At 37.7% G+C, this 144,179-nt stretch overlaps 1 protein-coding gene across 1 annotated transcript; it reads left to right on the forward strand.

The window, feature by feature from the left end:
* Positions 1-20,456: 20,456 nt before the first annotated feature.
* On the forward strand, positions 20,457-99,314 carry MFSD14B (major facilitator superfamily domain containing 14B; the record flags this gene model as incomplete). Its single annotated transcript, XM_079706463.1, has 12 exons — positions 20,457-20,661; positions 54,165-54,260; positions 67,044-67,106; positions 80,714-80,841; positions 82,598-82,712; positions 88,131-88,349; positions 89,984-90,097; positions 93,260-93,331; positions 94,755-94,867; positions 96,360-96,457; positions 98,197-98,339; positions 99,063-99,314. Exons 1-12 carry the CDS (start codon positions 20,554-20,556, stop codon positions 99,312-99,314), a joined length of 1,521 nt encoding a protein of 506 aa, XP_079562589.1. The 5' UTR covers positions 20,457-20,553.
* Positions 99,315-144,179: the final 44,865 nt, after the last annotated feature.

Below are 144,179 nucleotides of genomic sequence, written 5' to 3' on the forward strand. Positions count from 1 at the left end.
GGGTGTCTGTTCTTCGCTCAGACAGGACGGGGTTAAAGGAGCCACTGTTTTGGGGGCTCTGGCTCACTCAGGCCTGGTGGAGGGAGGGGTACGGAGTGCGGGTTGAGCCTGTGGCGGCAGAGGCCAGCGTGACGTTGCACCAGCCTGAGGCACACCTTGCATTCTCCCGGGGAAGTTGTCCCTGGATCCCGGGACACTGGCAGTGGCGGGCTGCACAGGCTTCTGGGAGGGGAGGTGTGGATAGTGCCCTGTGCTCGCACACAGGCTTCTTGTTGGTGGCAGCAGCAGCCGTAGCGTCTCATGCCCATCTCTGTGTTCCGCGCTGTTAGCCGCAGCTCGCGCCCATCTCTGGAGCTCCTTTAAGCAGCACTCTTAATCCCCTCTCCTTGCGCACCAGGATACAAAGAGAGAAGATAAAGTCTCTTGCCTCTTCGGCAGGTCCAGACTTTGTCCCGGACTCCCTCCCAGCTAGCCGTGGTGCACTAACCCCTTCAGGCTGTGCTCACGCCGCCAGTCTTCTCCCTGCACTCCAAGCCTCAGCTCCCAGCCCTGCCCTCCCCGGCAGTTGAGCAGACAAGCCTCTCGGGCTGGTGAGCGCTGGTTGGCACCGATCTTCTGTGTAGGAATCTCTCCGCTTTGCCCTCCGCACCCATGTGGCTGCGCTCTCCTCCGCGGCTGCGAAGCTCCCCCCCTCCGCCACCTGCAGTCTCCTCCCGCGAAGGGGCTTCTAGTGTGTGGAAACCTTTCCTCCTTCACGGCTCCCTCCCACTGGTGCAGGTCCCGTCCCTATTCTTTTGTCTCTGTTTATTCTTTTGCACTACCCAGGTACGTGGGGGAGTTTCTTGCCTTTTGGGAGGTCTGAGGTCTTCTGCCAGCATTCAGTAGGTGTTCTGTAGGAGTTGTTCCACGTGTAGATGTATTTCTGATGTATCTGTGGGGAGGAAGGTGATCTCCGTATCTTACTCTTCCGCCATCTTCCCCCTCTCAACACAAAGTATTTTTTTCAAAAATATAAAAGTCTACAAAGAAAGAGAGGCTGTTTGGTACAAAAATAATTGTAATAAGGATAATAAAAAAGAAGCGTGCACAAGGAAAAAGGTAGCAGACACAGGGAAAGTGGCCAGGAAATCTAAATTTTATATCAATAGTAATCTAATCCAAGCTACCTTGGTTGACCTTCACTTCCCAAACACATACCATGGGAAGCCAGGATGAGATCAGGTTTTAGGACGTTTCCACCCATTCAACTAGAGGCGTTAAGTAATGGAGACAGATATGTGAGTTTTGAGCCAACTTTCAGAGTGCTAAAATCAAATTAGTGGAAAAAAGATCAGCTGACCAGGCTGAAGGGAGAGGCAGCACTAAACTAGTGAGGCACCACAATGCTCAGCGAGTCAACAACAAAAAGATGAGGGTCTTGACTGTGGCTTCAACTGGAGTTCAGATGTCCAGAATTTTCTTTGTAGGCAGTGGTCTTCATTTTTTTGCTTGTTGCCTCTTAAAACAATATTAAACAAACAAACAAATAAAACCTACTCAACCTCACATACATTTTTAGGTTGACATCTAAATTGCTTTATCATTAGTTTACAGATACAAAGGATATATTTTCCCGGATATTTCAGACAGGATTTTAAAATTTTTTTGTAAAATTCTTGGGGTCAATTTGGCTTTTTCACTTTATGGAAAATAAACACCCTTTGACTTATTTGTCAAAACGAATCCTCATTATCAAACAATTCAGCCAAATCCAACTCACATTCTGACAGAAAAATTCTTATTTTATTGTGTAATTGAAATAAACATGGTGTTAGGAGTCTCTGTGACTGGAGACTTGACAAGAGCCTGTTGCTTAAATGAAATGTCACTCTCTCAGCGTTGAAGCTTTCTCAAACTGTCCCCTTGTTTGGCCCTCGGAAGTATTTAAAACCAGGGTCTGTGATCAGATTTGGAATGGGTGGAGAGGCTTTAGTGAAGTGGGTGAAGGATGACTATGGAAGGGGATGTGGGAAAGAAGAATATGCAAAGCAGTGACAATTTTTGGAGCAAGCTATCTGTAGTAAAGAGTACCTGCCTAAGGTGAGAATCTGGAAACTAGGTATTTAAAACTATCAATGGCCATATAACCCCTGGAAAGTCTTCCCATATCCCAAGGGGTACACATATCCTAGTCTGAATAACAATAATCTAAGTTCCCTCAAGTTCAGTGTGTGCCAGGGTTGAATGAACTAAAAAGTACACTATCAAGGTAGTCAATAACAGTACTAAGAAAAATTACTCCAAACTTGGAAATAAAGCAAGGAGATGCCATATCAGTACATCATGCTAGAAGACAATTGTTGAAAAAGTCCATCTAAGGGTCATCTGACTCTTTAGGGAAAAGTTTGATTATTTACTTTTAACTATTTATTATTGACTAAGCCCAGATATTTTACAGCCCTGCAAAGTTAGAAGTTATCCCATAAGAAACTGATGAGATGATTTTCTTTTTAATGGTGGGAAAATAAGATAAGCCCAAATATTACATTTAATTACCCTATATGACATAAAGTAGGGCTGCATCTAATTTAGCAATCTTAGTTCATTATTCCTTTTTGTTCTCATTCATTGTAAAAATCAGTTTTTCAAATTCTCTTTGAACTCATTTTATGGGTTCCCTTAATAATAATGAAATAATGAAATATTGGTATGAGAATTATGTTTTAACATTTAGAGAATTACATGTTGACAGAAAAAGTATACACAAAGTACAAACAAGTTGCAAGGAAAGTGTATGTGATACAGAAGAAGACATATGAGGAAGACCTGGTAGAGATGATGCCTGAGTTGAGGGAGAAAAGGAGGCTCTTCTACACAGGAAGAGCCTCAGGTTTGGGAGCACAGGGGCATGGTTGTAGAATGTACTAGATGATCAGGCTGAGAGGTGGGAAAAAGCTATCCTGGGCCATGCATATCATGCTAATGGGTTGGAGCCTTGTCTTGCATAAAAACAGAAGACCTTGAAGAATTTTTAGCAACAAAGTGACATAAGATGGATTTGTATTATAAAGACCAATTTTGTTTGAGGAGAGCATGCATAGGTGGAAATAAACCCAAAGATAAAGACACTAAACTACTGAGAGATGAGAAGTTTATGAACTATGGCAGTGTCAGTAGGAACGAGCAGGTACAGAATAAACAGGACACGATCGTTGCTTCAATGTGGGGATGGGGAAAGAGAGATAGGAGGTGAGAAAATGCATAAGTAACATTTGATAATTGATTATGAGGGGGTGGCAAGGAGCAGGAGGAGCTGACCCATATCAGCAATAATTACTGCTTGAGGCATAGAATTGTATCAGGTGGCAGGAGCACAAATATCTAGCATGTGAAACACATAGAAGTAGGGCAAGGGGAAAAGGCTTTACATTTCTAACTTTTTGCATAGTTCACATACATTGTAGAATAAACTCTTTGTCTGCCTGGATTACTCAAAATTCCATCCCTTCTTATGGAATGTTTGCTCAATCGATCTGATTCTGAATCATTCCAGTATGCATAACAGCATAACATTTTTTTTTCAGAAGGTAAATCACATTTGCCTTTTAGCCAAATTTGCCAAATAGAATGCTTTGCTGGATGGAATGTAAGGAAGTGAAAAGATTAAGTAAGGATAGTCCTCCATGAGAAAAAAAAGCCAACTAAAGTGAATCCTTTCAAACAAATACAAAAATATAGATTTGTGTGTACATGAAATGACCTAAAAGCATTGACACCTCAGTGACAATGAGCACACCCACCACCCAAATTTTGGTTTCTAAGAATCATTCTGTAATAAAAGAAATCAGAAATGGCTGATCCTAAGGCTGGGCTGAGAAAATACTAAATGAACCTGGAGCATCCTGTAGTGTCAGAAAGTAACAAAGTTCTAAAGAAAAAAAAATATTTCTCAAAAGGACACAGGAGAAAAACTGAAAGAGCTCCCAATGGCCAAAGATGGAACAATTTGAACAACAAAATAAATAATGATAGAATTCTAGGGTGAGGTTGACTTTTTTTCTTCTTTCAGTACTCTAAAGATGTTGCTCCACTGTCTTCTACCTTGCATTGTTCCCAGTGAAAAATATGGTCTCTTTCTTAACTTTCTTCCTCTGTACATAATTGTACATAATGTGTTTTTTTACTTGGGCTGATTTTAAGATTTTCTGTTTACAATTAGTTTTAAGCAATTTGATTATGATGTACTTCGGTGTTGTTTTCTTCATGTTTCTTGTGCTTATGTATTATTGAGCTTCTTGGATCTATGGGTTTATAGGATTCATTAAATTTATACAATTTTGGTCATTATTTTTTCAAATACTTTCTATGCCCCTCCCTATTCTCTTTTGGGGACTCAAACTATAAATTAGACCAGTGTGTGTGAAGTTGTCACACAGTGAGGCACTCTTTATTTTTTTCCAATCTTTTTTTCACTCCATATTTCATTTTGCATAGCTTCTATTGCTGTTTTCAAGTTCACTAATCTTTTTTGCCAGGTCTAAACTGTCATTAATCCCATACAGTGTACTTTTTATCTTAGATATTGTATTATATTACTAACTCCATTAAAAACCACACCAACATCCCTATCAAATTACCAGTGGTATATTTTACAGAACTAGAAAAAAAATCTTAAAATTTGTATGGAGACACAGAAGACACAAATAGCCAAAGCAATCTCGAGGGGAAAAAAATGCAGCTGGAGGAATCAGACTCCCTGACTTCAAACTATACTACAAAGCTACAGTAATCAAAGCTCTGGTACTGGCACAAAAACAGAAATATAGATCAATGGAACAGGATAGAAACCCAGAGATAAACCCATGGATCTATGGTCAACTAATCTATGACAAAGGAGGCAAAGACATACAATGAAGAAAAGACAGTCTCTTCAATAAGTGGTGCTAGGAAAACTGAACAGCTACATGTAAAGAATGACATTAGAACACTCTCTAACACCATACACAAAAACAAACTCAAAATGGATCAAAGACCTAAATGTAAGACTGGACACTATAAAACTCTTAGAGGAAAACATAGGAAGAACACTCTATGACATAAATCACAGCAAGATCTTTTTTGACCTGCCTCTTAGAGAAATGGAAATAAAAACAGAAATAAACAAATGGGACCTAATGAAACTTCAAAGCTTTTGCACAGCCAAGGAAACCATAAATAAGACAAAAAGATAACCCTCAGAATGGGAGAAAATATTTGCAAATGAATCAACAGACAAAGGATTAATCTCCACAATATACAAGCAGCTCATGCAGCTCAATATCACAAAAACCAACAATCCAATCCAAAAATGGGCAGAACACCGCAATAGACATTTCTCCAAAGAAGATGTACAGATGGCCAAGAGGCACGTGAAAAGCTGCTCAACAACACTAATCATTAGAGAAATGCAAATCAAAACTACAATGAGGTATCATCTCACACCAGTTAGAATGGGCATCATCAGAAATTCTACAAACAACAAATGCTGGAGAGGGTGTGGAGAAAAGGGAACCCTCTTGCGCTGCTGGTGAGAATGTAAATTGATACAGCCACTATGGAGAACAGTATGGAAGTTCCTTAAAAAACTAAGAATTACCATATGACCCAGCAACCCCACTACTGGGCATATACCTAGAGAAAACCATAATTCAAAAAGACACTTGCACCCCAATGTTCATTGCAGCACTATTTACAATAGCCAGGTCATGGACTCAACCTAAATGTCCACTGACAGACAAATGGATAAAGAAGATGTGGTACATACATACAGTGGAAAATTACTCAGCCATAAAAGGGAAGGAAATTGGATCATTTGTAGAGACATGGATGGACTTAGAGACTGTCATACAGAGTGAACTAAGTCAGAAGGAGAAAAACAAATATCATATATTAACGAATATATGTGGAATCTAGAAAAATGGTACAGATGAACCGGTTTGCAAGGCAGAAAGAGAGACACAGATGTAGAGAACAAACGTATGGACACCAAGGAGGGGAAGCGGGGGGGGGGGTTTGTTGGTGGGATGAATTGGGAGATTGGGATTGACATACATACACTAATATATATAAAATAGATAACGAAGAACCTGCAGTATAAAAAATAAATAAAATAAAATTCAAATAAAAACAGAGCTATTAAGCCACAAAAAAATAAAATGTTACTGCTACTTGCAAACCAACCAATGTTTGAAGTTCGAGGACTGTTAATTCTGTATGAGAATAGATCTATATTTAATAATAATCCTTTGTACCTCTAAAAAAAAAAAACCAAAGCAGGATTTCTTTGTGTAACTTGGATGGCTGATTCTATAATTCTTCTTAGAAGAGATGTGGTAGATATGACAAATTTCTTCAGCACTGGTGTTTTACCAGGATCCTTGTCTTTGAATAGCTCTTCTAGGAGCTGCCTAGAAGGAATACTGCAGGTCTGTGTATGCGGTTGAAGAAGTTCTTTTGGACATATGTATATTTATGTGTGTGTTAAGGGGAAGGTAATGGGGAGTGGGAAGGAATGCTGGGATATCAAAGTAAGTAAGGCTTACACTGGTGGTGGAATCCTAGTATGTTTCACTCCTTGCACTTCCAAGTACAGTTCCTTTTACTTTTTGTTTTCTTTTTTTTTTTTTTTTTTTTTTTTGCGTACGTGGGCCTCTCACTGTTGTGGCCTCTCCCATTGCAGAGCACAGGCTCCGGACGCACAGGCTCAGCAACCATGGCTCACGGGCCCAGCCGCTCCACGGCATGTGGGATCTTCCCGGACCGGGGCAAGAACCCGTGTCTCCCGCATCGGCAGGCGGACCCTCAACCACTGCGCCACCAGGGAAGCCCCTACTTTTTGTTTTCTTAATGTCTGCCATGGCACTTCACTCACAGAACTTCAACAGTTTCTCTATTTCTCTTTCAAGCCCCATGAATTTACCAGAAGCACCAGCGTTTTTAGTAAACAGTTCACAGACTTTAGCCTCAGTGAAAATGTCACCATTCTAGGTGTTCCACTTCTACATAAAAAGCTGAGCAATCTGACTGTTTTATGTGCACTTTATTAACTGCTCCCACATCCAGTCCATAAGCAAGGCCTTTGGGTCCTGTTTCCAATCCGTCCTTTTCTCTCCATCCCCATTGCCATCACCCTATTCAAGTCACCACCATATATTACCTGGACTATTGAGGTAGCCCTGTACCTGGTTCCCTTCCTTCTGTTCTTGCCTACAAAGCTACCAAAAGATTTTTTATCCATTTGTTTAATTATTGCCTTTGGGCAGATTCTACAAATTGTTAAACTTGTAGAATAGGTAGGTCAAAGGAATATTTATGTAAAAATTTGCTCATATTGTCTAATTCCTTACCTCCAAAAAGTTGAACTAATTTACACTTCACCAGTATTTACACCTTCACCAACTTTGAATATTATTATTCTGTTTAATCTTTGCTGTTCTTAAAATGGAAAGTGATGTTTCATTATTCTAATTTACATTTCTTTGGTTACTAATTAGAGTGAATATACCTTTTTATGTTTTTTAACAGTTTGTATTTCTTATTTTGAAATTTCCCTGTTCATGATTCTTTGCTCATTTGGGGGGAAGAGAAGATTATGTGTCTTTTTAAAATTGATATAGAGAACTCTTAGTAAAATACAGATACTAACCTTTTCACTGCCCTCTATGTTACATATTTTCTCCCCCAAATATATTTTATTGCTGCCTTTATTTATTATTTTTTTAAACTAAGGATCCAATAAAGGTTGTTTATATTTGGTTGTTAGGTACCTTTAGTTTCTTTTTAATATAGAAGAGTCTCAAAAATTTTTGTATGCATATAGTCCCCTACTTCTCTCTGTTGCATAGTGTTCTATAGTATGCATCCGTCACATTAAATTTATCCATCCATGGAGGCCTAGATTGTCTCCAACACCATCATTCCACAAATAATGGTACAATACAAATTCCTGCCACTATCCTTTTATGTGTTGATGTGAGAATTTCTCTGAGATACACAAGTATGGTTTGTTTGGCTGCTGAGCAATGAATATTAACATCAATAAGAATTACCTGATTTCTTTCCAGAAAGGCCTTACCAGCCTAAATTCCCACCAGCAGTAGACTACCAAGACTTGTATCTTGTTTAACCATTTACTGGCAGCAAAGCAAAGGTAAATTTCTAAATATATCTCGCTTGGTTTTCTCCATATGTAAATGAAGATTAAAATGCCTACCTTATAAAGTTAGGATGAAGATGAAAGGTAATATATAAATTACTTATCACCAATCACTCACTAAATGGTAGCCAGGGTTATTATCACGTCTCTCCTATTAGATTGTCCGCTCTTAGATAGCATGCATAAGTCTTCACCTACTTCTGCCTGTCTCTCTTCTCCCATTCCTAATTCTTTGAGTTACAAATTGTGATGGGGGTATCCTTATTAACCTGACAATTTACTTCTAGAAGTCACAAATTGAATAGCAAGAGTCTTGGTTCTAGCACACATTATAAAACATTTTGGTTTGGAGAAATCACATTTAAGTTATTTTATTAGATTGTGTTCAGCGAAGGACTAACTCAGCAGGCCTGGCTCACCCAAAGCCTACATATTCAAAAACAAAGGTTTGGCCCGGAGAAGCTTCAAGATGGCAGAAGAGTAAGACGTGGAGATCACCTTCCTCCCCACAGATACATCAGAAATACATCTACACGTGGAACAACTCCTACAGAACACCTACTGAACGCTGGCAGAAGAACTCAGACCTCTCAAAAGGCAAGAAGCTCCCCACGTACCTGGGTAGGGCAAAAGAAAAAAGAAAAAACAGAGACAAAAGAATAGGGACGGGACCTGCACCAGTGGGAGGGAGCTGTGAAGGAGGAAAAGTTTCCACAAACTAGGTAGCTGTGGGTGGCGGAGGGAGGAAACTTCAGAACCACGGAGTAGAGCACAGCAACAGGGGTGCAGAGGGCAAAGCGGAGAGATTCCCGCACAGAGGATCGGTGCCGACCAGCACTCACGAGCTCGAGAGATTTGTCTGCTCACCCACTGGGGTGGGCAGTGGCTGGGAGCTGAGGCTCGGGCTTCAGAGGTTGGATCCCAGGGAGAGGACTGGGGTTGGCTGCGTGAACACGGCCTGAAGGGGGCCAGTGTGCCACAGCTAGCCGGGAGGGAGTCTGGGAAAAGGTCTGGAGCTGCCGATGAGACAACAGACTTTTTCTTGCCTCTTTGTTTCCTGATGCGCAAGGAGAGAAGAGCACCACTTAAAGGAGCTCCAGAGACGGGCGTGAGCCACGGCTATCAGCGCGGACCCCAGAGACGGGCATGAGATGCTAAGGCTGCTGCTGCAGCCACCAAGAAGCCTGTGTGCAAGCACAGGTCATTATCCACACCTCCACTCCCGGGAGGCTGTGCAGCCCGCCACTGCCAGGGTGCCATGATCCAGGAACAACTTTCCTGGGAGAACACACGGTGCACCTCAGGCTGTGCAAGGTCATGCCAGCCTCTGCCGCTGCAGGCTCACCCCGAACTCCGTACCCCTCCCTCCCCCCAGCCAGAGTGAGCCAGAGCCCCTGAATCAGCTGCTCCTTTAACCTGGTCCTGTCTGAGCGAAGAACAGATGCCCTCTGGCAACCTACATGCAGAGGCCGGGCCAAATCCAAAGCTGAACCCCGGGAGCTGTGCGAACAAAGAAGAGAAAGGGAAATTTCTCGCAGCAGCCTCAGGAGCAGCGGATTAAATCTCCACAGACAACTTGATGTACCCTGCATCTGTGGAATACCTGAATACACAATGAATCATCTCAAGTTGAGGAGGTGGGCTTTGGGAGCAACGATATATATATATTTTTTCCCTTTTTCTCTTTTTGTGAGCGTGTATGTGTATGCTTCTGTGTTATTTTCTCTGTATAGATTTGCTTTTACCATTTGTTATAGGGTTCTGTCTATCCATTTTATTTTTTATTTTCTTAGTATAATTTTTAGCACTTGTTATCATTGGTGGATTTGTTTTTTGGTTTGGTTGCTCTCTTCTTTCTTTCTTTCTCTTTTTTAATTACTTAAAATATTTTTTAAGAATTATTTTTTTTTTTTTTTTTTGTGGTACGCGGGCCTCTCACCGTTGTGGCCTCTCCCGTTGCGGAGCACAGGCTCCGGATGCGCAGGCTCAGCAGCCATGGCCCACGGGCCCAGCCGCTCCGCGGCACATGGGATCCTCCCAGACCGGGGCACGAACCCGTATCCCCTGCATCGGCAGGCGGACTCCCAACCACTGCGCCACCAGGGAGGCCCAAGAATTATTTTTTATTTTAATAACTTTGTTTCATTTTATTTTACTTTATCTTATTTTCCTTCCTTCCTTCCTCCCTCCCTCCCTCCCTCCCTTCCTCCTTCCCTGCCTTCCTTCCTTCCTTCCTTCCTTATTTCCTTCCTTCCATCCTTCCTTTTATTGTGAGCCGTGTGGATGACAGGCTCTTAGTACTCCAGCCAGGTGTCAGGGCTAATTCTCTGAGGTGGGAGAGCCAAGTTCAAGACACTGGTCCACAAGAGACCTCCCAGCTCCACATAATATCAAACGGTGAAAATCTTCCAGAGATCTCCATCTCAACGCCAAGACGCAGCTCCACTCAACGACCAGCAAGCTATAGTACTGGACACCCTATGACAAAAAACTAGCAAGACAGGAACACAACCCAATCCATTAGCAGAGAGGCTGCCTAAAATCATAATAAGGACACAGACACCCAAAAACCCACCACAAGCCGTGGACCTGTCCACTGGAAAGACAAGATCCAGCCTCATCCACCAGAACACAGGCACTAGTCCCCTCCACCAGGAAGCGTACACAACCCACTGAATCAACCTTAGCCACTGGGGACAGACACCAAAAACAACAGGAACTACAAACCTGCAGCCTGTGAAAAGCAGACCCCAAACGCAGTAACTTAAGCAAACTGAGATGACAGAGAAACACACAACAGATGAAGGAGCAAGGCAAGAACCCACCAGACCTAACAAATGAAGAGGGAATAGGCATTCTACCTGAAAAAGAATTCAGAATAATGATAGTAAAGATGATCCAAAATCTTGGAAATAGAATGGACAAATTACAAGAAATGTTTAACAAGGACCTAGAAGAACTAAAGAGCAAAGAAACAGAGATGAATAACACAATAAATGAAATTAAAAATTCTCTAGAAGGGATCAATAGCAGAATAACTGAGGCAGAACGGGTAAGTGATCTGGAAGATAAAATAATGGAAATAACTACTGCAGAGCAGAAGAAAGAAAAAAGAATGAAAATAATTGAGGACAGTCTCAGAGACCTCTGGGACAACATTAAATGCACCAACATTCGCATTATAGGGGTTCCAGAAGAAGAAGAGAAAAAGAAAGGGACTGAGAAAATATTTGAAGAGATTATAGTTGAAAACTTGCCTAATATGGGAAAGGAAATAGTTAATAAAGCCCAGGAAGCACAGAGAGTCCCATACAGGATAAATCCAAGGAGAAACATGCCAAGACACATATTAAACAAAATATCAAAAATTAAATACAAAGAAAAAATATTAAAAGCAGCAAGGGAAAAAAACCCAAATAACACAAAAGGGAATCCCCATAAGGTTAACAGGCGATCTTTCAGCAGAAACTCTGCAAGCCAGAAGGGAATGGAAGGACATATTTAAAGTGATGAAGGAGAAAAACCTACAACCAAGATTACTCTACCCAGCAAGGATCTCATTCAGATTTGACAGAGAAATGAAAATCTTTACAGACAAGCAAAAGCCAAGACAATTCAGCACCACCAAACCAGCTTAACAACAAGTGCTAAAGGAACTGCTCTATGCAGGAAACACAAGAGAAGGAAAAGACCTACAATAACAAACACAAAACAATTAAGAAAATGGCAATAGGAACATACATATCGATAATTACCTCAAATGTAAGTGGATTAAATGCTCCCACCAAAAGACACAGACTGGCTGAATGGATACAAAAACAGGAACCATATATATGCTGTCTACAAGAGACCCACTTAAGACCTAGGGACACATACAGACTAAAAGTGAGGGGATGGAGAAAGATATTCCATGCAAATGGAAATCAAAAGAAAGCTGGAGTAGCAATTCTCATATCAGACAAAGTATACTTTAAAACAAAGACTATTACAAGAAACAAAGAAGGACACTACACAATGATTAAGGGATCAATCCAAGAAAAAGATATAACAATTGTAAATATTTATGCACCCAACATAGGAGCACCTCAGTACATAAGGCAGATAGTAACACCCATAAAAGGGGAAATCGACAGTAACACAATCATAGTAGGGGACTTTAACACCCCATTTTCACCATTGGACAGACCATCCAAAATGAAAATAAATAAGGAAACACAAGCTTTAAATGATACATTAAACAAGATGGACTTAATTGACATTTACAGGACATTGCATCCAAAAACAACAGAGTACACATTCTTCTCAAGTGCTATGTAACATTCTCTAGGATAGATCATATCTTGGGTCACAAATCAAGCCTTGGTAAATTTAACAAAATTGAAATCGTATCAAGTATGTTTTCCAACCACAATGCTATGAGACTAGATATCAATTACAGGAAAAAAATCTGTAAAAAATACAAAAACATGGAGGCTAAAGAATACACTACTTAATAACCAAGAGATCACTGAAGAAATCAAAGAGGAAATCAAAAAATACCTAGAAACAAATGACAATGAAAACATGACAACCCAAAACCTATGGGATGCAGCGAAAGCAGTTCTAAGAGGGAAGTTTATAGCAATACAATCCTACCTTAAGAAACAAGAAACATCTCAAATGAACAACCTAACCTTACACCTAAAGCAATTAGAGAAAGCAGAACAAAAAACCCCCAAAGTTAGCAGAAGGAAAGAAATCATAAAGATCAGATCAGAAATAAATGAAAAAGAAATGAAGGAAACAATAGCAAAGATCAATAAAACTAAAAGCTTGTTCTTTGAGAAGATAAACAAAATTGATAAACCATTAGCCAGACTCATCAAGAAAAAAAAGGGAAAAGACTGAAATCAATAGAATTAGAAATGAAAAAGGAGAAGTAACAACTGACACTGCAGAAATACAAAGGATCATGAGAGATTACTACAAGCAACTATATGCCAATAAAATAGACAACCTAAAAGAAATGGACAAATTCTTAGAAGAGCACAACCTTCCGAGACTGAGCCAGGAATAAACTGAAAATATGAACAGACCAATCACAAGCACTGAAATTTAAACTGTGATTAAATATCTTCCAACAAAGAAAAGCCCAGGACCAAATGGCTTCACAGGCGAATTATATCAAACATTTAGAGAAGAGCTAACACCTATCTTTCTCAAACTCTTCCAAAATATAGCAGAGGGAGGAACACTACCAAACTTATTCTACGTGGCCACCATCACCCTGATACCAACGCCAGACAAAGATGTCACACAAAAAAGAAAACTATAGGCCCATATCACTGATGAACATAGATGCAAAAATCCTCAAAATACTAGCAAACAGAATCCAACAGCACATTAAAAGGATCATACACCATGACCAAGTGGGGTTTATCCCAGGAATGTAAGGATTCTTCAATATACGCAAATCAATCAATGTGATACACCGTATTAACAAATTGAAGGAGAAAAACCATATGATCATCTCAATAGATGCAGAAAAAGCTTTCAACAAAATTTAACATGTGGGCTTCCCTGGTGGCACAGTGGTTGAGAGTCCGCCTGCTGATGCAGGGGACATGGGTTCGTGCCCCGGTCTGGGAAGATCCCACATGCTGCGGAGAGGCTAGGCATGTGAGCCATGGCCCCTGAGCTGAGCCTGCGCGTCTGGAGCCTGTGCTCCTCAATGGGAGAGGCCACAACTGTGAGAGGCCCGCGTACTGAAAAAAAAAAAAAAACCCAAAAAAACAACCAGCATTTATGATAAAAAACCCTCCAGACCGTAGGCATAGAGGGAACCTACCTCAACATAATAAAGGCCACATATGAGAAACCAACAGTTAACATTGTCCTCAATGGTGAAAAACTGAAACCATTTCCACTAAGATCAGGAACAAGACAAGGTTGCCCACTCTCACCACTATTATTTACATTGTTTTGGAAGTTTTAGCCACAGCAATCAGAGATGAAAAAGAAATAAAAGGAATCCAAATTGGAACAGAAGAAGTAAAACTGTCACTGTTTGCAGATGACATGATACTATACATAGAGAATCCTAAATATGCTACCAGAAAACTACTAGAGCTAATCAATGAATTTGGTAAAGTAGCAGGATAGAAAATTAATGCACAGAAATCTCTAGCATTCCTATACACTAATGATGAAAAATCTGACGGTGAAATTAAGGAAAGACTTCCATTTACCTTTGCAACAAAAAGAATAAAATACCTAGGAATAAACTTACCTAAGGAGACAAAAGACTTGTATGCAGAAAACTATAAGACACTGATGAAAGAAATTAAAGATGATACAAATAGATGGAGAGATATACCATGTTCTTGGATTGGAAGAATCAACATTGTGAAAATGACTATACTACCCAAGGCAATCTGCAGATTAAATGCAATACCTATCAAACTACCACTGGCATTTTTCACAGAAGTAGAACAAAATAGTTCACAATTTGTATGGAAACACAAAAGACCCCGAATAGCCAAAGCAATCTTGAGAAGGAGCTGGAGGAATCAGGCTCCCTGACTTCCAACTATACTACAAAGCTATAGTAAGCAAGCCGGTATGGTAGTGGCACAAAAACAGAAATATAGATCAATGGAACAGGAATGAAAGCCCAGAGATAAACCCACGCACATATGGCCACCTTATCATTGAAAAAGGAGCCAAGAATATATAGTGGAGAAAATAGAGTCTCTTCAATAAGTGGTGCTGGGAAAACTGACAGCTACATGTAAGAGAATGAAATTAGAACACTCCCTAACACCATACACAAAAATAAACTCAAAATGGATTAAAGACCTAAATGTAAGGCCAGACATTATAAAATTCTTAGAGGAAAACAGTGGCAGGACACTCTATGACATAAATCACAGCAAGATTCTCCTTGACCCACCTCCTAGAGTAATGGAAATAAAAACAAAAATAAACAAATGGGACCTAATGAAACTTAAAAGCTTTGAACAGCAAAGGAAACAATAAAGAAGGCAAAAAGACAACCCTCAGAATGGGAGAAAATATTTGCAAATGAAGCTACTGACCAAGGATTAATCTCCAAAACATACAAGCAGCTCATGCAGCTCAATATCAAAAAACAAACAACCCACTCCAAAAATGGGCAGAAGACCTAAATAGACATTTCTCCAAAGAAGATATACACATTGCCAACAAACACATGAAAGAATGCTCAACATCATTAATCATCGGAGAAATGGAAATCAAAACTACAATGAGATATCATCTCACACCAGTCAGAATAGCCATCATCAAAAATGCTGGAGAGGGTTTGGCGAAAATGAAACCCTCTTGCACTGTTGGTGGGAATGTACATTGATATAGCCACTGTGCAGAACAGTATGGAGGTTCCTTAAAAACCTAAAAATAGAACTACCATATGACCCAGCAACCCCACTACTGGGCATATACCCTGAGAAAACCATAATTCAAGAAGAGTCATGTAGCACAATGTTCATTGTAGCTCTATTTACAATAGCCAGGACATGGAAGCAACCTAAGTGTCCACTGGCAGATGAACAGATAAAGAAGATGTGGCACATATATACAATGGATTATTACTCAGCTATAAAAAGAAACGAAACTGAGTTATTTGTAGGGATGTGGATGGACCTAGAGTTTGTCATACAGAGTGAAGTAAGTCAGAAAGAGAAAAACAAATACTGTACGCTAACACATTTATATGGAATCTTAAAAAAAAAGGTCATGAAGAATCTAGGGGCAGGACTGGAATAAAGACACAGACCTACTAGAGAACGGACTTGAGGACACCAGGAGGGGGAAGGTTAAGCTGAGACAAAGTGAGAGAGTGGCATGCACATAGATACACTACCAAATGTAAAACTGGTAGCTAGTGGGAAGCAGCCACATAGCACAGGGAGTTCAGCTGGGTGCTTTGCGACCACTTAGAGGGGTGGGATGGTGGGGCAAGGGAGACGCAAGAGGGAAGAGATATGGGGATATATGTATATGCATAGCTGACCCACTTTGTTATAAGGCAGAAACTAACACACCCTTGTAAAGCAATTATACTCCAATATAGATGAAAAAATACTTCCAAAAAACAAAGGTTTGGCCTGTGACTGTCTTCTGGGAGATAACCTCTAAGCCCCTGGAATATCCCTATAAGCCTGATAATAATAGCTTTGTTTATCTGGGGCCTTGGAGTATGCTAGGAAGCTTATGCTAACAATGTGATTTATGATGGGGTCTTTGGGCCACTTGGTATCAATATCGTCTCTGACCTGAGGACTGAGTATCTAAGGTCAGTCACTTGGTGCTCCGTGCTATGACTGACCCCCAATAAAAACCTTGGATACCAAGGCTTAGGTAAGCTTCCTGGGCTTCATGCGTATTGTCACACATCATTGCTGGGGTAATTAAACGATGTCCATAGCCTCCACTCAGAGAAGACAACTGGAAACTTGTTGCATGGTTTCTCCTGGACTCTGCCCTATGTGCCCTTTACCTTTTCTGATTTCAATCTGCATCCTTTCACTGTAATAAACCATACCATGAGTTTAACACCTTTTCCTTTTCTTAATTAAAATGTTTATTATATTATTTTTTATTAATTATTGCTCCAGTTTTATTGAGGTATAATGAATAAAAATTGAAAAAATTTATGGTGTTCAGTTGATGTTTTGATATTCATATAGATTATGAAATAGTCACTCCAACCAAGCTATTAACATATTTATCACTTCACAGTTGCCATTTTCTTTCATTTTTCTTTTTGTAATGAGAACACTTAGGATCAACCCTCTTAGCAAATTTCATGAATACAATACAGTACTGATAATGACAGTCACACTGCTGTACATTAGGTCTTCAGAACTTATTTTGCATAACTGAAATTATATACTCATTGACAAACATATCCCATTTCTCTCTTCCTTAAACCCCTGGAAACCATCATTCTACTCCACTGCTTCTAGGAGTTTGGCTATTTTAGATTCCACATATAAGTGACATCATGCAATACTTGTCTTTCTGTGTTTGGCTTATTTCACTTAGCATAATGTCCTCCAGGCTCATCCATGTTGTCACAAATGGCCATATTTACATCGTTTAAAATGATGAATTATATAATATTGCAATATACATATATATATCACATTTTCTTTAAACAATCATCTGAAGATAAATATTTATGTTGTTTCCATATCTTGCCAACTGTGAATAATGCTGCAATAAACATGGGAGTGCAGATATCTCTTTGTGATTCTGATTTTATTTCTTCTGGATATATACCCAGAAGTGGGATTGCTGAATCATATGGTAATTTTGTTTTTTTACTTTTGGGGGGAAACTCTATACTGTTTTCCACATTGTTTGTACCAATTTACATTCCCACCAGCAGTGTACACATGTTCACTTTTATCAAAATTCTTGCAACACTTGTTATTTTTTGTCTTTTTTATAACAGCCATTCTAACAGATCTGAGGTGGTATCTCATTGTGGTTTTGATTTGCATTTCCTTGATGATTAGTGAAGTTGAGCATCTTTTCATATACCTGTTGATCATTTGAATGTCTTCTTTTGAGAAATGTCTATTTAGGTCTTTTGCCTATGTTTTTTTTTTTTTCTTTTTTTTGGTACGCGTGCCTCTCACTGTTGTGGCCTCTCCATTTACGGAGCACAGGCTCCAGACGTGCAGGTTCAGAGGCCATGGCTCACGGGCCCAGCCGCTCAGCGGCACGTGGGATCTTCCCGGACCGGGGCACGAACCCATGTCCCCTGCATCGGCAGGCGGACTCTCAACCACTGTGCCACCAGGGAAGCCCTTGCCCATGTTTTAATCAGGCTATTTATTTATCTATTGCTATTAAGTTGCATGAGTTCCATATATATTTTAGATATTAACCCTTATTGGATATATAATTTGAAAATATTTTCTCCCATTCAGTAGGTTGCTTTTTCATTTTGTTGATTATTTCCTTTGCTGTACAAAAGCTTTATATGCAATCTCACTTGTCTAATTTTGCTTTGCGGCCTGTGCTTTTGGTGTCATATCAAAAAAATATTTGTCCAGTCAGATTTTTTCCCTGTTTTCTTTCAGTAGTTTTAGAGTTCCAGGTCTTATGTTTGAGAATTTCATCCACTTTGAGTGATGTATGGTGTAAGACAAGGGTCCAATTTCATAGTTTGCATACGGATATCCAATTTTCCAAATACCATAACACACGTATCCTTCAGTGAGTGCCATTATTTTCCTAGAGCCTAGGATGTTGAATTAAATTATGTGGAATCCCAGGTCTTTGACATTGATTAGTGCAGAATTAATTAGAAGGTAAGAATAAGGGTCTATTTAATTCCTATGGTATAACTATCAACACAATGCAATAAAGAATTCATCTCCTAAAATTTACTTTTATGACTCTGCAAATCAAGGGACCAGACCTCACAGTGCCATCATCAAATATTACTTCCAGTGCTACATTTTTGGCAATGCATTTTAATTGGGATTTTCAAAAACTGGTATGTATTTAGAAGATAATCAAGAAAGATGACAAGTTCATCTTGGCATTTCAAACAAATGGAATTAGACATTTTTGTACAGATACAGAAGGCAAAACCAGAATCAAAGTATGTCTGAAATAGGCAGTCAGTTTTTGGCTTAATAAAAAGGACATAATTCCAAAATATGACAGCTATCCATAAATGGATTGGGCCTATTTAACATACCCTCTTCTCTGGCTATATTTAAAAACAGGATAGGGGACAACGGGTCTGAGGTATTGTTGGGGGAATTTCCTACTCACAATTCAAGGCTGGTGACTAAAATCCTGTCAGTTTCCTAGTGCCGACTAAAAAGCCTTCAGTCAAGGATAAGTAGCAGTAAAATCCCTGATAGAAGGGGCAGTCTGGGTAGATGACCTGAGCTCAATAAAAGAATTTCTATGTTCTTTCAGGAAAAACTGATTTTGGACATCAATATGCTTTGGGAAGCAATGTCTGATCAGTGAGTGTAAATGAAGCTATAACTCAGTACACCAAGTGCTATGGACTCAAGCCCTGGAAGGGACCTAAGCCAATGGATATACTATAGCAAATCAAACAAAAATCTTTAGGATTGTACAAGACCCATTTAAAACAACAACAATAATACAAGATGCAAATCAATAGTGAAATGACTGGACTTACTCCATTCTTCAATTAAGTCCACCTGGGTCTCTTTAATAAGGAGGAAGACATAAGTTCTTCAGAGTTTCAGTGTTTGTCTTCTTTCAAAGAGGCATCGAATTCTCAAACACCTAATAAAAAATATTCTGACTATATTTGTTCCCCAAATTCGTGGAGCAGGTCCTATCTGTCACATTAACTCTTTAACTAGCCAAGCCAGTTTACTTTTGGAGCTTGGGTTGGCATCTGCAAAGTAGGATGTAATATCTCACAAGGTCCTTTCCAGCCAGTAATCATAACATTTATAGAGCCACAATTAGTGTTAGCTGATTTCTGTACATCAGCACTTTACCGAAACATGATCTGAGACTTTGAGTAATCAGTTCACATACACCGTGTTGGTACCATCAAGTAGCTCTGGATTGGAACAGGGACCTGTATGTTTCCTAAGACTGTCCTTCCCATGAATCCCACAGCTCAGGAAAGCTCTCTGTCAGCTTCTTTATAGATTTTGAAGAGGAACAGAATATCGTAGTTATAGCATACGGCACTTCCCCAGTTCGGGATTCCAGATCCCGGGGCTGTGTATCCGTGTCTGAACGTGCCCATCCATATACTTGTTGGGGGCACCAAACTAAGACCAGAAGTGCAGTCACTAACCAAACCCCCAGCACCTGACACCCTCAGTTCGCCAGATCCGGTTCTGTCGCAGGAAAAAAAAACTACTCTTTGGGGCCTTGTGAGATGACGCATTTCCGGCGTGCTGCGGAGTCCTGACGCAACAGAGGCCCCGGAAACGTGGAGGCGGGGCCTCAGGTGGGCGGGCGCTGCTGTGGCTTTGGGCGCAGGCGCCGAGCTTGTGGCGGGAGCTGAGATCCGGGGTGGGGCTTCCTGCCCCTCGCCGGCTTGTGGGGAAGCGGAGCGGGGCTACCCCGGCCGCCGGAGACGGTGTTGGCAGCTCTCTGAGTTGGGTTCTGTTCCTGGCTGTGGCTTGTGCCCGCTTTTAGCTGCTCTCCTCGCCTCGTTTCTCTTGCGGCTCCGGCGTCGGCAGCGCTCACAGCCCTCGGCGTCGCCACTGGCGCCGCCGCCTGACCCGCAGGCCGATTTGGGCCGCGGAGCCCATGAGAGCGCGGGCCCCGCCGCCGCATTTGCGGCGTAGCTGTAGTCCCGGAACGCCCCCAGCCGGCGCGGGCATGGCAGCGGCATGAACGCGGAATCTCCACCGGAGAGGGAGGAGAAAGCGGCGTCGGAGCCCGAGGCGGGAGCCACGCTGGAGAAGCGCGCGGGCGCGCGGGCCGCGAGCGGCAGATCGGTGAGTGCGGGCTCGGAGTTCGGACGCTTTACTCAGCCCGAAGCCCCAAGCCAGGGGAGGTTGGGCGGCGTCGCGGCCGGAGTCCGGGGGCGCCTGATGCGGGGCTGGGGCCTGGGTCGCCTGGGGATGAGGATACACTGATCCTCCGCGTCGGCTCGAGGGGCTCTGGCTGTCGGAAAGCCTGTCCTTTTCCGTGTCAGCCAGCCGAATTCATCACTGCTAGGGTTTCCTAGCGCTGCTCATCGCTAGACAAAAATGTAGGCGAATTGGTTATTTCAAAAGACGCCCGACGTGGGACCGTGAATATAAGTAATTTGGTTCTTTCAGAGTTCTCCATACACGCGACAGTGGATACTATTTTCATGGTGCACTTTCTGGCTTAAGCCTACATAGAAGATGTGTGGAGAACCTTTAGAACCGGCATTGGGCCCTGACCGGGAAGTTGGCGGTGGAGGCTGGGCGGCGCCTTCCTGTTCCTTCATGGTTCTCTAGGCGGTCGCAGAAGCGGTTGGTGAGCAGGATTTCATGGGAAGCTGCCTATCCCAGGGCCCAACTGAGGAGCGTATTCAGGCTAATCTCTTACAGTTTCACGTGAGATTCAGATGGCTTCCGAAGCACTGGTTTAATTGGCCTGGATTCGGCAGAACAGGCTGTCAGTGGCGCTTAAGTGTCTGACGTTGGAACTCTAAGCATAGAGTGTCATTTCTCAAAGATACATTTTTTTCATTTTTCTTTTTTGCTCTATTTAGGACAGGAAATATAGAAACGGTACAATGAATAGAAACTAATGCCAAGGAGACTTTTCCCAAAGAAAATAGAAATTTTAGGGAAATTAAATTATATGCAATCGGCTTCAGATTTAATTTGCTTTTAAAGAATGCTAAATGATGTTGAAGGCCCCTTCCTGCCCAAGTGACTTCTTATTTTTGAGAAAAAAAAATTAGGAGTTCCTCATTTCGAAGATAAGATTTCTGGGAAGTGGGAAAGTGTTTTTGGTAGGAGGAGGGAAATTCTATACAATTGGTTTTTCTCGTTTTGTTTTTGATTACATAAAAGGTAGACTTATCTTCCTGCCGACTAAGGGAAACGAAACTGCCAGCTCCTCCTCCTGTCTTTGAATTGATAGACCATAATTCCTGACCAGTGGCGAAGCTAGTAACCTGAGAGGTAGACTCCATCCTTTCCCATCCCTTCATCCAATATGTTAGTAAGTCTAGCTAAGTTTACCAGGTAAAGATTTTAGGTTTTTTATCCTTTCTGCAGTCCTGTGGTTCAGTTTCTTAGCATTTTTGACCTAGATTTTGACTGTCTCTTGAGACCCTTGCTTACTTCATCATCAGGCTGCTCTCCACAGTATTGATTAGTGTAATTTAACGTGTAAATATGATCATTACTGCTGTCCTTAAATATTTTCATTGGCTCCCTTCGGCTTATAGGATAAAAAAAAAATAACCTGGCAGGTTGAAGCATTAAAGCATAGTGATTAGGTGAGCATGCTTGGAATCCCAGTTCCCACTTTTTATTACCTGTATAACTTTGGGCAAGTTATATAACCTCTTCAAATTAATGATAGTGTTTACCTCAGATAATTGTGAGGGTTACTACAACCTGGCACCTGGTAAGTCCTCAATAAATATTAGCTTTTATTGTTATTATTCTCAATATTTTAAGCATGAATGATTGGTCAGAATGTATAGGTGATCCTTGTCTGATAAAAGGCATTCAGTTCTCTCCCATTTACTAATCTATACAGGAACTAGACCCCAACCTAAAAATGAAAGTTGCTGATTTTATGTGCTTAGAACAGGATTTTTTGAGGAATGTGTACTCAAAGAAACTGAGACAGTTTATTCCCCGATTGCTTTCCCTGTGAGTCTTGATGCATTTAGGCACAAATAGAAACCTGTCCAGTCTTTCCTTACCTCTTAGGGTGTGTCTAGTCCGTATTGATAAATTGCAGTGAATTCTGACAGTGAGTTTTGGTGCTTGCTCTACTTAGATGACTAGCATGGGTAGGTAGCAGGGTTCAGCCACTGGTGCTTTTTGTAACGTGTGTTGCCTGGGAAAGCAGTGAATGTCTTTAATCATATATGTTCGTGTCATATGCCAGTACCCCCAAATTATGCATCTTTCCTGTTTGCAGTTTCTTTCTAGTATTGCTTCCAGGTGCTACATTCTTTGGCCTCCAAGACATGGCTTCATTTTAATGTGTTGGAATTTCCTTATAGCTTGATTCTAGTGTATTCATGGTTTCAGGTTCTTAGATGCTACTAATAATCACAAGCAAGACTGCCCACATACAGGGAATCGGCTGAAACTTTTTTCTACCTTGTTTGGCAAAGAGATGTATTGACCTGAATAATAGAAGGGAATCACATATTTATTCTAAGAGACCGTTGCAATCTAGAAAAGGGAGTTGTGTGTAGTAAATAAGTTCTTGTTTTATTGTCCTTTCTTTGCTCTATCCCTTCCTAATTGTGCGTGTACATACACCTTGAAATGTTGTCTCAGAATTGTTTGCATTACCATTGAATGCATATCCTTTTGGAATCGTTTACCTTTGAGCATCTGAAGAGAATTAAGGACTTTCTGCAAAGAAAACACAACTGAGTTTAGCATACTGTGTATTTCAGAATGTTCATTGACTCCAAAAAGCCAGTACTTAGATACCAGTTAAGATCTCTGATGTAGGGCCTCTCAGGATCAATGCCATTCTGGTGACATTTGATGTGTTTTTAATTGATAGTCCTCAGACCGTTTCAGAGGGGCTCCTGTAAAGACTAATTTTGATTTATAAGGACAAGAATATTATATACTTTATAGGCAAAATGGAAATAGTACTGAAGAGCAGCTTGTTACCCCGCCAAAAAGGCTAAAATGACTAGATATGTTTTGTTTGTAAAAAGGTGAAAGAGGGGACTTCCCTGGCGGTCCAGTGGTTAAGACTCCACGCTTCCACTGCAGCGGGGCACGGGTTCCATCCCTGGTCAGGGAACTAAGATCCCACATCCCACGGGTGGCACGGCCAAAAAAAAAAAAAAAAAAAAAAGTGAAAGCAGACCTAGGGAAATTTTAGGGGAATTTTTTTTTTAAATTAGCTTTCAATTCTTAACACTGTTAGGAATCAGTATGATTATTTTAGTAATAAAATAGTACTGGGACATTAGCACAACCAAACTCTGTTAAGTAAATTATAGCAGATAAAAGGAGAAATGAAAAGCATTTGTGAGCAGTTGATCTATCGCAATTTATAAAAGTAAATGCATTGTGCTTTCATAGCAGAAACATTTATATTTCATATTAAGAATTATGCAGATCTCTAGTCAACTTTCAAGCCTTTATCAGAACACAGACGTTGTTGCTGCTGTTGTATTGTTCTTAGGCCTAGTATAGGCAGGATTTTGTAAAAACTTTCTTCTTAGGATATCTGAGCATCCTTTCCCACTGGTTTTCTTACTAGATTGAGTCTCTGAAGACAGGGACTACAGCTGTGTATCTTTTAATCTAAAATAGTCCTTTAATCTAAAATAGTCTAAAATGTATGTTAGAGAAGTAAATTAGTCTAGTTTAAACCAGTAATTATGCTTATCAATGAAATTAGCTTGTTGCTTTTATATAAGTTTTGGTTGGCCTTATAAAACAGATTGGAGAGTTCTGTTTTCTTTTACTCTCTGAAGAGTTTGCGTAAGATGGTAATACAGTTGTAGAACTTTATGGTTCTTCAGTTTTTTTGGCTAATGTAGTTCTAGAACAATGTAGATTCTCTGTTTCTTTCTGTCAATTTTAGTAGGTTGTGTTTTCCTAGGAATTTGTCCATTTCATCTAAAATTTCAAATTAATTGGCATAAAGTTGTTCCTAACAGCCTCTTAGGCTCTTTTTAATTACCGTAGTATCTTTAGTCTATATTTTTTTATTGCTGACATTGGTAATTTTTACCTTATCTTTAAAAAATATTCTTTAGGGTCTTCTGGATAAATACTCACAAATTTTTCAAGTGGCATTAATTTCATGTCTTATTTCTGTATTATATGAACTATATCCAGGAAAATGCTCAGTAGTAATTGTAAAAGTGCACAGCCTTCTCTGCGTAACAGGAATATATATTTTTTCCACTGTCAAGGATGATGTTAGCTATACAGATGAGATAAACATGCTTTATTACACTATGGAAGCGTCTTTTTATTCCTCATTCTCCTTCTTGCTGGTGTTTCCTCTCTCCTTTCCCCCTCCTTTCTCTTTCCTTCCTTCCCTCTCTCCCTCCTTCTAGTTTAGTGTCTCATAGAACCTTCACAAGTGGTTTATGAAATCTGAGATGTGCCCTGGGGAAAGAGGTTGTGGCATGGCAAGGGCATTGTTATATGAAAATTGGAAGAGAAATTTGTCCTTAATATCTGTAATCAATTATGACAAGAGTTTTTAACCCTGCAAAAAAACATCATATTTGTCAAGTTTGGTCAATTTCCTTTCTAGATGCCTGACTTTTTTATATGTAGCTTTGTATTTGCTTGTCTTTTAAAAACAGCTTTATTGAAATATAATTATAAAAACTATATATGTTTACAGTGTACAGATTTGTGTTTTGACACTTGTGAAATCATTACTGCAATCAACATAGCGAACATACCCATCACCCCTAAAAGTTTCCTTGTGCCCATTTGTACATCCTCTATCCACCTGCACCTTCCCAGGCAAGCATTTATCTACTTTCTGTTACTATATATTAGTTTTAATTTTCTAAAGTTTTATATAAATGGGCTCATACAGAATATATTCTTTTTGGTCTGGCTTTTTTCAACTCAGATAAATTATTTTGAGATTTATTCATGTTGTTGTATAAATCAGTAGTGCATTCCTTTTTGTTGCTGAGTAGTGTTCAGTTGTATGGATGTATCAGTTTGTTTATCCATTCATCCCTTGGTGAACATTCGGTTTATCACCAGTTTTTGGCGGTTACAAATAAAGCGGCGATGAGCATTCATGAACCAGTCTTTGTATGGAGTATACTTTATTTTCTTTTAAGTAAATACTTAGAAGTGGAATGGCTGGATCATATGGTAGGTGTATTGTTTAACTTTTTAAGAAACTGCCCAACTGTTCTTTAAATTTTAAAATTTTAATTTTGCATTGGCACTAGCAGTATGAGAGTTCATCTACATCCTCATCAACACTTGGTCAGTCCATTTTAGCCCTTCTAGTAGGTCTGTAGTGGTATCTTACCGTGCTTTTATTTTGCATCTCCTTATGGCTAATTATGTTCAACATCTTTCCATAAGCTTACTTGCCATTTGTATATCCTCTTGGTGAAGTGTCTGTTCACATCTTTTGCCTATTTATTTGTTGTTGTTGGGTCGTTTATTATCTAAGAGTTCTTTATATATTGGGGTTGTAAGTCTTTTATCAGATACATGTTTGCAAATATTTTCTTCTGAGCAGAAGTTTTAATGAAATTTAATTTTATCAATATGCTCTTTAGGGATTGTGTTTTTGGTTTCATATCCAAGAAATCCTAACTCAGTATCACAATAATTTCCTTTTATATTTTTAGAATGAAAAAAAAATTTACAATTAGGTTTATGACCCATTTTGAATTAATTTTTTATATGGTGTACAGTATCAGTGGCAGTTCTTTTTTTGCATATGGTAACGAATTGTTGCCTCATCTGTTGAAAAGACTTATTCACTGAATTGCCTTTGCACCTTTGTCAAAATTCAGTTATCCACGTATGTGTCAGTCTATTCTGGATTCTTTATTTTGTTTCATTGATCTGTTTGTTTATCTTTCCATCAGTACCATTCAATCGCTGTTACTGGAGATTCATAGTAAGATTTGGAACGAATAGAGTTTGTCCTACAACCTTGTTCGTCTCTTTTAAAACTGTTTTGGCTATTCTGGGTCCTTTGCATTTTAGAATTATAGAATCAGCTTGTCAATTTCTCCAAAAACCCTGCTGATATTTTCATGGGGCTTTTGTTGATCCAGAAGATCAGTTTAGGAAAAATTGAAAACAATATAGTCTTCTGATCCATAAATGAAGAATTTCTCCATTTACTTTAGATCTTTAATTTCTTTCAACTGTGCTTTATAAGTTTCAACAGGTCTTTTGTGTCATTTGTCACATTTTCCCTATATCATACGTTTTAGGTGCTATTGAACATGTAAATGTAATATAAGTGTAAATTATTAAGAAATTTTAAATTCACAACTGTTTGTTGCCAATATATAGAAATACAGTTGATTTAAGAAAAAATTTTAATTGTGATATACAAAATTGTAAATTGTAACAAAATTTACAATTTAATCATTTTTATGTGTATAGTTCAGTAGTGTTAAGTATATTCACATTGTTGTGCAACCAATGTCCAGAACGTTTTCATCTTGTAAAATTGAAGCTCTATATCCATTAAACAGCAACTTCCCATTTACTCCAGCTCCTGGTAACCACCATTCTGCCTTCAGTTTCTGAGTATTGACTACTCTAGATACCTCATATAAGTGGAGTCATATACATAATTTGTTGTTTTCTGACTGGCTTATTTCACTTAGCATAATGTCCTCAAGACATGTTGTCTTCAAGATTGTTGAAGGCATGTGTGGCATGTGTCAGGATTTCCATTTTTAAAAAAATAAATTTATTTATTTTTGGCTGCGTCGGGTCCTTGTTGCTCCACGCTTTTGGCTGCGTTGGGTCCTCATTTCTGCGCACGGGCTTTCTTTAGTTGAGGCAGGTGGGGGCTACTCTTCTTTACGGCACATGGCTTCTCATTACTGTGACTTCTCGTTGCGGAGCACGGGCTCTAGGCACGCGGTATTCAGTAGTTGTGGCACACAGGCTCTAGAGCGCAGACTCAGTAGTTGTGGTGCATGGGCTTAGTTGCTCCGTGGCATGTGGGATCTTCTTGGACCAGGGCTCGAACCCATGTCCCCTGTGTTGGCAGGTGGATTCTTAACCACTGTGCCACCAGGGAAGCCCTTTCCTTCCTTTAAGGCTGAATAATATTCCATTTTCTGTATGTGCCACATTTTCTCTATTTATCTTTTGATGCGCACTTAGATTGATTCTATCTTTTGGCTGTTGTGAATAATGCCACTGAACATGAGTGTACAAATACTGGGTTGACCAAAATGTTAACATATTATGGAAAAACCCGAACGAACTTTTTGGCCAACCCAATATTTCTTTGAGATCTGACTTTCAGTTCTTTTGCATATCTACCCAGAAGTGGAATTGCTAGATCTTTGGGTAATTCTATTTTTTTTTTTTTTTTTTTTTGTGGTACGCGGGCCTCTCACTGTTGTGGCCTCTCCCGTTGCAGAGCCCAGGCTCCAGACGCGCAGGCTCAGCGGCCATGGCTCACGGGCCCAGCCGCTCCGCAGCATGTGGAAACTTCCCGGACCGGGGCACGAACCCATGTCCCCTGCATTGGCAGGCGGACTCTCAACCACTGCGCCACCAGGGAAGCCCCGGGTAATTCTATTTTTAATATATATATATATATTTTTTTTTTTTTTTGCGGTACGCGGGCCTCTCACTGTTGTGACCTCTCCCGTTGCGGAGCACAGGCTCTGGATGCACAGGCTCAGTGGCCATGGCTCACGGGCCTAGCTGCTCCGCGGCACGTGGGATCTTCCCGGACCGGGGCACGAACCCGTGTCCCCTGCATCGGCAGGCGGACTCTCAACCACTGTGCCACCAGGGAAGCCCTATTTTTAATTTTTTAAGGAACCATTATACTGTTTGCCATAGTGGCTGCACCATTTTACATTCCCACCAACAGTGCACAAGGGTTCTAGTTTCTCCACCTCCTCATCAACACTTGTCATTTTTTTTTTTTTTACAATACAGAATACCGTTAACTTTTATTTTTTTAATACATTTGTTTATTTTATTTATTTATTCTTGACTGCATTGGGTCTTCGTTGCTGCACATGGGCCTTCTCCAGTTGTGGCGAACAGGGGCTACTCTTCATTGCAGTGTGTGGGCCTCTCACTGCGGTGGCCTCTCCTGTTGCGGAGCATGGGCTCTAGGCACGTGGGCTTCAGTAGTTGTGGTGCACGGGCTTAGTTGCTCCGTGGCATGTGGGATCTTCCTGGACCAGCGTTCAAACCTGTGTCCCCTGCATTGGCAGGAGGATTCTTAACCCCTGTGCCAACAGGGAAGCCCAACACTTGTCATTTTCTGTTTTGTTTTTGTTGTGGATAGTAGCCATCCTGATGTTTGTGAAGTGATATCTCATTTTGATTTTTCATTTTCCTAATGATTAGCATGTTGAACATCTGCTCATATGCTTGTTTGGCCATTTGTATATTTTCATTAGAGAAATGTATATTCAAGTCCTTTGCCCATTTTGAATTGGGTTATTTGGATTAACTCCTTATCAGATACATGCTTTGCAGATATTTTCTCCATAGGTTGCCTTTTCACTCTGTTGATTCTGTCCATTGATGCACAAGTTTTAAATTTTTATAAAGTCCAGTTTATTTTTACTTTTGTTGCCTGTGTGTTTTGGTGTCATAGCCAAGAAATCATTGTCAAATCTAATGTTGTGAAGCTTTTCCCCTATGTTGTCATCTAAGAGTTTTAGAGTTTTAGGTCTTACGTTTAGGTCTATTTTTTTTTCCCTGCTAATCCCAAACTCCTAATTTATCCCTCCGCATAGGTCTTTGGTTTATTTTAAAAGTTTGTAATTTCATTGAAGCTCGATATCTGTTGTTTCTTTTGTTGCTCGTCATTTTGGAGTCATGTCTAAGAATCCATTACTAAATCTAAGATTTATCTCTGTGTTTTCTTCTAGGAGTTTTATGGCTTTTAGCTTAGTTCATTCATCTGTTTTGAGTTAATTTTTGTGTGTGGTATGAGGTAAGGTTCCACCTTCATTCTTTATATGTGGAAATTGAGTTGTCTTAGCACCATTTGTTGGAGAGACTGTTCTTTGCTCATTGATTGAACGGGTTTGGCACTGTTGGCAAAAATCAATTGGACATAGGTATATGGATTTCTTTGTGAGCTTTCAGTTTTATTCAGTTGGTATATATGATAGACTCTCTCTTGCTTCTATGTCGACAAGTCGCTGGTGTTTACTGTGTACTGTGATCCTTGAGTTGGGGGTTATGTGGGGGACAAAGGGAGTAGCTTTCAACCTTATCTTTTTCCAGTTGGCAGCAGATGACCTGGTTGACAAAAGCCAGATGTCCTAGTTCATCTGAACTTTTCAGGTCATGTTGAGAAAGCAGGTGAAGGGATTGGTGAAGATTGTCCTTTGCCCAGATACACACTATCCAGGCCAGACTTCTTAGTGTGGGTAAGGGATAGGTGGGTAAGTAAAGGTCTGTGCTTTACTTTGCCTGAGACTCCTATTACCACTTAACTCAGGTTGCTGCAGTCCAGGCTACCTACCATATGTATGTGCTGATTCTATTTGTGAAGAAATTCGGGCTCTCTAAGAAAGGTATTGTAAGTAATACAAGTGGCTAGTAGCACATACTCTGGAGGTATGTGACTCCCTGGATGTAATACCAGCTTTGCCACTTACTAATCATGTGAATCGGGCAAGTACTTAAGCTCTGTTGTTCTGAGTTTTGTCATCTATAAAGTGGGGATAATAATAGTTCCTGTGTCAAAAGATTGTAGTGAGGATAAAATGATAGTAATGTGCTTTGATCAGGACTTGGCATGGTGTCTGTTGCTACTGCTGTAAAAGGATAATTTTTGCCTGTGTGTATCTCAGAATCCTTTGTAATAGACTGTCCCTGACCTGTGTCCTTGTCCTTCAGAGTGTTTATTTCCATTTAAAATTTTACATTTCATGAAGTGGGAGCCGGGATAGTTTCTTCTATTGCTACCATTGTTCCCAGCATCTAGCTGACATATAATAGAGCTCAACAAATACGTGTTGAATGAATTGATCACTTGGAGTTGAATTTTTTTTTTTTTTGGGCTGCGCCCCATAGCTTGCGGGATCTTAATTCCCAGACCAGAGATTGAACCCGGGCCACGGCAGTGAAAGCGCCAAGTCCTAACCACAGGACCACCAGGGAATGCCCTGGAGTTGAATATTTTTATTGTTAAAGAATGTTGATAGAAATAGGAATATTTACAAAGACAGTTCTTGGGGTCTTAGTTTCCTTTAAGTTGGCTGGTAGTTGATAAGTTAAATTTGAAAACTTGAGTGAGGGAAAAGCAGTTCTTTTACAAATATTTAATGAATGCTTGGTCTATCCAACATGATAGCCATGTCATTTATTCAACTATTTAATGTGAGACTGACTTTTTTTTTGTTTGTTTTTTTTTGTTTGCGGTACACGGGCCTCTCACTGCTGTGGCCTCTCCCCTTGCGGAGCACAGGCTCCAGACGCACAGGCTCAGTGGCCATGGCTCACGGGCCTAGCCGCTCCGCGGCATGTGGGATCTTCCCGGACTGGGGCACGAACCCGTGTCCCCTGCATCGGCAGGCGGACTCTCAACCACTGCGCCACCACGGAAGCCCGAGACTGACAAATTTTTTTTAATTTTTGCGAAAAAGTCATTTCATCTGGAGAAATAAGCAGTAAAATTGTTTTTCTGACTTGCATTCCAATATTATTAGGTAGGAGGAAGAAAAGCAAAGCCTTTAGTTATAGTCATTTATTTGCTTTTTAAAACCATTTGTGTTCTCCTTGTGTTTATATTTAAAAGCTTTCTAATAAAAAATTTATTTTTGATGGAGAATTTTACTAACCAGGTATATATGATATAAGCAGAAAGTACCATAAGTATGAATTATTAAAATATTGAGGGCTAATAGTGAAACATACTTTTCATACATGTCTTTTATAGTAAAGCAGAGATGACTGACTGAATCTTGTGACAGTACTTTCCAACTATGGAGTACCAATTTTCAATTAGAATGTATTTTAAAATAATTTTTTTTTCTGTCCAGAAGTATGATGGAGCCAATAGTTTACATAGTTATAGATTTGGTTCCTTAAAATATCAAACTCATATATTTCATTTTAACATTGTGCATGACATAATAATGTATTTGATAAAGAAATTTATTATTGTACATAAGAAATCCAGGAATAGTGTGCTTAGCTTAGCAGTTTAATACCACCAAGGACCTGGTGGGCTCATTACATTCATAAGCTTCACTCTTCCCAGTGTGTTGGCTTTTGATCTTTAGGATTGATCCCTTGTGGTCTCTTAAGTTCAAGTGCATTTTAACAACCCTGCATTTTTAGTCCTGCCACCCCACATTTACTGTTTTTGACATTGTATTTTACATGTTTTTGTTTTGCGTATCCCTTAACTGCTTATTGCAGATATAGATGATTTTGCTACTTCTTTCTTTACACTTTCCCTACTAGCTTTATACATGGCTGATTTATTACCTTTACTGTATATTTGCCTTTACCAATGAGATTTTTCCTTTTATAATTTTCATGTTTCTAGTTGTGGCCTTTTTTTTTTTTTTTTTTCCGCCTAGAAAATTTCCTTTTAACATTTCTTGTAAAGTTGGTTTGATGGTGCTGAACTCTTAGCTTGCTTGTCTGTGAAACTTTTGATCTCTCCATCAAATCTGAATGAAATTCTTTGTTGTAGGTTTACCCCTTTCATCACTTTAAATATCATGTCCCTCCCTTCTGGTCTGCTGAGTTTATGCTGAAAAGTCAGCTGATAGTCATGGGAGTTCCCTTGAGTGTAACTTGTTGCTTTTAATATTCTCTCTTTATCTTTTATTTTTGCCATTTTAATTACTGTTTATCTTGGTGTGGTTCTCTTTGGGTTGATCCTGTTAGGGATGTCTGTGATTCCTGGACCTGGAGGTCTGTGTTTCCTTTTCCCAGTTAAGGAAATTTTCAGCTATTATGTCTTACAATATGTTTTCTCTCTCTTCTCCTTCTGGGACCCCTACAATGCAAACGTAGTATGCTTGATGTTGTTCTAAAGGTCTCTTAGGCTGTCCTCCTTTCTTTTTTTTTTCCTTTTGTCTGTTCTGCTACAGTGATTTCTACTCTCTCTTCCAGCTTGCTGATCCATTCCCTTGTATCATTCAGTCTGTTGTTGATTCCTTCTAGTGTATTTTTCATTTCACTTATTGTATTCTTTGTCTCTGTTTGGTTCTTCTTTATATTTGCTTGTTATATGTATTATATATGCACAAAAGTTTAACTCTTTGTTAAACACGAGTTTTTAACTGTAATGGAGTCCAACATAACTTTTTCTTGCATGGATGGTGACAATAGTGTTGTGTATACAAACTCATCATGAAACTAAGGGACCTAATTTTGGGGTCTATGATCTATTTTGAGTTACTTTTTTTTTTAGTGTAGCAATATATACATAACAAAATTTATCATCTTAGACATTTTTAAGTGCATAGTTCAGTGGCATTTAAGTACATTAAAATTGTTGTGCAACCATTACCATTGTCCGTCTCCAGAACTTTTCATTATCCCAAACTGAATTCAGTACCCATTAAACTATAACTCCCCAATTCCCTATCCTCCCAGCCCCTGGCAACCACCATCTACAGTCTACCTCTATGAATCTGACTACTCTAGGTACCTTGTATAAATAGAATTATACAGCAACTGTCCTTTTATGACTGGCTTATTTCACTTAGCATATTGTCTTCAAGGTTTATCCGTGTTGTAACATGTCAGAATGTCCTGTCTTTTTTACTGCTGAAAACTATTCCATTGCATGCATATACCATGTTTTGTTCATACATTCTCCACCAATGGACACTTGGGTGGCTTCTACCTTTTGGCTGTTGTGAATAATGCTGCTGTGAACGTGGGTGTAGATACCTCTTGGAGACCTTGCATTCAATTCTTTTGGGTATATACCCAAAAGTAGAATTGCTGGATCTCTAGGTAATTCTATTTTTAACTTTTTTTAGGAACCCATATTGTTTTTCACAGTGGTTGTAGCATATTACATTCCCATTAACGGTGCACCAGGGTTCCAGTTTCTCTAAATCTTGTCAACACTTGTTTTTTTTGGTTTTAATTTTTGTTTTTAGTCATGGCCATCCTAATGAGCACAGGTAATATCTCATTTTGCTTTTGATTTTCATTTCCCTAATGCTTAGTGATGTTCAGCGTCTTTTCATGTATTTATTTGTTCTTTGCCCAATTTTTTTTTGTCCTTGAGTTGTAGGACTTTTTTAAAATATACTCTGTATGTTAATTTCTTATCAGATATGTGATTTGCAAATGTTTTCTCCTATGGGCTGTCTTTTCACTCTGTTAGTAATGTCCTTTGATGCACAAAAGCTTTCTATTTTGATCAAGTCCAATTTATTTTTTTATTTTGTTGCTTTTTCTTTTGGTGTTATATCCAAGAAATCGTTGCCAAGTCCAGTGTCATGAAGCTTTTCCCCTGTGTTGTCATCTAAGAGTTTTATAGTTTTAGCTCTTATGTCCAGGGCTTTAATCCATTCTGAGTTAATTTTCTTTCTTTTTTTTTTTTTTTTTTTTTTGCGGTATGTGGGCCTCTCACTGCTGTGGCCTCTCCCATTGCGGAGCACAGGCTCCAGATGCACAGGCTCAGCGGCCATGGCTCACGGGCCTAGCCGCTCTGCAGCATGTGGGATCTTCCCGGACTGGGGCACGAACCCGTGTCCCCTGCATTGGCAGGCGGACTCTCAACCACTGCGCCACCAGGGAAGCCCCCATTCTGAGTTAATTTTTTGTGCATGATGTAAGGTAGAAAAGGTCTAAATGTGAATATCCAACTTCCCCAGCACGTTTGTCGAAGAGACTGTCCTTTCTCCATTAAATGGTCTTAGCACCCTTGTTACAAATGATTTGACCATTATGCAAGTGTTTATTTCTGGATTCTATTATACTCCTTAGGTCTATATGTCTGTTGTTATGCCAGTACCACACTGTTTTGATTAGCTTTGTAGTATGTTTTGAAATCAGGAAGTGTGAGAACTACAGTTTTGTTCTTCTTTTTCAAGATTGTTTTGGCTATTCAGGATTCCTTGAGATTCCAGGTAAGATCATGACATCCTCAAACAAATAATTTTACTCCTTCCTTTCCAGTTTGGATGTCTTTTATTTCTTTTTTTCCCTAATTAGTCTGGCTAGAACTTCCACTATTGTGTTGAATAGAAACTGTGAAAGTGGGCATCTTTTTCTTCTTCCTGGTCTTAGAGGAAAAGTTTTTTCAGCCATTGAGTATTTTGACGTTAGGTGTGGATTTTTCATATGTGGCCTTTATTATATTGAGATAAGATAATTTCCTTCAATGCTAGTTTTTTGGAACTTTTTTTTTTATCATAAAAGGGTGTTAATTTTCTCAAATGCTTTTTCTGCATCGGTTGAGATGGAGCATGTGGGGTTTCTTCCCCCCTTCATTTTAATGTGGTGTATTCCATTGGTTGATTTTATATGTGAACTATTCTTAACATTCCATGAATAAATCTCACTTGGTCATGGTGTATAACCCTTTTCATATGCTGCTGCATTTGGTTTGCTGGCGTATTGTTAAGAACTGTTGCATCAACAGCATAAGGAAAATTAGTCTCTAGTTGTCTTTTCTGGTAGGGTCTTTGTCGGGCTTTATACAGGTAATGCTGTTTTCATAAAGAATGTTGATAAAATGTGGTCAGTTGTGAGAAGAGTTTGAGAGGGATTGGTGTTCTTCAAATGTTTGCTTTAAAGTGAAGCCATCAGATTCAGGGCTTTTCATTGTCAGGAGGTTTTTGATCACTGATTCAATCTCTTTATTAGTTCTAGGTCTATTCATATGTTCTGCTTCTTTATGATTCAGCCTTAGTAGATTTCTAGGAATTTGTCTCTTGCATCCAGTTAATCCAATTTGTTGGCTTACACATGTCCAAATACTGCCTTATAACCTTTCTTTCATTTCTGATTTTAGCAATTTAAGTCTTCCTCTATTTTTCTTGGTTTTCCAAAGATTTGTCAATTTTTTCATATTTTCATAAATATCAACTTGATTTTGTTGGTTTTCTGTGTTGCTTTTCTGTATTGCATTTATTTCTGCTTTAATCTACTGTTTCCTTTTTCTTGCTTTGTGTTCAGTTTTCTCTTTTCTAGTTTCTTACAGGGAAAAGTTAGATTGTTGATATCAGATCTTCTGTAATAATCAGGCATTTACAGCTGTAAGTTTCTCTCTAAGCACTGCTTTAGCTGCATTTAACAAGCTTTGATATGCTGTGTTTTCCTTTTCCTTCATCTGAAAGTTTTATAACTTTCCGTGTGATTTCTTTTTTGACATATGGATATTTAGGAGTATGTTGAATAATGTTCATATTTATGAATTTTCCAAATTTTCTTATGTTACCGATTCTTAGCTGCATTGTGTTCAAGAACATAGTGTGATTTTTAATTGTTTTTTTGTTTTTTGCGGTACGTGGGCCTCTCACTGTTGTGGCCTCTCCCGCTGCGCAGCACAGCCTCAGGACGCACAGGCTCAGCGGCCATGGCTCATGGGCCCAGCCGCTCCACGGCATGTGGGATCTTCCTGGACCGGGGCACAAACCTGTGTCCCCTGCATCGGCAGGCGGACTCTCAACCACTGCGCCACCATGGAAGCCCTTTAATTCTTTTAAATTTATTCAGACTTGTTTTTTGGTCTTTCCATGTGCACGAGGAGAATGTGTGTTCTTCTGTAGTTGGATGGAGTGCTCAATGTCTGTTACATCTAGTTAGTGTACAGTGTTACTGAAATCTTCTATTGCCTTGTTGATCTTGTCTGTTGGAAAAGGGTATTGAAGTCTCCAACTACTGTTGAATTGTCTGTTTCTGCCTTTTATTTTTTTTAACACCTTTATAGGGGTATAATTGTTTTACAGTGCTGTGTTAGTTTCTGCTGTATAACAAATAAGTCAGCTACATGTATATATATATCCCCATATCCCCTCCCTTTTGCGCCTCCCTCCCACCCTCCCTATCCCACCCCTCTAGGTGGTCACAAAGCACTGAGCTGATCTCCCTGTGCTATGCATAGCGCATAGTTTTTTAAGGAACCTCCATACTGTTCTCCATAGTGGCTGTGTTAATTTACATTCCCATCAACAGTGCAAGAGGGATCCCTTTTCTCCACACCCTCTCCAGCACTGATTGTTTGTACATTTTATGATGATGGCCATTCTGACCAGTGTGAGGTGATACCTCATTGTGGGTTTTTTTTTTTTCTTTTTTTTTTTTTTTTGCGGTACGCGGGCCTCTCACTGTTGTGGCCTCTCCCGTTGCGGAGCACAGGCTCCGGATGCACAGGCTCAGCGGCCATGGCTCATGGGCCCAGCCACTCCGCAGCATGTGGGATCTTCCCAGACCGGGGCACGAACCTCTGTGCCTTGCATCGGCATGCGGACTCTCAACCACTGCGTCACCAGGGAAGCCCCACCTCATTGTGGTTTTGATTTGCATTTCTCTAATGATTAGTGATGTTGAGCATCTGTTCATGTGTTTGTTGGCAATCTGTATATCTTTGAAGAAATGTCTCTTTAGGTGTTCTGCCCATTTTTGGATTGGGTTGTTTGTTTTTTAGGTATTGAGCTGCATGAACTGCTTGTACATTTTGGAGATTAATCCTTTGTCAGTTGCTTCATTTGCAAATATTTTCTCCCATTCTGAGGGTTGTCTTTTCGTCTTGTTTATGGTTTCCTTTGCTGTGCAAAGGCTTTTAAGTTTTCTTAGGTCCCATTTGTTTATTTTTGTTTTTATTTCCGTTACTCTAGGAGGTGGGTCCAAAAGGATCTTGCTGTGATTTATGTCATAGAGTGTTCTGCCTATGTTTTCCTCTAAGAGTTTTATAGCGTCTGGCCTTATATTTAGGTCTTTGATCCATTTTGAGTTTATTTTTGTGTATGGTGTTAGGAAGTGTTCAAATTGCATTCTTTTCCATGTAGTTGTCCAGTGTTCCCAGCACCATTTATTGAAGAGACACTGTCTTTTCTCCATCGCATATTCTTGCCCCCTTTGTCAAAGCTAAGGTGACCATGTGTGCATGGGTGTATCTCTGGGCATTCTATCCTGTTCCATTGATCTATATTTCTGTTTGTACCAGTACTGTACTGTCTTGGTTACTGTAGTTCTGTAGCATTGTTTAAAGTCAGGGAGCCTGATTCCTCCAGCTCTGTTTTTCTCAAGATTGCATTAGCTCTTTGGGGTCTTTTTTGTTTCCATACAAATTGTGAAATTTTTTCTTTTAGTTCTGTGAAAAATGCCATTTTTAGTTTGATAGGGATTGCATTGAATCTGTAGATTGCTTTGAGTAGTATAGTCATTTTCACAGTGTTGATTCTTCCAATCTAAAAACATGGTGTATCTCTCCATCTGTTTGTATCATTTTTAATTACTTTCATCAGTGTCTTATAGTTCTCTGCATACAGGTCTTTTGTCTGCTTAGGTGAGTTTATTCCTAGGTATTTTATTCTTTTTATTGTAGTGGTAATGGGAGTGTTTCCTTAATTTCTCTTTCAAATTTTTCATCGTTAGTGTATAAGAATGCAAGAGATTTCTGTGCATTAATATTGTATTCTGCTACTCTACCAAATTCACTGATTAGCTCTAGGAGTTTTCTGGTAGCATCTTTAGGATTCTCTATGTATAGTGTCATGTCATCTGTAACAGTGACAGTTTTACTTCTTCTTTTCCGATTTGGATTCCTTTTATTTCTTTTTCTTCTCTGATTGCTGTGGCTAAAACTTCCAAAACAATGTTGAATAATAGTGGTGAGACTGGGGAACCTTGTCTTGTTCCTGATCTTAGAGGAAATGGTTTCAGGTTTTCACCATGGAGAATGATGTTGGCTGTGGGTTTGTCATATATGGCCTTTTTTATGTTGAGGTAGGTTCCCTCTATGCCTACTTTCTGGAGGGTTTTTATCATAAATCGGTATTGAATTTTGTCAAAAGCTTTTTCTGAATCTATTGAGATGATCATATGGTTTTTCTCTTTGAATTTGTTAATATGGTTTATTACATTGATTGATTTGCATATATTGAAGAATCCTTACATTCCTGGGATAAAACCCGCTTGATCATGGTGTATGATCCTTTTAATGTGCTGCTGGATTCTGTTTGCTAGTATTGTGTTGAGGATTTTTGCATCTGTGTTCATCAGTGATATTGGCCTGTAGTTTTCTTTCTTTGTGACATCTTTGTCTGGTTTTGGTATCAGGGTGATGGTGGCCTCAGAGAATAAGTTTGGGAGTGCTCCTCCCTCTGCAGTATTTTGGAAGAGTTTGATAAGGTTTGGTGTTAGCTTTTCTCTAATTGTTTAATAGAATTTGCCTGTGAAGCCATCTGGTCCTGGGCTTTTGTTTGTTGGAAGATTTTTCATCACAGTTTCAGTGCTTGTGATTGTTCTGTTTATACTTTCTGTTTCTTCCTGGTTCAGTCTTGGAAGGTTGTGCTTCTCTAAGAAGTTGTCGATTTTTGTCCAGTTTATTGGCGTGTAGTTGCTTGTAGTAATCTCTCATGATCCTTTGTATTTCTGCAGTGTCAGTTGTTACTTCTCCTTTTTCATTTTTAATTCTATTGGTTTGAGTCTTCTCCCTGTTTTTCTTGATGAGTCTAGCTAATGGTTTATCAATTTTGCTTATCTTCTCCAAGAACCAGCTTTTAGTTTTATTGATGTTTGGTATTGTTTCCTTCATTTCTTTTTCATTTATTTCTGATCTGATATTTATGATTTCTGTCCTTCTGCTAACTTTGGGTTTTGTTTGTTCTTCTTTCTCAGATTGCTTTATGTGTAAGGTCAGGTTGTTTATTTGAGATTTTTCTTGTTTCTTGAGGTAGGCTTGTATAGCTATAAACTTCTCTCTTAGAACTGCTTTTGCTCAGCCCATAGGTTTTGGGTCATCGTGTTTTCATTGTCATTTGTTTCTAGGTATCTTTTGATTTCTTCTTTGATTTTTTTCAGTGATCTCTTGGTTACTTAGTACGAATTGTTTAGCCCCTATGTGTTTGTATTTTTTTTACAATTTTTTCCCTGTAATTATCTAGTCTCATAGTTTTGTGGTCGAAAAATAGACTTGATACGATTTCAGTTTTCTTAAGTTTACCAAGGCTTGATTTGTGACCCAAGATATGATCTTTTCTGGAGAATGTTCCATGAGCACTTGAGAAGAAAGTGTATTTTGTTGTTTTTGGATGGAATATCCTATAAATATCAATTAAGTTCATCTTGTGTAATGTGTCATTTAAAGTTTGTGTTCCTTTTTTTATTTTGTTTTGGATGATCTGTCCATTGGTGAGAGTGGGGTGTTAAAGTACCCTGCTATTATTGTGTTGCTGTCAATTTCCCCTTTAATGGCTGTTAGTATTTGCCTTATGTATTGTGGTGCTCCTATGTTGGGTGCATAAATATTTACAATCGTTATATCTCCCTATTGGATTGACCCCTTGATTATTATGTAGTGTCCTTTTTTGTCTCTTAAAATAATCTTTATTTTAAAGTCTAATTTCGTCTGATATGAGAATTGCTACTCTAGCTTTCTTTGATTTCCATTTGCATGGAATATCTTTTTCCATCCCCTCACTTTTAGTCTTTATGTGTCCCTAGCTCTGAAGTGGATCTCTTGTAGACAGCATATATACGGGTCTTGTTTTTGTATTCATTCAGCTAGCCTGTGTCTTTTGGTTGGAGCATTTAATCTATTTACTTTTAAGGTAATTATCGGTATGTGTGTTCCTATTACCATTTTCTTAATTGTTTTGGGTTTGTTTTTGTAGTTCTTTTCCTTCGTGTTTCTTGCCTAGAGAAGTTCCTTTAACATTTGTTGTAAAGCTTGTTTGGTGGTGCTGAATTCTCTTAGCTTTTGCTTGTCTGTAAAAGTTTTCTCTGTAGAATCTGAATGAGACCCTTGCTGGGTCGAGTAATCTTGGTTGTAGGTTTTTACCTTTCATCACTTTAAATATGTCCTGCCACTCCCTCTGGCTTGCAGAGTTCCTGTTGAAAAGATCAGCTGTTAACCTTATGGAGATTCCCTTGTATGTAGTTTGTTGCTGTTCCCTTGCTGCTTTTAATATTTTTTCTTCTTATTTATTTATTTATTTATTCATTCATTCATTCATTCATTCATTCATTTATAGCAGTACGTGGGCCTCTCCCATTGCAGAGCACAGGCTCTGGATGCGCAGGCTCAGTGGCCATGGCTCTCGGGCCCAGCCGCTCCGCGGCATGTGGGATCTTCCCGGAGCCGGGCACGAACCCATGTCCCCTGCAATGGCAGGTGAAATTTCAACCACTGCGCCACCAGGGAAGTCCTGTATTTAATATTTGATAGTTTGATTAATATGTGTCTTAGTGTGTTTCCCCTTTAGTTGTTCCTGTATGGGATTCTCTTTGCTTCCTGGACTTGAATATTTCCTTTCCCATGTTAAGGAAATTTTCAAGTATTATGTCTTCAAATATTTTCTCAGACCATTTATTTTTCTTTTCTTCTTCTTCTGGTACCCCTATAATCCGAATGTTGGTGTCCCCAGCGGTCTCTGAAGCTGTCCTCAATTCTTTTCCTTCTTTATTCTGCTCTGTGGCAGTTATTTCCACTATTGTATCTTCCAGGTCACTTATCTATTTTTCTCCCTCAGTTATTCTGCTATTGATTCCTTCTAGAGAATTTTTAATTTCATTTATTGTGTTCATCATTGGTGTTTGCTCTTAACTTCTTCTAGGACCTTGTTAAATGTTTCTTGTATTTTCTCCATTGTATTTCCAAGATTTTGGGTCACCTTTACTGTCATTACTCTGAATTCTTATTCAGGTAGACTGCCTATTTTCTCCTCATTTGTTTGGTCTGGTGGCTTTTTTACCTTGCTTCTTCATCTGCTGCATATTTCTCTGTCTTCTCATTTTGTTTAACTTACTGTGTTTGGGGTCGGGGTCTCCTTTTTGCAGGCTGCAGGTTCGTAGTTCCTGCTGTTTTTTGTGTCTGCCCCCGGTGGGTGAGGTTGGTTCTGTTTCTTGTGTAGGCTTCCTGGTGGAGGGGACTGGTGCCTGTGTTCTGGTGGGTGGGACTGGATATTGTCTTTCTGGTGGGCAGGGCTGTGTCTGGTGGTCTGTTTTGTGGTGTCTGTGAACGTCTTGTGATTTTAGGCAGCCTCTCTCCTAATGGGTGGGGTTGTGTTCCTGTCTTGCTAGTTGTTTGGCATGGGGCATCGAGAACTGGGGCTTGCTGGCCATTGGGTGGAGCTGGGTCTTATTACTGAGACAGAGATCTCTAGGTGAGCTCTCACCAATTGACATTACATGAGGCCAGGAGGTCGCTGGTGGTCCAATGTCCTGGACTCGACCTCCCACCTTGGAGGCTCAGGCCTGACACCTGGCCGGAGCACCAGGACCTGTCAACCACACGGTACTCTTGTTTCCAGCGGACCCTGCAGGCAGAGATCCAGGAGACTGAATGATGTGGTAGGAATTCTCACCTTCTTCTGGTTTCTGTCCCGTGTCCCAGCATCTCTTACTGCAACAGCTTTGGGGCAAGTAGTGTCCAGCCACTAAAGTTGCATCCCATTCTCATCCCAGCTGTTTGGTAGGAAGAAATTGCCCTCTACCCTTCTAGGTTCTTCTGGCTGGTCAAAATGGCTGAAACTCTCACCTTAAATACCATCTTCTACTAAAGATAAAAGAGGGTGTATCTTTTATTTTTAAAGGGTATGGGTGCCAGTGGATGAGAGAGAATGATTTAATGTTGTACAATATAAATATCTTTGATATTGATTGTAAACAGGTCCTATAAATAAATATGAAAGATTATACTCTTTATGAAAAAAAGTGCAAAGAATGAACAATTCATAGAAAAATAAATATAAATTCCTAATAATCATAGGAAAGAAGCTCAACTTCACTTGTAATCAGAGAAATGCAAAATAAAATGATAATCATTTAAAAAATCTAACAAAAATTTAAAAATTATTTATAGTCTTAGAATATGGGGAAACAGGTATTTTCAAACACTGTTAATGAGACAGGTTCTTTTTAAAATTTTTGGTAACTTTTAAAAAGTTTTTTTTTTTTTTTTACTTCAGTTATGAATACACTCATATGTTCATCCCCCTACTCCACCAGTCTCATTTCATCTGCATTTTGTGTAAACTTGTCCTTAAGTATCAGCTGAATTGAATCCAAACTTTTGTTTGTTTTATTTTATTTTGGCAAGAATAATTTATAAGTGGTGTTATTTCTTGTTGTAGCACATCACACAAGAAATAATCTTTGACTCTCTTAGTGATGTTATGAATGATCAGGTTTGAGGTGTTAGTCTGATTATTCCTTCATGAAGTACCTTGTTCACTTTTACCTAATGACTTTAATGGCCATTAATGGTTATTGCCTAGATTTACTATTTAAGTGAGCTTATTACAAAGTGTGAGGATTATATGTTAATCATTCCTTCTTCATTCATTATTGAAATTTTTGAAAAAGAGAACTTTAGCTAATCAGTATTTGGTTACCCTGAGATATGGAAAAGCAGAATAAGTGCTTCTCTCTCTCTCTCTCTCTTTTTTTTTTTTTACTCCACATTTACCAGTTTTCAGAATAATGGCTTAGTTTTCTAGCATCCACCAAAGATTGATGGACTTACAAATTTGTATATATATATGTTTCAATCTGTGGCAGATATTACTCTTTTTACTCAGTCTTTGCCCAGTGCGGTTTCCTTCAGGTTGGCTCCTGAATCATTTTGATATGACTGTAGTCTGTGATAGCATCTTTGCTTTTGGAAAGATATGTTCCAGGATCATGTACATTTTTTGCCCCAAACCTGGAATCAGCTCATTGTCTAAAAAGTTCAATTTTCTTTTAGTGGGAAATGATATTTCAAGACCACAATCTGGGCTCTAGGAGATGTTTGCTCCTGTTGGGTTGCTCATTTTTTTCTAGGTCTTTTCAGTGAATAGAATTAGGAAATCCTAACTATTTTCCTTTAAGGTAATGTGTATCATAATCTATATTGATATTTTTAAACCAGATTTAGGATTTCAAGTATTTACTTCCTTGATTTTATATTTGTATCTTTTTCTCTTACAATGAAAATCTTGGTTCCTAGAGACAATAGCATAGTACCTTATTTACTCTATTCTACTAGTTACATTTGAAAGTTTCAGGAAATAAAAACAGTGTTATTAGTACCAACATGATTACTTTAAAACAGTTCAAGATTTTTTTGACCCTTAGAATATAGCCTCTAAGGATGTGCATTCAAATTCTGTGTTTTAAAGCAACTAAACGACACCTTGATACACAGGTTGATTTATTTCATTTGGATTTAATTTTGTTTTAGAATTAGGTAAAGCGTTTACATGGTTCCAAAGTCAAATATATAAAACAAGGTATGAAATCTTGCTACCATCTCTGTGGCCTCCATTTCTCTCCCTCCTTCCTTCTGTATGTAACTGCTTTTCTTTGGTTGCTTATTTTTCTTTCCACCTGTGTTTTGTTTTTTAATATAAACAAATATATGTGTGTGCGTAAGTATTCATATTTGATCATCTCTTAGATTAAAAAGTACTGTACATTGCACAGTATTGTGTACCTTGCTTTTTTTTTTTTTACTTAACAACATATTCTGATCATTGCCCCAAAGCAATATGTAGACATCTCCTTTTTATTACTGTATAATACTCCAGTGTGTGGATTTACTATAGTCTATTCTGTCAGTACTTTACTGAATGAACCGAGTCCCTTGTGAAGGCGGAAGCACTATCAAAGTGTTCCCAAAGCCTTGTGCGTATGACACCTCATATTTTGGCCGTTTTGTCTTTGGGACAAATCCCTAAAGTGGGATTGTTGCTTTGGAGGATAAATATGTAAGTAATTTTCCTAGATGTTGCCGCATTGTACCAATTTTCATCCCATTAGCAGTGTAAGAGAATATTGTGAAACTTTGGAAGTTTTGCTATTCTGATAGTGAGAAATTATCTGAGTAAAGCTCAGTTTTGCATTTTTCTTATTATGGATGAAGTTGTTGAAGTGCTCTTTGATACCTTATTCTATGAACTGTTTGTGCTTACCTTTTGCCCATCTTACTATTGCATTGTTAGTCTTTTTCTTCTTGATTTTTTTAGAAGAATTTTATATGTTAGAGATATTAGTTGATTAGCTGACTTAAGTTGAAGTGTATTTTTTTTTTACCTACAATTTGTACAGCGTTTTCATTATAATTGGTTCTTATTATAATTTAAAGTGTGTATAACCTTTGGCGCTGCAATTCTACTTCTAGGAATTTATCCTAGAATGCTGTACATTTGTATATATGAAAGGATATTAATTGTCCCAACAATTCCATTCCTTGGTTATAGCCAAGGGAATTGGAAATCTATGTTTCTACAGAAACTTGTACATCAGTGTTTATAGCAGCACTATTCATAATAGCCAAAGGTAGAAAAAACTCAAGTGTCTATTAAACTGATGAACGAATAAACAAAATGCAGTATATCTACACAATGGAATATTATTTGGCCATAGAACTGAAAAATGAACATGGATGAACTTTGAAAATATTGTGCTGAATGGAAGCAGCAAGACACAATAAGCCACACGTTTTATGATTACGGTTGTGAATTCTATTTATATATGATTCTAGAATAGGCAAATCCACAGAGACAGAAGGTAGATTAGCAGTTACCAGGGGATGGGGTGAGGAGAAAATGGGGAGTGAGTGCTAATGGATATGAGATTTCTTTTTAGGTGATGGTTTTAGAACTTTGTGAATATATGAAAAACCACTGAATTGTATATTTGAAAATGGTGAATTTTATGGGATATGAATTATATCCCAGTAAAATTTTTAATGAATATCTCCAACCTAATCATGAGAGAACATTAGACAAATTCAAACTGAAGGACATTCTACAAAATAACTGTTGAAGTATATACCAGAACTCCTCAAAAGTGTCAAGATCATGAAAAATAAAAAATAAAAATCTTAGAAATCATCTCAGATTGGAAAAGCCTAAGGAAACATGACACCTAAATGCAGTGTGAAATCCTGGATTAGGTCCTAAACTAGGAAAAAGAAAAAAATTAGTGGGGAAAACAGTGAATTCAAATAAGATTTGTAGATTAGCTAATGTAGTGTGTAGTAATGTTAGTTTCCAGGTTTGAATAATTGTACCATACTTATTTAAGATGTTAACATTTGGGGAAGCTGGTAAGGGATATACAAGGACTGTACTGGTTTTACAACTTTCTATAGGTTTAGAATTATCTCAGAAAGTTTTAAAATGAAAATTATTAATTGCAACAACATTGAAAAAGTGGAAACTCCATTGATATTGATCAATATGGAATGGTTAAAATAATGCTATATTCATACAGTGGAATACCATGTAGCTATTCGTATACAGTGACATGGAAAGAGATAGAATAAGGTAAAAAAAAAAAGGTAATATGTATATTTTGTTACCATTTGTGTAAAAGGATGTTTTTACCTGTGAATGTACATGCATAAAAATATATGACAGATTTCTAGCATTGTGATTGCCTATGGAGAGTAGAACATGTATATTCCCTTACTTTAAGGTTTTATGACTTTCATTTGTTCATGTAACAGTTGTAATGTTTTTTTTTTTTTTTTTTTTTTTTTTTTTTTTTTTTTTTTTTTTTGCGGTACGCGGGCCTCTCACCGCTGTGGCCTCTCCCATTGCGGAGCACAGGCTCCGGACGCGCAGGCCCAGCGGCCATGGCCCACGGGCCCAGCCGCTCCGCGGCATGCGGGATCCTCCCAGACCGGGGCACGAACCCGCGTCCCCTGCATTGGCAGGCGGACTCTCAACCACTGCGCCACCAGGGAAGCCCAGTTGTAATGTTTTTAAGTGTATATATCCCATAAAAAGGAATGCAGAAAGATAATAAACTCATTAGTCTCTACTGTTATATAAAACATTAGGTGGAAGAGAAGTGCTAAGTCCAAGTATGTAGTTCCCTTAATACTGCCTTTCATGTATTTGATACTTTGGTTCTTTGTATTTAAGCTCATCAGCTAACTTTTAGGAGTATATGTGCAGTGATTCATTGGTTTGTTGCTGTGTCCTACTTTGAATGAGATCCAGGGAGTACTTGTTTTGCACCATGTCTTGTTTTGATGACTAGTTACAAGCTTCTATACTATAGCCAGAGTGATGTTAAACCTCTAGTCCTGTCTCCTTAGGAGAGAATCACAGTAGGCTTAATTAAGAGAGCTGAGACTAGAAGTTGTTTTCCTTCTTAAGCAATACAATGTTAATTCCTCATATTAAAAAATAAAATCAGTGCTTACTGTTTCCTATGACGGGTACACGGTCTTTTAAACAGAATGCTGTGGACCATGCCTTTTATTTACCTATAAGCTAACTTTCAGTATGCTAGGAGAATCATCACTGAGTTAAAAACTTCCTGCATTTAGCACCCTGGAGTACCCTACATGTGAAAGGAAGCTCAAAGACAAGTCTAGACCTACAACTGCTCTTGGCTCTTTCTATTTGAAGTTTATGTTTGAAAGAAATAGGTCTTAATCCATACGGATGCCTCATCATCTTTAATCACACAGGCTTCCTTTCCTTCTATTTAAGAATGCCCTTTTGGGGTCCCTTACATGATTTCGAATATTCCACATGCATATATATGTAAATGTATGTATGTATACATTTTTCTTTAATTATGGTAAAATACACATAATATAAAAATGGATAAGATGGTAAATTTTAAATGTACAGTTCAGTAAGTATTAAGTATATTTGCATTGTTAATCGACAGAACATTTTCATCTTGCAAAACAAACTTATACCCATTAAACAACAATTTCCTCTTTCCTCCTACCCTGGCCTGTGGCTTTGGCATACACCATTCTACCTTTTGTTTTTGTTTTTTGGGTTTTTTAAATTTTTTATTTATTTTTTGGCTGCGTTGGGTCTTCACTGCTGCACGCGGGCTTTCTCTAGTTGCAGCAAGCAAGGGCTACTCTTCGTTGCAGTGAGTGGGCTTCTCATTGCGGTGGCTTCTCTTGTTGCGGAGCACAGGCTCTAGGCACTCAGGCTTCAGTAGTGGTGGCGCACGGGCTTAGTTTCTCCGTGGCATGTGGGATCTTCCTGGACGAGGCCTTGAACCTGTGTCCCCTGCATTGACAGGTGGTTTCTTAACCACTGCGCCACCAGGGAAGTCCCGTACCTTTTGTTTCTATGCATTCTACTGCTCTAGATACTTCATATTAGTGGAATCAAAAAGTATTTGGTTTTTTTGTGACTGGTTTATTTCACTTAGCATAGTGTCCTCAAGGTTCATTCATGTTGTAGCATGTTTCACATGCTTATATTTGAAGTCATTTGTCACCCACGTTCCCCTGCTTCCAAACACCACTGATACTGTGAAGTGTTTTTTTTTTTTTTTTTTTTTGTAGTCTAGCGTTCAAAAAATGATTTCTCAGACATTTGTGGTTGCTCTTTCTTTCTTTTTTTTTTTTTTTTTTTTATGCGGTATGCGGGCCTCTCACTGTTGTGGCCTCTCCCGTTGCGGAGCGCAGGCTGTGGACGCGCAGGCTCATCAGCCATGGCTCACGGGCCCAGCCGCTCCACGGCATGTGGGACCTTCCCGGACCGGGACGTGAACCGGTGTCCTCTGCATCGGCAGGCGGACTCCCTGGTTGCTCTTTCTAATCACAAATGTCTATAACACATATAGTGACTACACAATCTACTCTTCTAAATAAAATAGTAAAAAATGATGTTTGTGATGAAGGGTAATCTCACACATTTTTCATTGAGTTATGTTTGGACTAAGGATGATATTGGAGAGCTACAAAAGAGACTCAGAAATAGTCTTAAGAGTTTAAAATTAATCATGAGGGCAAGGGGGTGGAGAGTTGTATCAGTTACTATTTGCTACATAAGGAACTACCCCGAAATTTAGTGGCTTAAAACAAGTATTCTTTGGGTTAGCAGTTAGGGCTAGGCTCAGTGTGGGGTTCTTCACTGGGTTTTTTTGGAGTTACTCATACTTCTTTAGTCATCTGCAGGCTTGATTGGAGTTGGATGATCTCAACTGGCCTTGCCCCTGTATCAGGCAGTTGGCAATGGCTATTCACTGGTTGCTCTGGAGGGCCTCATATGCTCTCATTCTCCTATGCCTAGATGGTATTTCTTCATGCGGTCTAGAAGGCCTCTGGAGGCCTATGTCAGAAGTCCGTGTTGTTACTTTACCTGATATCTGTTGGTTAGATCAAGTTGTTAAGCCACCCCACATCTAGGGAAGTGGAGAAATAGACTGTACCTTTTGATGGAACTGACAGCACAGTCATGTTGTAAAAAGGTTTTGTGTACAGGAATGGGAGGAATCTATAGCTCATTTTTAGCAGTCTTCTACAGGAGTAATAGGATAAGATTTGTATTTTAGAATGATCACTCTGAGTGTAGTGTCAAGAAAGATTTGGAGGGGGCAGTGAAGAGGAGTCATCCAGGATCATCTGTGGGAGAGATGGTAATGTGAGTGTGTAAAAACATCATCACACACTTTTTTCATCCTCTGCCTCTAAACGTCTCAGGATGTTCCATACTGATTTATAAAGAGGCAAAATGGAGAGGGGAGACATTGAACTGATCCAGAGAGGTTGCACTAGATAATGTTCAACTGGAAATAATCAGTTAAGCTTTGATAAATACTTTCTAATTAGCCCATAATTTAAAGGAGAAGCCTGTGTCACTTTTTTCATCAGCATACTAGCCACCAAGAGCTTAGGAAGAATTGGAAGGAAAGCAGATTTATTTTTGTCACCATTTCATATCCAGTTGCCCACACAAAGTTCCCACCATACCAGGGCCCGGCTGTCATGCCACATTGGTATTTGCTAGGGATGAATGATAATTCAATTAAAGTAGTTTATGTAGAGGTGAAAGAAAGTGTTTGCATTTTAGAAGAGATGTTTGTTAATTTAAACTATTTCTCACTGACAGGTGTAAGCTTTTAATGTTTGAACAAAAGGTGGGTTGTCTGTTTTTTGCAAGGTGTTAAAAATAGCATAATTATATAATGATATGTGCACACAGACTAAAGTGTGTACCTGTTTTTATATTTAATCAGCATTGCAGCCACATGGATCTCTTTTCCAGTGGTCTCCATAAATAGAGCTTGCCTGGGAAAGAAGCACTAAATCACAGAAATTGCAAATGAGGATTAGGGTAACCCTCCTATGCTTTCTACTGTGAGTGGTTTTCAGAGGGTTTTTTTGTTTTGTTTTGTTTTTAATTCTTGTGTGCATGATGCTTGATAAACAAAATGAATGATTTAAAAGGAATAGTTAGGCTATTTGTTGACATATTCACTCACAGTTTGAGAGTAGTTTCTTTGCAGTGTGGGGTGGGTAACTATCAGAATTTCCACCCAAATAATTTGGAAATTATTAGTAAATGCATATAACCCATTTACTTTTTTAAAATTTATTTTTGCCACCACTTCTGCTTTTGTTTTCATGCTGTAGATTTTAAAACAGATTACAGATATCTTCTTATTTCAAAATTTAATACATTAGCATGTGACTCTAAGGTGTGAGGATATTTTTAAAAATCTTACTTCAGTACCATTATTACAATGAGTATAAGTCTTGAGTATCATTTAATACTCCATTTTCAAATTTCCATGACTGTGTTGATGAATCAGTCGATCTAAGAAAGAAATGGAAAATTTTGAGCCAAATTTGAGGATTATACCTGGGAAGAGCATCTCAGAAAACTCTGAGAACTGTTTGGCCCATCAGAAGTCAAGACACAGTTATATTAAGCTTTTTTGAGACAGAGCGTTGTCCATCAAATGACATATTATTGACAGTTCACGCAATCCAGATCTGAGTGCCATGTGACACCTTATCAAGAAAAGAATGTTATCTTTAAGGAGTTGTCTTAGGAGAATGTTGTTCTTCATGGTTGAGGGGAAATTTCTGCTGACGGGGAAGGTTTGGTTGATGCATAATGCACATACACAATCCACAGTGGGGAGAGAGGGGGCGCCAAATGGCAGAGAAAATTTTTTATGTTTAAATTTTTCTTGTCTTGGCATAAAATATGAATTTTATTTCACAGTTGACTCAATTTTTTTCCAGTTAGTTTGAGTCAAAACCCAAAGTGCACATATTGCTTTCGGTTAATATTTCTTAAATTTGTTTTAATCTATACACTAATGTAGTATATGGTTCCTCCCCCCACCCCCATACCGTTTCTTTGAGGGATATGGGTCATATTTTTCTACATTCTGGGGTTTGCTGTTTAAAAGACCAGAGAAAAGACATTAGTCTCAGAAGAGCTCCTTCTTTTATATCATGTGTACTTTGTCGAGTGCTTGTTATATAGAGGGAAGAGCTATTTGGGATACATCTCTGAACAAAACAGACAAAAAATCCTTTTCCTTCATGGCATTTACATTCCCATTCCAGGGGAGATAGACAATAAACAGAATAAAGTTTGTTAGACATCTTCTAGAAAACAATAGAGCATAACAAGGGAATAGGGACGTATAGGACCAGTTGGGTGTGTTAGATGTGTGGCCAAGTGCAGTAGGAGCCAGGGAAGGTGGAGCAGAGGAGGAACATCTGATTTACGTTTACATGGTTGCTCTGGCTGCCCTGCAGAGGATGAAGGAGCTAGGATGGAAAGCTACTATGTTATTGGCACAATTACAATGGCAGTTTCTCACTCCAGTGGCTGGAACAACTGATGCAGAAGGTCTCCTCACAGGCAGAGGCTGATGAGTTGCTACCACTTCCATTCACTATTCTATTGATAAAGAACTGATGAAACTTAAACCTCACAGCTCAGATGAGATTTGAACCCACAGGCTGGAATTTGAACCCACTGTCTTTTAATTGAGGTCACACACCTGGTCTCAGGATTTAATGATGCTCAGGTTCTTTATGTCTTGTCACAGAAAGAATTCAGTGAGAGACAAAGTGATAGGTAAGAAGTGGATTTATTTAGAGAGAGACACATTCCATAGACAGAATGCAGTTGTCTCGGAAAGTCAGAGCGGCCTAGGGAGAAACACTCCACAGAGTGTGGGCCATCTAAGAAGGCAAGAGGCCCTGAAATATGGGGTGGTTAGTTGTTAAGGGCTGGGTAATTTCATAGGCTAATGAGTGGGAGGATTATTCCAACTATTTCGGGAAAGTGACAGGGATTTCCAGGAATTGGGCCACGACCCACTTTTTGGCCTTTTGTGATTGGCCTCAGAACTGTCATGGTGCCTGTGAGTATGTCATTTAGCATGCTAATGTACTACAATGAGTGTATACTGAGGTTCAAGGTCTAGTGGAAGTCGAATCTTCCACCATCTTGGACCTGGTTGGTTCTAACTAGTTTATGCTGTATCCAAGGCTATGTCATTCTTTTAAAGGTTATGCTCTACCCCCTTCCCTCCTGTTTCAAAACATGGTTTGAAGGTTGGGTTATATTAAAGATCTTTTTTTTTAGTTGTTTGATACTTAATTCGTTCTTTTTCTTTTAAATTTTGTAAAATGCTTTCTGTTTTGCAAATGTCTTATTTAGTGGCATTTAAAACTACTTATTAGACATTGCAAAAATCTAGAAATTTACAAGTTTGGATTTTTAATAACAATTTTTCTTGGCCCGTTTTGAAAATTTTCAAAACTACAAAAAAGAATAGTAAAATGAATAGTCATTCCCTTCATCTAAATTCAACAATTTAACAAAATTAAATTTTGTGACATTTGCTTTAGAAAGTATATATGTACCTTTTTTTTTTTTTGCCAAATCATTTGACAACAAGTTGCAGTAACATTAATGCTGTTGCAGGAAAGATAGTGGGGAGTGAGAGGATGATCACCTCCCATCTCAGGCGAGTCCCTGGGACAGCCACCAAGTGTGGGTTCTTGGCTTTGCACAGGAAAGAATTCAAGAGCAAGCCATAGTAAAGTGAAAGAAAGTTTATTCAGGGAGAAACACACTCCATATACAGAGTGTGGGCCATCTCAGAAGGTGAGAGAGACACCAGGGTACGCGGTTGTCAGTTTTTATAGGGGTGGGTAATTTCATAGCCTAATGAGTGGGAGGAGTATTCTAGCTATTTTGGGGAAGGGGTGGGGATTTCCAGGAATTGGGCCATTGCCCACTTGTTGACATTCTATGGTCAGCCTTGGAACTGTTATGGCACCTGTGGGTGTGTCATTTAGCGTGCTGATATGTTACAGTGAGCATATACTGAGGCTCAAGGTCTAGTGGAAGTCAACTTGTCTGCCATCTTGAACCTAGTTGGTTCTAACCAGTTTATCGTGCCGTGTCATTCTTTTAAAGGTTGTGCCCTCCCCCCCTTCCTGTCTCAATGCCAAATGATTATCTAATATATAGTACATATTCAAATTTTTTCCTCTTTTCTCCTTTTTATCCAGGATCCAGTTCAGAATCCCCCATTTGTTTTTTATGACTCTTGTTTCCTTTAATTTGTACAAGTCTCCTACCTTTATTTTGGTCTTTTATGACACGGACTTTTTGTGTGTGTGTGTGTGTGGTACGCGGGCCTCTCACTGTTGTGGCCTCTCCCGTTGCAGAGCACAGGCTCCAGACGCGCAGACCCAGCGGCCATGGCTCACGGGCCCAGCCGCTCTGCGGCATGTGGGGTCTTCCCAGACCCGGGGCACAAACCCGTGTCCCCTGCATCGGCAGGCAGACTCTCAACCACTGCGCCACCAGGGAAGCCCCGACATTGACATTTTTAAGGAGACCAGGCCAGTTGTCTTGTAGAGTGTCTCACAATCTGAATTTGATCATTTCCTCATGATTAGATTCTAATTAAACCATGCAGATGTGCTTTTACCTTTTGAAGTCTTAAAAATATAAGCTTAGGAATAATGGGGATTTTGCAAAGTCTTTTGTAAGTCTCACTTCCAGTTATTACAAAATGCTAGTACAGCACTTGATTTTGTAAAAACCATTGGCACAGAGTCAAAGAACATTAAATTGAGTGGACTTTAGGTTTTATCTCCAGAAGTCATAAACTGCAGAAAACTAGCAGAATAGGCACAGTTTTCAAACAAAACAGAAACAGAAAGCTGGATTTTGACACCTTGAGGTATCAAAGTGTGTTTTCAGATTTGACCTAGTCCTCATTGTTCTTCCCCCACCTCCTATCATTTTAAGTCATCTATGCTGCCCCTGAAGCTTTTGAGCATATGACCCCCTGCCTACCTCTCTCATGTAGCAAGGGAAACTTTAGGCTTAGAGAGGCCAAATTGCTAAGGAACACATAATTAGTGTGTTCAGACAGAATATTCAGGTCCTGGAACTCCAGTCTCTTGAAGACGCAGTTGATTTCCTACCAAAGTCCCAGTGATTTGCATTGGTGGGACAAGTAGAAAGTCTCATCAATGGCACCTTCCATGATTAGGGAAGATGAAGAAATCAGGGATACCACAGAATTAAGTTTTATCTTAAATAATATAGGTAGGTCCTAAGTTTATTTTATACAGTTTGTGTGTGTCTGTGTGTATGTTAGATACCATTTTAGGATAATGAGTTTCTTATAGCTGTTTACTATTTTTCATAATAATTTCCTTCCTTTTTTAGCTACAAGGCTTTGGCCGACCAAGTGTACACCATGCTGCTATTGTCATCTTCCTTGAATTCTTTGCATGGGGCCTATTGACAACTCCAATGTTAACTGTAAGTATTGCTGAACTCTCGGTCCTTGTTTATGAGAGCAGAGACATTGTTAAGCATATGTCCCCAGAGCTATATGTCTAGGTATGTGTTTGAGAGTAGCTCTTGACAATAATTTAAGACTGTTTACCATTGGGTTGTTCCCACTGTGTAGACTGTGAACCGCCTGCAACTAAACACCTGCTTATTAAATATTCCTGGGTAGCAGGGCCACTCCCAGAATCTTGGGAGTGCTGCGAATGAACTACAGTCTGTATATCTAGGAAAATCTTTAAGAAGTCTTTAAGAAATTATTGCAAACCTTTGTTGAAGTTTGTAACTTACTTTGTATGGGTGTAATGACCTTTGACTTAAGAACATAGTAATAGGAGATTGGTAAGTACTGTTTAACAGTGACAGTGATGAATGTAAGAATGCCCCGATTTCCATTTTTGATAGCTGACCTACAGCCATTTCTTTGTAGAAACCATTGAATTTCTTAGTAAGAACTTGGATGTTTGATACATAGTGTGGTTAGAGGGAAGGGAGATGCTGAAGAAAAGATTGGGGTGCAGATTTTAGGTGCCTAGTAACTACTTAACACTTAGTTTTAATAAAGGTATTTTTTAATTGGCCTTACAGTTCACTTGTCTTAAATTGTTTTTTAAAAATCGTTGGTTAACCCTTCCCAATCACCATTTTGCCTTACCAGAGAATCCCTTTGGGTTCAGATAAACTTTGTTCCCAAATTAGGTTTAGAAAATAGAGAACTTTAGAGGATGACTATTAGCCTTACATATGACTTTGCTATACCCTTTTTAAAGTTTTTAATTCTTTTGGCACATTTAAAATTACATTTTGGATGGAACAGGTTAAAAAACTGCCTGTTTTTAATCCTCTATTTTATTCTTTTTCATTGCATTTCATTTTTCTTCATAATGCTTTACTGCAGGAGGTAACTGGTTATTAGTTAATGGGGGATAAGTGGTCTCCATTTTAAGTTTCATGAAATCCTGCGTGCTGTGTGAATCACAGTCTCTAGTGCCTAGGGCTGCCTGGAACACAGTTGATGCTCAACGTGTATTTTCTTTGAACAAATGTATGTGTTGCGGGCACACACATAATGTGTTGTCAAGTTATTGCTTCTCCAAGACATATTTTTAGTGTAAATATAGACATACCAGGCTGCTCATTTTAATAAACTGTTATAATAATATATATATATATATATATATATACATATTTTCGGTACACGGGCCTCTCACTGTTGTGGCTCTCCCATTGTGGAGCACAGGCTCCGGACGCGTAGGCTCAGCGGCCATGGCTCAGGGACCCAGCCGCTCCGCGGCATGTGGGATCTTCCCGGACTGGGGCACGAACCCGTGTCCCCTGCATCGGCAGGCGGACTCTCAACCACTGCACCACCAGGGAAGCCCATATAATAATAATTTTTAATTAATTTTTAATTTTTGGCCCTAGTTCTCTGACTTTTTCCCCCACAGTTTCTTTAGCTTACAAAGAGTTTCAAAATAGTATTTTTCTGATGCAACCCGTTGCCTATAATTGCTCAATATAGAAGTAATCCTATAATCATTCTCCATTTGGTAAGAATTCAAATTGAAATGAAGAATGCTGTAGTGTTTTTGATACCATGTGAGACATTCTAAAACCTCCTTCCAGATGGTTAAGATCCTGGGGCCTTTTTACCCTAGACCAGATTATCAGCTCCCTTTTAAATTTAATTAATAAGTTAATGGACTAATTAATGCACCTTCTTCCTTCTTACTGCCCAAAGCAGGTAATTTTCTTAGGGTTACTGTGTGCCTGTTAGACCCTGCAGTGCAGTCTTAGAAGCCAGCTTAAATGCTGCTTTACTGCCTCTTTGCAGTTTCTGAGCAGTTTTGCTTCTTGCAAAGATTTGGTTAAAAAGAACATTTATGTGAGGAGTACAGAGTTACTAGCGTCACTCTACAGTGTCATAGAAGAAGTGTTGTTGAGTTAGTAGATGTGCTTATTCTCTTTCTCTAAGCTCTTGGTGTTGCTAAATTAAGCTAAATGTCCTTTACTTTCCTATCTCTCCCAGATTTTACACCACAGTTTAACTCTGTTTCTTTTTTGACACGGGGGGACTGGTTCACTCCTCTTTTTGAAAAGAAAGATCTCTTTTTTCCCCCTTGCTGTAGCTAGTGGGCAGCACTCTGTCCTGTTTCCAAAGCAAGAAAATACAGTCTTGAGATGAGGATTTGGAGATACAAAACAGTACACACATATTCATATATTGTCCAATCTGACTATCTCTGCATCCTAGCATTCATTAGGACCCTCTGTTTGAAGTAGTGTAGAACAATTTCTTCTTCTTAGTCATTTTCTCTGAGATTTGTTGCCTGTCTCATGTCATAGATTACAACTTTAGTTTGCTAATTAAGCACCATCAGAAAGGTCTCCACCCCTAATACACTGAAGCAAAACCACAAAGTTGGCCTTACACAGTGACCTTAACCTTCTAGTAGTACTATTAGTTCTTCATACATAAAAATGACCTTTCTCTTGTCTTACATCCCTGCCTGACATTCTACCCTCTAGTCAAAATGTGCATCCTTTTAGAGGGCCTGCTCTCATTTTAATATAAATAAAGTAATCTGATTAAATTTATTTAAAAGTCTTTAGGTATATTTAAATAGAACACTTATTTAAATAAAGATATACTTAATATTCTTGTGAGTGAAGAATTTTAGTTTTGCAATTTGCAGATTTTCTTTTATAAGCTCACCTTCCTGGAATCCTGATAGAGATTCAAGGACTCAGTATTCCCTACTATACCATCTTCTCTCTGTATGGTGATCTAATAATCCAAAGAATTCTCTTTAAACACTTCCCTGCCGCATTCAGTTTTCCTATCCCTTCTTACTTACTCTCAAAATATGTTTTCATTTAACAAACATGTATTCTATCTCATCAGCCCCTTATTTGCTCCACAGTCCAGCACTTCTGCTTCCTTTGCTTTAATCAGTGTTTCCTCTTGGGAGTTGAGGTGGATGGAATGGATAGGGCTGTTTGTCAGGCATTTTGGGCATAGTACACAGGCACTTTGAGGCATGATTTGCTCTGCACATGAAAAGGAAGTAAGTTCTAACTATAGTCACATGGACACTGTTTGCTTTCTGGATTCATAAGATTTTCCAGGCTCATTTTTATGGTTTTGACAGGTTCCTAATGGTGTTTTGACCAAAGTACCCAGAACCTACCCTCTTGTGTGTCATGTAATTATTAAAATAAGTAGCATTCACTAAAGGTATCTATAATATATGATGACAGTATGTTAAATCTTTGCCTTCTTTTGCCAAGCTGACCGTTATGATATCATGAGTATTAGTTAATTAGACGCAGTGACCTTTGTTTGGTATTTATTTCTGACCTATTTTTGTGTGTTGTATGTTGTAATCTGTAGCATGCTTTTATATCTATAAACGTGTGAATGCTTAAAAAAGAACAATGCTGATTTCCAACTTACCTAATTAATACAGTTATAAGAAGAGGTGACATGGAAATACAAGGAAACTGTTGGTGGGTCTCTTCCGCTTAAAATTTGGCATATAAAATATTTAGTGTGCATTCTGTTTTTTTCATAGATTTTTCAGCATTTAATATATCATTATATTGTCTGGCATCCATTGTATCTGACAGGAAGTCAGCTGTTAATAAGTTATTATTGTTCACTTGATGTCAGGGGTCTGCAAACTATGGTCCACAGGCCTAATCTGGCCTACTGTGTGTTTTTATGTGGTCTGTGTACTAAGAATGTTTTTTACACTTTTAAAAGGTTGGAAAATATCAAAAGAAGGTATGTGGTGACACATGACAATTATATGAAATTCAAATGTAAAATTTTGTTGGACCATGACAATGCCCATTGAATGTGACAGCTTTTGTTCTACAATGGCAGAGTTGAGTAGTTGCACCACAGACAACCTTACCTGAAATATTTACTATGTACTGTATGTTCCTTTATGGAATAAGTCTGTCAGTCCCTGCTGTAAGTGGTAATTCATTTCCTTTCTTTGCCGCTTTAGAGATTTTCTCTTTGTCTTTCAGCACTTTGACTATGCTATAATGTGTCTAGGTGTGGATCTTTCTGTGTTACATTTTTTTTGGCCATGCCCCGCAGTTTGTGGGATCTTAGTTCCCTGACCAGGGATTGAACTTGCGCCCTCGGCAATGAATGCTCAGAGTCCTAACCACTGGACTGACAGGGAATTCCCTTTTTGTGTTACTTTTACTTGGGGTTTGTTTGGCTTCCGGGGTCTGTAGATTAATATTTTTTATCAAATTTGGGAAGTTTTTGGCCATTATATTTTTTAATTATTTTAGCTCCCGTTTCTCTCCTTCTCTTTTGGGACTCTCATTATACTTCATAATGTTTCACAGGTCTTGGAAGCCAAGTTCTTTTTTTTTTTCCCCCCCAAAATTACTGTCAGACTTTTGATATGACAGGAGGTCAAAACAAATTCTGTCCTAATAAAGCTGGACAAAACAGTCAAAAACAACCATTTCAGTGCTCTGGAATTCAAAGGCACACAACAAACTGAGAAGCATTTATTTATTAAGCTACTGAACTTCAGGCAAGAATAGTGAGTTTGCAGTTCTGAGCTATATCCTTTTGCTATAATTGTAACTGTGAGTATAACAGTTTCTGAGTCCTGTGAATCCTTTTAGCAAATCTCTGAAATCCATTCTATCGTTGGTGGACATTTGGGTTTACTGTGTTTGCCTATTACAAATACTGCTTTTGTGATATTTCTTGTATATGTCTTATCAGTTAAGGTGTAAACATTTTTTCTTGTTTCTTGTAATACATACCTAGGAGAAAAATTTCAGGGTTTTGTTCAATTTAGGTATATACTGCCAAAAGTTTTCCGGAGTGGTTGAATCAATTTACCCTCCAACAAGCCAGGCTCTACATCTTCACCCACAGTTGGTATTTCATTTTAGTCATTCTGATGGGTACAGTGTGGCCTTAATTTGCATCCTCCTAATGATCAATGAAGTTAACCTCCTTTATGTATATTTATTTGCCATGTGAATATCTGATCATATTTCTTTTCCTTCCTTGGATTGCCTTTTCACTCTCTTAATAGTGTCTTTTTATGAACAGTAGTTCATAATCTTTACATAGTTCAGTTAACTGATGTTTTTCTTATGTTTGGTTGCTTTCTTAAAATCTTGCTAAAGACACTTTCTTCTTCCCCAGAGCATTATTGGTTTATTTTACACACACAGATCTACCATACATCTAGAAAAAAATCACTGTATTTTATAGTGGTCAAGATTCATTTTGGTTCATATTAATATATAGTTGAACCAGCATCATTTATTTAAAAAAATCTTTCCCCACTGTATGTGTCAACTTTGTCATAAAGCAGGCAGTCATATTCATATGGATTTGTTTCTAGGTTTTGTATTCTATTTGTGTGTGTATCCTGTGTCGATACTATGCTGTGTTGATTTCCATAGCAATATCTTGATATCTTATATAACTTTCATAACTTGGTTCTTCTTCCTCAAGATTGCCTTGGCTGTTGTAGGCCTTTTCTATATCCATATACATTTTGTAGTCAGCTCTTTAATATTCACAAAATAACTTGCTGGGAATTTTGATAGTGATTGCATTACTACAGATTAATTGAGGGAGAACTGACATCTTTATACTATTGAGTCTTCTAATCTACATGGTATATTCTCCTTTTATCCAGTCTTTAAAACTTTCTCTGAATAATATTTTACATTTCTCAGTGCATGAATTTTTCACGAGATTTATTCCTAGGTATTTGGGTTTTGATGCTATAGTAAATAATGTAGTTTTAAAGGTTAATTTTCTAATTGTTGATGGTACATAAAACAACTTGTTTTTGTGCCCTGACCTTGTGTTTAGTGATTTTGCTAGATTTACTTATTAATCCTTATAGCTTATCTGTAGGTTTTCTACACATTCATATCTTTTGTGAATAATGACAGTTTTTAACTCATTCCAATCCTTTTTATTTTTATTTCTTTTTCTTTCTTTGTTGTATTGATTATGACATCCAGTGTAGGGTTGAATAGAAGCAGTCATAGCGGGTTTCCTTATCTCATAACTGATATGATATTCTAAAATTCACCACTAAGTATGACATTTGCTGTAGATTGTTTTTATAGACACTCGTTATCAGAGAAAGGAAGTTCCCTTCTGTTCCTGTTTTGCTTATTGTTAAAATGAATGGGTGTTAACTTTTATCAGATGAAGTTTCTGCATATAACCAGATAATTAGATTTTCCCCTTTATTCTGGTAATGTGGTCAGTTATATTGATTTTTGAATATTAAGCCACCCTTGTATTCTTGTAGTAAATTCCACTTAGTTATGAGAAATATATAACTTTAAAAGCTATCACTGGATATGATTTACTAGTATTTTGTTCGTGTCTTTGCAATTATGGGCACAGTAGAGATTGGAGTGTAATTTGCTTTTCTTGTAATGTCCTCATCATGTTTTTTTTTAAATTATTTTTTGCTTTATAACAAATTTAATCAGTTATACATATACATATGTTCCCATATCCCCTCCCTTTTGCGTCTCCCTCCCACCCTCCCTATCCCACCCCTCCAGGCGGTCACAAAGCATTTAGTTCATTCTTTTTTCTAATATTTCTTATAACTTCTTTGAATCACGGATTATTGGAAGTGTATTGTCTAATTTCTAAACATTTGGGATTTTTCTAGCTTGCATTATTAGAGAACATATTGTGATGAATTGTTTCGATTCTTTGAAATTTGTTGAAGTTTGCTTTATATTCTAGTATATGGTTAATTCTGATAAATGTTCCATGTGATCTGAAGAGAGCAAGTATTTTGTGGTTGGAATAGTGTTTTATATGTGTTAACTATTTTGAGTTAATTATGTTTGATGCCTTTTATATAATCACTGAAGTTTTTGTCTACCTGTTCTGCCATCTGTTGAGAGAGATGTGTTTCTCTTCTACCTCCATTATTGTTGTGCAACTAAATTATATATTTTTTAAACAATATAATACATTGTTATATTTTATACAGTCAGTATTCAGTTAGATTTACCCTGATATATTTCCATTCTGGTGCTCTTCTTCCTCTTTCTATATTATCTTCTAATCAGTTCTTGAAGACTTGCCTTACTTGTTTTGTTTTGCTTTGTTCGGTGCTGGTCCTTGTGTAACACATTGTTTTTAATGCATGTGGCATACTCTTGAATCTTTTGGAGGACACTTATACTTGTTTTAAAGCTTCTGTTTCCTACCATGATTTGGTTATTTGGCAGTGAGGTAGATTATCTTTTCCTTTCTATGTTCTTTTTTGTGCCTTCCAGTCGTTTTTCTCAAATTCTTTTGTTGAATTTTATACATATTTGTATTTACAAATGAGGGGGTAGGTCAGGGATTGTGAAAACAAACGTCTTCTGGGGCTACGCAAGTGTAGTAAATGTGAGAAGTGGGGGTGAGAATGGGTTGGTGTTATCGGTGGAATACATGCTCTTTCTACTGCAGCAGCCACTATCTACTTAGCCAGTCGGTGACATGGCAGTTCAGGCCCCATGTTTTGAAATCTTCTGACTTCCTATGAAATGCTAGAAAATCATATGGAGTTTGGTGAAATTTCCTGAAATCTACACATGACAGCCAGCTCACTTTGGAAAATATGAGTCAGAAAGCATATCATTTTACCAATTTGCCACCCATGGTCTAGACACCTCAGGTAGCTTATAGAGTGTCATTCTCCAGCCCAGGTGGAAATCCCTGTTCTGTAGTACCAAATGCAAGCACTGCTTGTAGGAGCTCTGGAAGTCTGGGTGCTCTGGGATTTCCTCTATAGTACTGAAGTAGTTTCTCAAGTGATTGTAAGGCTTTGTGGCACTCTTGGCAGCCATAAGTGACCTGGGAAACTATAAGTTTTGAATCCCACCCCCAATTCAGTTCTGCACGTATCCCACTTAGAAGCCCCACTTCAGAGCACTATGCTTGTGATTGTTATCTTGGGGACAAATATAGAGGTCAGCAGCTTTGAGAGCAAGATACCAGGGGCTTATTTTGTAACCTTTTAATGACCTATTCAGTTATGGATGTTCTTCCTCCTCCTCCAGTTCTGTTTTTTTTTTTCCCCTTGGATTCTGAAAAATTTACTTCAAAGATCTTTTTCACCTGAACATGTGACTATTTTCTTCAACTCGTTTAGGGTTCATTGTCAGCATTTTCCCATCTGCTCTGTATCATCCAGAAGTGTTGCACTATTCTTCCAAGTAAATAGTGAATGCTATAAATTAGTTTCATGTTTTTTCAGTCATATCAGTGATACTTTAGGTAGAAGTGGAGAACAGCTGTATGTATGTGTATGTTTGAATGTAATATATATATACACACACAGATATTTATTAGCTTCATTGTACTGGAAGTCAATTCAGTTCTCTGAAGTTTCTAAATTTTTTTTTTAAGTGGTAAGCAAATGCCATTGTATTTTATGTTTACTGTATTCCTTCTCAAGAAAAAAGGTAATATCTTTCTTGAAGTTTTTTGTATAGAAAGATATTTAAAATGAAAGCTTTGATATTATCTGAGATATTTAATATACTTTTTATCATTAGGTTTACTTTATTATGGTAACAGTTATTGTGTTTTGTAGTACAATTATTTATATACTTTATTTTTAATTTTTTTGAATTTATCATAAGTTTGGAATTTTGCTCTTTTCAGCTGCTTTATTTTGTGAAGGTTTAGTCCTTAGCTTTGTAAAAAAAAATTTATTGACTTGTTTTGTTTTACTTGTTTAATAAAACTTTACTATTTCTTTGTCTTTTTTTTAAATAGGAAAAAGTAGGAAAGTTTTAAAAAAACACAGATTGAAAATTTTTAGAGGAACTTCCTGCATCATGGCTCTATTACCCAGAAACAGTCTGTCGTACTGCCAGAAATTCCATTAGATCTTTATTTTAATGTGCAGTTCAGTAAATCCAAGTTCTGTCATTCATACATGGCTATGGTTTTGCCAAATTAAAGAGGTTATCTGTTATTCCTAGATTACATCACCTTCATAAGTGAATGCATGTTTGGGTCATGTTGAGTGTAGAATTGTTTTAGGGGAGGTCAGAGGTCTGTAGGGTGAGGATGAAGCTGGGGGCAGCAGAGGAGAAGCATTGCTGCCCCTTTGACAGAATGAAGACAGCTCTGAAGTTATTGGTGTAGTGTTCACCAGCACTACCCCAACCCTATTGTTTCCCACTGGCAAAAACTGAGGAAATCCATGGGCAAGGGGAATTTGAAAAATATCTGTAAGCTCTCAGCCTTGGTCTGACAGAGTATAATAGGGAAAAAGTGGGGCTAAGAGACAATGGATAAATAACTGGCACACCCAGGATCAGAGAAACTTTTTTAAAAATATACTGACTCTGGTGTTTTGCTATTGTACCATATTTCGGTAGTACATATGACAAATTATTAAACAGTTCTAATATTGTATTCCTTTTTCTTTAAAGAAAATTTCTGTATCCTGTGAAATTTGTTATTTAGGGAAGATTTTTCTGAAAACTTTGATGATTTTCTGCTTGAGATATTTGGTGGCCTTCATTTACTTTTCTGTTTTTTCAGTACAGAAAGTAGAGTTCAAATGCCACTAGCTTAGATGACAAATTTTTTCTAAACCTTAAAAATTATGTGTTAGGGGATAGATTGGAAGTAATTTTTCTATGGATACATTTTAATTTCATTTTTTGAAGAACCTGTGGAGATAAACTGTCTAAAGTTAGAATACAGTTGCTCTATCCTGCCCCCCTTTTTTATAATTCATAGGACTTCAGGTGCATAGAATTAGATTAATCATAACTCTTTGTTCATGATACATAGATTTCATTGTTTCACTCATGGAATGAAACATTCATCCCCCCTTATTTTATGTTTTATCCTTCTTTGTTTTTAAAATTTATTCCTATAACATATTTTTTAAGGATGTTTGGAACACCTGTGAACCCATGCATAACCCAACAACAATTTATTTCTATCTGTATCCTCTTTTCCTATCTCTTTCCCTGCCTCCCCCACAAAGACAACCACAATTCTGAATTTATTTATCATTTACTTGATTATTTTCTAGTTCTAGCTCACATTATTATATCTATATAAACACACAAAGATATATCTATGTTATTTAATTCTGGCTATTTTTGAACTTCTAAAAAAGGGTATATAACATGTATAATGTTCATGTTGTCTTCTGGGGCTTCAAGCTTTTTTTTTCTATTATGTACTTTTAACACAAGTTGTTTTTCTGTTCTCCTGGTAGTGAACATTTGTTTCCAGTTGTTCCATTGTCTATACAGTGCTGCTATAAACATTCTTGTACATGTTCTGGTGTTCACGTGCTTGATTTTCTTTGGTGGTTAAACACTGCTGGATCATAGGTATTCAAAAGTTCAGTTTAACCAGACTTTGCTAAATTGTTTTGCAAAGTCATTATACTAATTTAGATTTCTACCAGCAATGTATAAGAGATCCTATGGTTCCAAATGCTGTGGTTCAGTTTCTGTCTAAAATTTGGTTTTAGAGTAGTATACTTTTTGCCTTTTAACTGGTGTGTTAAGTCTGTGTGAATTCAGTTACCTCATTATTTTGTTCTGTGTACCACAGTTCTCAGTTGTTGTTTTATTCCTTTTTGCCTTCTTTTGCATTGAATAGTTAGGCTAATTTTTCTCCTATTATGTTAGAAGTATTCTGCTCTATTCCTGTCATTTTTGGTTACCATGGCATTACATGCAAACTTATAGAAGTCTAATATTAATATCTTTACTCTCATCTAGGATAATATTAGCATAAATGAGGTAAATGAATTTAACACTTTATAGTCATTTACCTCATTTATGCTAATATTATTAAGTATTTTAATTCTGTATAATTGAAAATAAAACCAACAAGACCCATTATTTTTGTTTTGTAGCATCCCTGTTCATTTATATTTACCATTTTCTTTGCTCTTTATTCTGTTTTGCATCTTGAACCTTAATTACATCTGGATTATTTTCCTTCTCCTGGAAGTATATTTTTTATATTTTATTAATGGGGGTCTATAAGTTAGTAAACTCATTACTGTACATTAGTAACCTAGTTTTTTCTAGGTCAATAATGTTATATTTGCCTTTGTCCTCAAAGGACATTTTAACTGGGTATAGAATTTTAGGTTGGCATTTGTTTTGTTTTTCTCATTATATTGATGATAGAATAGCATGCTCCTTGTCTGGGTTCAGTTGTTACAATTATGAAACAGTCTAACTGTTGTTCTTTTGAAAGCAATCTGTATTTCTCTGGCTGTTTATAGGAATTTTTCTTTGGTTCTCTATAATTTTAATTGTGAATGTGGATTTCTTTTTATACTGCTTAAAAGTTGTTAGGCTGCTTTAATCTCTGCATTGATGTCTGTCATTGGTTCTAGTACATTCTCAGCCATTGGCTCCTGAAATATTGTCTCTGCCTCATTCTCATTACTGGACAAGTTTAATTGTCAGACTTTCTTATTGGACCCTCTGTGTCTCTTACTTTTTCTCTTATATTCTGTCTTTTTGCCTCTCTGTGCTGCATTCTGGATGACTTCTTTTGACCTACTTTTCGGTTCAGTTATTCTCTTTAAGCTGTGTCTAATCTTGTTAAACATATCCATTGAGTTTCTAATTTAAAATTAATGCATTTTTTTCTCTTCTAGAATTTCTTTTTGTTCTTTTAATCTGCTACAAAGTTTCAAGCATTGAGTTTCTAATTTAAAGTTAATGCATTTTTTCTCTTCTAGAATTTCTTTTTGTTCTTTTAATCTGCTACAAAGTTTCAAGCTTATTTTATATATCTTGCAACAAAGTAAACATGCTAATTTTAAAGTCTGTTGAGTAATCCCAAAATGTGAGGTTTGAGAGTCTGTTTCTGTTTTGTAGTTTTGTTTGCTTGTTGCTGTTCATGATGTCTTATTTACTTTTGTATCTGATTACCTTTGATTATGTGCTTGTCATTATATTTGAAAAATACACATATGGTTGATTTGAAGCCTAGGTGATGACCTTTTCAGAAATGATTTTAGATATTTTTCTTCTAGACATCTGGAGGTGCTGCCAGTCTGGATCACTGTAATCCAAATTTAAGGCTTGAGGTTTCCTGGACTTCCTAGGTGACATGAAGCTGGGCTGCAGGTTCATACCTGAGTTTGTATAGCTGCTTGTAGTACATACTTAAAATTGTAGGTGGTTGAGGGGGTAGCCAAGTTAACAGTTTATTTTTGCTACAAATGCTTTTGTAGCAAAAGCAACTGAATGTTGGGCATAACCTTTTTTTTTTTTTTTTTTTTTTTTTTTTTTTTTTTTTTTTTTTTTTTTTTTTTTTTTTTTTTTGCTGTAGGCGGGCCTCTCACTGTTGTGGCCTCTCCCCTTGCGGAGCACAGGCTCCGGACGCGCAGGCTCAGCGGCCATGGCTCACGGGCCCAGCCGCTCCGCGGCATGTGGGATCTTCCCAGACCGGGGCACGAACCCGCGTCCCCTGCATCGGCAGGCGGACTCTCAACCACTGCGCCACCAGGGAAGCCCTGGGCATAACCTTTTTAGGTTACTGCTTTATTTAGATTTCTGCCTCACGATCTTGTTACCTTTTCATAAGTCATTGTTACTTAAATTTTTTTCATTCCAGGGTTTATTTTGTTTACCTAGCCTGCCATTAACAGAGGCAGAAATCATTCCCTTTAATTTGTTTTTGAATTTGTCTTGATGTTTGTTTGCTTTTTGTAGGTTCTGCATGAAACATTTCCTCAACACACATTCCTCATGAATGGTCTCATTCAAGGTGTAAAGGTAAGAACAATTTCTGTGTGGTTCACAGTGAACCAAAGCCAGGAACCCTTAGTAGTTTAACTCTGGAAGTTTAAATGGAACATAGGGAAGTGGTTACCATTAGTAAATTCTATAAATCAGAATTTTAGCTGGATGATCAAAGTCAAAATAAAATATAACCCAAATCCATAAGGCACTGGTAAGAACAGTACTTTATTTTTATTAGCATGTACAGAGCAGTATATGAAGGGTATAATTATGTGAACTTTTAATTGCTGTATCAACAGAATAAAATGGGCAAGTATTAATATCTTCTTTTGAGATAGACTTTGAGATTGAAGAAGAGGAGCAATCAGGATTTAGTTGGATGTATAGTCTTTTGGCAAGGCTGGTGTTCTAGCCATAACTTTCTGAGCTCTCAACTACTTGACTTAATTAGCCTTAATTCATTGTTTAAATTTAGTGTGATATTTGTCAGAAAAGCTTATAAATAAGGGGTTAAAATATGTTATGTTCCGGTCGCAATTTGTAGTAAAGTATATGGGTATAGCATCTAATTTGCCCTTTTCAACTTAGATAATATCAACCTACATAATTTTACTTTGTGCTGAACAACACACTTAAAATTATACCCTAGTAATTTGCTGAATTCATAGCTTTGAGCAGCATTAATTGTAATAAATACTATTTATTCTTTGCCTATTTTCAAAAAGCATTTTGAGAATGCTTACAATAATAACATAAGTAAGCCAGGGCAATTTAAACAAAATAAAACAAGAAGTTTTTAATACTCATTGAGTGGAGGAATATTATCAAGAATCTGGTGTGTGTTCATTTAAGCACCAGTTTGTGAGCAGTTTTTAACTACATGATAAAAAGAAAAACGAAATAAATGAGAGAGGGCATTGATTAAAAATACAACATAAGCTTATCCTTACAGTAGATTCTTTTGGAAGTTACCATGGATCTTTTTCTTTTGTCTTGTGGCGCTAATAAAATGTGTTTTAGTCTGGTTCTGCAAAATAAAACCAGTTAGGTCTGCACCCTAAAGCCAAGTGGCATGCTTATTACACTTTCACTTAGAGACATCCACAATATTATTCTAAAAAACCATAGAACAAAAAGTATTTGATTCAAGGGCGTGGACAAGAACTTATTTAACCTTCAGTGACTTGAACTTCAATTTATTGAACTTAAGTAGGGAGTTATATACTTAATAATTGGCTATTGTTTCTGGAGTGGGGATGTAATAAGAGAACCCAACAGCAAAGCACAGCTCTATTAAGATATCTTAATATGGATATGTGCACAGTGGAATGAATATGGCTTTGGATTGCTTTAATTTTAAATCTCTGTCTACATATTATTAACTGTTGCCTTAGTCATATAATTTAATCTCCCCTTCATTATGAAGTAATGAGAAAGATAAAAAACCTCTAGTAGGGTGATTATGAGGGTTAAATGAGCTAGTAGATATAAAGCTATTAACATAGTACATTCATTCACGTGCTAAATACTCAGTAAATGTTGCAAAGAAGAGTACATAAAAAGCAAAAACTATTAGAAGGAAATCTTGGTGACCATTTTTCTTACCAGTTTGGGGAAAGATTTTCTTTTTTTAGAAAAAATTCATAAAGGAAAAAACTGAGTCATTTACATCAATATTTTGACTTTGGTAAGTCAAAGCCACCATCATCAAACTGAAAATACAAATGACAAAATGTTACTGGTAATAAAAGGAGGAATACATAAAAGCACTCTCAAAGTAAAACCGTAGGAAAATGACTGATATCCCAGAAGGGCAAAGAAGGGTGTAACTTGGCAGTTTACAAAAGATGTCAGTGTGAAAATAAGTTTATCACTAATAAGCAGTAAGTCCCAAATTAAATGAGGTAATATTTTTACATACACACTGGAAAAAATTTTAAACTGACAAGAACTAGTTCAGTTTGTGGTAAACTGGGTCCCTGTGCACTGTTGATGACAGGATAAATACAGCTCTTCTGGAAGGCAGTATTTTAAGAGTTAAAAATATTCACATATTTTAACAAAGTAATTCCATTTCTAGAAAGTTGTTCTTATCAAATAGAGTTATTCAGAGGTTCGGGTAAAGGGCTATTTGTAATAGTAAACATAGAAACTTTTTAAATGCCTTAAAATTAAAAGAATAAATACGTGTGGGGGCTTCCCTGGTGGTGCAGTGGTTGAGAGTCCGCCTGCCAATGCAGGGGACACGGGTTCGTGCCCCGGTCTGAGAAGATCCCACATGCCGCGGAGCGGCTGGGCCTGTGATCCAAAAAAAAAAAAAAAAAAAAAGTTGTGGTATAGCCATATAATGTAATACAGGCATATAAAGAACATGTTTTTGAAGAACACCATGTAATGTGTGAAACAAAAAGGATATACAACTATACCGTATGGTTTCAAGTGTGTTTTGACCAAAATAAATGTAAATAAGCAGGAGGGAAAATGATTTCAAACCTGAAGTTTGAAAGTATGTGGATTTATGGATGATTTTTAATTTTCTTCTTTATGTATTTTGTTTATCTCTGTAGATTTTCTACAGTTAACTTTTACTTTGTAAGTTTACTATCATAATGCATGGAAGAGAAGGTTTAGATTTGGGGTGAGCATCAATAAAGGATGCAAGAGTAACCAGTTCTGTTTTGTGAATTCTCCAGTTTTAGTTTTGGAGTTGTTTGTTTGTTTTTGGTTTTGGTTTTGGTTATTGCAGCAGCTTTATTGAGATATAATTCACCTATCATGCAAGTCACCCACTTAAAGTATACATTCAGTGGTTTTTAATATATTCACAAAGTTGTGTAGTCATCAGCACACAATTTTAGAACATTTTCATTGCCCCTGAAAGAAATTCTGTACTGATGAGTAGTCATTTCTCATTTCCCCCAACCTCTTCAGTGTTAAGCAAGCACAAATCTACCTTTTGTCTCTATAGATTTGTCTGTTCTGGACATTTCATGTAAATAGAGTCATACAGTATGTTCTTTTGTGACTGGCTTCCCTCACTTATAATGTTTTCAAGGTTCACCTGTGTTGTAGCACATATTAGTACTCCATTCTTTTTATGGCCAAATAATATTTTACTATATGGATATACCACAGTTTATCCATTTATCAGTGAATAGACATTTGGGGTTGTTTCTAGTTTTTGTGTGTGTGTGTGTGTGGCACGTGGGCCTCTCACTGCTGTGGCCTCCCCCGCCGTGGAGCACAGGTCCCGGACGCGCAGGCCCAGCGGCCATGGCTCACGGGCCCAGCCTCTCCGCAGCATGTGGGATCCTCCTGGACCGGGGCACGAACCCGTGTCCCCTGCACCGGCAGGCAGACTCCCAACCACTGCGCCACCAGGGAAGCCCCTGTTTCTAGTTTTTGATTATTGTGAGTAATGCTTCTGTGAACATTTGTGTACAGGTTTTCATGTGGACATATGTTTTTACTTCATTCTAGGTACATACTTAGGAGTAGAAATGCTGGGTCATATGGTAACTTGAGTTTTTTTTAATTGTTTTTAAATTAACTTCTTACTTAACCCTGTTTCTGACAAGTAATATATGTTCCTCATCTCCTAGACTTCTGACAGATGGGTGGCTGAAGCCATGGACAACAATTTCTTTTATCTCTACACTTACTCCCTTGGTGGTATCGTCAGACTTACTCACTTTCAACTCTCAAATAAATATCTTCTTAGACCTTGGGCCGGAACTTGTCTATCCAGTTGCCTAATTGACATCTCTATTTCCTTGCCTAATAAGTATCTCAAAGTTAACAGCTCCAAAACTAAGATCCTGGTCTTCCCCTCCAGTCTGACCAACCCATAAGTCTTCCTCATATCAGTTACTGGTCATGCCATTCTTACGCCAAAATTCCTGGAATCAGTCTTCTTTCTCTTCCATATCCCAAACCCAGTCCATCAGCAAGTTCTGTGATCCTACCTTCACAATAGAACTATAATCAAAACAGTACCTGGTCACCATTCAGTAGAGATCATGATAAAATATAAGCCAGTTTGTGGCACTCTTCTTAACCAACCTCACCCATACCCTGTTTTCTCCTTTGGTGTCATCGCTGTTCTCTCCTCCACTTCCTGCTGACCTTGCTGCAGCCACAGCTTCCTCAGCCAGTGCTTGCCTGAGGGCTTTGCAGGTGCTATTTTTTCTGCTTGCTTTTCCCCAGATTTTGGCAGGCTTCACTCCTTAACCCCTCAGCTCTTCACCCAGATGTCATTTTTCAGTGAAGCCTTCACGGACTACCATCTTGAATAATGTGTCCAGTTCTCATCACTCCCAATCCCCCTTCTCTGCTTTTTCTTCAAAGCATTATCTTACCTCTGACATGCTGTATATTTTGCTTTATCTTATCTTATTATTATGTGTTCTCATCACCCCTCCTCTTTTAGACTGGAAGTTTCTTAAAGACATGGATTTTTGTCCACTTTGCTCATTGATGTCCCCAGCACCTAGAACAGTTCTTGGCACATGGTAGGCACTAAGTAAATACTGTTGAAATAACATTTCTTTCCAGTCTTTTTCTATGCATTTTTATATAGTCAAGATCCAGCTTACTCAGAGACTTTAACCGTGTATCTTTTTTTTCTTGTATCAGCGGTCACTAATTATATCATAGTAATTTCCCCATAACATTAGAACTACATAAAATACAGGCAGCCCCCTCTTGCATGTTCCAATATGCACAAATTTCAGTTACCACAGTTCGGTTATATAACATGAGTCTCCCAGTTCAGCACAATTCAGAATTCCATTACCATGGTGTATTAACTGTGAGTAGCTGCATAAAATACAAACTGCTGCTAACTCCTCAATTCACAAAACACTACATAAATAACAGATGCACATCATAACCAGTCACGGCATTTAAAAGTGTTGGTGACCGGTCACTGTGCATCTTAGTTCATGCACATACAACAAAACATGCCATTGTGTTGCCTCCTTGATCCAGTGATAAACCCACATGACAGTTTACAAAAATGGGTCATCGAAAGAAGGAATTGGCCAACAAGGATGAGAATGCAGTAAAGAAATAAATAGTGATAATGCTGGAAGTGGGATTCATATAGAACCTCAGAGGAATTATAGAAGAACCAGCTGGTTGGAGAGACTCTAGATGTGTAGCCAAAGTAACTTAGTGAAGATAAACTTATCAGCATAAATGAGGAAAATGGTTGTGACGAAAAGGATAAAGATGTCCCAGAGGAAGTGATGCCAGCAAAAAGCTTGGACTTATATACACTACCAAACATAAAATAGCTAGCTAGTGGGAAGCAGCCACATAACACAGGGAGATCAGCTCGGTGCTTTGTGACCACCTAGAGGGGTGGGATAGGGAGGGTGGGAGGGAGGGAGACGCACGAGGGAAGAGATATGGGGCCATATGTATATGTATAACTGATTCACTTTGTTATAAAGCAGAAGCTAACACACTATTGTAAAGCAATTATACTCCAATAAAGATGTTTAAAAAAATAAAATAAAAGAGCTCTCAGAGATGATATTGCATGATACTGAAAGCACAAAGGATAAATGTTGGAAGCTGATCCAAACTTAAAAAGGCATATGACAATTTTCCAAAGCAAAGAAGATACTGTGCATCATACGTTATATGCCTTACAAAGAAGACAAGCACTGTTCAAATGACTCTTCATAAGTTTTTTACAAAGAAATAAGACACTTTAATTCTTAATGTTTTAAATTACAGTGTACTAAATAAATACTATTGATAGTTTTACTATTTTTTTCATTTCACTAAACATGTATAACTGATAGTAAAAGAGTTTTCAGTGTTCTGACAAAAATTCCTAAATGTCGTAGAATAAATTAGTTTTTCCCATTGATTAAAATCACTTTACATGGTTTCAGCTTGCACATTTTTTTTCAGTCCTGTACTACCATGCAAAGCAAAAACTGCCTGTATTTGAAGTGGTTATACATATACTATTCTATTGTATGAATATGCCATAATTTATTTATCCATTTCCCTGTATAAGTGGTTTCTAATTTCAAACTACTGAAGATAATTCTGTAACAACTTTTTAAAAATAAATCTTTACATTTTTTATTGTTTTCCAAAAAAAATAGAGTTGTAAAGGTATAACTAGTGAGTAGAAAAGTTTGGACATTTTAAAAGATCTTGAATATATAGTACCACATTATCTCCTAGAGCAATTGTGCCATTTCACAAGTCCATCAACAGTGTGTGTATCTGTTTCACCATGGTCTAATACAAGTATTACTTTTCAGATCTTCACTAATCTGATAAGCTTGAAAATGATGTCTCAATGTAATTATATTTGTATTTCTTTGATTTCAAGTGAGGTTGGGTATTTTTACATTATTTGCTGGCTACTTTTATGAAGTGCCTTCAAGTTCTTTGCTTATTGTTTATTTTTCTAATGAGGATTGTTCAGTTCTTTATTTTTAAATGATGTACTTTATTTTATGATAATCCCCTCATTTTAATGATTATTAGTTTAAGTACCTGTTCATATTAACAATTATAAAGGGAAAAACTCACAGTTGATCCCTCTTCTCAGATTTTGAAAGTCCTACTCTCCAAACATTTTTCAATAGCAGTTTTTATTTTTATGGAATTGAAACATATGGTAGACATTGTTATGTGACTAGCAATAAGAAGTTAGCGTTCTCCAGAGAAGTAAGACCAATAGAATATATATAAAGAGGTTTATTTTAAGGAATTGGCTCACATGATTGTGGGGCTGGCAAGTCTGAAATATGTAGGGCAGGTTGGCAGGCTGGAAACTCAAGCAGGAGTTAATGCTACAGTCCTGAGGCAGAATTCTTTCTTCTACTGGAAACCTCAGATTTTGCTCTTAAGGACTTCAGCTGATTAAACGAGACTTCCATATTATTGAGGGTAATACCCTGTACTTTAAAGCCAACTGATTGTAGATGTCAGACCACATCTACAAAATACTGTCACAGCAACACCCACACAAGTATTTGATTAAATAACTCAGTACTATAGCCTAGCCAAACTGACACATAAAATTAACCACTAAAGTATTATAGTTTTGGCTACACTTCATTGGAAGTATAACAGACTGAGATGCTGTGGTTTGAGTTAGTAGATGAAGTCTAGGTATTACTGCTGGTTAATATGAGCAGATAGAGTGACTGTAATCATTTTTTCATGAAGACCAGCTGGTCTGATTGCCCAATGGCTACCTTGAAACTTCTTGAAGCTTCCTTCTTTAGCATGTTTTATATTTAATACAAAACTAGATATCTTCATAAGTGTCCCAAACTAAAACTAAGTGGGCCAGATGCCCGGGGTTGATTTACTCCTGGATCAATTGATATGAAGAAGATACCTCTGTAGCATGCAGCTTTAATCTTGTCTAGGCAGCAGGGGGTGGGAAAGGCGAAAAAGTAGAAGACCCAGCAATCCATCCCAGGGCTTGGCCACAGAAGTTCACATGCAGTGCTTCTTAGTCTAGACTTGATGGTCAAGTCTGATCAAGGAGATGGCCATGTAGATCTACCAGGACACTCATCCGGGGACATTTAATATGTCAAGAGTTTCTCTAATCTTAGGAATTGCTGCTGAGCTGTCTCATCCTGCTATTTAATGGATTAAATCATGAAGCAGCGCATAGCATGAGCACACAGAGAAACTGTTGGCTGATGTTTGTAAGAATTTAAAAAAAATAAAAATAAAAAAAAAGATACCTTTAAAGATATCTCTTATAGTTACTCTTTAGAATTACTAAGTACCGAAGTGCTTTGCATACACACACACACACACACACACACACGCGCACAGAGTAATTCTTGCTTTCTTAATTTGGACAGGAACTTGGATAAAGACTATCCTTTTAATTATCTGTAAATAAAGTTGTTAAAACAACCTACTTGAGAGAGAGGACTTCACAAATTTTAAATAGTTTTTTATAACAAGCTTCTAATTTATCCATTTATTAAAACATGTTTTAGAGAATTCACAAGTAGATAAGTCTGGTACTTTATATGCTTCAGGATAGAGACACTAAAATGTCATTTTAAAAAAAAACGTGTAATAATTGGTTTGAATTATGGGCTTATAGGTTAGTCTCAGGTCGTAGAGCCACCTCACAACTGAGCTGAATCCCGCTTCTACTGCTTATGAGCCCAGAGCCTTAGGCTAGTTACTTACCCTAATAGTACCCATCTCAGAAGGTAAGACATTTGTGTGAAAGGCATAGAACAGTTTGGCATATAGGAATGCTAGCTGTTATTCTTTCTTGTAATCAATTTGAAGTAATGGCCCTACTACTTCTAAGATTAAGGGAAAGCCTGTGACAGTCTGTTTCTTTATGTTTTAATTAAATTTAATTGCACTTTCATATGCTTTTGTTTCTGCTTTCATTGAATCTTCCCTACATCCATCCCCTTTTCTCCCCTGATCAAAAGAAAACACTCCAGCCCTCTTTCCCATATTGTTCTTCCCTTGAAGTCTCAGGATTACCAGCTATTCTTAGACTTTCTTCATGCTTCACAAATTCCCTTTCCCGGACTTCAGTTGAACTAAAGTCACTTTGTGGATCATATTTCTCATTTTCCCTGTTAAACTGATTGTTATGCACCCTGGGAAGGGAAGCTGTGTACTGTACAAGGTCTTACTGGGTCCTAGGTCTGAAAGGTGACCCCTGTTTTAGTACTGTTTTTTTATAGGAAAGGATTTGCATTTGTCAGTTATGTAAATAAAAACCACAATTCCATTAGTGTGAAATTTTCTCTTTGATGTCCTTTTAAGAAGTCAAAGAGATAAAAGTCATTATTAGTAAAATACTGTATGAAAAATCAAAGTGAATGAATATAATTTGGGGGTAAACTATGTCTATATGTTGCAGGTTCCTTGCGGCTTATAAAGGATACTGAAAAGTTGTCATAAGATGCGAACTTTTTCATGGAAAAATGAAAATTTTCAGAAGTAGTTAAATAACTGTACTTTATTCTTCATTGGTGGTACCATTGCTCCCTCAAACTCAATTGCAAAGTTAATTAAAATATTTGAAGGAAAACAAAAAAAATTTTTTAGTTTTAAAACTTTTTAAGGGTATTGACCCAATTATTTTAGTCAAATGTTTGCCAACTGCATATGTTAAGGAAAACTTATGCTTAAAACCTTTATGATGGCTATATAAAGTATAAAATTCATGTACTTTTGCTTCAGATGAGTTGTATTTGCTATTCTTTGTATGCTTTAAAAAGTTTATTGGATAATTGTATTTAATTGAACAATAAGCTTTAATTGCTGTTTTGTCAAATTAGAGGCTGTAAAGCCATGTCAGAATTACTGGCCAATTAATTATGCCACCTTAAAAACCTGTTGGACTGGGAAGCTAATTTACAAAAGTGACGTATTAACTGTTGGTTAATTTTGCCATCCACACCTAGGCTCCTACACACCGTGTTTTATCCAGTGTTCGTTGGGCCACGATAGCATGGCTTAGTACATTCGGTCCTCATTTTTCCTGGATTTCATATTTGCAGATCTGCCTACTCGCTAAATTTATTTGTAACCCCCAAATCAATACAGTGCTTTCACGTTCATTTGTGTATGGCATAAGGAGGGAATTTGAATTGCCCAACTGCAAGTTTCCAGCTGAGGTTGAACAAGGGGACATTCTCTCTTCTTGTTTCAGGTCTCATACTATAAACATGTCCTTTTTGCAGTCCATGTAATGCCATATATTTTGCATTTTTGTTCCTTTTGTTGACAATTTCTCTGTTTAAAATGGCCCCAAGTGTAGTGCCAAAGTGTTGTCAAGTATTTCTAAATGCAGGAGGGCCTTGATGTACCTTATGGAGAAAATACTGTGTTAGATAAGCCTCATTCAGGCATGAATCATAGTGCTGTCAGCTGAAACTTCATTGTTAATAAATCAACAATATACATATTAAATAAGGCATCTTTAAACAGAAACACATTAATCAATGTTATGTATTGATCAGTTAATGAAACTGTGTGACCAGAGGCTTGCAGGAACCCAACCTTGTGTTTCCTCTAGCAACAATGGTTCTGTGTTCTCTAATTCTGTGAATAACGAGAATCAACTGTATTTGTGTTAAAGGCTAGGGCCTTGATGTCAGTCTGGTTTTAATTTTTAAACATTTTGTTCTCATTTGCAAATTGTGCTCTGCATCTTTAGGACTGATGAAGTACTTGCCTAATCAAGGTACAAATATCCTTCTCAATCTACTGTTGTAATAATGTGGCCTGATAGGATCTAGGGCTAGATTGGGTAGTGAAGAAATAACTCTGGGACAGAAGAAAGTCTGATTTTTAAGAAATACAAGTTTTCCAAAGAGGCAAGTATTTATTAGATTGAATTTTAGCATCTTAATAAAAATGTAGGTTCTTCCAGAGGGTATTTTCAACATCTGTTGTCACTGAGAATTTTATTTAAATAATAATTACTTAATGAATAGATTAAATTACAACTTAAATCCAGAATCTAGATAGCAGTATCTTTTATCTGTAAAAACTACATTATTTTATTTTATTTTATTTTATTTTATTTTTTTTTTTTTTTTTTTTTTTTTTTTTTTTTTTTTTTTTGCGGTACGCGGGCCTCTCACTGTTGTGGCCTCTCCCATTGCGGAGCACAGGCTCCGGACGCGCAGGCTCAGCGGCCATGGCTCACGGGCCCAGCCGCTCCGCGGCATGTGGGATCCTCCCAGACCGGGGCACGAACCCGTGTCCCCTGCATCGGCAGGCGGACTCTCAACCACTGCGCCACCAGGGAAGCCCACTACATTATTTTAAATAAAACTTCAGTGCTTGGCCTTCTCATATCCTTTGTTTTAATGGCATGCATTCCATATCTTAAAGCATTGTATGAAATCTAAAATCAGAACTGTCCAAAAAGTTTTCCAGGGTTCTTTGTGTTTAGAGTTTTTGTTACTGTTTTTGTGGTGGTTGTTACTTCTACTGCCTTGTCCTCTTAAATTTCTTTATGTATTTTTCTTGACCAGTTCTATACTACCCAAGAACTCAGGCATTTGATATTTTTTAATTTTATTTATTTATTTATGGCTGTGTTGGGTCTTCGTTTCTGTGTGTGGGCTTTCTCTAGTTGCGGCAAGTGGGGGCCACTCTTCATCGCGGTGCGCGGGCCTCTCACTATCGCGGCCTCTCTTGTTGCGGAGCGCAGGCTCCAGACGCGCAGGCTCAGTAATTGTGGCTCACAGGCCTAGTTGCTCCGCGACGTGGGATTTTCCCAGACCAGGGCTCGAACGCGTGTCCCCTGCATTGGCAGGCAGATTCTCAACCACTGCGCCACCAGGGAAGCCCTGATATTTTTAGAGAATTTTAAAGCAACGTAAAAGATTTTCGTTTCTAAAATTTATGAAACTGATAGTTACAAGTCATGAATTTAAGCCCTGCTCCTGCAGTCGTTTAGCTCTTAGTTAAAGGAGATCATTTAACTGTCTTGATGCAAGAACAGACCAAATGCCCTGGAAATCCACTGTGGCTTATAAATTACAAGGTTTGATGCCTGGGTATGGATTAATATTTTATTTCAGAGGAGCCAAAATGCTTTTCTCCTCAACTTGCCTGCCCTCCATTGAGTCTTCTCTCACCTCCCCTTACATCAGTTTACCTTCTCTCACCTCCCCTTACATCAGTTTACTAGTGGCTGATAAGGGATTAGAATCCTATTCTTTTTCTTCTCAGCCATGTGACCTTAGAAACTACTGTCAGTTGATTTGCTCTTAAAAGTTCTATTCAGTTTACCAGACCTCTTTGAAAGCCCTTATTACCAGACCCTGTGATAGGCATCAAGGGTACAGAGAAGGAAAGAAACCATTCCTCTGACCTTAATCTCAATTTCTAATCCAATAGAGAAGATAGACAAATAACAAGTAATTGTAATAGAGTGTTACAGTTATAATAGAAGCAATATGTACCTGGTTGGGGGGGGGTTGTTTGTTTTGCACCCCTCAAAAACCAGTGTGATTAATTCTGTTTGAGTAGCTAAGAAAATAGATAGAGGAAGAGGTGCTCCTTGCTCAGAGTTGAGAAGAATGACTAGTAGTTTACCAGGTCCAAGTGTGGGAAGCATACAGGCACAACAAGGGCCTTTGCAAGCCTTTTGGCACAAAGGAACACGGTATTGTATATGTTCAGCAAACTAAAAAGTATTGTATATAGACAAAGCATAGAGGATGTGTGTTAGGTGCTAGATGTTGGAGTGTTCTATCTGTATGCTATGCTGAGGAATTTTTAAAATGTATTATGAAAATTCAAATACACAAAAGGAGAGAATAATATAATAAACGCCCATGTACTTATCACCTAGTTTCTATTTGTAGTATTTAAAAGCAAAGTTCAGGCACTCATTATTTCACCTATTAAATACCTGCTAAAGAATTTCAACTCTGCACAGTGCAGAGTTTTAAACAAAGGATCAAAGAACGGAAGTCTGCAGCTCATCAAGGTTGCTCTTGGGAGTATGTGGAGGACAGATTGGAGGGAACTAGGACCAGGGGCAAGAGGCAGTTAGAAAGCAGTTTTATTTAAATCCAGGCAAGAAACGCTGAAGAGTGTCACACAGCAGGGGATGGATAAAGAGAAATCATTACAAGAGAATGGTCTGAAAAATCGCCTTGAGGAGTGGAGGGATGATGGGAAAGCTTTGGACAGCTTCTTAGCAAAGATGGGAAGTGTGGGTGTTTGGTCAGGTTTATAGGGAACAGTGTGCATGTTAAATGTCAAAATAGGGAAGTCCATTTGGCTGTAGGCACAGAGCTCAGAAGAGAGATTGCAAAGCTGTTCATAATGTAGGTGGTGGTGGCCATGTGTGCAGACAGAGCATGTAAAGGGAGGATGATAGCACCAACAGGGTCTGAGAGGCAAGCCTGTGGCCACCTCAAAGGGCCATGATTTCAAAAAGGAAATAGATATGGAAGTGGCCAACCAGCAGAGTGACTGGCAAATTGTGAGGAAGTGGTAAATGTGAGTTTTATTTCATTTGCTTATGTGTGGTGTTCTTGCTTCCCCTTAGCCTCAACTCTTTTTCACATCTTATGCAACTTGCATTATCTCTGTCCTAAGTTCACCAGGCAAGTGGAACTTTAAGTTTGATGGCAAGAAAATCTGCTTTTCTTATGGACATTTAGTATATGCATACTTATCCTGCTATCCCTATTAGTTCATCTCTTTGGGAGCAGAAGGTGTGTATTCATTTGAGTGTCTTCACTTCACCAGTTAATTCAGAGCTTTGCACGTGATAGATATGCTATACATATTTATTAAAATGAATTAAGTGTCTGGCTTCTTTCCATACACTTGGTGTATATTCATGTATGGGCCAACTGTGGGTGTATATATTTTACATCACCTCTCTTTTCCAGTTTCTCCCAGAAAACGAGCTCTTATCCCTTTCTTTCCTCTCAAACAGCATGCTTAAAAATTTTGTTAGGATTTTTTTTTTTTAATGACAGGTTGTATTTAATGTTTCAAATTATTCTGTTTTGGAGCCACTGAAATGAATTGGAGCATTTAGAAATGCATCTAGAAAATAAGAATTACAAGTAGTTGGGGGATCACATTATAAATCTGACCTTTGCTTCTGCTTTCTTCTCCAGGGCCTGCTCTCTTTTCTGAGTGCCCCACTCATAGGTGCGCTGTCTGATGTGTGGGGAAGGAAGCCCTTTCTCCTCGGCACCGTCTTCTTTACCTGCTTCCCAATTCCACTGATGAGGATCAGTCCACGGTGAGTGGCTAGGTCCTCCATCATGACTGTCTGTTTTGGGTCACATGTGGACAATACACCTGCAGTGTGCTTTTTAACCTTTGCAAAACAGTTGTACCTGTGTTTTCACTTGAACTCTTCGGTAATACTGAAAGCTAGTAGGCAGTTGCCATCATGCCCACCTAAGTTCTTGACTTAGGTGAAGAAATAGAAAGAAAAGATGTCTCTAAGGGCAGCTGTTGTTGCCATGAGGTAAGTTACAAGATTGGGTCCTGGGAGGGGGCAGACAATCCCTGTACTCACTCAATTGTGGCTCATTTGACTTTGAAAATGTGTTGTTTTTTGTCAGCTCATTGCTCTAGGGCACTGACATGAACATAGTTTATATCAAAAGGCAGGAGTCACTTTTGTGTGTACTGTATTAAGACGAATAGCCTATTCTAAATCATAATGTGAATTTTAATTTGATCTCATTTTTTCATGATAAATAAGGAGAGAATAGTTAGCATGTAGCCAAGGCTGTTTAGTTAATAAAAATGGGTTGGAATTTGCACCTGAGCAGTAACTTAGTTTTTCTGGAGTACAGAGGATGGTATTTTGGCCAAAATTCCTGTTGCTGAGATGCTATTCCTATGTGAAGAACATACTTTAGAATGGAGGGTTTTTGTGTTTCAGTTTTTTGGGTTTTTTAAAAAAAATGCAATGAATAGTTTTGGAGGGGGGTGCTCATGTGAAAATACTCTCATTTGATTATCTGATAGGAATTTTATGTCAACATTTGTCATGTTCCAGATGTGTTGGCTATCTATAATGAATCATTTTATTTCCTACCAGATGAATTTTTATTAAATACTTTTTGGTATTGAGTCTTTCTGTCCAAGAACAAGTCATGCTTTTCTGATGAATTAGGGTTTTTTTTTTAATGTTCTCTCAATACCTTAAAATTATTTTCTTCAGATCTTTAAATGATTTTACCTCTTCTCTTCCAGTTTTCATGCTGCTGCTTCTGCTACTTGTGTAGACTAATGAATAATGTTAAATAAAAGTAATGATTATGGACCTATCTAGGACCAATCTGCCTCATATATATGAAGGAAATATAATGTTTCATCATTGAGTATTAAGCTACCTTTTGGGTTGAAAAATACTTGTTCCTATTTTATTTAGAGATTTTCTTTTTTAAAATCAAGGTTGAATGTCAAATTTTATTTGATGCCTTTTGCATCAGTGGAGGTCATTTGAATTTTCTTCTTAGATCTACCAGCATGATGAATCATATTAATAGATTTCTAATATTGAAACATCCTTACATCCTAGGATTAAACCCTACTTTTTGTTCTGTGAGATTCTGTTTGCTAATATTTTAACTAGATTTTTTAAGCATCTATGCATATGATAGAAATTTTTTGTCTTAATTTTTAAAATGCTTCCTGCTTTTGTGTATATGTATTATTCTTAGCTAAAGCTAGGAAGTTTAGAAAGTTTTAATTTCTGTTCTGGCTACCTTTAAAAGTATAACTTTACTGCATACCTTTACTGTTTCGTTTTTTTAAACTGCATTTACTGAAACCCCTTGAACAATGACAAAATTAGTATGTTTCTCCTTCCTCTCCATCTTGATGATAATTTTATTAGTTGTCCTCTATATCTTTAAATATACATGTATTTTTTTAATTTATTTTTTGGTTTATAGTCTTTACATGATATCTTTGGCTTTGGTTATAAAAGTGTGTATACACTACCTCTCTCATGGGTGTTTAAAATAATCTTTTTATAGGTGGTATTTTGCAATGATTTCCATGTCTGGAGTCTTCTCAGTCACGTTCTCTGTGATATTTGCCTATGTAGCTGATGTTACTCAGGAGCATGAGCGAAGTACCGCTTATGGATCGGTAAGATAATAGATTGTTTTTTAATCAGAGAAATAATGAACATTCTACTAAAAATTCACTGGAAAGTGAGATTTTATTAAAATAGTGTTAAATATTGACTTATGTAAAAGAAAATCCAAAGCAATTGAAATAAAAAAGGAGACTTATGAGAAGTTAAAATAGCAAGATAGAAATTGCTAGTAATTTATTTTCTGGTTTTAGTGTTGGAAGATTGGCAGGATGTGTTGACTTGTCAGTTGCAAAGTTTTTTTTAAAGTTGGTTTGATTTGTTTCTTATTAGCTAATCTCTTGAGGAACCATAAACAGTAAACAGGTGCTACGATCATAGGTCTCTGTGTAGCTAATTAGAATTGGAGAGGTGATAAAACCCCAGCCATGTTAATCCATTGTTACTGTATTGCTAGTTGTGTGACTCAGGCACTTATTTGGGACATGGTACTACAGAAAAAGGACTACATTCATTCAGCAAATAATTGCTGAGTGTATAACAAAAGTCATAGGAGAACTTTTTTGGGTAATTGACAATCATTTCTAATTTTCTTAGGCAAGATAATGGCACTATGATTACGTAGGAGAAGAAAGACCTGTAGAAGATGGCAGACTGAAGCCATTTAGGTCAGAGTGTCACAACTCTGAAAATTATTTAAGTGGTTCAAGGGGAAAAGATGACAGACGAGCATTTGTGGGTATGTGTTCAGTGTGTGAACCTCTTGGGGTAATTGGGTGTGGACAGGAAAAATTTTCCCTTCTTCCCTTTTAGGTTCTTTGGCCAGCATGATAATTAAATTGACGTAAGACTGATTAACAGGAGAAAAACAAATTTAATTTCATTTGTATGGGAGTCCCACAAAGATGTGAGATAACTCAAGGGAAGTCAGGCAATTGAGGCTTATATACCATCTTGAGCTAAGGAGAAAGAGGGTAGGGGTCTGGGGCTACAAGGGGAAGGAAGACAATTCACAGGAAGATGAGGAGAGCAAATATCTGGTAAACAAATGTTTGCCATTCCATGCAGTTAAGTCTGATATAAAAAGTTATCTTTACTATTTGCTCTCTTCCTGGCATAGGCCTCCTGTCTAAATTCTTTTAGGCTGTTAAGGGAAAGGTAAAAAGCTTTTCCTGAGTCTCCTGGGTCTTAATTGCCTTCAGCTAAAAACAATCCACATGCCAAAGTGGCACATTTTGGGGTGGCTTATTCTGCTCCCCTTCAGTGTGCATTGTGCTCTTCTCTCAACTTTCCTGTGTTTGACATGTTCCTAGTAAGAAGATGGAAGAAGAAAGATGATCTGGCTGGGTTGTTGAATGTTTTGGAGGGGGATTGAATGCCAGAAACTCGGGTTACTTCTCTCCTGAGTCTTACTTTTTCTTTTAAATCCCACTTCCTGGAAGACAGTAAGTAGTCATTCAGTGTTGACTCAATGAATAATTGTATGGATCAATGATGGACATATAAGTCAGTCACTGCTGTTCCACAAAACACAACAGCAATTTTTACTTTGTTGACTTTAGACATCAGTAGTTTAAAAACTTCTCCTTCGGCCCCACTTACCCTGTAGCTATTACTTGCTCTCTCCTTTCCTTCTTCCCTCCTCCCCTGAATGTTTCTCATGTCATGTCCTAAAACAGGGGCATCTCCAGAGTGCTACGGAGAGGGAGAAGCAGATAGGAAGGCTTCAAAGAAGGCAGGGTGTTCAAGGTGGGCTCTCAGGGTTGGTCAGCAGATTTGAGGGGTGCCACAAGCCTCATTTATCACACTTGTGCAGCTTTTCTCAACATCACAGAAAACACTCATTTCCCTCCAATTTTATTCAATTTTTGTTCCTTGCTTCCACCAGAAAAACCCCTCATGAAGCTGTTGTGCTAAGCAGTAGTACTTAGGAAAGATTTCAGAGAGAGAGAGAGAGTTCTGGAACCAAAGTGATCATGACTTAGTTCCCCTGTCTCTAGCTCAGTTCTTCATCTGTAAAATGGCAGTTATAATAATGCCTGTTCGTAGGTATGTTGAGAGAAGTTACTGAGAGGAGCACCCTACTGAAATGTGCCCTCAGCCAGCATGTAAGGCTTCCTGACTTGGTCACAGGACCCAGGATTTGGCCAGTGGCTAACCTTTACATTTACCTCTACATATCAGATGTTGAGATGACAAACCTGAAAAAAGTAAAAGAAAAAAAGCTTGCAGGCTACCTTACAGATATAGGAGGATTTATTGCCAGTTAATTATAGGATTGTCAATCAAGTCTAGCTGAAATTCTAAGAAGCATTTTGAGATCTGTTGAAGAATATATATGTATATCTTCCTTACTAAAACTCCTCCAGTAAACAAAGAAAAGTGGTAATTCTTTCAATGGCTGCAATAATGAATTTAAGTTAATGAGAGACTGTTGTGGTGAAGTCATCCTTTAGATTTATTCACTGGTGTTGTATTGAGTGTTAAAGAGGGATTTTAGCTAAATACACAAACTAAGCAAGTAGGCTGCTTTAAGTTTTAAGAAAGATGCAACATTTTACATAGAATTTCATGGGGCCATAGATTCTCAGAAACTCATTCAACAAGTATTTATTGAGCAATGTAACTAATCAAATAAAACAATTAGGAAACCACTGCTGCTCCCTGTCCCCTTCTGATATTTGAAATTTGGTGACTAACCTTTTTATTTTCATTTCCATATTCCACATGATTAAATTGGCTTCCAGAGTATTCATTATTAAATATTTTAATAACAGATTTTTTCCCACTATATTCCTGTTGTTTCTCACTATTACTACATGTATATAATAATTATGTTTTACTTTTTGCATACTTGAAGAAATTAAACTGATCTTTAAGTGTTATACCTGCTTCAGTGTACCACTGAGGGAATGGAGGGAGGAAGTTAGGGTATTATAGGTGGGCATTAGTAGACGGAGAGATGGGAGGAGGAAATCCTGAGCACTGTAGGACCTAACCAAACTGGGCTGTGTTAGGAGGAGGGGGTAGGCCTGCCCCTCTGTGTCTGAGAGCATTTGCCTTGCGGTACCATCTAAGTCAAGTTATGAAGCTTTCAGGTCTTTAGATACATAGACTTGTAAATAATAATGCTCGTGTCTTCTTCGTGTTTTGCAAGACTTAAAGATTCTCATTAAGATTTCTGCCTTTGGTAATTTCTCCATGGCAGTGTACAAATGTTTGAATTATGGAAATACCAGAAAATAGAGCACTTCTCCCTTAGAGCAGTGTTGCAGGATACATCACATGGATGGGAAAGATGAATTTAAAAGTTTACCATGGTTTGGAGTGCATCATTTATTTGATAATGAGCATTAATCTCATAATCAATCTTTTTTTTTTTTTTTTTTTTTTTTGCGGTACGCGGGCCTCTCACTGTTGTGGCCTCTCCTGTTGCGGAGCACAGGCTCCGGACGCGCAGGCTCAGCGGCCATGGCTCACGGGCCTAGCCACTCCGCGGCATGTGGAATCTTCCCGGACTGGGGCATGAACCCATGTCCCCTGCATCGGCAGGTGGACTCTCAACCACTGCATCACCAGGGAAGCCCTAGAGTGCATCATTTATTGATAATGAGCATTAATCTCATAATCAATCATTCTTTATCCCCTTGTTTATATCTGAAGTAGTTACTGTATCCCCTTCAAATTTCTGGGGGAGCTTAGTAGAAGGCAGTCATTTTCTATTCAAAACTGATGTATCGTGTGTTCTTATATATTAAATTATTGTTAAATAGATAATAGTTTAATTCCATTGTTCTTAATGACCAAATCTTGAGTTATTGAACAATCTTTATTTTAGAATATGTCCAATTGGCTAGAATAGAATTATAGTAGAATTAGAAATGTCTTTGACAAATAACGAAATAAATGATTGAGTGTTTTCTTCTGTATACTCCATGATCTTTAGATTCTTTACACTTGGAATGCTGTGGAATTATAGAAGCAGTTTTAGCTGAAATTTAGGTCTAAGTCTGACTGCATTTTAGTGAGAAAGATGAATTTGAGAAATTGGAAAATGGCTTCCAGTTCTTGCTCATCTGTGTGAACTTAAGACATATATTGTTTCTTTATTTGTACATTGAATTGTAGAATATCTTCTCAATTTACATACAGTAATTTGATAAGGATTAAGTAGTGGAAAACGGTTATGAATAAATGAATGAATGACCCATTTTGTGCACGTATGATGTTAGTATTAGCACCTGAGGACCCTGCAGCAATGCTTCCGTAGCACGTGAGGATGCTGCAGCAGTTCTCCCATAGCTGTTTGCATGTCATTGCAATTTATAATATAAAGTTACATGATTGCCTTGATCTTCTTAAATAAAATGAAAAGCCCTGAAGGGCAGGAGCTCTGTCTTCTTATTTATCTGGCACATAGTAGATGCTCAATAAATATTGAACCAGGGAATTGCTGTTCTCCAAATTAGAATTCTCTATACCCCCTTTTTTTCCCCAGAAATTTTTTTACTTTTGGCTTTTATAATATTTTTAGTATAATACTAATTTCCAATACGTTGTATTTTCACATTCAGTTGGGGGGTGATGGATGAAAAAAAAATGTTATTGGCTACCCAGGAGTCATAATTTCGATTTCTGTAGTTTCTATTAAAATCAATTAGAAGTTTAAATAACCAACTTATTATAAATGTGCTTTTGACACTCAGTCTGGTTATAATTTGGAGACTGCCCATTTAAGCTTCTGAACATTCAGATTACATTTCAAATTAAAGGAGCCTTCTACGTGCTTGTAGGAAAGCAGTGTGAAGAAGCTTCACATGGATTCAAGTTGCAAGGGTCATCAGTTGAGTCAGTGGTCTCTGGTATTAGGTGGAGGTTGGGAGTGAGGTGACAGCATGACAAAAGTCCCTAGCCTGGGGATTTCTCCATTTAAAAAGCTTTGGCGTCTCCCTCAACAAATCTTTTCAGATTTTTTGTTGTTGTTATAGCTTTTTCTAAGATTACCAGAGATTTTTCCCCCTCTCAGTGCTAATGAAATGGTGAAACAGTACATGTTTTTGGAAGATGAAATCAAGCCTAGTCTCTGAGTAATTTGTAGATTTTATCATCAACCCTGCAGAAATTTTTTTCATACCTTTCTCTCTACATCCCCATTCCCCAAATAAAGAAAATTAAAACATGTATATTTTATTTATGGGGAAGGTTTTACAATTTTTATTTCTAACAAATCATTATTTTGTATTCTTGTAGCTTTCTAGAATAACTCCAATTAGTTAATAGCTTGTGAACAAGTCCTTAAAACAAAACTACTTTCATTCTTAAAGGTTGTGTGCAACACAATCCTTTTGTCTTTTTAAAGCCAGGGATGGATGGCTTTAGGTATGTACCTGTGGGAACCTGGATGAGAACAGGAATATAGGTGTGCACCTGCAGCAGATGGGACCCTGGGTGAGAGTGTGCTTTTTCCATAGGTCTCAGCCACATTTGCAGCCAGTCTGGTCAGCAGCCCAGCCATTGGAGCGTACCTGTCCGCCAGTTATGGAGACAGCCTTGTTGTGCTGGTGGCCACAGTGGTGGCTCTTCTGGATATCTGCTTCATCTTATTGGCTGTTCCAGAATCTTTGCCAGAGAAAATGAGACCTCTTTCCTGGGGAGCTCCGATTTCTTGGAAACAAGCAGACCCTTTTGCGGTAAATAAAAACATGAAAACATTTACTTTCCTAAATATCTTTCTAAGCCATGCAAATAAAAGAACATTCCTGCAGCCTCAAGCATCCTAGCAGTTGTTGATCTATTTTTTTTTCTCCAGTACAAATTAGAAAAAATGTATTTGCAAGTAAGGGACTGAGGTAGACTGTACACGAAGGAATATATAGAATTGCTACTTCTTAAGTCAAGCATGTGGTTATCCTATGGGAAGAGACAAGAAATGTCCAGTTTATCCCTGATGAAGACTTGGGAAGGAAGGTTTTTTTCTTTTTGCATAGTTGTTTTCATCCTTCTTTTAACAAAATAAATGAAAGTGGCCATTTGAAGTGGTTGTTTCGGTTCACTTAAATTCAAAAAGGGTAAATGCATTTGGACCAACTAAAGTAGTTATTATCTAAGTTGTTAATATACACCCACGTTGAACAGAGGCTTTAAACTTGTCTTTTGCAGATTGAATGGAGTCTTTGTTTTCTCTTTTGTCATGGGGGAATCCCATTAACAACTAGAAAAAGTACTGAGAAGAAGAATCTTCTCTCCCCACCTTCTCTGGTTTGAAATAGTTCTTGAAGAAAATATGTGCAGAAAAAAATAACCAGAGATTTGATATTTGCTTTTTTTCCCTTAAGCTTACCTTTTAGGAAAAATACATATAAGAAAACTAACTCATGAGAAATTCTTTTCTAAAAAGCTCCCTCATTGTATGACCTGTGGACCCTGCTCATTCTGTTTGTGCTGTAATGTCAGATATCAAGAAATAGGTCTGGAGAAAAGGAAACCAGGAGTGGAGCCAGTCAGACCTCCCACCTTGTCAAGCTACACAGAGAAATTCCTCTGTGAAGTGCAACTATTGTGGCTTACTTTTCAGGGCTGTTATGAGGATTGCAGTGAATGTATATAAATGAACCAGTCTAGTGTCTGGTATATAACAAGGTCCCAATAGACATTAGCTACTTTTGCTTTTAATTATATGAAGGTTACAGTTATGATCACCTAGAATGCACTGCAGAACTCTACACTCTGTAGACAACTTTTGGTGCACCTTTTGGTCTACTCAGACATCCTGTGTAGAGAGGAGTATAGGATTTTGGACAAGGTTGTAAAATTCAAAAAGTTGTTACTGGTCAGAGAATCTTGTCGTCACTGACCCCATGGCTGGAGCATACTTATTTGTCTACAAATTTTAAAGGCAAATTTAATGTTAACATTTTAAAGAATAGAGTAAATTTATGTGTAATGAAAACACTGTACTGTTTATGGCTTTAAAGGAGTTGTATTATGAATGAAAGAGAGAGATGAGGTTTTCTTAAAAGGTTCTGAAACAATGTTTTTTCTGGGTCTGTTCATAGGATGTTCAGGGTCTGTTTCAGGATGTGAACCAGTATTGTTAACGAAGAGAGAAAGCTGTAATATTTGAAACATACCTCTGAAATTAGGACTTGTAACCTCCTTAAAGAGATGGTGATAGATTTAATGTTAAGGCTCAATTCCTTTTATAATCCATTCATCTTTTGTTATCTACCTTAATAGATCAAAACAGTGCAGCCAATATCCCAGAAGATCAGTGACATCAGTATCTATTTGCTTTTTATATGTTTCTGTTTCTGCTTATTCCTAGTCACTGAAGAAAGTTGGAAAAGATTCTACCATCTTACTAATCTGCATCACCGTTTTTCTTTCATACCTTTCTGAGGCTGGACAGTATTCAAGTTTTTTCCTCTACCTCAGGCAGGTGAGTAGTGAGTGCCTAGTAGCTTTTTTAAACATGAGGAAAATCAGAGATTGGGATCTGGCTAGAGGTATTTTGTGGGAAAACACTGTAGAGAAAAAAATTGTGTTAACTTGCTTCTAGTTATAAATGTAGGTGCTGACATATAATTAGTAGTCAGGAGACCTTTAGTGCAATAATTTTTAAAATACAATAAAATGTTTACTGTGGAAAAAATTTCTTTGAGAGTTATACAGAAAGAGAATTAGTAGAAACAGAATTTTTTTTTTTTTTTTTTTTTTTTTTTTTTTGCGGTACGCGGGCCTCTCACTGTTGTGGCCTCTCCCGCTGCAGAGCACAGGCTCTGGACGTGCAGGCCCAGCGGCCATGGCTCACGGGCCCAGCCGCTCCGCGGCATGTGGGATCCTCCCAGACCGGAGCACGAACCCGCGTCCCCCGCATCGGCAGGCGGACTCTCAACGACTGCGCCACCAGGGAAGCCCAGAATTTATTAAATCTTTAATAATACCCATTAAATTTCACAGAGAGGTAAAGTTTATTTCAGCAGTGCCCTGACCCTTGGGTCTGATCACAGCCAGCTTGCTTAGCCATCTGTAGTAGGCCATAGCTCAACACCACTGTAGACTTCAAGGTGGCTCACAAATAATTACCAAAATAATCTTTTCTCCCTTCTGATTTTTCTCTTTAAAAATTTACACTTTACTTTGACCTCCCCAAAAGGCAATTGACTTACAGCAATTTTTTTAAAAAGTTCCCTTTTCCAACTGTTGTTTTAGGTCTCTGGGATTGCTAAGACCTGAGTTGCCTTCCATTGCAATCCTGTCTTGGTCTTTTACTGATTTCACTGGAAGTCCTCCTAATGGTTTACTCCACTTTGTCAAAGCAAGCCTCCTCCTAAGATAAATTCCACTATTTTTAGAGATATTTTTAAATAAAATTTGTTAAATTCTCCATTCTCATAGTTTTCCTGAGAGTATGAGACTATAATATTTTATATGGTGTCATGTTTAAGTAAAACGTTTTTCAAGCAGTTTTATTTTTGTTTTGCTCATTATGGTGGGTGGATGTTGGAGATTTAGAAGGAAGAGTGGTGAGATAGTGTGGTTAATGTAGAAAATTATATATGCATACATTAAATTACATTAAATTTGCATTTAATGTAGAAAATAATGTAGGAAAAATGGGAAAGTCCAAGGAAGAAAGTGAAAAAACATGTCTCCTTCTCAAAGTGTTCAACATAGAGTTCCCAGCAAATCTATTTCTAGGTATATAGCCAAGAGAATTGAAAACACATACCTATACAAAAACTCTTACACAAATTATTATTCATAGTAGCCAAAAAGTAGAAACAACCCGTATGCCTATTAACTGATGAAATGGATCAACAAATGTGAAATATCTATACAATGGAATGTTATTATTTGGCAATAAAAAGCAATGAAGCACTGATACACACTACAGCCTGGGTGAACTTTGAAAACATTATTATAAGTGAAAGAAGCCAGACCATATATAGTATGATTCCATTTGTATGAAATGCTCAGAATAAATAAATCCATAGAGATAGAAAGTAGATTACTGGCTAGGTGGTAGAGTAGGCTGGGGGAATGGGAATCCTAATGGGGTACCATGTTTCTTTGAGGAGTGATGAGAGCTTTTAAAATTGATCATGGTGATAATTTACCAACTCTGTGAATATAAAACTAAAACCATTGAATTGTACACTTGTAATGGGTGAATTGTATGGTATTTTAATTCTGTCTCAATAAAGCTGTTTTAAAAAGTATATTTACGGGGGTTGTGGGGAGGGATGGACTGGGAGTTTGGGGTGAGTTTGGGGTTAGTAGATGCAAACTATTACATATAGAATGGATGGACATCAGGGTCCTACTGTATAGCACAAGGAACTATATATTCAGTGTCCTGGGATAAACCGTAATGGAAAAGAATATAAAAGAGAATGTATATTATGTATAACTGAGTCACTTTGCTGTACAGCAGAAACGGATGCATTTTAAGTCAATACTTCAATTAAAAAAATATATATATATTTACAAATTAGACTGAGAAATAGATTCCAATTTTTAAAAATTGCATTTGATTAGAGAGTAATAGGATATTGTTAATGTCAGCAGCACTGGTTTGGGAACCAGAGGTTCTAGCTCTAACTCTTTTTATTAGCTAGTTGTGTAACTTGAAGGAAGACGGTCATTTATGAAATGTGAAGATTGTATACAATAATTTTTAAAGGTTTTTTCTGAATTTTATAAAGTTTCAATAGATAGGGCAAATAAAAACTTGATATTTAAAACTTAAAAGTTTTAGTAGGCATTTCAGAGCTGCTGTTAAGATTAAGAGGCTTAGAAATCATTACCAGCTAACTTTGGCTGCTCATTAGAATTAGAATCACCATGGAAGCTTTTTAAAACATACCTGTGTCTGGGCCCAGAGAGTCTGATTTAATTGGTCTCAAGTGGATTCCAGCATCTCATTTCTCCTCTCTCCCTTCTCTTCTCCCCTTCTCTGTTGCCCACATGATTTTAACGTGCAGCCAAAGTTGAGAGCCACTGACTTTGCCAGTGAGCATACTCTGTGTTGGCAGCATCAAAAATCGAATCATTTTCTTCATGTTCTCTCCAACGCTTGATAATGTTATGTTTGTCTCTTGGTGGGTTGCGGATGGGGATGGATATGAAAAAAATAGGTAGGCCTACAATAGAATTTTTTTTTTTTGCGGTACGTGGGCCTCTCACTGTTGTGGCCTCTCCCATTGTGGAGCACAGGCTCCGGACGCACAGGCTCAGCGGCCATGGCTCATGGGCCCAGCCGCTTTGCGGCATGTGGGATCCTCCCAGACTGGGGCACGAACCCATGTCCCCTGCATCGGCAGGCGGACTCTCAACCACTGCGCCACCAGGGAAACCCCGAAAATATTATCTTAATATTTAATATTTGTTAAATTAAGTTGTGCTGCTTATAATGATTTCTTATGACAGATTTAGATATAAATTATCGGTTAAATAGGTTCAACTTTGAGCACTGCCTAATTTGCCATTGTCAAGGTTTTATGAACTTTCCTCAACTATTTTATTCTATGGCTTTAATGGAACATAACATTCCTTATTTTTATAATACCTGTATTACAAAGTGTTTTCATTTCCACAGGTCATAGGTTTTGGATCTGTTAAAATTGCAGCATTCATAGCTATGGTAGGAATTCTGTCTATTGTGGCTCAGGTGAGTGTTATTTTACCCATCCTTTTTTTTTTTTTTTAATGTTTTTAATCTGAAGTAACTGTAGATTCATAGGAAGCTGCAAAGAAATATTCATGGAGATCTCCTGCACCACTACCTCAGTTCCCCTCCTCCTCTGCCATGGTAACATCTTATGTCCTGTGGTACAATATCAAACCCAGTAAACTGACATGGATACAGACCATAGAGTTATTACATTTTTAATAGAATCTTAAGGTTATGATTTAGGAGGAATTTAACACAACTTTTCAATACTTTATAGAGCACATGTTGTTACCTCTAATGGATCAATTCAGCAAATAAAAATTTGCTTTTACAACCACCAACCACAATCTAACTCCAGTATTGCAAAATTAACCAGAAAAATGTTTCAGTATTATTTTAATATTGAAAATTAATGAAGGTGAAAAGCAGAAATGAAATTTTGTAACTATTACAATCCTTGCTATCCCCAGGACTGAAGAAATGTGGTAAGTCAGTACGTTAGGATATATGTAATGAGTAAAGAGTATTTATTAAACATTTCCCCATCTATTATAGGACCACAAGAGGCAGGGCATATGTGCTTTAAATTAATTCATTGATATGCTTAGGTGCATTCACTATATCATATGGCACTGTTACGAGGCTGTTTTCCTGAAACAGCTATATGCTGCTTTAAAGCATCGTAGGCCAGGTGGAGCACTCTTCTGTGATAACTCTCTCAAAGAGAAATGAGAAGCCTGCAAAACTGCTTTGCCCAAATATTAGAATTGACAAGGCTTACAGGAATGCATCAAACCAAGGGCCTTTTATTTTTTTTAAGTGTATCAGCAAATGTAAATTATGTTAAACTTTCAAGTTGCTTATGATTTTGCCTTGTTTTTAATATTAACTCTGGTTAGTCAATTAGCCCAGATTCATCTTTTATCCTGTGCCTTTTCAGGCTATCTCACCTAATTTTTTAGCAGAGTATATATTTGTTAAAATCACATTTGTATCAGTCCAACTTTGTGAAACTGTTAACTCCCACCAAAGTCCCACATATTCTGTAAATGTTCATCAGGGGTTTGCTGTTCACTGGTGGCTAAATTATTGGCATTTCTCCAAAGAGACAGAGGCATTTTCTTCTCAATCACAGTAACTGTTGAACAGCTGTGATGACCTTTTGGGAAGTGATAAGCACCAGATAAACAGGTTTCTGGCGAGGAGGCCGAAGGCCCTGAGCCCAGGTTAGTCTGGGAAGGCCCCGAAGTTTCACCCCTTTAGAGCTACATCAGTACTGCACGGCCTCCAAGGTCTTAGGTCAGGTGGTCTGCCATTTTGAGATTCTTGGTCACCATTAATGGGCTTCCCCATAGAACTTGCATCAGATCTTGTGCTTGTGTTCATATGATTACTCAGGATTATCCCCTTTGCTTTGCAGACGGTCTTTCTTACCATCTTGATGAGATCATTAGGGAATAAGAACACCGTTCTCCTTGGTTTGGGTTTTCAGATGTTCCAGTTAGCCTGGTACGGTTTTGGATCTCAGGCATGGTAAGCCTCTCCCATGGATTCTTATGAACTAATAGACAGATGTATCTTTTAGAGAGCTCGAATTAGTTGAGTGTGATGTGAAGGAAGCAGGAGTTACTTTACTGGCATAGTGTATTCAACATTTCAAAAACTGTTGAGACTTAATTTGGGGAAGGGTAGAGCTGGTAATTTAGGATTATTTGGATAGATTGCCTTCACCTCAGCAGGCTTTCAGTGAGTTGTTACTTCCTCCAACCCTCCAAAAAAAAGTTTTATGCCTAATTTTTAAACACATTTGTCAATTTTTGGAGACAGCACATTATAGGCAAAAACAAAACAAGAAGACAAGGAAAAATGACTGATTATGGTGGAATTTACTACTATCATTAGCTGAGTGACTTTGGACAGTGACATAACCTTTATAATACAAAGCATATGAGTTAGATGAACACTGCTATCTCCTCCAGAATCTTGTGTATCCTGATCAGTTATTACTCCTGATGTATTAGATTCCCATTAAGAGGAAGGAAGGTCAAATTAAGCCCTGTGGAATAAGAAGAAATAAAAAGAATTTTGAGTGCTATTTTGTTGTGTGGCAAGTTTCCCTATGTGCCTGGCTACCAAATACTAGAGTCCATATCTCCGTTTTAGATATTTGATTTGGTCCCCATTTTGCAGTCATAAATGGATGACACAATTTAGAAGAACTCGAAATGCTCTAGGTGGTCAGTGGTTGATTCTTCTTGTTCTTGGAAATCTTAATTTCAGTCCCATGAACTTTGGTTCAATAGCTGATTCAGTCAAACTCATGCTACCTTAGAAAGATTCTGTCGACCTAAAGGGTTTTTCCTTTTAAATAAGGACGTGCATGTCATCCCCAAGAGAGTCTGGCCAAGCAGGTTTTAAGCCCAGGTGGGGCCTCACTTTGCTCACACTCAACACCTAATACTGACACACATGTAGGTTCCTTTCATTGAGAAAAAACAAAGGTCTAAAGGAAGCACACTTGGAAGTCTGCAGGATGTCATCCTGAACTTCAGGTCTCTGAAGTGTTGTGTGCCACCAACTTTTTCTGTCGGTGGCACACAACGCTTTATTGAGGGGTAGAAAACTGAGCAGCTCAAAGACAGTATGGAGCTGAGCCTTTGAGAAGTACAAAGAAAAAAGTGGAAAATTGGTAGGGAAAATGTGATATTTATAGGAACAAGAAATCCTTTTGCATTTCATTGAGCTTACATCTAAATATGGTAATAGGGAAACTAGGAAGAAGAACAGATTTGACAGAGGTAAAATAAAGAAATGAAACTTTCCCAGCCCGTGAAGTGATCAGTATTAACAGATGCAAAACCTTCTAGGTTAAAAAAAAAATCCATTTTTAAATAGGAAAAAAATAAATGTAATTTAACACAAGAAAACAGAAAGCATTTTGTGCTTTTGCCATTGATTGTACTCTGAACAGCAAGCTCATTGGGGCTGGCCTGCTCCCTGACCGCAGCCTGTCCTGTCATTGCAGGATGATGTGGGCAGCAGGGACCGTGGCCGCCATGTCCAGCATCACATTTCCAGCAGTCAGTGCCCTCGTCTCTCGGAATGCAGAGTCAGATCAGCAAGGTGAGGTCACTGTTTTCCTCCTTCAACGGAGACGTACCTGCCGTAAGCATGAGCAACTCTGAGCCTCTCTTCACATCAGCAAAGCAAGATGTTACAGCCATGTGGTCCCTGCTCAACAATCATACCTATTTACTTTGGCAAATAGGAAAATTCTGTTTTCCTTCCTACTTTGATCTTTGATCATATTTTTGAAATCTGGACTCAGCAGGTCAGAATACTAAGACAACTATCCATTTTCTCTTTTCAGTTTTGACTCCTCTTTTATTTGTCACCGTTAGAATTTACTAGACTTTAATCATATTTTAACAGAGTAGTTAGTAAAACAATGAGTTCTTTCACTGAAATTTCTTTAATTTGGAATCACTCAAAGTCCATTACTCAACTTAGGAAATGATTCTTTGAGTGGATAAAGAAAAATAAATCTGAGCAGTTCTTGATAATTGGATGCAGAGTGAGAGACAAAATTAAGATGACTATGTCGAGTAGCACTCTGTCTAGACTCTTACTTCATCCTTCTTGTGCCTCTGGCTTCCCTATCAAGCAGTTCCTACTGCCAAAATTAGTCCTTTTCTTTCTCCATTACTTAATGGCTTACCTGACTGTAGTCAGGAAGTAGTGAACTTCAGAAGAAAAAAATTTTAATGCCTTAGAGATATTTTTAAAGTTTCAATAAAAAACTAGATTGGAAAAGCTAGTTTATTCATTGCACCTATTTTTCCATATCAGAAATTAGCCATCTTATTCATATTTACTTTTATTTTTTTTAATCTTTTTTTTTTTTTTTTTTTTACAGTAGGTCCTTGTTGGTTATCTATTTTAAATATAGCAGTATCATTTGAAGACCACAAATTCTGTGTGTTACCCTGGTTATGTTAACTTAGCTGACTGCATCCTTGGGGAGGTGTGCTTGAAGTAAAGGTATGAGCTATCTGTGAAGGATGGACATTGCCTTGGCATCTAAGAGACACTGTCCTATCTCAGGGCATGAATTTTCTTTGGCTTTTTTTATGCTTACATGTATTAATACAGATGTTTCTAAATGTCAGCATATAAACTTATTAGAACACACTGTATTAGGTTGAATTATATTTGACCATTTTTGATTTACAGCAACATTCATCTCATGATTCAAGCTAATTTTTTACCTGCCACATTAGATACCAGAGATATCTAGAAATTAGCACTTGGGTTTTTCAGTAGAGGTGTACAGGGAGATGGACCTGGAGTATAGAGGTCACTGCGAGGAACATAATCTGTCTGAAGGTGCTGGGAGCACACAGCATCAAGACCGCTATGGACTCACACATGGGCAGGGATACAAGAGGCAAAGGGCAGATTTTTATTGTAAAAGCACCATTAAATGAGTATAAAAGGAAAATCTCAATCCACAGAAAAGTGTAAATTGCCTATAAATGGAGAATATCAAAACTTTTTATTATTCCCTGATTACAGGAAGATCTGCTGTTAGGGAATTCAGCCTCAAAGGGATTTTAGAAACATCACTGTCATTTCATACCCTATAGATCTTAGGACATTGAGTGAGGACAACATTAAAAGGATATAGAAAACCAAGGAAACATTTGTGCAATGAATGAAAATATGATGGGTAAAGTCCCTAAAATCTACTTTCCACAGCCTAGACTACTCAGTCCAGCAGAAGCAGTATTTCATATTAGTAAGAAAGTACTGTTAGTCTCCAATCTGAGAAGACTGGCTCCCTTCTCTTTTTTCTGACCTAGGAGTTGCCCAGGGTGTCATAACTGGAATAAGAGGACTGTGTAATGGCGTGGGGCCAGCCCTGTATGGCTTCGTATTCTACATGTTCCACATGGAACTGACTGAGTTGGAACTGGAATTGAAATCTAACAATGCTGCCCTGCAGGTAATTTGGTAATAAGTCTAGGTTTACAATAGCATTTGTGTCTGATTTATAGCAAAATCTTCCGACCTCAAATTTGGAAAGTGTTCTTATTTTTATAATACTATTGTATTTGACAGTAGTAAGTGCTATGTTCATTGCTTCCTGGGACTAGGGAGGGATCATTTCAGTGATTTAATATCTTATGTAAAAGATTTGTCTTAACTTTGTTCAGATTCTGTTTTCACCTATATAATTACTCTGATCAGAATGCTGTCCTCTGGTGAAGCTCAGGCCAAATAAAAGATGAAATGACCTAAAATTCCAGCTAGAATTTGAGCTAGAGTGCTTTTTCTACTATTTATTTGCTATTACTTCCCTCCTTCCAAGCTATATTTAATATAGATTTCTATACAAAATTGGAATTACTGTTCATGTACATAGTGCATGAACTCAGGTCACAGGGCAGGATTAGAGATAAACAACTATTGTTTACATGTTTGGTTAAGCTGTTGGAAAGTTTGGTTAAGCTGTTGGAAAGTGGTGCACAAAGCAGTGATTAGTTGCCCTCCATCATATTCCAGACACCAGGCTCTGTTAGAATTTGCTATGACACTTAATGAACATTTGCTTATGAGAAAATAACTCACTTTTCAGTGGTGTGCTATTTTGGGGTCGTCCAGGATTAATTTTGATTGGAAAGACTAACCAAATTCTTCATCTTCATTTGTTTCCCACACCCATCAGGGAGCTGTCATCCCAGGCCCACCGTTTTTATTTGGGGCATGTATAGTTCTTATATCTTTTCTGGTTGCCTTATTCATCCCTGAATACAGTAAAGGCAGTGGAATTCAAAAACACAGCAACAGCATCAGCGGCAGCCTAACCAACACAACAGAACGAGGCAGTGATGAAGACATTGAGCCACTACTGCAGGACAGCAGCATCTGGGAGCTCTCTTCCTTCGAGGAGCCTGGGAATCAGTGCACTGAGCTATAAACTCTGAAGAAACGAGAATTCTGTAGACTCCATCTCTGAGAGCCATGGGGGAGCCACACCACACTGGAGACTTCATGGTGCTGGAGGGGAGATACTAGTGGCATCCTTCAGGGCCGAGTTTGAGAAGTAACCTCCACCCCTCGTCTCCTGCCCCTTCCTCCTCCTGTTCCTTTTCTACCATTCTTTTTCTTTCTGCTTATATGTTAGAACAAGTTAAGGTTGAAATACTTTTCTGCAAATAAATGCAACTCTCAAAGTTATCTGGAGTCCTCACTTTGAAACTCAGAAAAAGTCATCTCTGGTAGAAAGGATGACTTTCCTTTAATAACTCCAGAGTAAGAGTGACCATGTCCTTTTCAGTAGAAGGTGCAGGATTAGTAACAACTGCCTTCTCTGGCAAAATTTGAGATAAAGAATCCCATATTTTCTTCCCTTCTGTTTCTCTGAACTGTGCCCGTTTAGCCCATAAGTGTTTATGAGTGGCGGCTCCAAGAGTCACTCAGTATCAGGGATCTATTGCCTTTGTTCAAAGGTCAAGCAAATAACTAGTCTTACTCTCCTTTCCTTCTCTCTACTTCCTATTCTTGGCTAGAGTGAAATTCAGCATATACACCTCTGGACAGTAATAATATTGATTAGTGATAACCTTTACCAGATGAAGGAAAATTTTTTAATAAATATAAATCATGAAGAACTAGCAATTCAGATTCCTGGACCTAATGTTTTGGTTAGATCCAAGGTGATTTTACAGAAGAAAAACATACATCAGCCATTCTGGTGGCAACATAGAAATTGGAGGGTGCTTGTAAGAAAGTTTTCAACAATGTAAACATTCCTAAGTGAGAATGAGAGTTAGTAACTGGATACCAGTGGAGTTTATATCCAAGTTTAGACTCACGTAATGCATTCTTACTATATTTGCTCCTACCCACATCTCCTGTGTCTTACTTTTCAGTGTTTCTTATTCATCACACCCCTGCCTTAACTGCTCTATGTAGGCATTTGTTTTCAGTCAGTCTTTATTTTCATCTATGTATCTGCCATTTGAATCTCATGGGAATATGCACAGCAAATTCCTTTCTAAAATATAATGGTTTAAGAAGCTCAGTTTCACAATAAGTGTCTTGCTAATTTTTCGAGATGTTTTATGGACAAAGAAAACTTTACAGATTATATGTATTTTCATGCACCAGTAAGTGGACCATTAACTAGGGCCCATCTTTAACACAGCACTCCTTTGAAAGTTTTATAGGTATGAAATATATGTAGATGTTCATAAGGAGTTTTAATTTTTTTTGATGGGGTGCTATGTAAATCTTGTATTTATAAATGTAATGAAGGTATTGACAGAAAAAAATATATACAACTTTTATAAAGGATTGTGTACTGACTGAATACATTTAAAAGAAAATATATTTTGAAACCTGTTCTGCTGCGAACAAAGATAACATATCTTTTTACTATGCTGTTGGTTTTTAAGTTAAGCTTCCTAATGCATAATAAATTTGCAACGGATACTTTTATGTCTTTTGTGTTTCTTTAAAGCGAACAGTACCATTGATCTTTGGGTTCTCCTTTGAGTGACTTTCAACTGAAATAAGTTTTTAGTCCTTAAGCTAATGCAGAAGATATGTGTATTTTCAAAATAAGTTTCATTTCAAAATCTCCCTTCAAAAAGTTGTGATCTTCAAAAAGAGATCACAACTATTTTTTATTTTTAAAAAAAGCAGGGGTACAAACATACTTGTAGGGCTTCCCTGGTGGCGCAGTGGTTGCGAGTCCGCCTGCCGATGCAGGGGACGCAGGTTCGTGCCCCGGTCTGGGAAGATCCCACATGTCGCAGAGCGGCTGGGCCCGTGAGCCATGGCCGCTGAGCCTGCACGTCCGGAGCCTGTGCTCCGCAACGGGAGAGGCCACAGCAGTGAGAAGCCCGCGTACCGCAAAACAAAAACAAAAACAAAACAAACATACTTGTACACCCATGTTTATTAGCAGCATCATTCACAGTAACCAAAAGGTGGAAGCAACCCATGTCCATTGTTGGATGAATGGATAAAGAAAATATGGTATATATTATACATAAATGGAATATTATTTGGCCTTTAAAAGGAACGAAATTCTGACACATGCTACAATGTGGATGAACCTTGAAGATATGCTAAGTGAAATAAGGCAGTCACAAGTTGACAAGTACTATATGGTTCAACTTATATGAAATATCTAGTCAAATTCATACAGAAAGTAGAATAGTGGTTGCAGGACTAAGGGGAAAGGGAAGTTATTATTTAATGGGTAGAGTTTCAGTTTTGCAGGTAAAGTTCTGGAGATGGATGGTGAGGATGGTTGCACAACAATGTAAATGTACTTAATGCCACTGAACTACTTAAAAATGGCTTAAATGATCCATTTTATGTTATATATATATATATTTTATATATAAATTTATTTATTTATTTTTGGCTCTGTTGGGTCTTCGTTTCTGTGCGCGGGCTTTCTCTAGTTGCGGCGAGCGGGGGCCACTCCTCATCGCGGTGCGCGGGCCTCTCACTGTCGCGGCCTCTCTTGTTGCAGAGCACAGGCTCCAGATGCGCAGGCTCAGTAATTGTGGCTCACGGGCCTAGTTGCTCTGCGGCATGTGGGATCTTCCCAGACAAGGGCTCAAACCCGTGTCCCCTGCACTGGCAGGCAGATTCTCAACCACTGCACCACCAGGGAAGCCCTATGTTAGGTATATTTTGCCACAGTTTTTAAAAGATGCTCTCATGGAGTCTTTGTTCTTTACCACTGCTTATCAAAATTTTAGTTTCTTTACCCAGTATAACAAATGTCATTTTTTTAAATTAGGTAGATTTTTTAAATTGAGATAAAATTAACCATTTTAACCATTCCAAAGTGGTTTTTAGTTTAGTGGTTTTTAGTTTATTCACAAGGTTGTACAGCTATTAGCACTATCTAATTCCAGAACATTTCCATCATCCCAAAAGAGAAAACCCATACCCATTAGCAATCACTACCAATTCCCCCTATCCCCATCCCCTAGAAACCAGTAATATACTTTATGTCTATAGATTTGCCTATTTTGGACATTTCATATAAATGGAATCATACAGTATGTGACCTTTTGTGTCAGGCTTCTTTCACATAGCATGTTTTCAAGGTTCATCTATGTTGTAGCATGTGTCAATTTTTATTCCTTTTTAAGGCTGAATATTCCACTGTGTGGCATATATCACATTTTCTTTATTCAGTTATCAATTGATAATGTACCAATCAAATGTCAGTTGGCATTTGGATTGTTCTCACTTTTAGGTTATGAATAATGCTGCTATAAACATTCTTGTCTAAGTTTTTGTGTGAACATGTCCTCCTAGGTGTGTGTCAGGGAGTAGAGTTGCTAGGTCATGTAGTAACTATGATTAGCCATCTGAGCAACCAACACAGAGCTGCACATTTTACATTCTCATCAGTAATGTAAGAGGGCTTCAGTTTCTCTGTATCCTTGCCAACATTTGTTATTTTCTGTTTTGTTGTTTATAGACATCCTAGTGAGTTTAGAATGGTATCCCATTGTGGTTTTGATTTGCATTTCCCTAATGATTGATGATGATGTTGAGCATCTTTTTGTGCTTATTTGCCGTTTGTATCTTTTCTTTGGAAAAATGTCTATTCAAGTCCTTTGCCTATTTTTGAATCAAGATGTTTGTTCTCGTTGAGTTGTAAGAGTTCTTTATATATTCTGGACACTAGACTCTTACCAGATGTATGACTTGCAAATATTTTCTCCCATTCTGTGGGTTGGCTTTTCTGTTTCTTTATGGTGTCCTTTGATGCCCAAAAGTTTGTGTTAATTAGGTCCGATTTATCAGCTTTTTTTCTTTTTGGTGTTTTGTATGGTGTCGTATCTAAGAATCTGTTATCAAATCCAAGGTAATGAATTTATATGTTTTCTTTTTTCACACATCTTAAAAGTCACCATTTTAACCATTTTAAAGGTACAATTCAGTGTTTTTTAGTATAGTCATGATATTGTTTAGCCATCCGTACTATCTGACTCCAAAATCTTTTCATGTGCTTGCTGGCCATTTGAATATTCTCTTTGCAGAAATGTGTGTTCAAATCCTTTGCCCATTTTTAAAATGGATTATCTTTTGTTGTTGGGTTGTAAGTGATCTTTATATATTCTGGATGTAGACTCTTATCAGATATACTGTTTAATAAATATTTTCTCTCATTCTGTGGTTTTTCTTTTTACTTTCTTGATAGTGTCCTCTCATGCATAGATTTTGATAAAGTCTAGTTTATTTTTTCTTTTGTCAATTGTGCTTTTGGTGGCATATTTGAGAAACCATTGACTAATCCAAGGTCATGAAGGTTTACAACTATTTTTCACTTCTAAGAGTTATATAGTTTTATCTCCTACATTTAGGTCTTTGATCCATTTTGGGTAAATTTTTTGTATATGGTGTGAGATAGAAGTCCTAATTTATCCTTTTTCATGTAGTTATCCAGTTCCCCGTACCATTTGTGGTTGTCTTTTTTTTTTTAAACATCTTTATTGGAGTATAATTGCTTTACAATGGTGTGTTAGCTTCTGCTTTATAACAGTGAATCAGCTATACATATACATATATCCCCATATCTCCTCCCTCTTGCATCTCCCTCCCTCCCACCCTCCCTATCCCACACCTCTAGGTGGACAGAAAGCACCGAGCTAATCTCCCTGTGCTATGCGGCTGCTTCCCACTAGCTATTTTACATTTGGTAGTATATGTAAGTCCATGCCACTCTCTCACTTCGTCCCAGCTTACCCTTACCCCTCCCCGTGTCCTCAAGTCCATTCTCTACGTCTGCGTCTTTATTCCTGTCCTGCCCCTAGGTTCTTCAGAACTTCTTTTTTTTTTTTTTTAGATTCCATATATATCTGTTAGCATACAGTATTTGTTTTTCTCTTTCTGACTTCACTCTGTATGACAGACTAGGTCCATCCACCTCACTACAAATAACTCAGTTTCGTTTCTTTTTATAGCTGAGTAATATTCCATTGTATATATGTGCCACATTGTCTGTCGATGGAAACTTAGGTCACTTCCATGACCTGCCAATTGTAAATAATGCTACAATGAACATTGGGGTGCATATGTCTTTTTGAATTATGGTTTTCTCTGGGTTTATGCCCAATAGGGGATTGCTGGCTCATATGGAAAATCTATATTTTGTTTTTTAAGGAAACTCCATACTGTTCTCCATAGTGGCTGTATCAATTTACATTCCCACCAACAGTGCAAGAGGGTTCCCTTTTCTCCACACCCTCTCCAACATTTGTTGTTTGTAGATTTTCTGATGATGCCCATTCTAACTGGTGTGAGGTGATACCTCGTTGTAGTTTTGATTTGCATTTCTCTAATGATTAGTGATGTTGAGCAGCTTTTCATGTGCTTCTTGGCCACCTGTATGTCTTCTTTGGAGAAATGTCTATTTAGGTCTGCCCATTTTTGGATGGCGTTGTTTGTTTTTTTGATATTGAGCTGCATGAGCTGCTTGAAAATTTTGGAGATTAATCCTTTGTCAGTTGATTCGTTAGTAAATATTTTCTCCCAGTCTGAAGATTGTCTTTTCGTCTTGTTTGTAGTTTCCTTTGCTTTGCAAAAGATTTCAAGTTTCATTAGGTCCCATTTGTTTATTTTTGATTTTATTTCCATTACTCTAGAAAGTGGATCAAACAAGATCTTGCTGTGATTTATGTCAAAGAGTGTTCTTCCTATGTTTTCCTCTAAGAGATTTATAGTGTCGGGTCTTACACTTCGGTCTCTAATCCATTTTGAGTTTATTTTTGTGTATGGTGTTAGGGAGTGTTCTAATTTCTTTCTTTTACATATAGCTGGCCAGTTTTCCCAGCACCACTTATTGAAGAGACTGTCTTTTCTCCACTGTATATCCTTGCCTCCTTTGTCATAGATTAGTTGAACATAGGTGCCTGGGTTTCTCTCTGGGCTTTCTATCCTGTTCCATTGATCTGTATTTCTCTTTTTGTGCCAGTACCGCATTGTCTTGATTACTGTAGCTTTGTAGTGTAGTCTGAAGTCAGGGAGTCTGATTCCTCCAGCTCCGTTTTTTTTTCCTCATTACTGCTTTGACTATTCAGGGTCTTTTGCGTTTCCATACAAATTGTGAAATTTTTTGTTCTAGTTCTGTGAAAAATGCCATTGGTAGTTTGATAGGGATTGCATTCAATCTGTGGATTGCTTTGGGTAGTAGAGTCATTTTCACAATGTTGATTCTTCCAATCCAAGAAACATGGTATATCTCTCCGTCTATTTGTATCACCTTTAATTTCTTTCATCAGTGTCTTATAGTTTTCTGCATACAGGTTTTTTGTCTCCTTAGGTAGGTTTATTCCTAGGTATTTTATTCTTTTTGTTGCATTGGTAAATGGGAGTGTTTCCTTAATTTCTCTTTCAGATTTTCCATCATTAGTGTACAGAAATGCAGGAGATATCTGTGCATTAATTTTGTATCCTGCTACTTTACCAAATTCATTGATTACCTCTAGTAGTTTTCTGGTAGCATCTTTAGGACTCTATGTATAGTATCATGTCATCTGCAAACAACAACAGCTTTACTTCTCCTTTTCTGATTTGGATTCCTTATATTTCTTTTTCTTCTCTGATTGCTGTGGCTAAAACGTCCAAAATTATGTTGAATAATAGTGGTGAGAGTGGACAACTTTGTCTTGTTCCTGATCTTAGATGAAATGGTTTCACTGTTGCACCATTGAGAACGATGTTGGCTGTTGGTTTGTAATATATGGCCTTTATTATGTTGAGGTAAGTTCCCTTTATGCCTACTCTGGAGGGTTTTTATCATAACTAGGTATTGAATTTTGTTGAAAGCTTTTTCTGCATCTATTGAGATGATGATTTTTTCTGTTTCTATTTGTTAAAATGGTTTATCACATTGATTAATTTGTGTATATTGAAGAATCCTTGCATTCCTAGGATAAACCCCACTGGATCATGGTATATGGTCCTTTAAATGTGCTGCTAGATTCTGTTTGCTAGTATTTTGTTGAGGATTTTTGCATCTGTGTTCATCAGTGATACTGGCCTGTAGTTTTCTTTCTTTTTGACATCTTTGTCTGGTTTTGGTATCAGGTTGATGGTGGCCTTGTCGAATGAGTTTGGGAGTGTTCCTCCCTCTGCTATATTTTGGACGAGTTTGAGAAGGATAACTGTTAGCTCTTTTCTAAATGTTTGATAGAATTTACCTGTGAAGCCATCTGGTCCTGGGCTTTTGTTTGTTGGAAGATTTTTAATCACAGTTTCAATTTCAGTGTTTGTGATTCGTCTGTTTATATTTTCTATTTCTTCCTGGTTCAGTCTCGGAAAGTTGTGCTTTTCTAAGAATTTCTCCATTTCTTCCAGGTTGTCCATTTTATTGGCATATAGTTGCCTGTAGAAATCTCTCATGATCCGTTGTATTTCGGCAGTGCCAGTTGTTAATTCTCCTTTTTCTTTCTAATTCTATTGATTTGAGTCTTCTCCCTTTTTTTCTTGATGAGTCTGGCTAATGGTTTATTAATTTATCTTCTCAAAGAACCAGCTTTTAAGTTTTGATATTTGCTATTGTTTCCTTCATTTCTTTTTCAGTTATTTCTGATCTGATCTTTATGATTTCCTTCCTTCTGCTAACCTTGGGATATTTTTGTTGTTTTTCTCCAGTTGCTTTAGGTGTAAGGTTAGGTTGTTCATTTGAGATGTTTCTTGTTTCTTAAGGTAGGATTGTATTGCTATAAACTTCCCTCTTAGAACTGCTTTCGCTGCATCCCATAGGTATTGGGTCATCGTGTTTTCATTGTCATTTGTTTCTAGGTATTTTTTGATTTCCTCTTTGATTTCTTCAGTGATCTCTTGCTTATTAAGTGGTGTGTTGTTTAACCTTCATCTGTTTGTATTTTTTACAAATTTTTTCCTGTAATTGATATCTAGTCTCATAGCGTTGTGGTCAGAAGAAAATACTTGATATGATTTCAGTTTTCTTAAATTTACCAAGGCTTGATTTGTGACCCAAGATATGGTCTATCCCTGGAGAATGTTCCATGAGCACCTGAGAAGAAAGCGTATTCTGTTGTTTTGGGATGGAACGTCCTATAAATATTAAGTCCATCTTCTTTAATGTATCATTTGAAGCTTGTGTTTCATTATTTATTTTCATTTTGGATGGATGTACTGTCCATTGGTGAAAGTGGGGTGTTTAAAGTCCCCTGCTATGATTGTGTTACTGTCGATTTCCCCTTTTATGGCTGTTAGCATTTGCCTTATGTATTGAGGTGCTCCTATGTTGGTGCATAAATATTTACAATTGTTATATCTTCTTCTTGGGTTGATCCCTTGATCATTTATGTAGTGTCCTTCTTTGTCTCTTGTAATAGTCTTTGTTTTAAAGTCTATTTTGTCTTACCTGAGAATTGCTACTCCAGCTTTCTTTTGATTTCCATTTGCGTGGAATATCTTTTTCCATCCCCTCACTTTCAGTCTGTATGTGTCCCTAGGTCTGAAGTGGGTCTCTTGTAAACAGCATATTTACAGGTCTTGTTTTTGTATCCATTCAGCCAGTCTGTGTCTTTTGTTTGGAGCATTTAATCCACTTACATTTAAGGTAATTATCGATATGTATGTTCCTATTACCATTTTCTTAATTGTTTTGGGTTTGGTATTGTAGATGTTTTCCTTGTCTTGTGTTTCCTGCCTAGAGAAGTTCCTTTTGCATTTGTTGTAAAACTGGTTTGGTGGTGCTGAATTCTCTTAGCTTTTGCTTGTTTGTAAAGGCTTTAATTTCTCCGTCAAATCTGAATGAGATCCTTGCCGGGTAGAGGTTTTTTTAGGTTTTTCCCTTCTTCACTTTAAATATGCCCTGCCACTCCCTTCCGGTTTGCAGAGTTTCTGCTGAAAGATCAGCTGTTAACCTGATGGGGATTCCCTTGTGTGTTATTTGTTGCTTTTCCCTTGCTGCCTTTAATATTTTTTCTTTGTATTTAATTTTTGATAGTTTGATTAATATGTGTCTTGGTGTGTTTCTCCTTGGATTTATCCTGTATGGGACTCTCTGTGCTTCCTGGACTTGATTATTTCCTTTCTCATATTAGGCAAGTTTCAACTATAATCTCTTCAAATATTTTCTCAGTCCCTTTCTTTTTCTCTTCTTCTTCTGGGACCCCTGTAATTCAAATGTTGGTGCATTTAATGTTTTCCCAGAGGTCTCTGAGTCTGTGTTCAGTTCTTTTCATTCTTTTTTCTTTATTCTGCTCTTCAGTAGTTATTTCCATTATTTTATCTTCCAGGTCACTTATCCGTTCTTCAGTTATTCTGCTATTGGTTTCTTCTAGAGAATTTTTAATTTCATTTATTGTATTGTTCATCATTGTTTATTTGCTCTTTAATTCTTCTAGTTTCTTGTTAAACGTTTCTTGTATTTTCTCCATTCTGTTTCCAAAATTTTGGATCATCTTTAGTAGCATTAATCTGAATTCTTTTTCAGGTAGACTGACTGTTACCTCTTCATTTGTTTTTCTGGTGGGTTTTTACCTTACTCCTTCATCTGCTGTGTGTTTCTCTGTCTTCTCCTTTTGCTCAACTTACTGTATTTGGGGTCTCCTTTTTGCAGGCTGCAGGTTTGTAGTTCCCATTGTTTTTGGTGTCTGTCCCCAGTGGCTAAAGTTGGTTCAGTGGGTTGTGTAGGCTTCCTGGTGGAGGGGACTCGTGCCTGTGTTCTGGTGGATGAGGCTGGATCTTGTCTTTCTGGTAGGCAGGTCCACGTCTGGTGGTGTGTTTTGGAGTGTCTGTGAAATTATTATGATTTTAGGCAGCCCTTCTGCTAATGGGTGGTGGTGTGTTCATGTCTTGCTAGTTGTTTAGCATAGGGTGTCTCAACACTGTAGCTTGCTGGTCGTTGAGTAGAGCTCGGTCTTAGCGTTGAGTTGGCAGTCTCTGGGAGAGCTTTCTCCGTTTGATATTATATGGAGCTGGGAGGTCTCTGGTGGACCAATGTCCTGAACTGGGCTCTCCCAACTCAGAGGCACAGGCCTGACACCTGGCCGGAGCACAAAGACCCTGTCAAACACACGGCTCAGAAGAAAAGGAAGGGAGGGAGGGATGGAGCAACCCAACCTAAAAACAAATCCACCAATGATAAGAAGCCCTAAAAAGTATACTAAAAGAAAGGAGGAAGAGAGCAACCAAATCAATAAACAAATCAACCAATGATAATAAACTCTAAATACTAAACTAAGATAAACATAAAACCAGAAAGAAATTAGATGCAGAAAGCAAACCCCAAGTCTACAGTTGCTCCCAAAGTCCACCGCCTCAATTTTGTGTTGTTTCATTGTCTATTCAGGTATTCCACAGATGCAGGGTACATCAGGTTGTTTGTGGAGGTTTATTCCACTGCTCCTGAGGCTGCTGAGAGAAATTGCCCTGTCTTTTCTTTGTTTGCACAGCTTCTGGGGTTCAGCATGTAGGTGGCCTGAGGGCGTCTGTTCCTTCCCAGACAGGATGGTGTTAAAGGAACAGCTGATTAAGGGGCTCTGGCTCAGGCCAGTGGGCGGGGGTCGGAGGGGTGTGGAATGCAGGGTGAGCTTGCAGTGGCAGAGGCCAGCGTGATGTTACAACAGCTTGAGGAACGCAGTGTGTTCTCCCAGGGAAGTTGTCCCTGGATCACGGGACCCTGGCAGTGGCAGGGTACACAGGCTCTTGGGAGGGGAGGTGTGGATAGTGACCTGTACTTGTACACAGGCTTCTTGGTCGCTGCAGCAGCAGTCTTAGAGTTCCATGCCCATCTCTGGTGTCCGCACTGATAGCCGCGGCCTGCGCCCATCTCTGTAGCTCATTTAGGTGGTGCTCTGAATCCCCTCTCCTCATGTATCCTGAAACAGTGGTCTCTTGCCTCTTAGGCAGTTCCAGACTTTCTCCCAGACTCCCTCCTATCTACCTGTTGTGCACTAGCCCCCTTCAGGCTGTGTTCACACAGCCAACCCCAGTCCTCTCCCTGGGATCTGCCCTCTGAAGCCAAAGCCTCAGCTCCCATCCCCCTCCTGTCCCAGCGGGTGAGCAGACAAGCCTCTTGGGCTGGTGAGTGCTGGTTGGCACCAATCCACTGTGTGGGAATCTCTCCACTTTGCCCTCTGCACCGCTGTTGCTGTGCTCTTCTCCGTGGCTCTGAAGCTTCCACCCTGTGCACCCCCCATCTCCTCCAGTGAAGGGTCTTCCTAGTATGTGGAATCTTTTCCTCCTTCACAGTTCCCTATCAGAGGTGAGGTCCCATCCCTATTCTTTTGTCTCTGTTTTTTCTTTTATCTTTTGCCCTACCCAGGTACGTGCGGATTTTCTTGACTTTTGGGAAGTCTGAGGTCGTCTGCCAGCGTTCAGTAGGTGTTCTACAGGAGTTGTTCCACATGTAGATGCATTTCTGATGTATTGTGGCGAGGAAGGTGATCTCCACATCTTACTCCTCTGCCATCTTGAAGGTCTCTCCTACCCATATGTTTTCTTCTAAGAGTTTTATAGTTTGTGCTTTTACATTTAGTTCTTTCCCCTTCTTGAATTTACTTTTGTATATGGTGTGAGGTGAGATTTCAAGGTCATTCTTTTTTGCACATGAGTATTTAGTGATCTCAGCATTACTTGTTGAATATTCTTTCCCCATTGAATGGTCTTGACACCCCTGTTGAATATTCAGTGAACAGTGATGTGTGGGTCTATTTCTGAATTTTCACCTCAATTCTTTTGGTCTACATGTCTGTCCTTATGCCAGTACCAAACGGTTTTGATTACTGGAGCTTTATCATAGTAAATTTTTAGATCAGAAAGTGTGAGTTCTCCAACTTTGTTCTTTTTAAAGATTATTTTGACTAGTCAGTGTCCCTTGCAATTCCACATGAATTTTAAAAGCAGCTTTTCCATTTCAGGCAGGGGTGGGGGAGGTAGTTGGTATTTGCTAGGGATTGCATTGAACTTGTAGATCACCTCTGGTGTAGTATTATCGTCTTAACAATATTAAGCCTTCCCACCAATGAACATGGATGTCTTTACATTTAATTTCATTTTTAGATTGTTAATTGCTAATATATAGAAATGCATCTGGTTTTTGCGTGTTGATTGTGTATCCTACAACTTTGTTGAATTTATTATCTCCAGTAGTTTTTTGGGTGTGTGTGTGTGTATGTGTGTGTGTGTGTTATTCGTTAGGATTTTCTATATATTAGATCATGTCATCTCCAAGTAGAGATAGTTTTCTTCCTTTCCAATTTGGATGTCTTTTATTTATTTTTTCTTGCCTAATTTTCTGGCTAGAACTTCCAATATATCTTTGTTTTCTGTCTTCTTCCTTATCTTAGGAGGAAAGCTTTCAGCTTTTTGCCTTTGAGTGATTAGTTGTAGGTTTTTCATAGATGCCCTTTAACATGTTGTGGGAAGCTCCCCTCTATTCCTAGTTTGTTGAGTGTTTTTTTCTTGTTTGTTTTATCATAAAACAATGTTGGATTCTGTCAAATGCTTTTTCTGCATTGAGATGATTATGGGTTTTTTTTTTTTTTCCTTCATTCTATTTTGTAGTGTATTGCATTGGTTGATTTTCACATGTTGATCCACCCTTGATTACTGGGATAATTCCCACTTGGTCATATTGCACAAACCCTTTAATATGTTGCTGGATTCAATGAATTTTTTTTCTTTTTAAGGATTTTTGCATCTATATTTATAAGAAATATAGGTCTTGTGATGTCTCTGTCTGGCTTTGGTAATGGTAGCCTCATATAAATGAGTTGGGAAATGTTCCCTTTTCTTCTATTTTTTGGAAGATTTTAAGAAGGATTAGTGTTAATAACTACTTTAAACATTTGTTAGAATGCTACAGTATTAGGGTATCACACACCAGTTATTTAAACAGTGAATTTAATATAAGGAATAGTTAACTATACTGTTAACTAGGCAACCAAAAGAGTGAAGTGAGAACTCTAAGGCAGTGGGCAGTGATTCCCAAATTTCAGCATGCATCAGGGTCAACTGGAGTGCTAAACAGATTCCTGCTCACACCATCTGAGCCACTGACTCAGTAGGTTGGGTGGTGCATGGGAACCTGCATTTCTAACCAGTTCCCAGGAGATGCTGATGTTGCTGATCTTGGGACCACAGTTTGAGAACTGCTGTTTCAAGTATCATGGGGGTAACAACTGTAGTTTCCCCAGGCTGAGGGAACAAAGAGTACAAGTTAGAATTATTAAAACATAGAATCTTAGGGAAGGGTCCCCGTGTGGTTGGGTCTCAGATTTCTGAAGAGAGATTGCCAAATGGTCAATGGTAGTGTTTCTAGGCCTGGAGGTAAGGTCTGTGGGGGTGGTGTATGGAGCTGGCACAGTGTACCTGGGGTTCTGCTCGTGTTGGGAAAACTGCAAACTGGGTTCAGCTGCTGCTATGGGAAGGAACCACCACTGTCAGGGTAAAGAAATTGTTGGAATGTAGCTGTGAGAAATGAGAACATAAGAAGGAGTAGTCAGTCACTCACTCTTCCTCTTCAGTTTGCAGTTTCCTTCTAGCATCCTTTATTGGCAGAGCTGACAGCCAGCTGGCAAAAGCAGAATGGGTATGCCAGCTAAAGGATATGTTGGAACTGAGAGACAATAATTGAAGCACTGGCACCATCAACATACCTGCTACACCTGTGTGAGCTCCTATGTGGCCACCAACCAACTCCATTTTTCTATTTAATGACATGTAACTATCTTATTTGCAATTGATGCACCCACCCTCTCCACAAAATTAGGAGACACAAAGTCTTAGCAGTCAGTTATCTGTCACTGGATTACTCCCCCCAAATCAATCATAGTACCATTTGAAAATTCACTTACAAAAAGGTATAATTAACCTCCAATAAAACTTGTATAAAATAAGGAGGAAAGAAAAGAAAATGCTTACTCTCTCTATATAAACACATACCAGCAAAAGGAAGGAGATGATATATTTAGCTGCTCTGTCCTCTTTTCTGTGACTGATCACATGACCTTAGCTAGTATTTATAACTTCTGCTTCTACCCATTCCATATTTCCTTGGCCTTCACTAGAACTTAAGCTCGTGGGGGTTTTCTACCTGACAGATGACCAAGATCTTCATCACGGAAGGATCTGTACCCTCAGCAGTCGTGCCATTTTTCTTGGTAGCTGTAATTTTCTACTAACCTTTCTACTAGGCATGGAGTACTATGAGACACCTCAGAGAATCCCCTGGGTTCCAGACATAGCTCTCCTTTCCCCCATTGGCAGTACAACACATTTTTCGCCTGCCTCAGTGACATGAGGAAGCCAAGTGGCAGTCTCATCATCCAGTGCAATGGAGGGGAGAGGGGGAAGATGGCGGAAGATTTAAGACGCGGAGATCACCTTCCTCCCCACAGATACATCAGAAATACATCTACAGGTGGAACAACTCCTACAGAACACCTACTGAACGCTGGCAGAAGACCTCAGACCTCCCAAAAGGCAAGAAACTCCCCACGTACCTGGGTAGGGCAAAAGAAAAAAGAATACACAGAGACAAAAGAATAGGGACGGGACCTGCACCAGTGGGAGGGAGCCGTGAAGGAGGAAAGGTTTCTACACACTAGAAGCCCCTTCGCGGGCGGAGACCGCGGGTGACGGAGGGGGGAAGCTTCGGAGCCACGGAGGAGAGCACAGCAACAGGGGTGCAGAGGGCAAAGTGGAGAGATTTCCGCACAGAGGATCGGTGCCGACCAGCACTCACCAGCCCGAGAGGCTTCTCTGCTCACCCACCAGGGCCGGCAGGTCTGGGAGCTGAGGTTCAGACTTCGGCCGGAGAGCAGGGAGAGGACTGGCAGCATGAACACAGCCTGAAGGGGTTAGTGCACCACAGCTAGCTGGGAGGGAGTCTGGGGGAAAAGTCTAGACCTGCCGAAGAGGCAAGAGACTTTTACTTCCCTCTTTGTTTCCTGGTGTGCAGGAAGAGGGGATTAAGAGCGCTGCTTAAAGGAGATCCAGAGGGGTGCAAGCCGCGGCTAACAGCGCGGGCCCCAGAGATGGGCATGAGACGCTAAGGCTGCTGCTGCCACCACCAAGAAGCCTGTGTGCGAGCACAGGTCACTCTCCATGCCTCCCTTCCAGGGAGCCTGTGCAGCCCGCCACTACCAGGGTCCCGGGATCCAGGAAAAACTTCCCCAGGAGAATGAACAGCGCGCCTCAGGCTGGTGCAACGTCACGCCAGCTTCTGCCACCACAGGCTCGCCCCGCACTCCATACCCCTCCCTCCCCCCGACCTGAGTGAGCCAGAGCCCCCGAATCAGCAGCTTTTTTAACCCCGCCCTGTCTGAGCGAAGAACAGAAGCCCTCTGGTGACCTACATGCAGAGGCGGAGCCAAATCCAAAGCTGAGTCCTGGGAGCTGTGCAAACAAAGAGGAGAAAGGTAAATCTCTGCCAGCAGCCTCAGAGCAGCGGATTAAATCTCCACAATCAACTTGATGTACCCTGCATCTGTGGCATACCTGAATAGACAACGAATCATCCCAAATTGAGGAGGTGCACTTTGAGAGCAAGATGTATTATTTTTTCCCCTTTTCCTCTTTTTGTGAGTGTATGCTTCTGTGTGAGATTTTGTCTGTATAGCTTTGCTTTCACCATTTGTCCTAGGGTTCTATCCGTCTTTTTTTTTTTTTTTTTTTTTTTACTTAAAAAATTTTTTTTCTTAATAATTATTTTTTTATTTTAATAACTATTTTATTTTACCTTACTTTATTTTCTTTTCTTTTATCCCCTTTCTTTCTTTCTTTCTACTTTTTGTCCCTTTTATTCTGAGCCGTGTGGATGAAAGGCTCTTGGTGCTGCAGGCAGGAGTCACTGCTGTGCCTCTGAGGTGGGAGAGCCAACTTCAGGACTCTGGTCCACAAGAGACCTCCCAGCTCCACATAATATCAAATGGCGAAAATCTCCCAGAGATCTCCATCTCAACACCAACACACCCAGCTTCACTCAACGACCAGCAAGCTACAGTGCTGGACACCCTATGCCAAACAACTAGCAAGACAGGAACACAACCCCACCCATTAGCAGAGAGGCTGCCTAAAATCATAATAAGTCCACAGACACCCCAAACCACACCACCAAACGTGGACCTGTCCACCAGAAAGACAAGATCCAGCCTCATCCACCAGAACACAGGCACTAGTCCCCTCCACCAGGAAGCCTACATAACCCACTGAACCAACTTTAGCCACTGGGGACAGACACCAAAAACAACGGGAACTACGAACCTGCAGCCTGCAAAAAGGAGACCCCAAACACAGTAAGATAAGCAAAATGAGAACAGAAAAACAGCAGATGAAGGAGCAAGATAAAAACCCACCAGACCTAACAAATGAAGAGGAAATAGGCAGTCTACCTGAAAAAGAATTCAGAATAATGATAGTAAAGATGATCCAAAATCTTGGAAATAGAATAGACAAAATGCAAGAAACATTTAACAAGGACCTAGAAGAACTAAAGATGAAAGAAGCAATGATGAACAACACAATAAATGAAATTAAAAATACTCTAGAGGGGATCAGTAGCAGAATAACTGAGGCAGAAGAACGGATAAGTAACCTGGAAGATAAAATAGTGGAAATAACTACTGCAGAGCAGAATAAAGATAAAAGAATGAAAAGAACTGAGGACAGTCTCAGAGACTTCTGGGACAACATTAAATGCACCAACATTCGAATTCTAGGGGTTCCAGAAGAAGAAGAGAAAAAGAAAGGGACTGAGAAAATATTTGAAGAGATTATAGTTGAAAACTTTCCTAATATGGGAAAGGAAATAGTTAATCAAGTCCAGGAAGCACAGAGAGTCTCATACAGGATAAAACCAAAGAGAAACACGCCAAGACACATATTAATCAAACTGTCAAAAATTAAATACAAAGAAAACATATTAAAAGCAGCAAGGGAAAAGCAACAAATAACACACAAGGGAATCCCCATAAGGTTAACAGCTGATCTTTCAGCACAAACTCTGCAAGCCAGAAGGGACTGGCAGGACATATTTAAAGTGATGAAGAAGAAAAACCTACAACCAAGATTACTCTACCCAGCAAGGATCTCATTCAGATTTGATGGAGAAATTTAAATCTTTATGGACAAGCAAAAGCTGAGAGAGTTCAGCACCACCAAATCAGCTTTACCACAAAGGCTAAAGGACCTTCTCTAGGCAGGAAACACAAGAGAAGGAAAAGACCTACAATAACAAACCCAAAACAATTAAGAAAATGGTAATAGGAACATACATATTGATAATTACCTTAAATGTAAATGGATTAAATGCCCCCACCAAAAGACACAGACTGGCTGAATGGATACAAAAACAAGAACCATATATATGCTGTCTACAAGAGACCCACTTAAGACCTAGAGACACATACAGACTGAAAGTGAGGGGATGGAAAAAGATATTCTATGCAAATGGAAACCAAAAGAAAGCTGGAGTAGCAATTCTCATATCAGATAAAATAGACTTTAAAACAAAGACTATTACAAGAGACAAAGAAGGACACTACATAATGATCAAGGGATCGATCCAAGAAGAAGATATAACAATTGTAAATATTTATGCACCCAACATAGGAGCACCTCAATACATAAGGCAAATAGTAACAGCCGTAAAAGGGGAAATCAACAGTAACACATTCATACTAGGGGACTTTAACACCCCGCTTTCACCCGTGCAATGGAATCATAGTTGTGTCACCCTGTGGCAGCATTATCCGCTTATCTCCCACTGGCAGCTCTCAGAGTTGCAAAGATGGGTTAATGTTGGTAGGTGTGATGGTAAAAGGAGCCACTCCACTTCCTCCCTTGAGTCCTACCTAAATCCTTGTATTCTGGCTCTGAGAGACAATACCCTATACTGTTTCTCATAAAAAACTATGGAGGTTGGATTTTATTATTTTTATGCTTTTTTTTTTTCTTTCTCAGTTCTTTAAGGCAGAGGAAGTGAGCCTCTTGACTACGTCTCCCTGTCTCTTTCTGGCTTGCTTGTGTTTGAAAGCTTCTTTTTCCTCCTTTTTATTTTTAATTTTTATGTGTTTGCCTGATCTTCCTTGATGTTGGGCCCAGTAATCTATCTCACAATTCCTCCTATTACCAGTGCAGCTCCACTGAGGTGGCCTGAGCTACGACCTTCTCTGCAGTGACTCTCACATGGCCTCATGTGCCAGCTGGGAATCATTGCACATGTAGGTCTTTGGAATACTAAAATACATGGATATCTAATACTGATTGTTACCATTTTAGTTCCAATAACTTGATTTTATATTTTGGTCATTTGGGGTAAGAAGAATAAAAAGGCTTACATTAAAGGAACATAACTTGAAAAAAATGTTATGAAAAACACTGTGAGATTTGGGGGACCAGGGTGAGTGATGTAAAGGTTATTAGTCCCTTCATACTTAAGTATGAATTGTTTCTTTTCAACTCTGCCTGAGAGTAATTCCACTAAACTGAGTCATTTAGAATGCTCAAGAATGTGAATGTGTAAAGCTAAATGTATTACAAAATATTAACATGCATTAGATGTATTAAAGTACTTTGGTATATTAGCTATTTTGGTTTTGTTTATGGGTTATACATTTAAAGTTGCTTTAACAGTCATGACCTTTTTTTTTTTTTTGAAGCTATTACTTGTCTTAGAAAGAGCGTAATGATCATTAGAGTCATTGTGTTCTAAAGTATACTGACCACTAGATGACAGAAGTTAGACAGTGATTTTCAAGGTTAGGCCCAATGCAGAGCATTGCTAGGTTCTGTTAGAACCTTTACTAAAATAAATAAGTAAATTAATTAATTAACGGAATTTTGTGAAAATGGACATTTTTAAATATCTGCATACCAAAATTCTTGAGCAGTAATATCAAGACACTACAAAGTTGTACTTCTAAATTTTCATTGTTCTTACCTGTGTTTGGCATCAGTCATGATTTCATATTAAATGTATATAGTACATAAAAAGAGTAGTAAAAGGGAAGAGTGGTAATAACATAAAAAGTATGCTCATCTATTTTCTTTTCTGACCATAGTGATTCTAAAAGAAAACATTGTCCTCTTCTGTCATGTAAGAGTACTTGAATCTTCCATTTTCTCATCTGGCTCTTCTACCAGTGTGGCAAGCTGCGAAAACTCCCCACTTAGGGGAGTTCTAAGTTTGGCCAATTGCTGGTTTCAAAATTGTGAGTTGAGGATATCAGCAAAGATAATTACATAACAAAATTTCTTGTGGATTTTCTGTTGTATGCCTATTGCTTTGTAATTATATAAGAATAAAAAAACCTTTTGTCTAAATAGATTTAGAATCTACTTTCCTGCAGTTAAGAAAAGAAATATTCTTTCCCTCAGAGTTTTCAAGTGACCAAAATTCAGCTAATTTATTATAATTTGTTTTAATTAGTTTCAATTAGGTTCTCAGATGCCATTTCCTTGAATACTGAATGAATGAATATACTTCATCTTTCAGTTGGATGTGGGTCCAGTGTTCTCAATGAGTGTTATGACCCTTATTCTTGGTGTAGCACTGAGAAGCTCTCATAATTTTGTGGGGGAAAGTGAACAACAAAAGCTATTCAAGGAAAAATTAGATTATTCCCATACTGAAGAAGGGGACTAGGGAGAAACTGACTTCAACCCATTGCATTGCCTAGGAAGTATGGGGACCCCAGAAAAAAGTAATCCTTGAACATCCTACCATTTTACCTAAAGATGCAGAGCACAGACTGGGCAAAAGATGGAGCTGTCCCTGATAATTTTCACATACAAAAAATAAATATATATATATATATAATATATATATATATATATTTTTTTATATATATATAATATATATATCTTTGGAGGGGAAAAAAGTCAATTCCCCAATCCCAGAAAGACAAACACTTTCATAATCATTCCACGGAGGCCAACAGGTTGCAAAACCAACTGAATAGCCCTGCAAACATAAATCTCCACCAGACTCCTTAACTCTTTTTTTTTTTTGCGTTACACAGGCTCCGGACGCACAGGCTCAGTGGCCAGGTGGACTCTCAACCACTGTGCCACCAGGGAAACCCCAGACTCCTTAACTCTTATCAAAGTAATTGGGCTCCCAAGAAACTACCCAGAATGCTAGAGTGATTCAATCCTTCCCAGGGAATTCATTCAGTGGTTTACTCATTTGACACTGTTATCGAGGGTTCAGTATGTATTAGGCATTGCTCTAAGGAATAGGGACACAGGATGACTAGGACAGGGACCCTAATAGGAAACAACAACAGCAACAACAAAACCTCCTGATGCTCTGGCTCTGTGCATCACTACTGACTGTTCCAGCATCTTCCGAAATACCTGTCATTGAACTGACCCAAGCTTAGTTTAATTTTGATGGGTATAGTGAGTGATGATGATGATTACAAAAGTTCCCATTTGGCATTTTGTACATTTAGTCATTATTTCACTTAATCTTCACAGAAGTTCTGTGAAAGTATTGGAGCAAACAAAGCTGAAATATATTTGTTCCAACACGCTCCTGAACAACCAGTGGATTAAAGAAGAAATCAAAAGAGAAATCAAAAAACATCTTGAGATAAATGAAATGGAAACACAATACCAAAACTTATGGAATATGGCAAAAGCACTTCTGGAGGAAAGTTTATAGGTATAAACACACACATCGAGGGGAGAAAAAATCTCAAGAAAACAACAAAACATCTCAAAAGGATGGGAAAAAAATAAGAAATTAAGCTCAAGGTTAGCAGAAGAGAGGAAATAATAAAGATTAGAGTAGAAGTAAATGAAATAGAGAACAGAAAAACAATAGAAAATATTAACCATAGTTTTTTCTTTGAAAAGATAAACAAAACTGACAAACACCTAGCTAGACTAACCAAGGAAAAAAGAGAGAAGACCCAAATCAGATATAAATGAAAAAGGAGACATTACAACTGATACCACAGAAATACAAAAAATCATAAGAGGCTGCTCTGAAAAACAATTTGTCAACAAATTGAACAAGCTAGAAAAAAATGGAAATATTCTTAGAAACATACAACTTACCAAGACTGAATCAGAAAGAAACAGAAAGTCTGAATAGGCCAAGTACTAGAAGGATATTGAATCAGAAATCAAAACTCTACCAATGAAGAAAAGCCCAGGACCAGATAACTGATGAATTTTATCAAACACTTAAAGAATTAACACCAATGCTTCACAAACTCTACCAAAATATCAAAGAGGAGAGAACACTTCCAACACTTCCTTATTTTACAAGGCCAACATCCTGATACCAAAGCCAAATAAGGATACTACTAGAAAAGAAAACTAGAGGTCAATATCCCTGATAAATATAGATGCAAAAATTTTCAACAAGATACCAGCAAACCAAATTCAGCAGCACATTAAAAGGATCATTCACCATGATCAAGTGGGATTTATCCCTGGGATGAAAGGATGTTTCAACATATACAAATCAATGTGATATATAAATAGAATAAAAGATAAAGTCATATGATCCTTTCAATAGGCACAGAAAAAGAACTGGAGAAAATTCAACATCTTTTCATAAAAATTTTTTTTTAAAAAGCTGAACAAATTGGGTATAGGAAGAATGAACCTCAACATAACAAAAGCCATATATGACAAGCCCAAGCCCACAGCAAACGTTATTCAATGATAAAAGGTTGACAGTTTTTCTTCTAAGGTCAGAAACAGCACAAGTGTGCCCACTCCCACCACTCCTATTGAACATTGTACTGAAAGTCCTAGCTAGAGCAATCAGAAAAGACAAAAAAAGAACAGACATCCGTATTGGAAAGGAAGTAGTAAAACTGTCTTTGCAAATGACATGATTTTAATATAGAAAACCCCAAAGACTCCACCCAAAAAAAAAACTAACAACAAATTCAGTAAAGTTGCAGGATATAAAATCAATGCAAAAATTTAGTTGCATTTCTATACAATAGCAACAAACTATCTGAAAAAAAAAAAGAAAAAAAAAGTCCCATTCACAATAGCATCAAAAACAATAAAGTACTTAGTAACAAATTTTACAAAGGAATTGACATCTGCACAATGAAAACTATAAGACTTAGATGAAAGAAACTGAAGAAAACACAAACAAATGGAAAGCTATCCCATACTCATGGATCAGAAGAATTAATATTGTTAATATTTCCATACTACCTAAAACAATCTACAAATTCGATGCAATCTCCATCAAAATTCTAAGCCATTTTTCACAATGGTAGGACAAACAATCCTAAAATTTGTATGAAACTACAAAAGACCCCAAAGAGCCAAAGTAATCTTGAGAAAGAACAAAGCTGGAGGCACTATAATTACTGATTTCAAACTATACTACAAAGCTATAGTAATTTAAAAAGAGCAGTATGATATTAGCATAAAAGCTGACACATAGACCAATGGAACAGATTCAAGAGTCCAGAAATAAAGGAGCCAAGAATATACAATGGGGAAATGATAGTCTCTTCAATAAATGGTGTCGGGAAAACTGGATATTCACATGCAAAAGTATGAAACCAGACCCCTCCCTTACACCACTCATAAAAAATTACATTAAAGATTTAAATACAAAACATGAAACCATAAAACCCCTAGAAGGAAATGGGAAAGCTCCTTGTTATTAGTCTTGGAAATGAATTTTTTGGGTATGACAACAAAAGCAAAAATCAACAAGTGGGTCTACATCAAACTAAAAAAACCTAAATCTGATTTTAAAATGGGCAGAGGATCTGAATAGACATTTTTTCCAAAGAAGACACACAGATGTCTTGGCCAGAAAGTACATGAAAATGTGATTGACATCACTAATCATCAGGGAAATGCAAATCAAAACCACGATGAGGCTTTTCTCCATGTCCCTCACAGTGAGCAGCAGATCTGAGAGGACCTATCTGCTGAAGGTTCTGGGCCAATTGCTTTTTTGGGACCCCACTGCCACCCACCCCACTCCTCCGTGGAGAGAAGATGGTGGGCCAGAACAGCACCATCTTGGATGGAACCCTTTTCATCAGGTACTACATTTACTTTGACCTCGAGACAGAGTGACCCCAAATTCAAGAGAATGAAGAAATAAACAAAAGCTTGCCAAGGAGAGAGCTAGGCTTTCCAAGTTACTTGACCTTAAAGATGCTAAAGCTGTTCAGAATTTCTTCTTCCAATAACTACGGCTTGGTGAAAGTTACTAGCCCATGGTGAATATGAGAAAGGTATAGACCACCTGACAAATGCAGTTGCTGTGTGTGGACAGTCACAGCAGTTATTGCAAGTGTTAGGGCTAACAATTCAATCACCAGTGTTCCAGATGCTTTTGACTAAGCTTCCAACAATTAGAGAATTAATTATAAATGCTCAGAGCTTGACTGAAGGTGATGTGGAATGAGAAAAAATGTCAACATAATTATCTCAATTTAAAATATTTTAAAAATCTTAACTCAGAAGATGAGCAGCTCTGGGGATGGGGGGGTGGGGACGTAAGGGCAAATATGCTTGTTTTGGACTGTCCTACACTGAAATCTACCAAAGTTAGTTTTTACTTTGTGTAGAGCCATTTGTCTGTTTTATTTATTTTTCCCAGTAAAAAGCATATTTTGAGAGAGATTTTCATTTTATAAATACCCTGTGAGTTACTGAAATTTAGATTTTGTTTATTCCTAAAACATGCAATTTAAATGTACATATCACATTGTTTACATTACAAATACTCAGTGCTCAGTTTTGAAAGATGGCCAGAAAAGTGTAGAAGAAAGCTGAAGAATGCACATTTTTTTTAAACGAGTACATTTTGCTATACATCAGAAAACTGGATGGAAACTTGATTGTGTTTATCAAAGGTGAACATTAAAATCTTTGATTCTTTCCATTTAATCTTTTATACATGTGAGATGTGCTGCTGTACTGTAGTAACAATTTCAGCCTCCACTATGTGTATTAATCTTGACATGTTTTGTTTAAATCAGTGGGCTTAATGTGTTCTGGATAGTTATATCCTTAATAACTATCTAACTCATTTAGATATATGTAGTTGCAAATAACACTGGAAATTAGATCTACATACATCCCTAATCTAGCTGAATGAGCTTCAGCAGTTAATGTCTGCCCACTTGCCTCATTTATAAAATGAGAGAATTGGTCTACTTATTCAGAGAAGCCTCTCTTTCAGCTTCTAATTCCTTTGGTTCTGTTCAGCATCCTCAAATCCACCTTCTTCTGAGGGATATATCTGTTTGGGCAACCACACTTGCATTTTTTAATACTCTGAATTTTACAAGCTTGCCTGACTTGGTATTTCTGAACTGTTTTTTTAAGGTATAAATTGTGTTGATTTTCACTGAAATCATGGTTCTGTCACTACTTATTTAAATTAATCTGAAACTTAACCTTCAAAGTAAAAACAAAACAAAACAAAAAAACCATGAGATATCACCCCACACCTGTTAGGATATCTATAATCAAAAAGACGAGAGATTACAAATGTTGACAAGGATGTGGAGAAAAGAGAACTCTTGTACACTGTTGGTGGGAATGTAAATTGGTACAGCCACTATGTAAAACCACATGAAGCTTCCTTTAAAAATTAAAAATTGAGCTACCATATGATCCAGCAATCCCCCTTCGAGGTATATATCTGAAGGAAATGAGATCACTATCTTGAAGAGATAGCTGCATCCTCATTTTCATTGCAGCATTAACCTAAGTGTCTGTCAACAGATGAATGGATAAAGAAGTTGTGGTATATATGTACAATAGAATTGTACATTCAGCAATAAAAAAGAAGGAAATTCTACCATTTAAGACAACATGGGGCTTCCCTGGTGGCACAGTGGTTAAGAATCCACCTGCCAATACAGGGGACATGGGTTCAAGCCCTGGGCCAGGAAGATACCACATGCCATGGAGCCACTAAGCCCTTGCACCACAACTACTGAGCCTGCTCTCTAGAACCAGTAAACAACAACTACTGAAGCCCCTACACCTAGACCCCATGCTCCACAACAAGAGAAGCCACCGCAATGAAAAACCTGTGCACCACAATAAAGAGTAGCCCATGCTAGCCGCAACTAGAGAAAGCCCACGTGCAGCAACAAAAACCTAACACGGCCAAAAATAAATAAATAAATTAATTAATTTTTTAAAAAGACAATATGGACGGACCTTGAGGGCATTATGTTTAGTGAAGTAAGTCACACAGAAAGACAAATACTGTATGACAGCATTTATATCTGGAATCTAAAAAAAAAAAATCTAAAAAACCCCCAAAAAACAAAAAAACAGATTTGTGGTTACCAGGAGTGGAGGGGTTTGGGGAAGGGGTATGGAATATGTGAAGATAGTAAGAGGGTGCAAACTTTCCATTATAAGATGAATACATTTTGGGGTCTAATGTATAGCATGGTGATTATACTTAACAATACTTTTTTGTGTGATTGAAAGTTGCTAACAGAGCAGATCTTAAAAGTTCTCACCACACACATAAATTAACTATGTGAGGTGATGGATGTGTTACCTGAATTTAGCATGGTAATAATACCACAATATTTATATATATCAAGTCATCATGCTATACACCTTAAACTTATACAATGTTATATGTCAATTATATGTCAATAAAGCTGGGAAAAATAAATGTCAAAAAAAAAAGATATTTGTTCAGTAGAGCAAGGCTGAATAGAGTGAAACCCACTTTCTCTTTAATAGATTTTTCCAGAGGCCTCAGGCAAAGACACTTGATCTTCTCTAAGAGTTGTTTTTCTCTTATAGAAGGACTATTTTAATTTTTTGATTGATCTTTCTGACCTAATGTCTTAGTTTTGCTCATCCATTGGAATAGAATTTTTAATGTATTTTATAACTCTATCTTCAGTATACTTTAATGTATTCTGCTTCAGATATTTGAAACTAATAATGTCATATGAGACTGTCAACCAGGGTGACTACCAATGTCCTCTCCAGCATAGTCAGCTTATATGACTGCTCAAGACTTAAGAAAGAGTGTTCCCAGGAAAAAGGCCAATGGGCTTTTTAAAGACCTAGCCTTTAGAACACAAGGCATTACTTCTGCCATATATATTGTTTGAAGTAGTTACAAGCCCACCTAGATTCAAGGGAGGGGTCATGAGAGATGTATCAAAAAATTTGCAACTGGGTTTGAAAACCACCATGGGTGGTAATGAGAAGGTTTTAAGATGGGAACACTTTAACCAGATTTGCATTTTAATTAGATCCACCTGGCTGGAATGAGAATGGATGTGGCGAGACCATTTGAGAGAAAGAAATGGTAGTAGTGGAGATGTGAATGGATACAGAGGTGTGAATGGATTCAGGAGATATTTAAGAGCTAAAATCTATGGGATATAAATCAATAACTGTAACACTACCATTTGGCTTATAACATATATGAATGTAATATACTGACAGTAGCACAAAGGAGGAGGACAGAAATGAAGTTAGGATGGAATAAAGTTTCTACATTTTATTGAAATTAAGTTAGAATTAACATGAAGTGGATTGTGGTATAAATTAAGATGCATATTGTAATCCACAGAGCAACCAGCCACTAAGAAAATCACAAAAATTTTTAAAAAATCAACACTTGAATTAAAATGGTACACTATAGAATTTTATTTTTAAAAATAGTAAAGAAAGAAGAACAAAAGAGACATGGGACATATAGAAAATAAATAACAAAGTGGAAAACATAACTTCCACCATATCAGTTACATGCAGTGTGAATGGATTAAACACTCCAAATATAGAGATTACACAACAAACAAAAATCCAGGACAAGATGACTTCACTGGTAAATTCCAAAAAGCATTTGAAGAATACCAATCCTTCTCAAACTCTTCCAAAAAAATAGAAGAGGAGGGAACATTTCCAAACACATTTTACAAGACCAACATTACCCTGTTACCAAAACCAGAAAAGAATGCCACAAGAAAAAAAAATTACAAGCCAATAACCCTGTTGATGAACATAGATGCAAAAATCCTCAACAAAATATTAGCAAACTGAATTTAGCAATACATTAAAAGGATCATATACAATCATCAAGTGGAATTTATTCCAAGGATGCAGCATGGTTCAACATCTGCCAGTCAATCAGTGTGATTCATCACATTAACAAAATGAAGAATAAAAAATGATATGATCATCTCAATAGATGCAGAAAAAGCATTTGAAATTTTTCAACATCCATTTATGATAAAATCTCTCAACACACTTGTTATAGAGGGAATGTACCTCAACATGATAAAGGCCATATATAACAAACCTACAGCTTACATCATACTCAGTGGTGAAAAGCTTAGAGCTTTTTCTCTAAGATCAGGAATAAGACAAGGATGCCCACTCTCACCAGTTTTATTCAAAATAACATTGAAAGTCCTAACCAGAGCAATTAGGGGGGAAAAGAAAGCATCCTAATCAGAAAGAAAGAAGTAAAACTGTCACTATTTGCAGATGACATGATATTACATATAGAAAACCCTAAAGATTCCACAAAAAACTTAGAACTAATAAACAAATTCAGTAAAGTTCCAGAACACAAAATCATTAAACAGTTGACCCTCTGTCCATATCCTTTGGTTCTGCATCTGTGGATTCAACCAACTGCAGACTGAAAACGTTCAGAAAAAAATTCCAGAAATTTTCAAAAAGCAAAACGCAAATTTGCTGCATGCCAGCAACTATTTACATAACATTTACATTGTATTAGGTATTATAAGTAATCTAGAAATTATTTAAAGTATACAGGAGAAAGTGTGTAGGTTATATGCAAATACTGTGCCATTTTATATAAGGGACTTCAGCATCCGTGGATTTGGTATCTGTAGGGGTCCTGGAACCAGATGCCTGAGGATACCAAGGGATAATTGTACAAAAATCAGTTGCATTTCTATAGACCAATAACAAATTATCAGAAAGAGAAATTAGAGAAGCAATCCCATTTACAACTGCATCAAAAAGAATAAAATACCTAGGAATAAATTTAACCAAAGAGGTGAAAGACCTGTACACTGAAAACTATAAGCCATTGATGAAAGAAATTGAAAAAGACACAAATATATGGAAAGATATTCCATGCTCATGGATTGGAAGAATTAATATTGCCAAAATGTCCATACTACACAAAGCAACCTATAGATTCAATGCAATCCTGATCAATGTTCCAATGGCATTTTCCACAATAATAGAACAATCCTAAAATTTGTATGGAACCACAGAAGACCCTGAGCAGCCAAAGCAATCTTGAGAAAGGACAAAGCTAGGGCATCACATTCCCTGATTTCAAACTATATACAAAGATATTAGAATCAAAATAGTATGATATTGGCATTAAAACAGACACACAGACCAATGGAACAGAATAAAGAGCCCAGAAATAAACTCACACAATTAATTTACAGCAAAGGAGCCAAGAATATACAATTGGAAATGGACCGTTCTTCAATAAGTGGGAAAACTGAACAGCCATATATATGTGTGTGTGTATACACACACACACACACACACACACACAATAGAATGTTATTCAGCCATTAAAAAAGGTAATCTTGCCATTTGTAACATGACTGAGGCACATGTATGCTAAGTGAATAAATCAGACAGAAAAACAAATACTGTATGATCTCGCTTATATGTGGAATCTAAAAAGCTAAAAAAGAAAAATCAATCTCATAAATAAGAGAACAGAGAGAAAGATTGGTGGTTTTCAGAGGTGGGGGTGGCAAAAATGGGTGAGGGTGGTCAAAGGTACAAACACCGGTCATAAAATAAGTAAGTCATGGGGATGTAAGGTACAGCATGGTGACAATTGTTAATAATACTTTGTTGTCTATTTGAAAGTTGCTGAGAGTGAATCTTAAAAGTTCTCATCACAAGAGGGCTTCCCTGGTGGCGCAGTGGTTGAAAATCCGCCTGCCAGAGCGGGGTACATGGGTTCGAGCCCTGGTCCGGGAGGATCCCACATGCTGCGGAGCGGCTGGGCCCGCACGCCACAACTGCTGAGCCTGTGCTCTAGAGCCCGGGGGCCACAGCTGCTGAGCCCACGTGCCCCAACTATTGAAGCCCGAGCATCTAGAGCCTGTGCTCTGCAACAGGAGAAGCCACCACAATGAGAAGCCTATGCACCGCCACGAAGAGTAGCCCACACTTGCCCCAACTAGAGAAAGCCCGCATGCAGCAACGAGGACCCAACACAGCCAAAAATAGAAAATAAATTTATAAAAAAAAAAAAAAAAAAAAAGTTCTCATCACAAGAAAAAAATTACTGCGTGGTGATGGATGTTAAGTAGGTGATCATTTCACAATAAACACACACATATTAAAGATTACAGTCACTCTGGAAAACAGTTTGGCATTTTCTTATAAAACTGAACATCCAATTACCATATGATGCAGCAACTGCACTCTTGGACATTTATCCCAGAGAAATGAGAACTTATGTTCACACAAACCCCTGTACCTGAATGTTCATAGCAGTTTTATTTGTAAGAGCCAAAACTGGAATCAATCTAAATGTCCTTCAATAAGTGAATTGTTAAACTCTATACCAGAAGCACTAGTCATAATTAAAGGGAACAAACAAAAATTCCAGTTTCTAGTTCTGCATATAAGGAGCTCCATCCTAATAACAAGTAAAAAGCTGGAGACTGAAAACTCAAAAGCTATTCTTGGGTCCATAAGAGATGGGAGAACAAATTGTTGCCCTCAAGATTGGAGACTCAGACAGACGAATATATGAAGTCACAGTTTATGGGAGCAGAGACTCATGAGCAGAAACTACCTTAGGAACCAGTGCTGGGGTAGGAAACACTGAATCATAATTGATGAATTGCTGGAGGCTCAGTGTGAACAACTTTGAGAGTTAAAAACTGCAGGAAGACCCAGTCTTAGGAGAGTCCCCACAATTTCATGAGATTTACCACCAGGAGCTTGACCAGGTTCTCATGGTAAATACTGGGGGAAAATCTTGTGTTTCTGGCCCAGAGAGTGGGGGGAGGGGTGGAGGAGGAACCATTTCAAAATACACCAGAACATTCTGTTCTTAACAAGACCTGCCCTTAGAAGAAAGTAGTTAACCATAGCCTAACCTTCTGGGGTATTAACAAACAGTCTGACTGATCCAGGGGGAAGGGAAATAACCCTATTCCAACTCACTCTATTTATCCTGTCCTAGCTAAGGAGGAGAAAAAGACCTGAGAAACACTTGTGAACTTCATAGCAGAAGCATAGGCTTAGAAAAAGACTGAGACCTCATCATAAGACTATAGAACTTCCCCCTACACCTTACCACTACATTATTAAAGGCCTATTTACAACAGTTCCTTTTACCCAGTATTTCACATCCAGCTATCAAGAAAAAATATTAAAGGGCATATTAAAAGGCAAAAATTAAAATTTGAAGAGAAAGAGCAAGCATTAAACCAGACATGGCAAGATGTTAGAATTATCAAACCAAGAATTTAAAATCACTATGATTAATATGGCAAGGACTGTAGTGCATAAAGTAGACAGCATGCAAGAACAGATGGGCAATGTAAGCAAAGAGATGGAAGAACTAGAAAGAAATGATAGAAGACCAAAAACACTGTAACAGCAACAAAGAATGCCTTTGATAGGCTTATTAGTAGACTGGACATGGCTGGAAAAGAATCTTTGAGCTTGATAACATCTCAATCAGAAACATATAAAACAAAAATCAAAGAGAATAAAGACTGATGGGGGGAGAACAAAATATCCAAGGACAATGGAACAACAAAAGAAGTTGCAACATACATGTGGTGGAAATACTAGGAGAAGAAAGAAGAAAGAAAGAAAGAAAGAAAGAAAGAAAGAAAGAAAGAGAGCAAGGGAAGGAGAGAGGGAGGAAGGAAGGAAGAAGAAGAAATATTTGAAAAAATAATGACTAAGTATTTCCCCAAATTAATGTCAGGCACAAAACTACAGATCCAGGAAGTTCAGAGAACACCAGGATAAATTCTAAAAACATTACACCCAGACATATCTTCAAACTAGAAAATCAAAGATAAAGAAAAAATCCTGAAGAAGCCAGAGGAAATATAACACACCCCTATAGAAGAGCAAAGATAAGAATTACATATCATGAAAGAAAGAAGGGAGTGGAGTGAAATATTTACAGTGTTGAACCAACCCAGAATTCTGTACTCTGAAGTTATCCTTCAAAAGTGAAGGAGAAATAAAGACTTTCTCAGACAAACAAAAATTGAGAAAATTTGTTGCGAGTAGACCTACGTTGCAAGAAATATTAAAAGAAGTTCTCTAGAGAGAATGAAATTAAGTCAGAAGCTCAGATCTACACAAAGAAAGAAAGTGTTGAAGAAGAAATGTGAAGGTAAAATTAAATTTTTCATTTTTCTTATTCTTAATTGATCTGATAGACAAAAGTTTTTTCAAAATAATAATACCAACACAATGTATTTGATTATGTATGATTATATATCTTATGTAATGTATAAACATACATAATGCTCATGTATATATGCTTATATATAAATGAAATGAATGGCAGCAATGATAAAAGGGACATGAGGGAAGAATTAGGATTATTGCTTTTATTACAAGGTACATGTGAAGTGGTGTAGTGTTATTTGAAAGTGGACCTGGATTAATTGTAAATGTATACTGCAAATTCCAGGGCAACCAGTAAACAAACAAACAAAAAAGTAATTCTTTAAAAAGTGTAACTCACATACTAAAGAGAGAAAATAGAATCATATGAAATAAACTGTGAATGGAAGAAGAATAGTATAAGACAAAAATACAAACAAAGAATGAGGGTGACAAAAAACAGTAACAAATATGGTAGATATTAATCTGATTATATCAATAATCACTTTAAATGTCAATGGTCTAAATGCACCAATTAAAACACAGAGATTGTCAGAGTGGATCAAAAAATAAGACCTAACTATATGGTGTTTATTTAAAGAAACCTACTTTAAATGTAAAGACACATGTAGATTAAAAGTAAATAGATGGAGAAAATGATAACAAAAGAAAGAGTAATCAAAAGAAAGCAGGAATAGCTATATGAATCTCAGAGCAAGGAAAGTTAACAGGAATTTTAAAAAATCATTTTGTAATGATAAAGGTATCCATTCTCCAAGAAGACATGCAACTTTTAATGTGTATGGACCTTACAACAGAGGCTTAAAGTACATGAAGCAGAAATTGATAGAACTGCAAGGAGAAATAGATGAATCTACTATCATAGTTGGAGACTTCAACATTCCTCTTACAGAAATGGACTAATCCAGCAGGCAGAAAATCAGTAAGGATATTGCTGAACTCAACAGTACCATGAATCAACTAGTTGACACTTGTAAACTACTTCAACAACAGCAGAATTCACATTCTTCTCAAATTCATGTGGAACATTCACCAATATAACCACATTCTGGGCCATAAAGTACATCTTAAAAAATTTAAAAGAATAGAAATTGTACAGTGTCTGCTCTCAGAACACAATGGATTAAACTAGAAGTCAATAACAGAAATATAACTGGAAAATCACCAAATACATGGAGATTAAACAACACAGTTCTAAATACATGAGTCAAGGAAGAAATCTAAAGAAAAAAATTTTAAATATTTGGATGGAACTAAATAAAAATGAAAACAGAACTCATCAAATATGTGGAATGCAGTGAAAGTAGTGCTTAAAAGGAAATTTATAGCATTGAATGCATAGAACAGAAAAGAAAAAAAGATCTAGAAAGCAATTTTTATTTTATTCATTTTTTTCTTCTTTTATTGAGATATATTGACATACAGCAATGTATAAATTTAAGGTATACAGCATAATGATTTGATTTGCATACATCATGAAGTGATTATTCCAAGTTTAGTTAACATTTATCATATAAGTACAAGTTAAAGAACTAGAACAAAAGAAAGCTCTAAAATCAATAACTTATCAGTTTAGGAAATAGAAAAAGAAGAGCAAATGAAATCTAAAGTAAAGAGAAGAAAAGAAATAATGAACAGAACAGAAATCAGTGAAATAAAATAAACAAGTCCCAGTAGAGAAAATCAATGAAACAAAAAGCTGGTTCTTTGGAAAGATCAATAAAATCAATAAACCTCTAGCCAGGCTAAGGAAAAAAAAGAGAGAGAGAAGATACGAATTACTAATATCAGGAATGAAAAAGGAGACATTACTATGGATCCCAAGGACTTTAAAAGAACATTACGAACAACTATGTACCAATTCCTTGAAAGACCCAGTCTTCCAAATCTCACACAAGAAGAAATAAACAATCTGATTAGGCCTATATCTATTAAAGAAATTGAATAAATAATAACATTCCAAAAAAACCACCAGACTTAACTGGTGTATTCTAACAAACATTTAAAGAAGAAATTGTACCAATTCTCTACAATCCTTTTCAGAAGATGGAAGCAAAGGGAATACTTCCTAACTCATTCTATGAGGCCAGCATTACCCCAATACCAAAAGCAGACTAAGACATTACAAGCAAGGAAAACTAAACACTAATATCTTTCATGAACATAGATGCAATATTTCTCAACAAAATAATAACATATCAAATACAACAATGTATTTTAAAAATATACACGGGACCAAATGGGATTTATACCATACATGTAAGGTTGTTTCAACATGCAAAAATAAATTCATGAAACCGTCACATCAGCTGGCTATAGAAGAAAAATTCTATGATCATATCATTTTGGACCTACACCAGGATTCTAAACTTAACTTAGAACTTTTCTTTGGACTCAGGATCTTGGATATGGATTTAGACCTGACCTGGACATTGGAACTAGAATTTGAAAAGGGACCTACTCTTAGATCCAGATCTTGAACCTCAAAACTTGAGGTTCAGCTAACCCTAGCTCTATCCCTTGTCCTAGCCCTAGCAATAACCCTAATATTAACCTTAACTCTAACATTGGCATTAATCCTAGCCTTAGCTTTAGCCTCAGATCTAATCTTAACCATAATCATAGCTTTAACTTCAACCACAAACCTAACTCTAAGCCTAAGTCTAGCCCTAAGACTAATTGTAAATATGTCACAATAAGCTGGTTAGAACTCAATGTGTGAGAAGGGACAAATTTTCCTTAAAAAAGAATTCCAAATAATGGGTGGATATTCCTTCCTCTAGGAGACAGAATTTAATTCCCTTCCCCTTATGTGTGGGCTAGACTTAGTGACTCACTTCCAGAGAGTATGGAAAGAGGAAAACAGCAACTTTACAGTGGAGAAACTTGGTTGGAGAAAGCTTAACAAAATGATCAAAGTTAACATCACAAGCAATGTCATGTTGTTATCATGTATTCCTCATATATGATTAAAAGGGGACTATACTTCTGTGAAATTCTTTCCCAAAGCCCATAACTCAAGTATAATTATAATAAAGTACCATACGAACCCACATTTAGGGACATTCTACAAAATACTTCATTAGTACTCTTCAAAGTGGAGTCTAAAGATCATGAGAAAAAAAGGAAAGACTGGAAAACTGTTACAGATCAGAGGAGATTAAAGAAATATGATGACTAAATACAATGTGGTGTACTGGATAGGATCCTGGAACAGAAAAAGGACATTAGTGGGAAAAGTGTGAAATCTGAATAAAATCTATACTTTACTTAACAATATTGCACCAATGTTAATTTCATAGTTTTGATAAATGTACCATAGTTATGAAAGATGTTAACACTAGGGGTAACTGGGTAAAGGGAATACTCTGTACTATCTGTGCAACTTTTCTATGAATCTAAAATTATTCCCAAGAAATGTTAAGGGAATTATTAAGCTTTTATACCTATTAATTAATAACTGTATTAGAGAGTAATTACAGAGATCAAATTGGTGAATAATAGCTCTTCCTTATAGATAAAATCCAAAACTAGAAACAATGATTGAATTACAAATTCACTGCTTTATAACTAATGGAATAGCGAGTTCAAGCAATATCATTACTAGAAAGTTTGTTCGGGATCTGGATATTTGATTTGCTGGTCAAAAATGGGGAAATGCACTTTTACAATGAAGAAATCAGGCAGTAACTCCACCTGTGTCCAATAATCTTAACATCAATATTGGTAACATAATCAGCGTTTGCATTTTGTGATGCAATATAAAGTTCACAGAATCCCTCTAGTGCATTTTATTTTAATGTTTAACTTCAATCTAAGCAAGAAGGCATCATTGAGGGCAGGGCACTGTTTTAGATTAAATGAGACTGAAGATGTGTACCAAATAAATGGAATGTATTACATATACCTATATTAGATTCTTGTTTGAACAACAAGAAATAACTGTCAATAACATTCTTGGGACATTCATGGGGCATTGTAGACCAGATATTATATGACACTGGGGAATTATTATTAATTTTCTTGGGTGAATTACTGGTATGGTGGTTTATAGGAAAATTTCCCTATTCCTGTTTAGGGATGAGGCATGATATTAACCCCTCCACCCCAAAACACACACAAAGCTATATATAGAAAGAAATGGGAGGGTAATAAATAAACAGCAAATTTTTGACAAAGTTTATCTAAGTCAGTGTTTCTTAACCTCAGCACTACTGACATTTTGGGCAGGATAATTCTTTGCCTAGGGGGTTGCCCTGTGCACTGCACAATATTTAGCAGCCTCTCTGGGCTCTACCCACTAGATGCCAGGAGCACCCAACACAGTTGTGACAATAAAAAGTGTTTCCAGATCACCAAACGTTCCCTGAAGGCAAAATTGCCCTGGTTGAGAACCACTGATTTAGATGGAGATTACTTAGGAATATTTTGCCATGTTTTTGAAACCTCTACAAATAAATGTTTACAAAAATTCATTCTTTGTCTCATTACTTTCTTTTAGTTCCCTTCCTATTCTTTTCTATATTTTCCTTAAGTTCTTTGGTAGCCTAAATAATGGCCTCCAAAGACCTCCATGTCCTAATCTCTAGAAGTAGTGAATGTTATATGACAAAAGGGATTTTTCAGATGTGATTATATTAAGGAACTTGAGGGAGATTATACTTGAACTTCCAGGTGGACCCTAAATGTAATCACAAGTATAATTATAAGAGGGAGGCAGAATGATATTTGGTTACACAATGATGTGATGACAGAAGGAAGAAGTTGGAATGAAGCAGGACACTGGAGTGATACAAGGAAAGGACCACTAGCTAAGAAAAATAGGTGACCTCTAAAAGCTGGAAAAGGCAAGAAAATGGATTCTTCCCTGAGGTCTTCAACACCTTGATTTTAGACCTCTCAAAGTGTAAGGGAATAAATTTCTGTTGTTTTAAACCACAAAGTTTGTGGTAATTTGTTATAGTGGCAATAGAGAACTAATATGGTCCCCCAAACCAGGAGACATTGGGACAAAAGAGGCAATGGTGGAACCAAGAGTCAATGAGGCTGAGGTGTCAGGGGTTGAGGATCAACCAGGTCTGAGGAGGACATGTTGGATCCAGAGACTCCAGAGGTCCCCAAGCTGAGAAAGCAGGGTAGTGGTAAGGCTGGGGGTTGAGGGAACTATTTTCAGGGCTGTGGCAGGGAAAGTACAAAATGAGTCTGGATATTTCATGTGTGACAAAAAGTAAATAAATGCTCAAATAATGATGAAGACAACTAAAAAGAATGCAGAAGCCAGCTCAATATGGGGTTAACTGGCCAAAATATAGGAAAAAATTATTGTAAAAATAAATAAATGATAGTAATAGATTACAGACATTAAATCTAATAGGAATCCATGAGTCTATACTGATAAAAATAGATGGATAGATAAATAGGCAGAAAGGGAAATTTCATTGTTATAGTAGAATGATAACCAATAAAGAGAAGAAATGATGGTACTAGAAGATCACCATTTGGCAACCATCTTAGGAGTGATTTATTCAAGTACTCTGTGTCTTTGTATCTCAAGTGAGTCTCTTGTAGATAGCATATAGCTGGATCAGGTGTCTTCATCAATTCTGCCAGTCTCTGGCTTTTGATTGGAAAGTTTAAACAATTCACATTTAAATTAATTACTGTTAAAGAGGGGCTTATTTCTGTCATATTGCCCCTTGTTTTCTATATGCCTTATAACCTTGGTCTCTCATTTCCTGCATTACTATTTTCCTTTGTGTTTAGTCTATTTTTTAATTTTATTTATTTATTTTTATTTTTAATTGATTGATTTACAATGTTGTGTTTGTTACAGGTATACAGCAAAGTGAATCAGTAATATTCTTTTTCCTTATAATTTAGTTCAAAATACTGAGTATAGTTCCCTAGTCTATATTTTGTAGTGGAGTATTTAAATTTCTTTCTCATTTCCTTTTGTATATATTATTTTAAAAAGTTTTTTTGTTGAAGTATAGCTGATTTACAATGTTGTGCCAATCTCTGCTGTGCAGCAAAGTGACTCAATTATACACATACAGACATTCTTTCTTTATATTCTTTTCCATTATACTTTATCACAGGATATTGAATATAGCTCCCTGTTCTATACATTAAGACCTTGTTGTTTATGCATTCAAAATATAATAGTTTGCATCTACCAACCCCAAACTCCCAGCCCATCCCTCTCCCTCCCACCCTCCCCATTGGCAACCACAAGTCTGTTCTCTATGTCTATGTGTCTGTTTCTGTTTTGTAGATAGGTTCATTTGTGCCATATTTTAGATTCCACATATAAGTGATATCATATGGTATTTATCTTTCTCTTTCTGACTTACTTCACTTAGTATGATAATCTCTAGTTGCATCCATGTTGCTGTGAATGGCATTATTTCATTATTTTTTATGGCTGAATAGTATTCCATTGTATATATGTACTACATCTTCTTTATCCATTCATCTGTCAGTGGACATTTAGGTTGTTTCCATGTTTTGGCTGTTGTGAACAGTGCTGCTATGACCACAGGGGTGTGTGTATCTTTTTGAAATATAGTTTTGTCTGGGTGTATTCCAAGGAGTGGGATTGCTGGCTTATATGGTAATTCTATTTTTAATTTTCTAAGGAACATCCATACTGTTTTCCATAGTGGCAGTACAAACTTGCATTCCCACCAACAGTGTAGGAGTGTTCCCTTTTCTTCACACTCTCTCCAGCATTTGTTATTTGTAGACTTTTTAAATGATGGCCATTCTGACTGGTATGAGGTGGTACCTCATTGTAGTTTTGATTTGCATTTCTCTAATAACTAGTGATGTTGAGCATCTTTTCATGTGCCTACTGGCCATCTGTATGTCTTCTTTGGAGAAATGTCTATTAAGGTCTTCTACCCATTTTTTGATTGGGTTGTTTGTTTTTTGTTGTTGAGTTGTATGAGCTGTTTGTATATTTTGGAGATTAAGCCCTTGTCTGTCGCATAACTGGCAAATATTTTCTCCCATTCTATATGTTGTCTTTTCATTTGTTTTGTTTTGTTTTATTTTGTTTATGGTTTCCTTTGCTGTGCAAAAGCTTGTAAGTTTGATTACGTTCCATTTGTTTGTTTGTTTGGTTTTTTATTTCTATTGCCTTGGGAGACTGACTTAAGAAAACATTGGTACGATTTAAGTCAGAGAATGTTGAGCCTATGCTCTCTTCTAGGAGTTTTATGGTGTCATGTCTTATGTTTAAGTCTTTAAGCCATTTTGAGTTAATTTTTGTGCATGGTGTGAGGGTGTGTTCTAACTTCATTGATTTATATGCAGCTGTCCACTTTCCCAGCACCATTTGCTGAAGAGACTGTCTTTTTCCCATTTTATATTCTTGCCTCCTTTGTGGAATATTAATTGACCATAGGTGTGTGGGTTTATTTCTGGGCTCTTATTCTGTTCCATCAATCCATATGCCTGTTTTTGTACCAATACCACACTGTTTTGATTACTGTAGCTTTGTAGTATTGTCTGAAGTCTGGGAGAGTTATGCCTCCTGCTTTATTTTTTTCCTTCAGGATTGCTCTAGCAATTCTGGGTCTTTTATGGTTCCACATAAATTTTTGGATTATTTGTTCTAGTTCTGTGCGAAAATGTCATGGGTAATTTGATAGGGATCACTTTAAATCTGTAGATTCCTTTGGGTAGTATTGCCATTTTAATGATATTAATTCTTCCAATCCAAGAGCATAGGATATCTTTCCATTTCTTTGAATCCTCTTTTATTTCCTTTATTAATGTTTTATAGTTCTCAGCATATAAGTCTTTCACTTCCTTGGTCAGGTTTATTCCTATGTTTCTTTTCTTTTTTTTCTTTTTTTGGTGCAATTTTAAAAGGTATTTTTTACATTCCCTTTCTGGTATTTCATTGTTAGTGTAAAGGAATGCAACCTGTTTCTAAATGTTAATCTTGTTTCCTGCTACTTTGTTGAATTCATTTATGAGATCTAGTAGTTTTTTGTGTAGAGTGCTTAGGGTTTTCTATATATAGTATCATGTCATCTGCATATAGTGACAATTTTACCTCTTTCCTTTCAATTTGGATACGCTTTATTTTTTTCTTGTCTGATTGCTGTGTCTAGGACTTCCAATACTATGTTGAAGAGAAGTGGTGAGAGTGGATATCCTTGTCTTGTTCCATATTTTAGTTGGATGGCTTTCAGCTTTTCACCATTGAGTATTATATTGGCTGTGGGTTTGTCATAAATGGCTTTTATTATGTTGAGATATGTTCCCTCTATTCCCACTTTGGTAAGAGTTTATATCATGAATGGATGTTGAATTTGGTCAAATGCTTTTACATTGATTGATTTTCTTATATTGAACCATCCTGGGATGAATCCCACTTGGTCATGGTGCATGATCTTTTTATGTGTTGTTGGAATCAGTTTGCTAATATTTTGTTGAGAATTTTTGCATCTATATTCATCAAAGATATTGGCCTGCAATTTTCTTTTGTGGTGGTGTCTTTGGTTTTGGTATCAGTGTGATGGTGGCTTCATAGAATGTCTTTGGAAGTGTTCCCCCCTCTTCAATCTTTTGGAAGAGTTTGAGAAGAATCGGTATATATTCTTCTTTGTATGTTTGGTAGAGTTTGCCTGTGAAGCCATCTGGTCCTGGACTTTTGTTTGTAGGAAGTTTTTTTTTTATTATTACGGATTCTATTTCACTTCTAGTGATCGATTTGTTCAAATTATCTATTTCTTCTTTTTTAATTTAATTTATTTTTTGTACAGCAAGTTCTTATTAGTTATCTATTTTATACATATTAGTGTATATATGCCAACCCCAGTCTCCCAATTCATCCCACCACCACCACCATCCCCCAACTTTCCCCCATTTGTGTCCATACATTTGTTCTCTACATCTGTGTATCTATTTCTGCCTTGTAAACTGGTTCATCTGTACCATTTCTCTAGATTCCACATACATGCATTAATATACAATATTGTTTTTCTCTTTTTGACATACTTCACTCTGTATGACAGTCTCTAGGTCCATCCACATCTCTAAAAATGACCAAATTTCATTCCTTTTTATGGCTGAGTAATACTCCATTGTATATATGTACCACATCTTCTTTATCCACTTGTCTGTCCATGGGCATTTTGGTTGCTTCCATGATCTGGTTATTGTAAATAGTGCTGAAATGAACACTATGGTGCATGTGTCTTTTTGAATTATGGTTTTCTATCTATTTTTCCTTGATTCAATTTTGGAGGTCTGTATGTTTCTAGAAAGTTGTCCATTTCTTCTAGGTTGTCAAATTTGTTGGCATATAATTGTTCATATTATTGTCGTATGGTTTTTTGTATTTATGCAGTATCAGTTGATATTTCTCCTTTTTCATGTCTTATTTTTTTTATTTGGGTTGTCTCTTTTTTCTTCTTGGTGAGCCTGGCCAGAAGTTTGTCAATTTTGTTTACCCTTTCTGTTCTTGGGTTTTTAATTCTTTTTCTATTGTTTTATTTAATCTCTATTTTATTTATTTCCTCCCTGATCTTAATTATTTCCTTCCCTCTACTGACTTTAGGTTTTGTTTGTTCTTCTTTTTCTAATACTTTTAGGTGGTATATTAGGTTGTTTACTTGAGATTTTTCTTGTTTTTTGATGAAGGCCTGTATCGTTATGAATTTCCCTCTAAGAACTGCTTTTGCTGCATCCCATAGATTTGGTATGGTTGTGTTTTTATTGTTGTTTGTCTCAAGGTATTTTTAATTTCCTTTTTGATTTCCTCATTGACCCATTGATTTTTTAGTAGCATGTTATTTAGTCTCCATATAATTTTTTTTCTCATTTCTTTTCCTGTGGTTGATTTCTAGTTTCATGCCATTGTGGTCAAAGAAGATGCTTGAAATATTTAGGGTGGCCAAAAAGTTCGTTTTGGTTTCTTCCTTCTGAGAGACAATTACTAGCTTGCTCTTGGACATTACTTGAAACTGACCCTATTACTGACAGACATAAAATAATTTTGAAAACTGAAATATTCCTATTATCTTGGGTGATGGATGGCAGTGCTCCCAAAGAGTTCTGTACTAAAATGGAAATAGGTTGTACAAGAACATGCTATTAAGGGAATGCAAAGAGGTCTTCCTTATATTTACAAGAAGATAGCCTCTTTTCCCTAGGACCAAACTTGGAATCACTAGAGGAGCTTCCAGATCCTTATGTCAACTGGACAGTACCCTATAAACAGCTCTCTATAGACTAACAACTGCTTGATTTATGAATGTGAGTTCCAAAGTTAATGGATGACACCCTGCTTGGAAAGCTATAACAGTAGGACTGACTGATGGAAAAACTCTGATTGAAAAATGTAAAAACAAATCAGCTCAGTGGGCTGAATTGTGTGCTAGTCTCCCTTAGTTTGGGTTTTTACCAACTCATGGGTGGTGGCTAATGGTATGACTGTATAGTTAAGACAGATGTGCAATAGAAAATTGGGCTATTAAAGGGATGCCTATATGGGTCATGGCATTATGGAAATTACTTAGGAGGATTTAAGAGGTGCATTAAAATGACCTGTCAAAACCCATCAGAAGAATCTTTACAGGATCAGAAAGTGATTGGAACTCTCAAATAGATATCCTGGTGAGCTCACCTGAGGTGGCCCACCTGAATGCATGAAATAAAGGGACATGGGGGAACAGCAGCAGTGCAGAGATGGCTATAGAGCAGATTCCCTGGAGGCAGGCCCCACACATAGCAGGAAAGCATACTACATTGGACTGATGCCAGTAGCCCTGGGTGTCTATGACTATACAACTCTTCCCTACAACACCTCAACTTTTCTTGTTCCTATCTGATACAGCGACTCTGGAGCCAGGGCTGCAACTGTGGGTGCTGGAAGCAGGGATGATTCCTAAGCAAGAATATAACTATACCTTTATACTTTTATTTCAGTATTCCTAAGGGCCTGATTGAGTGGATTGTGCCTTCACTCTATCTGGCAAAATTGGGGCTTACCATGGGGTGCACAGATCCTGGTAGACTGATCATTGTGTAACTATAAATCTTACTGATCAAATGTTCAGAAAAGTTCCTGGTTATTGTGGACAAAGCATATCAGTGGCATACCTGACGTGCCAGTTTGTTGGGCACAAATGCATATCACCCTTGAGTTTGTGCAGGGAAATGATTAAATAGAATAGAAAATTACAATGTGTTTCTGCTTAAATTAAAACCATAGCCATTACATGATGGGTCTGAAGTTCCCTGATGAAAGCCCCACCCTAAGACAAGGAAGGCTGTGGGAGGCTTTATGGCATACCCAAACTAAATTACATTTAGGTATGACTACCACTCTTGTAACCCTAGTATGGAAGATGTAACCTGTTTTGGTACAAAACATATATCCTAACCACACTCAAGGAAGGATCCTCCCCAGAGCCTACAGAGAAAGAACTGTCTTGCTGATACCTTGATTTCAGATTTCTAGCCTCCAGATGATAAGAAAATAAATTTCTGTTGTTTTTAAGCTACCTGGTTTGTGGCAGGTTGTTATGGAAGCCCTAGGAAACAGAGTCAGGAAAACTCAACAAGTAATTCTGGATAATACTAGGACCGAGTGTTGAGAAAGTGTTCATACCCTGGTCCACCAGGACTTTTGGACTATTTTAATACAGATGAAGGCTTAAAATACCACAGGGCAATGGTCCTCCATCCTAGCTACTAAGACTCAAGGGGCATACCTATGGAAATGTTATGGACCTCCAAGTATGGAAATTCTTAGGGATATTTGTAATTTACAATGATGCACTGACGGCTCTTTCCCTGAGGATAGATCAGAATAAGATATCCTGTAGTACAGTTAGCAGGGAAAGGAACTATTCTGGATACCACTTGTGTCCCTGTAAGAGGGCAGTGAGCCCTGCTATGTAACAACACACAATAGAAACCACTACACGCCTATAAATTGAAGTAGGGCAACAAGCTTCATCCCCAACTGACTTGGAACCCAGAAATAACTGAGTCACGGCTAATTGTAATGACACCTGTCCATAATATCTGGTATATGGGCATGGACCAATTTTCTTAAGGAGGTATAGCAAATACAACTGAAATTCATACTGATTTGTTCTGTAATTGAATTGTACCATAACTATACTGCAATATAGTAACACTGGCATTGTTGGTAAGATTCAACTACCATATGTTATGTGATAATACTGATATTGATGATTGAATGTATTGAAGGTTGAGTTAAATCCTCCCCATTCAGTGATCGTGTGGCTAAGAAATAACATGCAGTGTATTTGGTATATAAGTAAAGGTTCATTCCATGGTTGCTATTATTATGGGAGAATTTCATACTTCAAGTATGTATAATGAGCAAAAGACATGGGTTAAGGACGTTGAAGATGGACTCCAAGAGAACCAGAGAAAAGCTATCCTGAGAAAGAGCTCCAGAAATCTACATAGTGATTCCCAAGAGGCTGTTGCTGAGTACTAAAACATGCATGCATAGGATGAAGCTACATTAAGAGTAGGAAAAGAATGGCAGCAAAGTTGTAATCTGAACAGTTCTCAGAGTTCACACAGAAATAAAAGATGTTTGCATTCTGACCAGCTAGTGTGGAGAGCTCGCTGAATACCTGCAGCTCAATAAAGACCCCAGAATTGTCACTCCATAATAGAATTAACCTAGCTCACAAGAAATACTGTTCTAAACCTGTCCTAACAATGCTTAATCCAGAACAAAATCCAAAATTCTTTGAAGGAAACTAACAAATTAAGCATTCAACAACATAACATCATGATTTCCACCATCCAGTCAAAAACTACTAGACATGGGGCTTCCCTGGTGGCGCAGTGGTTGAGAGTCCGCCTGCTGATGCAGGGGATATGGGCTCGTGCCCTGGTCTGGGAAGATCCCACATGCCGTGGAGCGGCTGGGCCCGTGAACCATGGCCGCTGAGCCTGCACGTCTGGAGCCTGTGTTCCACAACGGGAGAGGCCACAACAGTGAGAGGCCCGTGTACCGCAAAAACAAAACAAAACAAAACAACAAAAAAACTACTAGATATGAAAGAAGCACGATTACAATCAGGTGAAATGAACAGTTAATAGAAGAAAAGATAATGAAATTAGCAGACAAGAATGTTAAAACGACTACTATAAATATGTTTAATAAGCTTATAAAGTTAGAGGAATATGTGAATATAATGGAGAGATAAATTGAAGACATAGTAAAATAATCAAATAAAATTTGGGGAGCATAAAAATAGTGAATGATTTTAGCAGATTACACAGTTCAGAAAGTAAGATATTGATTTTGAAAGCAAAGAAATAGAAATTATCCAAAATGAAGCACAGAGATCAAGAAAACAACAATAACCTGGGAGACAATATCAAGTGGTCTAAGATGAATTGGAAT

This window comes from Hyperoodon ampullatus (genome assembly GCF_949752795.1).
Source record: "Hyperoodon ampullatus genome assembly, chromosome: 6".
Lineage (NCBI taxonomy): Eukaryota > Metazoa > Chordata > Mammalia > Artiodactyla > Ziphiidae > Hyperoodon > Hyperoodon ampullatus.